This window comes from Telopea speciosissima, chromosome 3, assembly GCF_018873765.1.
Source record: "Telopea speciosissima isolate NSW1024214 ecotype Mountain lineage chromosome 3, Tspe_v1, whole genome shotgun sequence".
Classification (NCBI taxonomy): Eukaryota; Viridiplantae; Streptophyta; class Magnoliopsida; order Proteales; family Proteaceae; genus Telopea; species Telopea speciosissima.
Genome location: NC_057918.1, coordinates 49342258 through 49486436, shown reverse-complemented (window position 1 = coordinate 49486436; position 144179 = coordinate 49342258). Strand labels below are relative to the sequence as shown.

The following is a 144179-nucleotide window of genomic DNA, read 5'->3' as shown; positions in this document are numbered from 1 at the left end:
TGAATAAAGCAAGAAACAGAACCACGAGAAGAGATTGACATAATCATCGTTTAACAGTGCAAATTCTCTGTTAACAGAGGTCATTGGAACTTGTTAATGTGCCAACTTATATGTGACCATATTGCTGACAATAGATTTAGCTAATGCCAAATATCTAAATGCTCAAGTACAGCAGCAGAACAAAAATAAAAAAATAAAAAAAGTGGAGATTTGAAAGAAAAATGAACAAAATAAATCACAGAATTTTTTTTTTACGAGGATCTTATGAAGTAATTAACAGATTTTTTGATGGAATTCATAATTAAACAACACGGTACAGTAGAACAACATATAAGTGGTCAATTATCCAAAGGAAAAGAAAAAAATATAACAGTTCTGTTACGCATGCAGCAGATCCAAGAACTTAGCTCGTTTTGAGCTTTAAAATAATGTAGTAGTAAATTTGCAAACAAAAGGAGTTCCTAGACACGTAGATGTAAAAAAACGATTTAAATACCCCCGATCATTGGATAAAAAGAAGTTCATCCCACTTGTTGAGGAATTGAAGAACTGAGAATCACGAATACGCTTTTCTATTGAAGTTTTCTAATATCAAGAATTTAACAAAAATAACAGTAAAGAGCAACTACACAGATCTAATCCTTTTCATTTGGAGATCTAATGCTTTACATTATGAATCGATCGACAGCTAAGCTGTACTAGGGTTTTTCACTCATCGAAACCGATATCAATTGGATTCAAATCGATCAAAACGAAAAAAGATAATCGAGTCTAGTACCTGCTCACAGAGTTGGAGAGAGATCGTAAATCACAGTCACAGTACGTGTGGGAGAAGCAGCATCAGAGTATCAGATGCATTTCTGGATCTCAAATGATGTCAAACACACTTTCACCTTTCTCTACTTTAAGAGTTGGACCAATGGAGAGAGAGAGATTCTTTCTCTCGTGACTCGTGAAGATCCGAAGCAAAGATTTGTGAAACTATTAAAAGATAATCTCATGTAAAGCAGTAACGGTGGGCGGTACCGTGAACTTTTAAAACTATGGGTACGACCTTCCGAGAATATTTTTATCTTCTTCTGTTAGAGCACGGTGCTGTACCGCAAGTGCAGAGGTCATGTGCATCATGTGTGGTCTGCTGTACCACATGGTCTTTGCAGCATTGTGCGATGCATTATAACACCGTATTGTAACAAGAGAGATCAATTTTATACGTCGATTTCAATGAAAGTATACAACTGGGATTAAGAAACCAGATGAAGGGTGGGATTCTTTCTCTTGGAGCATAAGATCATGGTTTTATTGCATGGTATCGAATTAGGTATCGATCACCTTCAAAACCATGCAGTATCTGCTATATCGGCTGATCTGATATCAATACCTCAAACCAAGCATAAGACATGATTGCATGTGCATAGTGCTGTGCACGAATTTTTATCCTCTCCTGTTACAACACAGTGTTGTACTGCATTGTGCGGCACTGCAAAGGCCATGTGGTACAGCGGGTCCCACATGGTACACATGACTCTGCAACCGCCGTACGATGCATTACAGCACCGTGCTGTAACAGGAGAAGATAACGAATTAGTTGTGCACCCCCACTCTTCATAAAATATGTATAATAAACTGGTTATTATTCCTGGATAAGGGTTTTGAATTAGAGAGAGATTCTTTGGATGACACGTTCATTGTGGAATTCATAAAGGAAAAAGTATCCATCACATGGTTGGATGACTAAGAATTTTTGTTAATAGATATGGAACAAATATCAATTAAGAATTTGAAATAATAAGGTTAAGCACAAGCAGAATTTGCTCAAATATTAAGTTTTAAGTTCAAGTGGAGTTTGTCAAGTCATAAAATAATGGTTTAATTAAAAGATTGAAAAAGAATGGAAAGGCTGAAATATTAAGGTTTTTTTTTTGGTGGATCGAACTTGACTTTCATATTGCCATGTTACCTACGTACTTCGGATAAGGATTAGGTTAATCATAGTTCATCATCGGTAAAAGTTTGATTAAAAAGATGATGGTTCATTGATGATCAATGGAATAAACATATTGACTAGATTTATAGAAAAAGGTCAAAAAAATTCTACGAATTGAGGCTCAATAAAAGGGACGTTTACAAGGGTGATTCTTCAAATAACAAAAAACATGAGAACTAGGTTTTTCACAAAAAAGTATTAACCGAAAAGGGGAGCCAGACTTGGATCTATTGATGCCTCGTAGATAACCTCCAACTGTAGAGTTGACTGAAAAGTAGGTCACATACATTGGAAGCCCACTGATAGTGGTGCCACTTTATCTGTCACGCCCCCATCCCAATAATGGATATTTTACCTTAAAAGGGGTGACTGGGACGACAGGTGTCATCCCAATACTACCAGGATTACCGATATAGTGTCCCGAGCCACAGTCCACCCGGTTATCAATTCATTATAACATCAGAGGACGTATCCAATGGAGTAGATCGTCCAATTACAGAGTCAGCGGAAGCGAAATTCATTTAAATCATATAAATATAGAGCATCGAATCTCTAATGATAACACATAATATGGTTACAATACCCTGTATCCATTCAGTACATTTCGTATATTTACACATAAAGTTTATACATGAATGAAGATGAATACAGAAATAAATAATTAAATCACGCCACTAGGACACCATTCTTGGGTATACATCGACATCCAAGTCCCAGCCACCGGTTCCACTTGATTCGCATCCATAGGTGTTCATCAAGAGATTACCTGCATATCAACTAAAAAGAGGTTGCGCAACGGGGTTAGCTCCACAAGCTAATAAGAGAGCAAAGAGGAATGCACATACATACACACATACAATTTTAAATAGTTCATGATGCATGCGATGTTAGATTCATTTTTCACCTAGCACATAAATTCTAAGTCAAGTGTATGCTACTGTGATAACTCGGGAGACACTGTGGGTCATTTAACTTTGCCACAATGAAACCTCAGTTATCACGAGGGAGCCTACGTTGGTAGAAGCCATCAGACCACCCAGTGGCAGACCCCGATAGCCATCACTATCCCTGACTAGGCCTCTCTCCCCTACAGGCAACAGGTGCTCAGACTATCCAACACATAAACCCCTGTTGGTAAGGGTCATAGCATAAGGGAGCAAGAATCCTAGTCACAGATATACTACATGCAAATCCTATCATCCCGAGAGGTATTCCGAGTGCATTAAAGTTCCATTCCATCTACTACCCTGGTACCAGCACGGCACGAGGCATACAAATCAGGATGACAATTAATAAGTTTCATAATTTAATCTGGGGTTCCGGTACCAGCACACCTGACACCGTGACCTGATACAATAGTGAAAACATTATCACATCACATTCATAGCAATTCACATTCGAGATAAATAATGCAATGTGCAAGATGCTTATAATTCATATAATAGCATGATAATGATTGTTTAATATATATATTCAAGCCCAAATAAATCACCCAAAACCCACTCACCGAACTCGGGTATCACCAGGCATGGTTGACATGAATCTCATCGGTGCACCTTCTATCCATCGAGTTGGGTAGCCTAAGAATGCAAGAACAAACGTCAAGAGATGTATAGAGGGGTCCCATGTTATGCCCCCAAGGTTAAAATTGAGTCTTAATCAAGACAGCACAGACGGACTCACGAACGGAAGCAACAGGGTGAGTCCGTCCCTGACTCCGTTCAGGCCAAAGGGTCAGAATACGAGGGACGGATCCACGGACCAAACTTCCACCTGGATCCGTTCCTGCATCCGTTCGAATCATGAGACATACCTGAGAGCGAATGGAACCACTGACAGAACCTCTTTATGAATCTGTCCCTGCATTCGTTCTATCCCTGAGACATTCTCGAGAGGGAACGGAACCACAGACGGAGGCAATAGATTAAATCCGTTCGAACCATTCTACGAGGATACATTGAACGGACTTATGGACGAAACCACGACAGTGACTCCGTTCGTGCATCCGTCAGAGTTCTTTCTGAGATTTCTTAGGGTTTTCCCCTCCAGCTTGGAACCTGGAGTTCACATGGCACTCAGGGTCATGGAGGGGTATTCTAGGTCTCCCTAGGGTTACTAGAACCTAGGCTTACCTCATGGATCCAAGATCACATAAGGGTTTGGCTCCATTTGATCTAAGGGTAGGGTTTGGTGGTTTAAAAACCAGGGAATCAGCAACAATGGCTATAAAGAAACTGATAGAAGCCTTCAATAAGGCTTGGTCTTCACCATTAGAGCTCCATTCAAGGGCTAAGCTTCACCTTGAGTCCCAAATGGAACTCTAGGTTAGCTCAAACTCAAGGGATCTACTTCAAATCAAGAATGTAAATGGAGAAGAGGGAGGTACCAAGAGATAGAGCATACCTTGGTGAGTGGAGCTCCAATCCCAGCCCTAGCCAGCCTTGAAGATCCACCATCTTCTTCCTCCTTCCTCCCTTTTTCTTCTTTTCTTCAAACCTTGATCGAACAACAGGAGGAGGGAAGGTAGGGCAGCCAAACCCCTTTGGCATGCCTTCCATTTTCTTCCTTTTCCCTCCCATTCCTCTTCTTTAGTTATTCTTCTTCTTCTTCCTTATCTCTTCTCCTCCACGGTTTGGCTTGGAGGGGGAGAGATGAGAGAATATGGGGTTAAGCCCTATCTTTTAAGGACCAAAAGAGGCCTTAGGGCTTGTTTGCCTAAGTGTCTCTAAGACATGAGGATGGTCTTTTGGGTTTAATGAACCTTAGGGCCTGTTTGGCCAAGGTCACCACCTAATTAGTCTATTTAGTTAGGACATGTTTGGGTCTACCTTAGGTCTTATAAAGGACACATTAATCCTAGGGCTTGTTTGGTTCAATCTAAGTAGAAGAATCCATTATTTATTTAAGTTAAGCCTTGTGAGCCCACTTTCATGGCCCAACTAACCAATTAAAGGTAAGGGTGGGAGTCCATCTTGTCCGGGGATCTAGTTATGGTGTCCGGGGCACGGGGACGTAGATCCCACACGAAAATACATCAAAAGATCAAAAAATAGCACAGATGGATCAACGGACGAAACCAGTCTAGTGAGTCCGTTCGTGACTCCGTTGCTGCTGTCAGGGCCCAAACTTTAAAGAAAGTTGCAGGGCTTTGATCCATACTTTCAGGACTTTGAGGGGGTACGTATAATGGTAATTTAAAGTTCAAGGTCATAGTTATTAACCATTGCCATTGTGGCATTACCCGTTAGTAAAGGTTTAATTTGACCCGAGGTATTAGGATATATTTTGGGTGCAGGTGTAACACTATCATTCACTGATTCCTCAGTAATTTTGTCGACATAAGTTAATTGCTCAATTTGGAGTTCTTTAAACTCAAATTTCCTCAGGGATGCATCTCCCCCCTAGGCTGCTCATGCCATCGCAAAGGAAATCTAATTTTTCCATTCTACTGTTTAAGGTAATTCCCTTGCCATGATCACAACGACGTCCACTTTCTTAGATTTTTCTATCACAATTGGTCCTTGCACAGTATGGTCATACCATCAACATCCTTGACCTTCTCTTCTTAGCGTAGGAGCTTTCCCGTGAAAAGGGAATGATTTTTTTACCTTTGATTCTTCTTCATACATTCTTTACAAAAAACATGCAGATGCAGACGCGAGCTTTAGATGGAAGATCAAGCTGCGAAACAAGTTGAACCTTATTTCTCCATCTATCCCCAAGGAATCTCCCTACTCATAGTTGATGTTGATCATAGTATTGCTTGGGCCGTCGAAAGTGGCACTGGAGAACTTTTGGGAACCATAAAATCTTTTGGCATGCATTTAAGTGTATCGAGATCATACAAACTATCTCCATACTTGTACTAGTTTCTCATGTTTTCTTCTACAAGTGCCCGTTCCTCGTCATCCAAGTATTCTGGGAAGTTTACGTATGAACTTCTCCCGTTCATCATCTGAGCATTCTTTTGCTTTGGATTTAGATGACCCAACCTTTCTGGTCTTAGAAGACTGGTCATAAAAAGACGCAAAAACAAATAAAAATAAACACACAATCAAACAGAAAACCAACATACAAAGATGTTAAATAAAACACACACACACAATAGACCAAAATACACTTGGCTAGATCAAACCTTACTAACTACCCTATCAAGCATATGGTAGACTTCTTCTAACCCTTAGGTATGCTCAGAATAGAACTTGGTAACTTGGTGGTAGGGAGGGTCTCCTACTCCAACCTTTTTCTTCCTTGGTGAACTGAAATCCGTATGAAACTTTTTTTTTTTGGGTAACAAATCCATATGAAACTTGATGGTTCATGATTCATAACCTTTTTTTGCCTTTGCTTTTGCTTGAATTAAAACGTGTCTAGAACTTAGATGGCTTATTGCTCACACTCTTGTCTTTGCCTTCACTGTTGCTTTGGCATTTCATCTTTTCATGTGACTTTATCTTGTCAAATTTCTTTGACTCATCTTTAGGTCCATCCTGCAAAACAAAACTACTTTTCTATTTTGGTTCCCACTTAAACTTGGGTCCATTTGAGTTAGTCCTTGCATTACATGTATACTTCACATGACTTTTTTTTTACCACATTTAAAACAAGTAATATGTGACAAATAATATTCATTAGGCTCATACTTTGTACCATCACCTTTATATAAGATGTAGATTTGTTTGTTGGTACCTCAAGATCCTTTTTAGTAAGCGTTAATAATAGGGGTGAGGATTTCACCTTCTCATCTGAATGTTCCAATCTTTCCTTGAGATCACTGTTGGACCTAGAAGGTTCTATTTATATATTATGAGTTTTGGATATGAAAACCATTGTATGATGTGTGTTTGGGTGTACTAATGTGTGAGATAACTGTGCTAAGAGATAGATGTTACCGACATTGGTAAAGATATACAATTGAAGAAAGAACAAGACATGTTGATTGAAAGAAGAACTATTGAAGACGATCTTCCGTTTGGAGATGACAGTCTTCCGTGTACTTGAAGAATTAAGGAGTTGAATGGTACGTCAAATGGAAGATTCCTTCAAGACTAGGCATTAGGAATTGAATATGATTGGAATATCTATCTAATCTTAATGTACATGATCAAAAAGAAGTGAAAGCCCAAAAATGATATAAAAAATGACCTAGATGGAAAAACTAAGAAACTAGGTGGTTTGACTTAGAAAGAAGTCCTTGGTCTTCGTGAATAGGGACAGACGACCAAGTGTAGTTGGCATATTTAATATATTCAAAGTCTTAACTCATGAAGAACGAGGTTCTAATTCTAAATCTCCATAGACGACCACTGCGGTCATTCGTGTGATATTCCATGAATGTGTAAGAGTTATGAGATTAAGTCTTCTCAAACGGACGATACCACGGTCTTCCATGACCATCTTCCATGCACGTCCGAGGGTGACTATCTCGAGTCCTTGCAATCATGGTCTTCCATGTGATAGTGTTTAATGCTACATGGTAAAGAAGTTGGAAAGTCTTTGACTTATTATTAATGACCACTTTGATTTTAACCACTTGAGTGGAATTCTTAAACATCTTCATTGATGTTGAGGAGCCCCAATAACTAGTTTTTTCTTGGGAATCATTAGTTAAATGTTAGAGAGTAAAAGTGAATTAATACTTCAAACTGGTTTGAAGTTTTAGTGGTTCTCTTACAGCTAGTTTCTCTTGGGAATAAAAGTAGAATCCAAATCTTCAAAGGAGAAGCTTAGCTTGACTGTAATGGCTAGTTCGTTTGCCTATCAAATGATGGAGTCACTTGATGTCATGCAATCAATCATAGTAAGCACAAGAGGTGCAAAGATTATAAATCAAACCATAATCTTGAAAAACTACTGTGAACTGAGCTATAGAGCCACATCATGTTGAGAAGGACTTAAACGGAGCTACCAAGTGTTCAGTTATAAAGAAAAGCATCTTATAACTAATCATAGCGAGCTTAATTAATTTATAATTATCAAGTTTGAAAGAAGAAGCCATTTTTGCTATAAAAAGAAGCATGTATGGCTTAAGAGGAAGGGCTTGATTCTTGCCTGGGAAAAGAATCAAATAGTGAAGAAATCCTTGATCTGTGATCAAAGTAGTGGACGTAGGATAGGTTGGTCCCAACCACTCTAACTCTTTTGTGGATTGCTGTCTTACTCTTTCTATCCCTTGCATTATAGTCTATATCAAGCAACTGGTAATATCCCTCATGGCACTTCCTTTATTTGTTTTCTATTGTTTGTCATTGTATGATGTTATTAGAATCAGTATTAGGTTTAAGTTTTATTCGTTATATCTTGTTTAATTTGGTCACAACCCATTCACCCCCCATTTGAGTTGCTTTCAATCCTATAAGTAGTATTAGAGCCATGGAAGAAGAACTTGACCGATACCTGTCGAAACCACCGAGTTAACTCGGTTTTGCAAGTTTCCGAGACAAGTTGAAGGGTGATTTAATAAATCCAGGGTTTCGACCGAAATTCGATCGTTTTGATCAGTTTTGATCGAGATGTTGGTAATTTTGCAAGTTTCGACACTTATGCCCATCGAAACTTGGGAAAACCTAGCTCGAAACCAGTATGGATACTTAAGTATGGCAGTAACCAGGACAACCACTTATTTATGCCTAATATCATTTAAGTAAATGAATTTTGTTTTATTTACTTAAGATATTTTTCATAAATAAGCAAATACTCCCTATCTGAATCCAATAAAAATAGTTAAAAAATCAAATTCCAAAAGAAAAAAAAGTCAACCCCCAATTCAAGAACAAAAATCGGATTTTCGATGGTAGGTGCAATTTTCAACTTTCCAATGCTGAGTTTTTTCTCAAATCTAAAAATTTCATAAATCTTAATATGGTAAAACATTGTTAAAACCTAAAAGTACGGTAAAATATTCATTTGTTTTGATGTCCAAAAAAATATTTTCATTCAGAGCGATTTTGATAGCATTTGGGCATATCAAATTAAGTTTGACCGGTACATAACTCCTTCAATATAAACTAGATTTAAGCAATCTTGGACTTGTTGGAAAACTGTCAAAACAAAGCTTTCTAACAAATCCAAGATTGCTTAAATCTTATTTTTATGGGAAAATTACATTGTCACCCCCTGAGGTTTGTATTAAATATAGTGCGACCCCTTGTGTTTTCAAAATATACACCTCGACCCCCTGAGTTTAAGGATACTTGTTACACTCAACCCCACTCTATTAGAGCATTACCGTTAGTTGCTGACGTGTTGGCCATTGATGCCTTAAAATGACACACATACCCTTAATGTGGTGTGAGCTTATCATTTTGCCCATAAAGCAGCCCCAACTTCACACCCTCTTTCTTAGGCCATCTTCAAGCCCATCACTGACGACCTGCATCAGGTTTCTACTGTGGTGATCTGCAGAGGCCATCACCGACGAACTTAGATGAAGGTATACAGACAATGGCTTGGTACTCTGCTTAGGGGATTCCAAGATGCTCATTGCCTATGTCCATTAGCTTCATCTCAAAACCTGCAATCTTATCTTGATTTGGGCTTTCGAACATGAAAGTAACAGTGTCGGGTTCAACGTCTTCCAAATTTCACTCTCTAACCCCAATCTAGAACTCGATCTTCAACAGGTTGGATTTTTCCTCAATACCAGAGATTCTTGGATATCCATGTCCTCCAACAGATTCAGGATCTGGATATCAAGGTCGTCTACACCTTTGATCGGCTCAAAAGCGCTAAAGTACTTCAAGTATGCGGAAATCAGAAAGACTGGAGCAGCAGACACCAACAACCATTCTAATTAAGAAAAAAATTTGAGTGAATTGAGAAGCAAAGTATGCCGACTCACTTAAGAAAGTCCGAGACAAGTGAGAAATTGCGCTCTTTGAATTCTTCAGGGTCAAAGAAGTCGCAAAAAGGTCTGAGTTCCCCGGATACCAAAAATAAAAAGAAGAAGAAAGAGAAAATGAGAAACAACAGATGATGGATGCCAGAGAGGGGAGCAAAAATGAGAAGCAGCAGCCTAAACCTTCTCGTGTAATTCTTAGAAAGAAGAGATTGGATGCACGTAGTTAGTTACAGGGCATTACTCAGCCCTCAAGTAAGGATTTCTAAGGGGTCTTGTCTTTGCTTCATACTTGGCTGAATGGTAGGACCCGTTTCCACTAACATAAGCAGAGCACTTGCTTGTAAGTTAAAATTTCTTCAAATTCAGCTACACCCTGGAAAACCCTAGCCGGCCGAGTCTGCAAAGCACCATCCTTTCTCTTCTATTACACGTAGAGATTGATTGAAATTGTCGATCGCATGTACTTGGAGTGAGCCTCTGAACCATTTTCAAGAAGTGGAACGGAGGTTGCAGCGGTGGTGGGGCAATGGTTGAAGCGGTGGTGGGGCGGTGGTTGAAGAAGAAGAAGAAAGAAGAGGAAGAAATGGTGGTGGGTTCCACTTTTTTATGTTAGAAAAATAAAAAATTAGAATAAAGTTATTTTAATTGAAGGGCAAAATTGTCATTTAAATTTTATATTTAACACCGTCCACTTAAAAGTGCTGGGTGTATATTTTGAAAACACAGGGGGTCACACTGTATTTAATACAAATCTAAGGGGGTGACAGTGTAATTTTTTTATTTATATTGAAGATGTTATGTTTCGGTCAAACCATATTCAATATCATGTCCAAGAACAATATCCAGTATCAAACTTGGATAAAAAACACAAGTATTATTTTTAGTGTTTTCTATGTGAAACTAATGCATGGATTCGATTTAAAATGTCTAAAATAGGCAGTACAACAAGAATCAGGGACAAAAAAAAAACTTATAGGCCTCGAAACCAAGGTTCGAATTAGCCTGAAGAAAGTTTCAAGTTTCGACCGAGATATAGTCGAAATCGAGACGAACTCGATTTCTGGCTGGTCAAAATCTAGTAAAAACTTGAGTTTTAGAACCTTGGTTTCTCTTCATAAAGAGTTTAATAACTCAAAGAGTAGACAACCCTCTTTAGTATATCAATAATGATTTGCTTATAGGAAGGACTAACTATGTTGTTGCACAGAAATGCTTTAAAGCTTCTAACAATAAGGATGTATGGCATATAGATAGTGGATGCTCGCACTACATGAATCACACAACTAAGTCTGATTCATTTTCATCTCTGCATCATTACGATGGAGGATCGGTTACTCTCGGTTATGATGGTAAAATAAGAATTACAAGATAATTTTTTAAAAGAATCATATACGAACAATCAAAAGCTTTTGTTTATTGTAATAAGGGCTACTAATGTCTACATGATAGATATGGATGAATTGTCAGAACAGAATGTCAAGAGTTTTACAACAATATAAGAAAATAATTGCTTATAATAAAGAAGACTTGGACATGTAAACATGAAGTTTCTCAAGATCTTTTAAGTAAGGTATTGGTTAGAACATTACCTAAATTGACATTTCATAAAGAAGGTATGTATGAAGCTTGTCAAATGGGCAAACAAGTCAAAAGCTATTTTCACCACAAATGCAAGGTAACCTTTAAGAGACCTCTTAAATTACTTTATCTGAATCTATTTGGTCCAATAAGAACGTGTAGTCTTGGAGGTACAAGGTATACATTTGAATTATTGACAATTCTAGATATACTTGGGTCATATTTCTTAGTACTGAAGATGAAACATTGAAAAGATTTGTTAGTCTTGTCAAAATAATTCAATGCGAAAGGTTTCTATGTTTATAAGATAAGAAGTGATTATGATAGAGAGTTTGATAGCTTTTGTAATGAAAATGGAACAATTCATGAATTCACTACAGTAAAAACTCCACAACAAAATGGAGTATTTGAAAGGAAGAATAGAATATTACAATAAATAGCAAGAACAATGCTCAATGAACATAACTTGCCAAAGTATTTTTTAGCAGAAGTTGTTAATAAGGCATGATATATTTTGAACAAAGTTCTTATAAAACCCAAACTAGGAAAAACTCCCTATGAATTCATTATAAATCAATAAATATTGTTGTCTATTTCAGGGTATTTGGTTATAAGTGTTTCATCTTCAATATCAAGTATATTGAGTAAGTTTGATGCCAAAATTGATGTTGGCATTTTTCTTAGTTACTCTAATACTAAAAAGCCTATAAAGTATTTAATAACAGAACTTTCGCTATTGAAGAATCTGTACGTGTCACTTTTGATGAAACTGACCCATCAATCAAGATTGAGTTTATTAATGATGATGATAAAGTAGATAATGTCTAGATACGAACTGTTGAAGACATTGCAGAGAAAAAGAACACGTGGTTGAGAAAGAACATGGTAAAGAGCAACAATAACTATTAAGAAGCTGGAAATTTCTATCACATCATCCCAAGGAGTTAATCATTGAAGAAACGTCAAAAGGAGTGATCACTCGATTAGCTTTCAAGAACAATTTAAACTTGGTCTTCTTGTCGCAATTAGAGCCAAGGACATATGATGAAGCAAAAGATGATGAAAGTTGGATTATTGTACTGAAAGATGAACTAAATCAGTTTGCAAAGAACAAGGTATGGGATATTGTTCCAAGAACATTTGAGCACTCAATCTTTGAAACAAAATGGGTCTTCAAAAACAAGCTAGATGAAGAAGGAAATGTTGTAAGAAATAAACAAAGGTCAGTAGCTTAAGGATATAGTCAAGTGGAAGGAATAGATTATGATGAGACATTTGTGCTAGTTGTAAGATTGAAATCTATAAAGATGTTGTTGGCTTTTGCTTGCTTCAAAAAGTTTAAGCTCTTTTAAGTGGATGTGAAAAGTGCATTCCTAAATGGATATGTGGATGAAGAAGTATATGTAGAACAACCTTATGGATTCAAGAATCCTAATTCTCCTGTTATGTTTTTAAGCTTATAAAGTCTCTTTATGGACTCAAACAAGCACCTAGAGCATGGTATAAAATATTAAGTAAGTTCTTCAAAAGTAAAGATTTTCAGAGAGGTTGTTCAAAAAGGAGGTGATGTTTTGCTTATTATACAAGTTTATGTTGATGATATTATTTTTGGAGCTACTGTTGAAACTCTTTATCAAGAACTTGCTAAGATAATGCAGAATGAGTTTGAAATGAGCATAATGAATGAGTTAATCTTTTTTCTTGGTTTACACATCAAGCAAACCAAGGAAGACACCTATATTTATTAAAACAAATAAGCCAAAGATTTGCTCAAGAAATATGGAATGGATGGTGCAAAATAATTAGCTACTTCAATGATGCAAAATACACATTTGGAGAAAGATGAATCTGGTAAACCTTTTGTTTTATAGTTGTATCTAAGTATGATTGGAAGTTTACTTAATCTAATAGCTAGTAGACCCGACATATTATTCAGTGTTGGCATGTGTGCTAGTGTAAATGCTGAATTTGATCACCTCCAACAATGATGACCTTTATATTTCTCTTGAGAAAGATTTGTTCATGCACAAAGACCATATTACCCTCACATCTATAATAACGGTTGGAAAAAATCAGTCTATTATAGTGAGGTGGTGGAATCGTGGAGGGCATTTAAAATGAATTTAGCTGCCAACTTGGTTGTGAATTGTTCAGAGTTGGAAAGACTACACCACCATCGATCCGAGGATTGGTATGACAGGGGAGTCTTTATTATTTAACTAAAATAAGACAAAGGTAAGAGCTGAGATAATGTAGCAATGTTCCAAGAAGTGGGAGAAGCAAAGTCTCTAACCTCGGCCCAAGGATCATGGTTAAGTTGAAGTTGGGGAAAAATATGTTGGATTAATTACATTTTATGTATGTGTCCATCAAATCCAATTTAATATGATTAAGCTAATTGATACATTTTCATATTCACGTGTTTGTGATTATTTTAATAATGTGCAATAAGTGGGCACCTATAGACAGACTTAGGCACTTTGTTCTAGGGTTGTTATATTGTATATTTACTTAATTAGTAGAAAAATATAAATGTGGGCACTTAATTGTATTGAACATTGTTTGAAATTCCCGATTTAGATTACCGGGATTGTATTTACAAAGAAAATTTCTAGTAGTTACCCATACCTGAGAGACACTTACTGTTGCGTTTATATTTTATGCAATCATAGTGATCCAATGGTTGATGTCTACCAACAGGGCTAACTACACACTAGACTCTCATTGGATGGTCTATATGCGTGAATGAGGGTGTTCCTCAATAAGGTTTCACATCCAAAGAGGGTGAACATTCAAGTATGTGAGTAACTGGATAATGATCGATTAGAATTTGAGACCTTGGTAATATTAGTTGAATATTATTATTTGAAAGAAGTTTCAAATAATTTTGGTTGATCATTGGTCCTAATACTCATGAGTAATTATGCATTGCACTTGCTATTTTATTAGGATGTTTGTTTTCATACTTGTAAGGGTGTATTGTGGATGTCGATGCTGAATTTTGTCACCACCCCCGGTAATGACGATAAACGGACACGAAAGACTGACTATTTTCAGGAAGAAGGATGTTTCCCGGTGTGATGGAGTTTTGGACCTTATCCACACAGACATATGTGGACCCTTTCCAACTCCAACACTTGGGAACCAGCAGTATGTTACCACCTTCATTGATGACTTATTATGTTATGGGTATATTTTTCTACTTAGTGATAAGTCAAATGCCCTGGATGCTTTTAAAATCTTTAAGGCTGAGGTGGAAGTTTTCCATCCCAGAAAGATCAAGTCTGTCAGATCTGATAGGGGTGGAGAGTATTATGGAAAAAATGGTGATGCTGGTCAACACCTTGGGCCTTTTGCCAAGTTCTTACAGGAATATGGGATAGCTCCACAGTATTCCATGCCTGGAACTCCTCGGCAGAACGGGGTTGCAGAAAGAAAAAATAGATCCTTAAAGGACATGGTAAGGTCAATGAGGAGCAATTCCAGTTTGCCAGAATGTTTATGGGGTGAGGCACTTAAAACTGCCACTCACATTCTCAACAGAGGACCAAGCAAGTCAGTTAGGAAAACCCCATTTGAACTCTAAATTAGAAGAAAACCTAGCCTTAGACATCTTCGTGTTTGGGGATGTCAAGCAGAAGCTAAGCTCTTTAACCCTCATGAGAAGGTTTTTGACCCCAAGACAGTGAGTTATTATTTTGTGGGATATCCAGAGAAATCCAAGGGATACATGTTCTACAATTTAGGCTTAAGAAATAGGATTATTAAGACTACCTATGCAAAGTTTCTTGAGTGTTAGGGTGAGATGCTTGTCTCTTACAATCTGGTTTTTGATGAGCCGTATGCTAGGAGTTCTGGAGAGACTGGGACATTCTTTTCCAGACATATTGGGGTTGTTTCACCTATTGAAGCGCCGTCTGAGGTAATTGTGGATGGCACCATTTCTACAGTTGATAGTTTGCCCGTTGAAGAGATTGTTATAGATTCAGAGGCTGAGGCACCTGTTCCTATTGATTCCGCTGCTGATACTGAGCCTTTGAGGAGATCTAACAGAGCCTGCAAGTCTACCCAACATTTAGATTATGTCAGTTATCTGAATGAGTGCGAGTTTGATATTGGACAAGAGGAAGACCTAGTTCTTTTTCTTTAGGTAACCAACCATAGACACTCTAAAAAATGGTTGGAAGCTATGAAGGATGAGTTGTTGTCCATGTAGAGAAATGGTGTTTGGGAATTGGTTGAGATTCCTCAGGGATGCAAGGCTGTTGCATCAAAGTGGATTTTCAAGACCAAGATTGACTCTCAGGGGAAGATGGAACGCTACAAGGCTAGACTAGTAGCGAAAGATTTCACTCAGAGAGAAGGCATTGACTACAAGGAAACCTTTTCTCTTGTTCCCTCGAAGGATTCATGCAGAATCATCATGGACAGTGTAGCTCACTTTGACCTTGAAACCCATCCTCCAACACCCCAGAAACTCAGAAAAAACCCAAAAGCATCTCCGTTCATCCTAAAGAGCATATATGATATGCGTGATAGCACCGCAACAGACGTAGCCCCGCAAGGCACTGCATGCTATGCAACCCCACAAGACAGTGTTGCATGCGCCACATAGCCTCGCATTGGTAGCCCTGGCCTGCGACACCGTGCGCTGTGCAACCTTGCAAGGCAGCACCACGCGTGCTAGGCAGCCCCGCCTTACTGCGCTGCGGCTTGGGTGGCCCTGACGTGCGGTGCCGTGCCTGCTATGCAGCCCTATCGTGCCTCTCCACGCTCGCTATGCAGCCCTGCCATGCGGCGCCACCAATACAGAATCCCTTTCTCCTCTTTTTTCCATTTTTAGCGTCCCCCCCATGCGGCCCCGCACATTGTAGGTAGTGCCATCGAAGCCAATTTTTGCCTATAAATAGCCCCTTCCCATCCTCATTTGCACATTCCAAGTTTCCCAGAGAGGGGGAGCTCCTAGGCTCCAAACCTCTACTTGTTTCCCTTCCCGAAGCCCTCCAGAGCCCATTTTTTTGCCCTTTTTCCAGTTTTCGTGATTTAGGGTCCTCCCCAACCTTAGTTCCTAGTTTTCGAGCCTAGTCCCTCTGTTCGAAGTCCAACAACCCAAGCCCAATTTTTTGACCCACTTTGCATCCATTCTTTGGAAGGTCCTTATGGCCTAGCCACTCTGTCCGAGAGTCGAGGGTTCTGCTCCCAAAACCTAGCGACATCGATACTTTGCTGAAGTTGTTTCGATTCGATCTCTGTAAGCCATTAGTCTATCTGATAGAATCCAATCCAATACTCATAAGCCATCACTCTGTTCAACAGAGGACAAAGTCAGTCATTTGTCTCCACCCAAGTCGGGGGACGTCTTTCGCATTGTATTTTTCAAAATTACATTGGTTTAAAGCATACAAGTATACATTTCTATCGTTAATCTTTTATTTCAGCACAATGTAGTCCTTCAAGTATTCTTGTGTAGTGTACTGTAGTTAGTATAACATAGTTTAATTTAATTATGTTAAGCCTGCCCCTGACTAACTGGAATTTTGGATGAAGGAAAGGGACCTCTGACTAGTCACCCAAACACACTGTGGAGCATCACTCCAGTGGTTGAATTTAATGGAGAACCCCCGAGGATGTTCTCCTATATACCTGTAAGAAGAGGGATTGCAAACCCATGCAGCTGTACTGCCCATAGCATGATGTACTGCATCAACCCTAGGTATACTCTCTCCTATCCATAAATGTGGGGCCCATACCTGTTCAGATGTGTATCAGACCTTGGATGAGGTGTTGGTGCAAAGCCTAAGCCCTGGGCCAAGCATAGGACCTACACAGCAATGTTGTATTCTCTGGGCGATGCACTAGGCGATTGGCCCAAAGGCCCAGAGAATCGCCCAGAGTGGATGAAATGTGTATTTTGGACTCCAGACATGTGGGGACCACCCATACAGACCATGAACACCCTGACCTCTAGGGGCACATGGGAATTTTAGGAACCATTACCCACCCTTAGAACCATGTGGACCCACCTGTGCAGCCAGAATGGCCCAGAATTTTGTTAAAAATGCATTATGGGGGAAGGGAGTCTAAGGCCAAACAGACCCCAATAGGGCCAGGTCTATAAATAGAAGGGGGGGCAGTACTCATTTCGTTTTATTGCCCCAGCTGAAAGAGAGAAAGAGAAGGAAAAGGAAGAAGAAGAGAAGGAAAGGAAGGGAGAAGGAGAAGGAGGAAACCTGAGCTGCATCCTGCACTCTGTCTCAGCTGCACATCCTCCCCATGTAATCATCTTCACCTCTATGTGCTGCTGTCCTCAGTGTTTACATCTTGATCTCTACTCTTTTGATGGTGTATCTAGCTAGTAAAGCCTAGAACACCTTAGGGTTGCCTTGGGATGCATTAGATCTGACATGCAAAGCTATTGCATGTAAGATCTAATCATTATAGACATGTCCATGCTGCTGTTTTACAGCTGGGACTGAAACCAGTCTCTGTGCCTGATTGCACAGCCCAGTTGCACCAGAACAGGCAGTCTGGGCATGGATCTTTGCATGCAAGCTGATCCTTGCTTATTTTAGTGTAGGGACAACATCCTACCATGAAAGTATACGTAGAGCAGGCCTTGCATGCAGCCCAAACCGAAGCCTCGAGCTTTAGCACAGCCTGGACAGTTGTTCTCTGTGCTGTCAGAACAGCTCCTGGTTTCTAAGTGGGTAAACTAAACCCAAAACCATTGGAACCAATGGATTACACTCCAAATATGGTCCATGACCATCCTACAAGCATCCATGATCGATGCCATGGCAGCCCATGCTGCAGAATCCAAGAAATCAGCCTAAATCTCATCTCAAACAGGCTCTGGGCGATTGGCCCAATCACCCAGTGAAATGCCCAGAGATACATTTTGGACTGAATTGATGTCTGGTCTTTGTGGGCCTTCACCAATGACCTAAGGGCTGTGTAATGAGGTGGTAAATGACCAAAATACCCCTCTCCACTAATGTTTGCTAATATTCATACCTTGAGTACCCAAGTGGGCCCCACAGGGCCAGGTAAGCATGCCAGGAATGGTTTCAGCTGAACTGCTGACCTGGGTATTGGTTTATATGACTGTCTGGACCATGTACTAACTAACCATACTGTTGGGTACCAAGTCAGATTTAATTCCACATCTCTGGATGATGCACCAGGAGATAGACCCGAAAGCCCAGTGCAAGACCCTGAGAAATTCCAAGTAACTTCGATATAACACAGAGTCAGACCAATACGCCTAGACCAATACTAAAATATTAATACAGCTTTGAATATTAATTAACACACATTTATGATCAGATAAATTAGGATTTGATCCTGTGCTCGAGGTGCACAGCCAGACACCGGTCGAAATAGAACCAACAGCTAAACCAGTAGGACCAGAACAAGGTGAGTGAAAGTACACCGTGTATGTAAATGTAACATGACTAATATGTTAAAATGAATCATAATATAAAATTATTATACTATTTACTTATTTCATCAATTGTCAATTCTGTTAATAAAGATATGTTTGATTGCTGGATTCTGTAAATGTACATTGAATGTTGTATGTGAATTGCTAGACTAGATGCCATAGCTGGCTTGGAAATGTGGCCTGTAGAATGGGATGCGGTTGACACCACGTGACTCATACGATGCCATATAGATACATTGGGCTAGAGTCATCACCCGTGCTACGCACCCTTGCCAATAGGGGTTAAGGTGTTGGATGCCTGTGAGAGTGACCATATGAAAGAGAAAAAGAAAAGAAAGAAATGTATTGCAGCGAAAAGGTGATTATGGGCTATAAGTCAGAGAAAAAAAAAGTGATAAAATGGATGGATGCCTCACAGGTTAATCCCAGAGGGCTGGTCCGGTTGACCTTGGTGACTGATGCGGGAGCTGATCGGTCCTCTCTGACAACTCAATGGGTGTATCGTGGGAAGGGGTTAAAAGCCTGCACCAGGGATACATGTATTGGGGATTATAGTAGCACTAACCCGCCTTAGTTGTGATGTTAGGTGGCTAATAAATAAAATGAACTGCACTTCATGTAGGACTCATATGGTTGTGCTTACATGTGCATGCATGGTGATGTTTTCATTCACTGGCTCGATGGAGCTCACACTCTGTTATATATGTTTTTCTATTAGATGACCCTACAGGTGGATGTTACTGTGTCGGGGAGGCTTATCTCCCGCAGGCGAGCTATGGTGGTTATGACTGTATTGGTATGGACTCGGACGGAGGTCATACCGCTATTGCGTGTGTTTTCAATGATAGCTGAGGATGACTCGTGAGGGGTGCTGCTGACTCTACTTTGTTCTTGAGGCTCCATTTATTTTTGTTGGAGTCTCTCTATTTGTTTTACAGCTTTGTTTTTGGGGCTCGGGTTACCTTGCCTTGTTTATATTCTTTTGTATAAAGTTGTATTTGGTAGAGTTAGGAGCTGTTGTTTCTTTGGGAGTGAGAGAGAGAATGAATAATACTGTATTGTAAATATTTCCTTGTTTTACTTAACTTTTAAAATGTTTAATATAAATATAGCTTTCCGTAGCACTCTGAGTTTTACCTTATGTATTATGGTGAATGTGTGTGTCTGTGAATGGATTAACTGCTTCTAGATCCGTGGGATTTGACGGATTGCTGCAATGCAATTCGGGTCACCTACTTAATCCTCCCAGGGGGTGGTTTGGGGTGTGACAGAGCTTGGTATTAGAGCGAGAAGCTCTTTCTACATTCACAGACAACGGAATAGGAGTAACAAGTTTGCAAGAAAGTAAACAAAGTAATAATTAAAATTTATAAGGGGGCAGATGTAAATAAGGGATAGAATAATAACAATAAACTTTAATAAAGGTTAAGCTATGGTAGAAGCCATTACATAAAAGTTCAAATTGGAAGAACAATTTTCAGGTACACCTGCAGGGAAAAAAAACAAAAAAAAAACTACGTAAACCAAGATAAAAAAAAAAAAACTACATAAGGTCAGATTGTAGAAAAGGAAACCCAAATCCTAGGAAAGAACTAATGCTGGAAGACTACTCCTATGGAGGATCACCACTATGTGGAGGTTGGCCTTGTCGAGAGTCAACGCGGTAATAGGAATCCCAAAAGTCTAGGCGTTGCTCAACAGAACCTACTCTCCCCTCCAGGGAAGTGAAGCTCTGATCCATCCGTGTCGACATCTAAGCCAACTGAGTATGGAGACCTCGGAACTGTGCCATCATATTAGACCAGCCATAGGACTCAGGCACCTGAGAACCAGAAGCTCCAATCGGCTCATAGGAAGGTAGATCTCCAAACTGTGCACTAGGATCCACCGGATCACCCTCCTGCTCACGCAACTCAGTCCCCTCTGCTACCTCATGCCCCATCTCCATCTCCTCCTCAAACTCAGGATCGCTCTCTGGTTCCCCCTGCATCTTCATCTTCTAGATGGAGGTCTTGCTAATGGGTTTCGACCTGTCACCATCCTCATACTCAACAGCAAGTGTAACCCCAAAATACTGGAACACAAGAGTCAAGAACTTCCCACAGGGCAGATTCCCATTTGATGGGTTCTGTGCATGATAGAGCATCACCTGCATTAGTAAGTAAGGGAGGTTGATCACTGGACCCCCCTTGGCGGCCCCTAGTAAGCAGTAAGTAATATATGCCAGGAGCATGGAAATACTACCCCAGTTCCCACCTTTGGGATAGATGTTATAGGAGATGCATCTGTTGATGATCCTGGCAGTAGGCTTGTAATCCCAGTCAAAGCTTTAAAGACCGTCCTCCTGGTCTCCAAAGAAAACATATCAGAAATGTCTACCCTAGGCTTGTAGTAACACCTGTCGCCTGTGTCGGGCAGTCCCAGAATCTCTACTAGAATGGCAGTGGTGAACTTTATGTCTACCCCTTTCACCCTGCTCTCCAATCCAAACCCTTGCACCCCAGAGGCCGGTACAAGGTTGCAATAGAAATACTGAACCAAGTTTGGGTAGCATGGTAGCGTAGGAGACAGCATCGGTGCCTAGCCTAGGGCATTGAATTTGGCATAGAGCCCATACTGGTGGAAGTCATCAACTTGCACCACCCTACCATTCATAATATTTTTAGACTTGAACTTTGCCCAATCTTGCGAATGCTCGTACTCGGAGAACCAAAATCGGTCAAACTCTGGTTTCTCGGACGAGGAATCATCTTCGAGAGATAGAGAGGGTACTGCCAAAGGTGAAGAAGGCAATGGGTCAGACCGCAGGCGCTTACGGGTCACTACCTTCTTCGCTATGCTGTGTCTACCACTTGTGGACATGGTTGCTGCAAGCAAGAAGGGAAAGAAAGAAGGAATTAGGGCATGAAAATAGTAGGTCAAACCAGGAGAAGTGAAAAATATGGACAGCAGTCCAATAACGGAGAAAATGTGAAGAAAACTCACCGTAGACTCATGTGGATGCGCGGGAGACTTGCGAAAACACTTGGATTTGGTGAGGAATCAGTCACAAAGTCCTATTGAGCACTGCCCTAGGGGTTTGGAGCTCTCAAAATAGAATTTGGAATGAGAAATGGGACTCACAGACTATTTCTAACTGAGCCCCAATTCTCTAGGCGATGCACTGGGCGATGGAGCCAAACACCCAGAGAATGGAATTTTAGCAGGAATCGAAATATTGACTTATGGGCTTATGATTCCTACAATGTAATGACATGAATAACACTATTAAGGCACTTGTATGATTTTGTGGAAAAAAAAAAGATAATATAATAAATAAATCAATCAATATTAAGCAAAATTACATAGGTGTATACAAGATAGGATGACTTTACCAAAAAAAAAATACAAGATAGGATGAGGAAGTAAGAAATTCTAGGTGATAAATTTTTCTCTTTATATGGCCTAATCTGGGCATAATTACTATGTATAAGTAATATATATTTATATACACTTGTATGTATGAACCTCTGTGTGGGTGATGTTGTGCAAAACTCAAACATAGATATGTAGGCATATGGTAATGTGTGGTTGCAAAGTCTTGGGAATTTAGACATTACCTAAAACATTGTGCCTGCAAGTAGGTCATACCTTACCCATAACCTAGCTCAACCAAAGTTAAAGCTAATAGGCTACAGAGCAAAATAAGAACTTTAAGCACTGCACCTATCCCTACCTGAGTGGTGTGTTAGACCATGTAGAACACTGTAACGCTATGTGCAACCTTAAGCTGATCCATTTAACTGCCTATCTATGATTGCTTTATTTACCTATAGTGCTGAACATGATTTTAAGTTAAGTAGTCATAGAAACCTGATACTTAGAAATTCTCCATGGCAGGACCTGATTGTGTTGTTCGGGCTTGGAGACCCCAGCAACATGCTCTATATTAGGCGACTGAGGAAGAGACTAGCTTGGATTCGAGAGATACAGTCCCGGGCCAAGAAGCAACTGATTATTTTCTTAGCACTCGCAGATACTAGTGGACCAGAGGATCGTGCCATCTACCTTTCCTTAGCAGACGAGGTTAGGAGCGATATAGGATACCTATACGTACATGCTCTTATCACCAGGATGAAATTGGAGAGACTTGCATGCTAGGTACAGGTAGAAAACTAAGAAACCACTGCTTAATATGAATCTTTAACATGACATCACGTATAACATATCATGACATAAAACACCTCACAGACATAGAACTCTTAGCAAAGACTATTGGTGAATAACACATCTTACTGGAATGATAACACTATTACACTAGAACTGTGGAATTGATACTGTACATGTGATAGCAAGAAATTATAAAATTGTTCTTGTTAAGGGTGTGAGAATATTGAACATAAGCTTCTTTCAGAGAATTAGTCATGGTCAATACTAGATCCAACCGAGGTGGTCATAGTGGAAGACGCCCTCGATTTGTCCCAAAAGTTAAGCTACCGGACGGAGCCGAAGCTCAAAAGTTAGAAGTATCGGTTACTTCGCCGAGGGTACCAATGGCTGCCCAAGCTACTGCCATTGCACCTCAACCAGGAATGGCAGCTGGAGAGGTGAATACCATCATGAGCACCATGATGCGGACCATGCAGTAATAATAGGAGCTGCTGGGCCAAATGTCTACATAATTCGCGGCCATGATGGAAGAGCGAGCAGTGCCACCACCACCACCCAACCGGCCAATACAATTTCCACCACCTGTGCCTTAACACACAGCCAAAAACTCTACAGCTAAGGTGATGGAGAGATTCAAGAAGCTCCAACCGCCTGCATTTTCCAAGATAAATTCTAAAACAATGCAGCTAGAACGGTGGATTAGCGCCTTGGAAAAGGTATTCGACATACTTGAATGTACGGATGCGCAGAAATTGATATGTGCTGGATATCAGCTAGAGAACGAGGCAGAAGCTTGGTGGAAGGCAACCAAGCCTAATCTTGAAGCAGCTCATCCAAATCCCACCTGGGAGCAATTCAAAGAAGTCTTCTTTAAGAACTACTTCCCTGAGAGCTTTAGGGACAAGAAGGAAGTTGAGTTCTTTGCACTCGTGCAAGGAACCAAGAACCTCCTGGACTACCAGCAGCAGTTCGAAGATTTGTTCCACTTTGCTCCGGAACACCTGAAGGGGGAAGCTAGTAAGACAAAGAAATTTGAGAAAGGACTCAAGCCAGAGATCGGGTCTATCTTGTCAATCCTAGATATTTGGGACTATGCTCAAATGGTTGACAAGGTGAAGACTATGGAAGATAGATTGAAAGAGAAAGAGAAAGCTATGACGTTGCTCGGCTTGGGCAAGAGGCCAAGCAACTATCAGAATTTTGGATGGTCGAATAAGGTTTTCCGAGGAGCTAGTTCGAGCCCCAGCCCGACTCAGTACCATTGGCCAGATGTGGGCTAGAACCCTTTCGGCCCCACTTATAACCGGCCTACCTAACTCACTGTAAGTCAAGCAACAACTGCAGCTTCGCCAGCCCGACCTGCAACGAGCCAAGTAAGCCAGGCCTCATCACCGATCGTGCTGTCCAATAGATGTTACGTGTGCCATAAGGCAGGACATATGGCTAGGGAATGTATACATTGCGGATACAACACTTACTTGCCAAACCAATCCCACGCTCGACGCTTCTAGCCACGAGACAATCGGACTCGAGGAAAAGTGTTCGCGCTGATTAACGAAGAAGGGGAGGCGAATCCCGAAGTGATGATAGGTAAGTCCACCTAACACTATTAAATTATAGGAAATAACCTGTGGATGCAAGAAACTTAATTGCATCCTTATTTTATACAAACCCTAGGTACCCTGATTGTCTAGTTCGCCCTTGCGCGAGTATTATTCGACTCGGGTGCATCCCACTCTTTTGTTTCCAAAACTTTGCGAGTAGGATGATCGTTTAACCAAGGGATATAGGGCACGATTTAGTAGTCAGTACACCGACCGGTAGTGTTGTGAGCCTGAAGGAAATCTATGACCCCTGTCTAGTGGAAATTTGCAGGAAGAACTTAATCGCCCATTTGATTAAGTTCGATATGAAGGACTTTGACGTGATACTAGGCATGGATTGGCTATCCGCCTATGGAGCAAATGTCTTGTGTGCAAAGAAGAAGATTACATTCAAGTTGGATGATGGCTCGGTTTACACCTACCAAAGTAAACCAATAAGGAAGCCCATAAGAATAACCATATCCACCCTCCAGGCGCGAAAGTTGCTGGATGATGGATGTCTGGGCTATTTGGCCACGGTAATGGATACCGAGGCAAAGATAAAGCCATTGGAAGAGCTTGATGTTGTTAGAGAATTTCCTGACATTTTCCCAGAAGATTTGGCCCAGCTACCGCCTGATCATGAGACAGAGTTTGCAATCGATCTGATTCCTGGTGTAGCATCGGTATCCAAGGCACCATACCGAATGGTACCCATTGAATTGAAAGAATTGTAGGTCTAGTTACAAGATCTGTTGAAGAAAGGATTCATACAACCTAGCGTGTGACCCTGGGGAGCACCCGTGCTATTCGTGAAGAAGAAGGATGGTAGTATGCGACTGTGCATCGACTATCGTGAACTGAATAAACTGATGATCAAGAATCAGTACCCGTTGCTACGCATCGATGACCTATTTGATCAACTACTGGGAGCTAGAGTTTTCTCCAAGATTGATCTTAGGTCTGGATTCCACCAATTAAAGATCAAGAGCGGTGATATTCATAAGACGGCGTTTAGGACTTGGTAAGGACATTATGAATTTCTAGTACTATCATTCAGGTTAACCAATGCCCCGACAGCATTCATGGACATGATGAATAGAGTATTCCATGATGTGTTGGACAAGTTCATCATTGTATTCATCAATGATATTCTGGTATACTCTAAAAGTGAAGAGGAGCATGCTTGACACCTTACGTTCATGTTGCAGCGATTGTGGGAGCACCAGCTGTTCGCCAAATTCAGCAAGTGCGAATTCTGGCTCCACCAGATTGGATTCTTGGGGCACATCATCACCAAAGACGGCATCATGGTAGACCCAGACAAGGTAAAGGCGGTTCTCGAGTGGGACACTCCGAAGAATGCCACTGAGATCCGAAGCTTCTTGGGTTTAGCCAGGTACTATCGTCGGTTTATTGAGAATTTCTCGTGCATGTCGACACCTATTGTTTGAGTTAAAATAAAACCGTAAGCGTACGGGTCAATCGTAGCTACGGGTCAAACACGAGGAGATATACGCCACTCTATTTAACTAACTTAAAAGTAATGCAAAGTGAACCAAATTAAAGTGTTAAATTAAACTATTTAAACTAACGAAAATCAATGCATCCTAACTCATAAGCATGTAACAAAATTAAGGGATTAAATCGGCGTCCTAACACATGAGCATCTAACCTATCAAACTAAAGTGAATTGAAAGGAATAAAAATGCAGCCACACATACTAACCACATAAAAAGAAATAAGGGAATAAAAATGCATCCATAAACCACAACCGTATAAAATTTAAATAAAAGAAATAGAGGGGGAAGAAGAAGAAGATAGAGAAAGCTAGAGGAGATGGAGAATGAGATTGAGAGTTTAGACAGTGAAACTTGGATATGCTTGAATGAATGTAATTGAAAAGCTTGAATACTTGTATAAACTTACCATGGCCTCCTCTTCTAAATCTTCAAGTCTTGTCATCAACTTAAGAACTTAGACTAGAAGGCTTAAAACCTAAACTAGAATTAAGAAATTACAACCCAATTGAAGACTTAAATTGAAATCAAAGCATAAACTAAACCTATTATAACCATTAACTAAAAATCATAAAACCAAGCTAGAACTTAGAAAAGCAAAAAACCACAAATTAGAAGGAGAAGAAGAGAAGAAATTTCACTAAGTGAATGAGCAATTTTTACAAGAGAGGTAGGGGGTATTTATAGGTGGAAGAGAGGAGAAGAGAGAAGATGGAAGTGGAGGAGAAATATTCCCTAAGAAAAGAGAATATTCTCTTCTCTTTCCTCTTTTACAATGCCTTGAATCCTAAGAAAAAGAAAAAAAAAAAAAGAAGAAGAAGAGAAGATTGTTTACATGACCTTCATTTCTAGAAAAATAAACTTTCAATTCTAACAATTGCTTCCTTTTCTTTATAGATATCTTCTCCAAGCAATAAAATCAAAGCATCTTTGATTTTTCAACCTTCCATAGATGAGAAAATATAAATCTATCCCAAGTAAAATTCCAGAAGTGCCCTTGAGAAGTTGGAAGAGAGAGAGTAAGGGTGATGACTAGGATTCCTTCAAGAATAAATAAAATACCCATTCTATCCTTCAGAAAACGTGGAGCATGGGGTGCTTATATAGGCCTCACCATTGTGTTCCTTGCGAAAAATCACCCAAAATAGACCCAAATGTCGTCCAATTCGGAGTTGGGGAACCCAAGATATCTCAAGTTGAAGTTGGACTGTCCAGAGCCTTCCAAATGGAATCTTTCGGGTACAGTAAAGTAACTTCTGATAATTGTGTTAAGGCCCCTAGAATCCGAACTTCCGCTTCACTTTGTCCCCGTCTGACTGTCAATAATTATAAATAAACCCTTGTACACCATTTTCGCACGTCATTACGAAAACGGCCATAACTTCTTCGTTTCAACTCAGAATCAAGTGTCGTTTGAACCGTTGCGAAGCTGACTTGATACGCTATGCATCCATACTATTAACACCTCGAAAAAGCTTAAAAACATCTCCTTAGCATCATCTCCTCCATTTTCACAATAATTCACCTAAACCCTGAAAAGCACAAGAAAGCACCGAGTAACTCTGTCCAATGTGGTAAAATGTATGCTTTATGCCGTAAGATTTCACACATGAATGTGCTCATCAGATTCCCCTACACTTGAACGTTACTTGTCCTCAAGTAAAGCAAAAGATAAACTAACTTAGAATGCAAAAAAAAAAAAAAAATCCTAACTCACTTTCGTAGGAATCACGGTTGCACTTAGTATGTGCAACAAGCCTTTCAACCCCTAGGTTACCCCTAGTGGACGAGTTGTGTCTCGTGGGTGTTTGCAGTGAATATACACCCAAAATTCAATAAATCAAAAAGAATGATGTAAATTTTTCTCATGGCATAAGTAAGATAGGGCACACAATCTCAAAGAAATACTCAACTAAAGATTAAGGAGCCAAAGGTTCCCCCACACTTGAATTTTATCACCCCACATCAATTCAAGTAACAAGCATGCATCAAGGTCAAGGGATCTCCTCATATTTTCTAAACACTACTCACCTTCAAGTAAACCACTCATAGCACTGATGGAGCCAAAGACTTAGGCATTGAGTATTTTTTACCATACTTTCTTTTCCAGGCATTAAGGCAAAAGCTTTTTTTTTTTCTTTCTCAACAACAAACTCTTTTTCTACTCTACTATTGTTCTCTGAATGACATGGTGGAGCATACACCAGACACCCAAATACTTGGTAGCTTTGCTTTTTGCATGTATCCATAAGACATTGAGACATTGATGCAAGAGTTTTTTTTTTTTTTTTTGAGTTTCCTTCCAAGGAATTTCGATCAAGTCACCCTGCTTCATGAGGCACAGTGCCCTGTCTAGTCCCAAGGAATTCCACTTTTCTTTCTGTTTCTCTCTCTTTTTTCTTTTTCTTTTTTTCATTCACTTTCACTTTTATGCCTTGCCACAAACAAATTGGTCTCAACTATTAGCCAAAAGATCAAAGGGGTCCATAAACACATAGAGGAATCTAACCATCACATGAAGTAGCACTCATATTTTCAAACTCAATCCCCATCACCGGATACAAACTAACTATCATCCTTGAAAAGGGATTTTTTTTTATTATTTCGCATGCTAGGAGGGCACCTAATTCCCTCTCACTCTCGCTTTGCAAATCGAAGAGACTTATGCACCTAACCAAAAACTTTCGCCACAATCAAAATTCACAAAATTCATAATTAAAGTCCAACACACCCCCCCACACTTAATTCATGCAGTGTCCTCAATGCATGCAGAAAAGAAAGAATAAAGACAAGGGAGGGGATACAAACCAGGATATCAGGGGTCAAGGTAAAGAGGCTCATGGAGATCCATGACCTCTTCTTCAACTGGATTAGGCATCTCTATGTACGGCTTCAATCTTTGGCCATTGACCTTAAAAGTAGCTCCTGTACTTGGATTGAGGACTTCAACAGCCCCATGAGGATAAACTTTTTGAACAATATAGGGGCCATCCCATCTAGAACGCAGCTTACCTGGAAAGATATGCAAACGAGAATTGTACAACAAAACATTCTGGCCTACCTCAAAAGATTTTCTCAAAATGTGCCTATCATGGAAAGCCTTGGTTTTTTCCTTGTAAATCCGGGCATTCTCATATGCCTCATTCATAAGCTCTTCCAACTCAGATAGTTGGAGTTTCCTATGGGCACCTGTAGTGCGTAGGTCAAAGTTAAGCTTCTTGATAGCCCAAAAGGCCTTGTGCTCAATCTCTATAGGTAAGTGACATGTCTTTCCATACACCAGACGGTATGGAGATTGACCAAGATCGGTCTTGAAGGCTGTCCTATGGGCCCACAATGTATCTACCAATCGGTTAAACCAATCCTTGCGGTTCGGGTTGATGGTTTTCTCAAGAATTTGCTTGATTTGTCTATTTGAAACCTCAACCTGGCCACTGGTCTAGGAATGGTAGGGTGCGGCCAACTTATGGACGACACCATACTTTTTCATGAGGGCCTCAAAAGGTCGATTACAAAAATGCTTGCCCCGACCACTAATGATAGCCCAGGGAGTACCAAAACGGAAGAAAATATTCTCCTTCAGAAATTTCACAACCACCTTGTGTCATTGGTCTTACAAGCAACTGCCTCAATCCATTTGGACACATAGTCCACCGCAAGTAATATGTACAGGTTACCAAAAGAGTTAGGAAAAGGCCCCATGAAATCAGTACCCCATACATCAAACACCTCAACCACCAGAATTGGGTTGAGGGGCATCATATTTCTCTTAGTAAGACGCCCTAAGAATTGACATGAAGAGCATGACCTGCAATAAATAAAAGCGTCTTTAAACAAACTAGGCCAATAAAATTCACACTGTAAAACTTTGGCCGCAGTCTTATTAGGCCCAAAATGGCCTCCATAAGCCTGATCATAGCAAAAAGATAAGACAGATTGTTGCTCATGATCAGGGACACATCTCCGGATTACTTGATCCGGGCAGGTCTTAAAAAGATAAGGATCATCCCAAAAGAAATACTTAACTTGTGAAAAGAAATGATTCTTATCTTGGGTGGACCAATGTGTAGGTGTCACACCCGTAACCAGATAATTAACAATGTCAGCAAACCAAGGTTCACTAGACACTGCCATTAGATACTCATCAGGAAAATTCTCATTGACTGGAGAATCAACAGTCAAGGAATTAGGCAGCCGGGATAGATGGTCTACAACCAAATTTTCACACCCTTTCTTATCCCTAATTTCAAGATCAAATTCTTGTAACAAAAGAACCCACCTAATGAGGCGAGTCTTGACATCTTTCTTCTACACAAGATATTTGATAGCTGCATAGTCAGTATAAATAATCACATGTGAACCAACCAAGTAGGGCCTAAACTTCTCTAAAGCAAACACAACAGCTAAAAATTCTTTCTCAGTGGTGGTATAATTAAGTTGTGCATCATTAAGAGTCCTACTTGCATAATAAATCGCATGGGGTAATTTGTTGATTCTTTGCCCAAGAACAGCCCCTATAGCAAAATCAGAGGCATCACACATAAGCTCAAATGAAACTGTCCAAGTTGGAGCTTGAATAATGGGGGCTGAGGTCAAAGCTCTTTTCCATTGCTCAAAACTATCATGACACTCAGAAGAGAAATCAAATGGGCAGTCCTTTGCCAAAAGAGAAGTGAGAGGTCTAGCTATCTGGCTAAAGTCCTTGATAAATCTCCTGTAAAAACCTGCATGGCCAAGAAAAGATCTAATATCCTTCACACTCTTGGGTGGTTGTAAATTGGCAATAAGGTCCACCTTAGATCTATCAACCTTGATCCCTTCTTTGGACACAATGTGACCAAGAACTATTTGTGACACTTCTCCTAATTCAGGACCAAGTTCTTTTCTATGCATCTTTTAAGAACCAAAGAGAGATAATGCAAGCAATTAGAAAAAATAGAGCCGTGAATAGAAAAATCATCCATAAACACCTCTAGGAAGTGCTCTACTATATTAGAAAAGATACTCATCATGCACCTTTGGAATGTAGCAGGGGCATTGCAAAGCCCAAAAGGCATACGCCGGTAAGCAAAGGTTCCATAAGGGCATGTGAAAGTGGTCTTGTGTTGGTCCTCTAGAGCAATAGGAATTTGGTTATAGACTGCATAACCATCAAGAAAATAATAATATTCATGGACAACTAGTCTCTCTAACATCTGATCAATAAAAGGCAAGGGAAAGTGGTCCTTCCAAGTTGCCGCATTCAATTTCCTATAGTCAATGCACACTCTCCATCTCGTTTGGATACGGGTTAGAATCAACTCATTATTGGTATTCTCAACTACAGTGACTCCTCCTTTCTTAGGCACAACCTGCACATGACTCACCCATTGGCTATCAGAAATAGGATAAATGATGCCATGATCCAAGCATTTTAGGATCTCTTTCTTGATTGCCTCTTTCATCACAGGATTAGCCCTCTTTTGGGGTTCCCTAGAAGGTTTGAAACTCTCCATCAGATGTATATAATGTTGAACAATGGAAGGGCCAATACCTTTGATGTCAGACATGGTCCAACCTATGGCTTCCTTATGGTCCTTTAGAAGCTTAATCAACTCTTCTTCCTGAATAGAAGTCAAATCAGAAGCAATAATAATAGGAAGAGTATGATCATGTCCTAAGAAGGCATACTTGAGGTTGGAGGGCAATGCCTTCAACTCTAATGTGGGGGGCTCAATAATAGAGGATTTGAGAATGGAAGTGGATAGGGGTCCAAGGGGCTCCAAAGGTGGTTGGATGCTCCAGACCTCAGATAAGGGAGTATCATCAACACCCTCCAATTCCTGCATACATTCTTAAAATCCCAAATCAAAATCAATCTCAAAGAACGTATCAATATCATCGAAAAATCCTTGAAGCATATGCACCTCTTCATCCATGTCAGGCTACTTGCCCAACCTAAACACATTGAAGTCAACAGAAGTATTGCCAAAAGATAATTTCATGAGACTATTCCTGTAATTGATTAAAGCATTACTGGTAGCTAGGAATGGTCTACCCAATATGATTGGGATTTGGTCCTTGAAGTTGGCGGTGGGTTGGGTATCTAAAATAATAAAATCCACAGGAAAAATAAATTCTCCAACCTTCAATAGGACATCCTCAATCATTCCCTTAGGAACTTTAACCGACCGATCTGCAAGTTGAAGAGGAATTTTGGTCGGTTTCAGTTCTCCCAATCCCAGTTATTGGTAGACATGAAAGGGTAAGAAGTTCACTCTTGCACCAAGGTCCAATAAGGCATGATCAATAGTAGTATGGCCTATAGTGCAAGAGATGGTGGGGCTTCCAGGATCCTTATGCTTGGCTGCTACTGGCTGTGAGATTAGAGAACTAATGTTAGCAGCCAAGAATGCCTTTTTGGGCACATTGGTGGTCCGCTTTTGGGTGCATAAGTCTTTGAGGACTTTAGCATAAGCGGGAATCTGGGCAATAGCATCCAATAAGGGGATATTCACCTGAACCTGTTTGAACACATCCAATATCTTCTCCATAGAAGGAGACTTCTTGCTAACCAACCTATTTGGGAAAGGGGTAGGTGGGGTATAAATTCTTTCAGGGTTGGTCTTTTTAACTTCCTCAGCAGAATCCTCTTTGGTTTCCTCAACCAAATCATCTAGTATATCTTTAGGTTCATTAGACGAACCTGGAATAGTAGGGTACTTCAATGGTCTCTTCAGAAGGGGGAGAGTTAACAGGAGTATGAGATGGTAAAGACTGAGGTGCACTAGCCTGTTGATACTCACGGCCACTCCTTAAAGTATAAACAACATTTACCTGTCTGGAGGGTGCTTGGTGCTGTTGGCCTTGTGCAACATTGGTTGGAGGAGCTTGGGTACCTTACTGAATATGAACCTGATGCCTAGGATTTGGCTCAGGCTGGTTAGGTAACTTCCCTGTTTCCCTCTCATGCAAGATTGTGACAAGCTGGGTGAGTTGTTTTTCCATGTTATTGTGGCTTGTCATGAGAAGAGCTATCTTGTTGTCCATCTCATTCAGTCTTGTTGCCTCTCCTATATTGGTAAACCCTGGGGGTTGCTAATAAGGTGCAAGGAGAGGAGGCCTAGCAGAATTAATAGAAGGTCCTGGATGAGGACGAGGGGAAAGGGGGTTAGGAGACATTCCTTGGCTTTGTGGTGCATAGTTGGGCCTTTGGGCACCAACCTGGCCTTGATGGTTAAAGTTGGATGGGCCTGCTTGGTTCCCTTGATTCTATGAGAAATTGGGGTGATTTCTCCATCCTGGATTGTAAGTATTGCTATATCGGTTATTTTGGTAGAGAACACTTACATTCTCAGTGCTGGAATTGCCCACCAAGGTGTTGGGGCATTCCTCAGAAAGGTGTCCAGGGGTTTGGCACCAACTGCATACCGACACATGGTTGACCTGGTTGACTGGATTAACTGGTATAGACTCTTTAAGAACTATGGACTCCAACCATTTTATGAGGCTATCAAGTTTGGCCTCCTTAGCTGGCATACCCTCAATGAGATACCCCTTAGTGGTCCTTTTAGTCTCTTGGGAAGATTCCCATTCCCTAGTCTTATCAGCCAAGTTGGTTAAGAATGTCCATGCATCATTCTCCTCAGAAAAAGAAGTAAAGCCTGCTAGACACATAGACTCTACAAGTTGCTTGGTCTGATAATCAATACCCTCATAAATAATTTGGCATAGCTGCCACAAGTCAAAACCATGGTGAGGGCATTCTAAGAGGAGGTCCTTGAATCTTTCCATGAATTTAAAAAAGGACTCATGTGATTTCTGCCTGAACTGGAGGATGTCACTTTTAAACTTATTGGTCTTGTGAAGAGGGAAGAATTTTTTCAAAAAGATAATGGTGAACTCATCCCATGTATTAATGGAGTTTGTTGGCAGTCCATAGAGCCACTTCTTGGCCTGATCTTTCAGGGCAAAGGGTATAAACCTAAGCCTAACTGCATCATCAGTCAAATTCTGGACCTTAATTAGAACACAGACCTCCTCAAATTCCCTAAGGAAGAGATATGCATCCTCATTAGCCATCCCATGGAAATGGGGTAGCATGCTGATGAAGTTGGTCTTGAGTTCATAGTTATTCCCTGTAACAACAAGCAGACTAATGCATGAGGGCTGTGCAGTCCTGGTGGGCTAAAACCTATCCTTAAGAGTCTTGGGTTGTTGGTCACCCATGGTCAAAGGTGGTAGAGAAGGTGGTCTTCTAATAAGACGATTACATGAATCACGAGTCCACACCTTAGCCACCTAAACAGATATGAGGTCTCCTTTAGAAAAATTAAAGAAAAATAAAACACTGAAAAAAAAAAACTAGAAACAAGAGGGAGCCCAAGGTAGATAGTGCATCTCTATCCCTCAAAAAGCGAAACAATGGTTCAAAAGCTATAAGGATGCCATATAGGTTGATAGCAAGGGAACCCGTATAGTCTTCTATAGCCACCTACGTGCGACTCCAATATGGATTCTGATGTAGAATGGAGGTCTACTATACGTTTATGTTTTCAACACTCTCACTATGTCGCTTTCCTGTTATCAAGAGTGGTCACCTTCAAAGATAAGTCACATGTCAATCCACCCAACCAAGTCAAGATGTAGCGTCATAGGTAACTTAATCCTATGAGGGACACCAAAAGATGGAGGGTTGAAGCATATGAAGGACTTTAGATTGGGTGCACACTATTTGAAACAGAAGAGAAACAAGAAGAGGTTTTCAAAAACTATTTTTTTTTTTTTCAAAAAAAAGAAGAGAAAATAATAAACTAAAACACTTCGAACTACTTAAAAATCAGATAAATAAAATGGACAATAATCTCCCCGGCAACGGTGCCAAAAACTTGTTTGAATTAAAATAAAACCGCAAGCGTACGGGTCAATCGTAGCTACGGGTCGAACACGAGGAGATATACGCCACTCTATTTAACTAACTTAAAAGTAATGCAAAGTGAACCAAATTAAAGTGTTAAATTAAACTAATTAAACTAACGAAAATCGATGCATCCTAACTCATAAGCATCTAACAAAATTAAGGGATTAAATCGGTGTCCTAACACATGATCATCTAACCTATCAAACTAAAGCGAATTGAAAGGAATAAAAATGCAGCCACACATACTAACCACATAAAAAGAAATAAGGGAATAAAAATGCATCCATAAACCACAACCTTAGAAAATTAAAATAAAAGAAATAGAGGGGGAAGAAGAAGAAGATAGAGAAAGATAGAGGAGATGGAGAATGAGATTGAGAGTTTAGATAGTGAAACCTGGATGTGCTTGCATGAATGTAATTGAAAAGCTTGAATACTTGTATAAACTTACCATGGCCTCCTCTTCTAAATCTTCAAGTCTTGTCATCAACTTAAGAACTTAGACTAGAAGGCTTAAAACCTAAACTAGAATTAAGAAATTACAACCCAATTGAAGACTTAAATTGAAATCAAAGCATAAACTAAACCTATTATAACCATTAACTAAAAATCATAAAAGCAAACTAGAACTTAGAAAAGCCAAAAACCACAAATTAGAAGGAGAAGAAGAGAAGAAATTTCACTAAGTGAATGAGCAATTTTTACAAGAGAGGTAGGGGGTATTTATAGGTGGAAGAGAGGAGAAGAGAGAAGATGGAAGTATAGGAGAAATATTCCCTAAGAAAAGAGAATATTCTCTTCTCTTTCCTCTTTTACAATGCCTTGAATCCTAAGAAAAAAGAAAAAAAAAAAGAAAGAAGAAGAAGAGAAGATTGTTTACATAGACCTTTTATTTCTAGAAAAATAAACTTCCAATTCTAACAAGTGCCTCCTTTTCTTTATAGATAGCTTCTCCAAGCAATAAAATCAAAGCATCTTTGATTTTTCAACCTTCCATAGATGAGAAAATATAAATCTATCCCAAGTAAAATTCCAGAAGTGCCCTTGAGAAGTTGGAGGAGAGAGAGTAAGGGTGATGACTAGGATTCCTTCAAGAATAAATAAAATACCCATTCTGTCCTTCAAAAAACGTGGAGCATGGGGTGCTTATATAGGCCTCACCATTGTGTTCCTTGCAAAAAATCACCCAAAATAGACCCAAATTTCGTCCAATTCAGAGTTGGGGAACCCAAGATATCTCAAGTTGAAGTTGGACTGTCCAGAGCCTTCCAAATGGAATCTTTCGGGTACAGTAAAGTAACTTCTGATAATTTTGTTAAGGCCCCTAGAATCCGAACTTCCGCTTCACTTTGTCCCCGTCTGACTGTCAATAATTATAAATAAACCCCTATACACCATTTTTGCGCGTCGTTACGGAAACGGCCATAACTTCTTCGTTTCAACTCAGAATCAAGTGTCGTTTGAACCGTTGCGAAGCTGACTCGATGGGCTATGTATCCATACTATTAACACCTCGAAAAAGCTTAAAAACATCTCCTTAGTATCATCTCCTCCATTTTCACAATAATTCACCTAAACCCTGAAAAACACAAGAAAGCACCGAGTAACTCTGTCCAATGTGGTAAAATGTATGTTTTATGCCGCAAGATTTCACACATAAATGTGCTCATCACCTATGACAAAGCTAACAAAGAAGAGTGCAAAGCTTGAGTAGAATGATGCTTGCGAGAAAAGCTTCCAAGAGTTAAGGAATCGATTGGTGACGACGCCAGTATTGACTATTTCGGATGGCATCGGAAGAATGGTGGTCTACACCGACGCATCTCAAACAGGATATGGGTGGTGTGTTGATGCTGGGCGGTGTGTTGATGCAGAGAGGTAAAGTGGTTGCCTATGCTTCAAGGCAGTTGAAGGAACACGAAAAGAACTATCCCACTCATGAACTGGAGTTGGCTGCGATAGTCTTCGCATTGAAAATATGGCAGCATTATCTCTATGGTGAAAAGAGTGACATCTTCAGCGATCACAAGAGTCTGAAGTATTTCTTCTCCCAGAAGGAGTTGAATATGAGACACAGACGGTGGTTAGAATTGGTGAAGGATTACAACTGTGAGATTCGGTACCACCTTAGCAAGGCCAATGTAGTAGCGGATGCGTTAAGCAGGAAATCCCAAATAGCATCCCTCGCTTCCTTGGTTGTAAGCGAGCGACTGATATAAGAAGCTCGGAAATTTGATTTGGAACTTATGATCGAGGGGACGGCTATGCAACTAGCAGCCTTGGATATACAACCGTCGATCTGGGAAGAGATAATTGAAAAGCAGCCCAAAGACCCCGATCTAGCCAAGATAATCTGGGAAGTGCAGCATGGAGTCCACAGGGACCCAGACTTCTCACTGGCCCACGACGGGGCAATAAAATTCAAAGACAGATTGTGCGTACCTGATGACTATGATGTTCAACACTGAATTCTTAAGGAGGCACATAATTCAGCCTATTCTATCCACCCTGGAAGCACAAAGATGTACAAGGATCTAAAGAAGTACTATTGGTGGATTAGAATGAAGCAAACCATAGCTATATACGTGTTCGAATGCCTCACCTGTCAGCAAATAGAGGCGGAAAGACACCGACCGTATGGGTTATTGCAACCACTCCCTATTCCCGAGTGGAAATGGGAAAGAATTACCATGGATTTCGTAACGAATCTACCCAACACCAGGAAAGGGATGAGTGCCATCTGGGTGATTGTGGAGGGACTGACGAAAGTAGCTCACTTTATTCCCATCAGAATAAACTATTCGATGGAAAATCTTGCCCAAATATACATTGAGAATGTAGTCCGCCTACATGGCGTGCTTGTCAGCATTGTATCCGTCAAGGACCCCCGATTCACCTCAAGATTTTAGAAGAGTCTGCAACAGGCACTAGGATCTCAACTAAATCTCAGCACGGCTTTCCATCCTCAGACAGACGGACAGTCCGAGAAAACTATTCAGACTCTGGAGGACATGCTCCGAGCCTGCATATTAGAAATGAACGACAGTTGGGATGCCCACATACCCTTGGTGGAATTTGCATACAACAACAACTACCACTCCACCATTGGCATGGCACCGTATGAAGCTTTATATGGTTAGAAGTGTTATACACCATTGTATTAGGACGAAGTCGGAGAACAGAAGTGTCTTGGGCCCGAAATGATACAGGCAACTTGTGAGAAGGTGGATATAATCAGAGAAAAGATCAAAGCGGCCTAATCCAGACGGAAAATTTATGCCGACAATCGAAGAAAGAATATTAAATTTAGAGTTGGAGAGAAGGTATTTCTCCGAGTATCTCCAAAAAAGGGGTTGCTACACTTCAACAAGAGGGGCAAACTAAGCCCAAGATATATTGGTCCTGATGAAGTCCTCAACAGAGTGGGACCCGTAGCATATCGACTGGCACTACTGCCATCATTGCAAGGCGTCCATGATGTTTTCCATGTGTCAATGCTAAGGAAGTACATCAATAACCCAACACATGTACTCTCAGCTGAACCTGAACAACTGAATGCAGATATGACCTGTGAAGAACAGCCAATAGAGATATTGGATAGAAAGGAGCATAACCTCCATAACTGCACGATCGCATTCGTCAAGGTTCGATGGGGAAATTATCCCATAGAGGAAGCATCGTGGGAACACGAAGAGGAAATAAGAGAGAAATATCCCCAACTATTTGAACTACAAGGTAAGCCAATGTCGAGGATAAAATTTTTGTAAGGTAGGGAGAAATGTCAAGCCTGCCCCTGACTAACTGGAATTTTGGATGAAGGACAGGGACCTCTGACCAGTCACCCAAACACACTGTGGAGCATCACTCCAATGGTTAAATTTAATGGAGAACCCTCGAGGATGTTCTCCTATATACCTGTAAGAAGATAGATTGCAGACCCATGCAGCTGTACTACCCACAGCATGATGTACTGCATCAACCCCAGGTACTCTCTCTCCTATCCATAAATGTGGGGGCCACACCTGTTCAGATGTGTATCAGACCCTGGATGAGGTGTTGGTGCAAAGCCCAAGCCCTGGGCCAAGCACCTGTGCAAGCACAGGGCCTATACATCAATGTTGTATTCTCTGGGCGACGCACTGGGCAATTGGTCCAAAGGCCTAGAGAATCGTCCAGAGTGGCTGAAATGTGTATTTTGGACTCCAGACATGTGGGGACCACCGATACAGACCATGAACACCCTCTAGGGGTAGATGGGAATTTTAGGAACCATTACCCACCCCTGAAACTATGTGGACCCCACCTGTGCAGCTAGAATGGCCTAGAATTTAGTTAAAAATGCATTTTGGGAGAAGAGAGCCCAAGGCCAAACAGACCCTAGTGGGGCCAGGTCTATAAATAGAAGGGGGGGCAGTACTCATTTCGTTTTACCGCCCCAGCTGAAAGAGAGAAAGAGAAGGAAAAGGAAGAAGAAGAGAAGGAAAGGAAGGGAGAAGGAGAAGGAGGAAACTTGAGCTGCATCCTGCACTCTGTCTTAGCTGCACATCCTCCCCAGGTAATCATCTTCACCTCTATGTGCTGCTATCCTCAGTGTTTACATCTTAATCTCTACTCTGTTGATGGTGTATCTGGCTAGTAAAGCCCAGAACACCTTGGGGTTGCTTTGGGATGCATCAGATCTGACATGCAAAGCTATTGCATGTAAGATCTTATGATTATAAATATGTCCATGATGTTGTTTTACAGTTGAGACTAAAACCAGTCTCTGTGCCTAACTGCACAACCCAGTTGCACCAGAACAGGCAGTCTGAGCATGGATCATTGCATGCAAGCTGATCCTTGCTTAGTTCAATGTAGGGATTCCATCCTACCATGAAAGTATACGTAGAGCAGGCCTTGCATGCAGCCTAAACTGAAGTCTCGAGCTTGAGCACAGCCTGGACAGCTGTTCTCTATGCTGTCAGAATAGCTCCTGGTTTCCAAGTGGGTAAACTAAACCCAAAACCATTGGAACCAATGGATTACACTCCAAATATGGTCCATGACCATCCTACAAGCATCCATGACCGATGCCATGGCAGCCCATGCTACAGAATCCAAGAAATCAGCCCAAAACTCGTCTCAAACAGGCTTTGGGCGATGCACTTGGCGATTGACCTAATCACCCAGTGAAACACCCAGAGATACATTTTGGATTGAATTGATGCCCAGTCTTTGTGGGCTTTCACCAGTGACCTAAGGGTCGTGAGATGAGGTGATAAATGACCAATATGCCCCTCTCCACTAATGTTTGTTGATATTCATACCTTTGGAACCCAAGTGGGCCCCACAGGGCCAGGTAACCATGCCAGGAATGGTTTCAGCTGAACTGCTGACCTGGGTACTGGTTTATATGACTGTCTGGACCATGTACTAACTGACCATACTGTTGGATACCAAGTCAAATTTAATTCCACATCTCTGGATGATGCACAGGGAGATGGACCCGAAAACCCTGTGCAAGACCCGGAGAAATTCTAAGTAACTTTGGTATAACACAGAGTCAGACCAGTAAGCCTAGACCAACACTAGGATATTAATACAACTTTGAATATTAATTAACACACATTTATGATCCGATATATTAGGATTTGATCCCATGCTTGAGGTGCACAGCCAGACACCGGCCGGAACAGAACCAACAGCTAAGCCAGTAGGACCAGAACAAGGTGAGTGAAAGTACACCGTGTATGTAAATGTAACATGACTAATATGTTAAAATGAATCATAATATAAAATTATTATACTGTTTACTTATTTCATCAATTTTCAATTCTGTTAATAAAGATATGTTTGACTGCTGGATTCTGTAAATGGACATTGAATGTTGTATGTGAATTGCTAGACTAGATGCCGTAGCCGACTTGGAAATGAGGCCTGTGGTAGCCCGTTGAATGGGATGCGGTTAACACCACCCGACTCATATGATGCCATATAGTTGCATTGGGCTAGAGTTTCATCACCCATGCTACGCACCCTTCCCAACAGGGGTTAAGGTGTTGGATGCCTGTGAGAGTGACCATATGACAGAGAAAAAGAAAAGAAAAGAAAGCAATGTATTACGCTGAAAAGGTGATTATGGGCTATAAGCCAGAGAAAAGAAAACTGATAAAAAGGATGGATGCCTCACAGGTTAATCCCAGAGGGCTAGTCGGGCTGACCTTGGTGACTGATACAGAAGCTGATTGGTCCTCTCTGACAACTCAATGGGTGTATCGTGGGAAGGGGTTAAAAGCCCGCACCTGGGATACATGTATTGGGGATTGTAGTAGCACTAACCCGCCTTAGTTGTGATGTTAGATGGCTAATAAATAAAATGAACTACACCTCATGTAGGACTCATATAGTTGTGATTGCATGTGCATGCATGGTGATGTTTTCATTCACGGGCTCGGTGGAGCTCACACTCTGTTATATATGTTATCTGTTAGATGATCCTACAGGTGGATGTTACTGTGGCGGGGAGGCTTATCTCCCTGAGACGAGCTATGGTGGTTATGACTGTATTGGTATGGGCTTGGACGGAGGTCATACCGCTGGTGCGTGTGTTTTTAGTGATAGTTGAGGATGACCCGTGAGGGGTGCTGCTGACTCTACTTTGTTCTTGAGGCTCCTTTTGTTTTTGTTGGAGTCTCTCTTTTTGTTTTACAGCTTTGTTTTTGGGGCTTGGGTTACCTTGCCCTGTTTATATTCTTTTGTATAAAGCTGTATTTGGTAGAGTTAGGAGCTATTGTTTCTTTGGGAGTGAGAGAGAGAATGAAAAGTATAGCAGCGTGCAGGGATGGATCCTCACAATTGGTAGTGTAGAGAGATAGTGTACTGAAAGTTTCGACCTCGACCATAGGGGGTTTACAGGTTACGACTTTTATAGAGATATCCTCTTGTACAATTAAGGAAAACTTAATGTGTAGAGATTTCCTTTCATGCAAATACGAATAACTTAAAGGGTTGCCCTTTAGGATCACACCACTTGATGTGACATTGACCATTGATTTGTAATTTCTTGATTAAGGTTTTTATATATAAAGGGAGGCTTGATTCAAACCCTAGATGTTAATAATACAATTGTTCTCAACAGTTGAGAGAGAAAAAGTAAGTCTTCTTCTTCTTCCACAGGCTAGGTTTTTATCATTGGAGTTGTAGCAAAGCTTTGGTGATCATACTTTTGTGCTGTATTGTGAAGACAAAATGCGTGGTGGTGTGGGGATCGTCACATGTCCTCCACCTCATTCTTCTCTAGGGAAGAAAAAGGGGGTGAATTGAATGTAGAAGTCTCCACCTATAGGAGGGCCTAGGAATGTAAAATTGACTCTCTTGTGATCCCCGTTGGGGACTAATCGGTCCATTGGTCTATGTACGAGTCGTATTACAGTGCGGGGAAGGTATTAGGCACCCCAGTCCATCCGGTCACGCCGGTCTTCCTATTACTTGGTTAAGTAAGGGTATAATATGCTTTTGGGCAAAAAAATAATGTACAAGAATAAGAAATATAAAATACAAAATGTAAGGAAGTCAGACCCAAAGGTTCGGCTACAAGGTAGGGGTTAGTATACATGAAAGTAAGGAAAAATATAGCACATCGCACATGAAGAAAATATTGTACATAGATGAATAGATTATGAAAATACTATGCATAATAAAAATACAACAACTATGAGACATGGGAAAAGGGAGTAAAGCCTAGGCTCAGGAGTATGCAAAAGCATGATAGGGTATGGACCTAGTATGCATGAATGTCTGAAAAAGGGGGGAAGGATCATGGAGTGATGAATACATGAACATAGTGAGCATAGCATGGTAGGAGTAAGACATGATGATACCAACTATACAAGGTGTAAATCGATGATGGGCCTGAGGCCCAGCTGGTCCGCCCACATGGGGCAGGCTAACTGAGCCGAATATGAGAGAGAGAGAGAGAGAGGGATGGTCAATTAAGTGACTGATCCTTCCTCTGATTGGCTTATCTCAGGGTTTAGCCTATATATTGATATAAGGCATAAGCCCTAAGTGTGCATTAATTGATAAGATCTCTCCCTCTTTCAAGTTCTGTGTTTTCCTAGGGTTTTGTGGTGTGGAGTTCTCTGTGGAGAAGTCTATAGAGATCGCGGAGTGCTCGTAACTGCAAGCCGCATTCAATCGTCCCTTCTACTGCGATTCTATTCTGTTCAGGTAATCCCTAAACCTCTTTGTATATGGAATTAGAATGCATGTTTCCCTAACAGTGGTATCAGAGCCATTAGGGTTTGCAATTCGCACATGGTGCATATATATATTTTTTTACATTAAAAAAAAAAGCTTTTTGAAGATGCACATGCGAATCTCTTTCCTCTTCTTCTTTTCATTTTTTTTTCCCTTCCTTTCCTATTCTTCCCATTCGGTGATACCACATGGAGGCCGCGGCCACTGGCGCACAGTGAGGCAGCAGCACGCGGCTACTACAGTGGCTATATGCGAGTGTGTGCAAGAGAGAAAGAACCAAAGGGAAGAAGGGGAGGGGCAAGCAGCGTGCGGCAGCGGCAGCAGCAGGCCTTGGCCCGTAGTTGCAGCGATCGTGTGCACGCAGCAGGCTGGGGCAGCAGCCATGCTCGGTAGCGCTAAGCACGGCTGCAGTATGGTAATAAAAAAAAAAGAGAGGAGTGCAGGCTACAGCAGCTGCCATACTCAGCAGCGCCAAGCACGACCTGCCACAGTCCAAATTTTATAAATAAAAAAAGAAGTTGTTGCCTAGGCAACAACACGTTAGAACCAGAAACAGAAATGGAGAAGAAGAAGAGAAAAAGAAAGTAATAAAAAAAACCCTATTCTTTTTTATTATGGTTTGTCTTATTCTAGTTATAAAAGAATTACATATATGATTGTACTTTGGTTATAACGATATGCATAATATGGGGGTTTTGCTTCTAACAAAATGCATATGATATGGTTTTAACTATATGCATATGATATGTTTTTGGTTATATGCATATGCTTTATTTTGTTATGCATGCATGGGGTTTGTCCATGATATGGTATTCATATGGTTTCTTTATTGAAGCATATCTTGTGTTTGTGATTTGTTCTTGTGGCTCCTAATAAATTTTGGAGATCTCCCTTATAGGGTTTCTCGTTTTTGGGGGGTATTTTATTTATGTCATGTGCACCCCCCTTTAGTGAGAAATAATTTTGTGAGATCTATGGGAGAAAAATGGGAGATAGGGTGTTATCTCAAATCGTCCCATATTTTTTCCATGTGTATTGAAGATCACCCAAGGCCACTTTGTTAATAAAGAAATATGTGATTCCCCCCATTGCGGCACAACCCTGTTTGACGGTGCCATTAGGGTATCGTTGTCAAACACCCCATCCCATGCACACCATGTGTTTTGCTATTTTTGATATCTTCATGGGATGGATTTGGTACTTTGAGTGATGTGTTTTATTTGGATAGATGTGTGTTAGAGTTGGTACCTGAAAGTGATACAAAGTGTAGTGCTCGCCAGTAATTTGTAGTAGGGATCTTAAATGTAAAGAGCCGGTTGTATTTTTAATATTTTTGAGAAACCATGTAATGGGAGCTACTGCACTGCGTATCACAACCCTGTACCGACTCGGCATATCACTTCAAGTACCAAATTTGGGTCTCTTGTGTGAGTCCCTTGCGCACCCGTGTGTATGGCACATTAAATTGTGGTTAGGAGATTCTTGTTTTTTCTCCTACTGTTTGCAAGAAATAATTACCACAAGCGTACAGATTAATCGTAGCTACAGGTCGAACACAAGGAGATGTATGCCACTCTATTTTACTCACTTAAAAGCAATGCAAAGTGAACCAAATTAATTAAAGTGTTGGATTAAACTAACGATAATTAAACTAACGTAGCCTAACTCATAAGCATCTACCGAATCGAATCCTAACACATATCCAACTAACAAAATTACGCATGTAATAAATTGAATTGGCGTCCTAACTCACAACCATCTAACCTATCAATACTAACGCGGATTTGAAGGAATAACTAACCACAACCACACACCACAACCACATAAAAAAAAAACAAAAGAAGAATAAGGCTAAGAGATTAGAGAGGTAAAACCCGAAGGTGCTTGAACCGGACTGAAATTGCTTGCTTCTCTACCATACTTGAAATGCTCCGACCAAATCTGAAATTAAAATAAAAATAATTAAATTAAGATGTTTAACATAATACATGATAATGGTAGTGAATAAAAAAAAATAAAATTGCATAAGCATGGAAGAATTAGAGAGGTAGAGAATGATAATAAAAATAAAAAGTGAAGAATTAGAGTCCTACTAGAATGGAGGGAATGGAGGGGATGAGAATGAGGTTAAAATAAAAATAATGGAAGAATTAGGAGGTTAAGAAGAAGAAGAAAATAAAAATAAAAATAAGAAATTGAACACCCTTCGACCAAAGTTGAAAGTGCATGAATTGATTAGGGTTTGCATGAATGTAATTGAAGAAGCTTGAACAACTTGAATAATCCTTGCATGACTTCCTCTTCCAAATCTCCAAGTCTTCTCACAAACTTAGGAGCTTAGACTATAAAGCTTTAAAACTAAACTAGAATTAAGAGATTACAACCATATTGAAGACAATAATTAAATCAAAGCTTGCATAAAATTATTACAATCATTGAACTAAGGTCATAAAATCAAACTAGAACTAGAGAAATCACAAATTAGAAGGAGAAGAAGAAGAAAACTCATAAAAAATTGCACTAAAATTGCATAGAAATTGAACAACTTTACAACCCAAAGCAATGGGGTATTTATAGGGGGATGAGGAGAAGAGGAGAAGAGAGGGAGAGAGCCCACGGTTTTGGGAGGTTCTCTCCCTCTAAAAATCGTGGAAGCTTGGGAGGGTGGAGAGAATCTCCCAAAAAATATTCTCTCATCTCTCTCTTTCCTTTACAAATAAGCTTGAATAAAAAGAAAATTTAGAAAGTAGGAGAGATACAAAGCTTGGTCCACTAGACTTGCTATTTTCCAAAAAGTAGACTTTCTAATTTAATTCTTGTGCTTCCTTTTCTTTGCAGGTGTCTTCTCTAAGTAAAATGATCAAGGCATCTCCATTCTTTGCCTTTTCAACCTTCCAAGGATGAGAGAATATTCTCCCAAAAGATATCTATCCATAGTCAAATTTCAAAAATACCCTTGAAAAGTTAGAGGAGAGAGAGTGATGACTAGGATTTCACTTAAGAATAAATAAAATACCCATTATGTCCTCTAGAAAAATCGTGGAGCCTTGTGTGCTCCCTTTAAAAATCGTGGACAGCTTGTGGGTCTTCAAATATTGTGGAAGCTTGTGGGTCCCCCCATGTGGATGGCAGCTCTTCTCTCTCTTCAAGATTTAGAAATCGTAGAAGGGATCTTGTACTTGCCGTAAATCTCAGTCCTTGATTAGAAACACCTTCTTTAATGTCAAAAGTACCCTTGGGAAGTGGCAGACAGGCTTGGGGGCCCATTATTCTGTCTTAGCCTGAAAAGAATAATTGCTTGCATGGTGGCCTAAACGAATGCGTAATTGTGTTCCGTCATGTCCATCCTGCTCAAAATTTAGTCCTCTTTATAGCCATGGAAAGAAATATGGTGACTTTACGTGTAGAATAGGAGATGCAGCTTCCGATAGCATAAAATGGCCAAAAACCTGAAAAGTACTAAAAAGCACCCGAGTAACTCTGTCCAATGTGGTAAAATGCATGTTTTATGCCCTAAGATTTCACACATAAATGTGCTCATCAGATTCCCCCACACTTGAACTTTGCTTGTCCTCAAGTAAATAAAACAAAAAAACTAATCTAGAATGCAAAAATCCTAACTCACTTTCGTAGGAATCACGGTTGCACTTAGTATGTGCAACAAGCCTTTGGACCCCTAGGCTACCCCTAGTAGACGAGTTTAGTCTCGTGGGTGTTTGTAGTGAATGTACATCCAAAATTCAATAAAAAGAATGCTACAAATTTTAATCACGGCACAAGTAGGATAGTGCACACAAGCTCTTAGAATTCTCAACTAAAGATCAAGGAGCCAAAAATTCCTCCACACTTGAATTTTATCACCCCACATCAATTCAAGTAACAAGCATGCATCAAGATTAAAGGATCTCCTCATATTTTCTGAACACTACTCACCTTCAGGTAGACCACTTATAGCATCGATGGAACCAAAGACTTAGGCTTTGAGTATTTTTTACCATACTTTCTTTTCAGGCATTAAGGCAGAAACTTTTCTTTCTCAACAGTAAACTCTATTTCTACTCCACTACTATTCCCTGAATGACATGGTGGAGCATACACCAGACACCCAAATACTTGGTAGCTTTGCTTTTTGCACATATCTATAAAGACTTTGAGACATTGATGCAAGAGTTTTTTTTGAGTTTCCTTCCAAGGAATTTCGAACAAGTCACCCTAGTTCCTAAGGCAACAGTGCCCTATCTAGTTCCAAGGAATTCCACTTTGCTTTCTTTTTTTTTTTTTTTTTGTTTCTTTTTTTTTTTTTACTTAAAAGATCAAGTCATAAACACATGTCTTTAATGAAATACTTTCATGTCTTGCTCAATGCATGTCAACACACCCATACTTAATCACAGTCCCAAGATCAAACAAAGAATAAGGACAAGGAGGGCAAACATACCAGGAAATCAGTCTTCAAGGTAAAGAGGCTCATGGAGATCCATGACCTCTTCCCCTACTGGAATGGGCATCTCAATGTATGGCTTCAAACATTAGCCATTTACCTTAAATATAACACCTGTACTTGGATTGACAACTTCAATAGCCCCATGAGGATAAATAGTTTGAACAATATAAGGGCCATCCCATCTAGAGTGCAACTTACCTGGAAAGATGTGCAAGCGAGAATTGTACAACAAAACTTTCTAACCTACCTCAAAAGATTTTCTCAAAATATGTCTGTCATGGAAAGTCTTGGTTTTTACCTTGTAAATTCGGGTATTTGCATATACCTCATTTCTAAGCTCTTCCAACTCAGATAGTTGGAGTTTCCTATGGGCACCCGCAGTAGGTAGATCAAAGCTAAGCTTTTTAATAGCCCAAAAGGCTTTGTGCTCTAGCTTAATAGGTAAGTGACACACCTTTCCATACACCAGATGGTACGGAGATTGACCAAGATCGATCTTAAAGGCGGTCCTATGGGCCCACAAAGCATCTACCAACCGATTAGACTAATCCTTGCTGTTCGGGTTGATGGTTTTCTCAAGGATTTGCTTTATTTGTCGATTGAAAAACTCAACCTAGCCACTAGTTTAGGGATGGTAGGGTGTGGCCAACTTGTGAATGACACCATACTTTCTCATAAGGGCCTGAAAGGGACGGTTACAAAAATGCTTGCCCCGATCACTAATGATAGTATGGAGAGTACCAAAATGGGAGAAAATGTTCTCCTTTAGAAATTTTACAACCACCTTGTGGTCATTGGTCTTACAAGCAACTGCCTTAATCCATTTGGACACATAGTCCACAGCAAGTAATATGTATATGTTATCAAAAGAATTAGGGAAAGGCCCCATGAAATCTATACCTCAAACATCAAACACCTCAACCACCAGAATTGGGTTGAGGGGCATCATGTTCCTCCTGGTGAGACGCCCTAAATATTGGCATGAAGAACACGCATTGCCATAAGTAAAAGCATCTTTAAAGAGACTTGGCCAATAAAATCCACACTGTAAAACCTTGGCCACTGTCTTATTGGGCCCAAAATGGCCTCCACAAGCCTGATCATGGCAAAAAGATAAGATAGATTGTTGCTCATGATCAGGAACACATCTCCGGATAACTTGATCCGGACAGGTCTTAAAAAGATAAGGATCATCCCAAAAGAAATATTTGACTTGAGAAGAGAAACGATACTTGTCTTGGGTGGACCAATGTACAAGTGTTACATCCGTAACCAAATAATTAACAATTTCAGCAAACCAAGGTTCACTAGACACTGCCATCAGATACTCATCAGGAAAGTTCTCGTTGACTGGAGAATCAACAGTTAAGGAATTAGGCAGCCAAGATAGATGGTCTGCAACCAAATTTTCACTATCTTTTTTATCCCTAATTTCAAGATCAAATTCCTACAACAAGAGGACCCACCTAATGAGGCGAGCCTTGGCATCTTTCTTCTGCGCAAGATATTTGATAGCTACATGGTCAGTATAGACAATCATATGTGAGCCTATCAAGTAGGGCTTAAACTTCTCTAATGCAAATACAACAGCTAAAAATTCTTTCTCAGTGGTGGTATAATTAAGTTGTGCATCATCAAGAGTCCTACTTGCATAATAAATGACATGGGGCAATTTGTTGATTCTTTGCCCAAGAACAACCCCTATAGCAAAATCAGAGGCATCACACATAAGCTCAAATGGCACTGTCCATTTTGGAGCTTGAATAATGGGTACTGAGGTCAACTCTCTTTTTAACTGCTCAAAACTCTTATGACACTCAGGGAAAAACTCAAACGTGCGATCCTTAGCCAATAGGGTGGTTAGAGGTCTAGCTATCTTGCTAAAGTCCTTGATGAACCTTCTATAGAAGCCAGCATGACCCAGAAAAGATCTAATATCCTTCACACTCTTGGGTGGTGGTAAATTAGCAATAATGTTCACCTTAGATCTATCAACCTTAATCCCATCTTTGGACACAATGTGACCAAGAACAATGCCTTGCTTCACCATGAAGTGGCACTTCTCCCAATTTAAGACCAAATTCTTTTCTATGCACCTCTTAAGAACCAAGGAAAGATTGTGCATGCAATTAGAAATGGTAGAGCCATGAATAGAAAAATCATCCATAAACACCTCTAGGAAGTGCTCTACCATATTAAAAAAGATACTCATCATGCACCTTTGGAATGTAGCAAGGGCATTGCAAAGCCTGAAAGGCATACGCCGGTAAGCAAAGGTTCCATAAGGGCATGTGAATGTGATCTTATGTTGGTCCTCCAAAGCAATAGGGATTTGGTTATAGCCTGCATATCCATCAAGAAAATAATAATATTCATGGCCAGCTAGTCTCTCTAACATTTGATCAATGAAAGGCAAGGGGAAGTGGTCCTTCCATGTTGCCACATTCAGCTTCCTATAGTCAATGCACACTCTCCATCCCGTTTGGATACGGGTTGGAATCAGTTCATTATTTGCATTCTCAACTACAGTGACTCCTCCTTTCTTAGGCACAACCTGCACATGACTCACCCATTGGCTATCAGAAATAGGATAAATTATGTCATGATCTAAGCACTTTAGGATCTCTTTCTTAATTGTCTCTTTCGTCACAGGATTAATCCTTCTTTGGGGTTCCCTAGAAGGTTTGGAACTCTCCATCAGATGAATAAGATGCTGAACAATGGAGGGACTAATACCTTTGAAGTCTGACATGGTCCAACCTATGGCTTCCTTATGTTCTTTTAGAAGCTTGATCAACTCTTCTTCCTGAATAGAAGTCAAATCATAAGCAATATTTACAGGGAGAGTGTGATCTTGCCCTAAGAAGGCATACTTGAGATTGGAGGGCAATGCTTTCAACTCCAATGTGGGGGGCCCCAATAATAGAAGGTTTAGGAATGGAGGTGGATAGGGGTCCAAGGGGCTCCAATGGTGGTTGGATGCTCCAGACCTTAGATAAGGTGGTATCATCAACACCTTCCAATTTCTTTATACAGTCTTGAAATTCCAAATCAAAATCAATCTCAAAGAAAGTTTCTATATAATCGGGGAATCCCTGAAGCATATGTACCTCTTCATCTATATCAGGCTGCTTGCCCAACCTAAATACATTAAAATCCACAGAAGTATTGCCAAAAGATAATTTCATGAGACCATTCCTGCAATTGATTAAAGCATTACTGGTAGCAAGGAAGGGTCTACCCAAGATAATTGGGATTTGGTCTTTAAAATTTGCAGTAGGTTGGGTATCTAGAATAATAAAATTCATAGGGAATATAAATTCCCCAACCTTTAGCAGGACATCCTTAACCATCCCCTTATGAACTTTAACCAACTTATCTGCAAGCTGAAGAGTAATTTTGGTGGGTTTCAGCTCTCCCAATCCCAATTGTTGGTAGACATGAAAGGGTAATAGGTTCACACTTGCACCAAGGTCCAATAAGGCATGATCAATAGTGGTGTTGCCTATAGTGCAAGAGATGGTGGGGCTTCCAGGGTCCTTATGCTTGGCTGCTACTGGTTGTACGATGAGAGAACTGATATGAGCAGCCAAGAATACATTTTTGGGCACATTGGTGGTCCGCTTTTGGGTGCATAAGTCTTTGAGAACTTTAGCATAAGCGGGGACCTTGGCTATAGCATCCAGTAAAAGAATGTTCACCTTAACCTGTTTAAAAATATCCAGTATTTTCTCCACAGAAGGATACTTCTTGCTAACCAACCTATTTGGGAAAGGGGCAGGTGGGGTATATACTCTTTCAGGAGTGGTCTTTTTCACTTTCTCAATAGAATCATCTTTGGTTTCCTCAACCAAATCATCTTGAATTTCTTCAGGTTCATCAGATAAACCTAGAATAGAAGGCACTACAACGGCCTCATCAGAAGGGGGAGAATCAATAGGAGTATGAGATGGTAAAAATTGAGGGATACTAACCTGTTGATACTCACGGCCACTCCGTAAAGCATATGCTGCATTAATCTGATTAGAGGGTCTTTGATGTTGTTGGCCTTATGCAACATTGAGTGGAGGAGCTTGGGTACCTTGCTGATTTAGAGCCTGATGTCTAGGATTCAGCTCAGGTTAGCTAGGTAACTTCCATTTTTCCCTCTCATGCATAATTGTGACAAGCTGGGTGAGTTTCTTCTCCATATTATTATGGCTTGTCATGAGAAGGAGCATGCTTTTCTCTAGCTCACTTATTCTTGTTGCCTCTCCTATATTGGTAAACCCTGAGGGTTGCTGATAAGGTGCAAGGATAGGTGGCCTAGCAGAATTCATAGGAGGTCGTAAATGAGGACGAGGGGGGAAGGGGTGAGGAGACATACCTGGATTTTGTGGTGCATAATTAGGCCTTTGGAGACCAAGCTGGCCTTGATGGTGAAAGTTGGATGGGCCTGCTTGGTTCTCTTGATTTCAGGAGAAATTAGGGTGATTTCTCCATCCTGGGTTGTTAGTGTTGCTATATGGATTATTTTGGTAGCGGACACTTACATTCTCAGTGTTGGAATTACCCATAAACGTGTTGGGGCATTCCTCCAAAAGATGTCCAGGTGTATGGCACCAACTGCATAAGGAAACATGGCTGACTTGGTTAACCGGTATAGGCTCTTTAGGAACTATGGACTCTAACCTTTTGATGAGGCTATCCAGTTTGGCTTCCTTGGCTGACACACCCTCAATGAGGTACCCCTTAGTGGTCCTTTTAGCCTCGTGGGAGGATTCCCACTCCCTAGTTTTATCAGCCAAGTTGGTTAAGAATGTTCAGGCGTCTCATCAGTAAAAGAGGTAAAGCTGGTAGGACACATAGATTCTAAAAGCTGCTTCGTTTGAAAGTCTATGCCCTCATAAATAATTTGGCAGATTTTCCATAAGTCAATACCATGGTGAGGGCATTCTAGCAGGAGGTCATTGAATCTCTCCATGGATTTAGAGCAGGACTCATGTGGTTTCTGCCTGAATTGCAGTATGTCACTCTTGAGTTTGTTGGTCTTGTGAAGAGGAAAAAATTTTCTCAAGAAGACAATGGTAAACTGATCCCATGTAGTAATGGAATTAATCGGTAATCCATAGAGCCACTTCTTGGCATGGTCCTTCAGGGCAGAGGTTATAAATCGAAGCCTAACTGCATCATTAGTTAAATTTTGAACCTTAATTAGAACACAAACCTCCTCAAATTCCCTAAGGAAGAGATATGCATCTTCATTGGCCATCCCATGGAAGTAGGGCAGCATACTAATGAAGTTGGTCTTGAGTTCATAATTTTTTCTTGTAGCAATTGGTAGACTGATGCAAGAAGGTTGTGCAGCCTTGGAAGGGTAAAACCTATCCTTAAGAGTCTTAGGTTGTTAGTCACCCATGGTCAAAGGTGGGGTCAAAGGTGGTGGAGAAGGTGGTATTCTAATAAGACGGTTGTTTGAATCACGGGTCCATACTGTAGCCACCTAAACAGATAAGAAGTCTCCTTTAGAAAAATTAAAGAAAAATAAAAGACTAGAAAAAATCACTAAAAACAAGAGGGAGCCCAAAGGTAGATGGTGCATCTGTCCCTCAAGAATTGAAACAATGGTTCCAAAGGTATAAGGTTGCCATATAGGTTGACTGCAAAGGAACCCATATAGTCTTCAAGAGGCACATACGTGCGACTCCAAGTGGATTCTGATATAGAGTGGAGGACTTCTATACGTTTCTATTTCCAAAGAAAAGCACTCACTATGTCGCTTTCCTGTTATCAAGGTTGGTCACCTCCAAAGATAAGACACATGCCAATCCACCTAACCAAGTCAAGATGCTACGTCATAGGTAACTAAATCTTATGAGGGACACCACAAGAGGCTGGGTTTGGGCATATGAAAAACTTTAGATTGAGCGCACAGTCCTTGAAACAGAAGAGAAACAAGATGAGGTTTTTTTTTTTTTTTTTGAAAAAGAAGAGGAGAAAGAAAAGAAACTAAAGCACTTCGAATTACTTAAAAATCAGAAAAATAAAGTGGACAATAATCTCTCCGGCAACAGCGCCAAAAACTTATTTGCGAGAAATAATAACCGCAAGCATACGGATCAATCGTAGCTACGAGTCGAACACAAGGAGATGTATGTCATTCTATCTTACTCACTTAAAAGTAATGCAAAGTGAACCAAATTAATTAAAGTGTTGGATTCAACTGACAATAATTAAACTAATGTAGCCTAACTCACAAGCATCTACCGAATCGAATCCTAACACACATCCATCTAACAAAATTACGCATCTAACGAATTGAATTGGCGCCCTAACACACAACCATCTAACCCATCAATACTAATGCAGATTTGAAGGAATAACTAACCACAACCACACACCACAACCACATAAAAAAAAACAAAAGAAGAATAAGGCTAAGAGATTAGAGAGGTAAAACCCGAAGGTGCTTGAACCGGACTGAAATTGCTTGCTTCTCTACCACACTTGAAATGCTTCTACCAAATCTGAAATTAAAACAAAAATAATTAAATTAAGATGTTTAACATAATGCATGATAATGGTAGTGAATAAAAAAAAAAAATTGCATAAGCATGGGAGAATTAGAGAGGTAGATAATGAGAATAAAAATAAAAAGTAGAGAATTAGAGTCCTACTAAAATGGAGGGAATGGAGGGGATGAGAATGAGGTTAAAATAAAAATAATGGAAGAATTAGGAGGTTAAGAAGAAGAAGAAAATAAAAATAAAAATAAAAAATTGAACTAATACTCTCTTCTACCAAAGTTGAAAGTGCATGAATTGATTAGGCTTTGCATGAATATAATTGAAGAAGCTTAAACAACTTGAATAATCCTTGCATGGCTTTCTCTTCCAAATCTCCAAGTCTTCTCACAAACTTAGGAACTTAGACTAGAAAACTTTAAAACTAAACTAGAATTAAGAGATTACAACCATATTGAAGACAATAATTAAATCAAAGCTTGCATAAAATTATTACAACCATTGAACTAAGCTCATAAAATCAAACTAGAACTAGAGAAATCACAAATTAGAAGGAGAAGAAGAAGAAAACTCATAAAAAACTGCACTAAGATTGCATAGAAATTGAACAACTTTACAACCCAAAGCAATGGGGTATTTATAGGGGGAAGAGAAGAAGAGGAGAAGAGAGGGAGAGAGCCCACGGTTTTGGGAGGTTCTCTCCCTCTAAAAACCGTGGAAGCTTGGGAGGATGGAGAGAATCTCCCAAAAAATATTCTCTCATCTCTCTCTTTCCTTTACAAATAAGCTTGAATAAAAAGAAAATTTAGAAAGTAGGAGAGATACAAAGCTTGGTCTAATAGACTTGCTATTTTCCAAAAAGTAGACTTTCCAATTTAATTCTTGTGTTTCCTTTTCTTTGCAGGTGTCTTCTCCAAGTAAAGTGATCAAGGCATCTCCAATCTTTGACTTTTCAACCTTCCAAGGATGAGAGAATATTCTCCCAAAAGATATCTATCTATAGTCAAATTCTAAAAATACCCTTGAAAAGTTGGAGGAGAGAGAGTGATGACTAGGATTCCACTCAAGAATAAACAAAATACCCATTATGTCCTCTAAAAAAATCGTGGAGCCTTGTGTGTTCCCTTTAAAAATCGTGGATAGCTTGTGGGCCCCCCATGTGGATGGCAGCTCTTCTCTCTCTTCAAGATTTGGAAATCACAGAAGGGGTCCTATACTTGCCATATATCTCAGTCCTTGATTAGAAACACCTTCTTTAATGTCAAAAGTACCCTTGGAAAGTGGCAGACAGGCTTGGGCTTGCATTGCAGCTCATTTCTGGCCCATTATTCTTTCTTAGCCTGAAAAGAATAATTGCTTGTATGGTGGCCTAAATGAATGCGTAATTGCGTTCCATTAAGTCCATCTTGCTCAAAATTTAGTCCTCTTTACAGCCATAAAAATAAATATGGTGACTTTATGTGTAGAATAGGAGATGTAGCTTTCGATAGCATAAAATGGTCAAAAACCTGAAAAGTACAGAAAAGCACCTGAGTAACTCTGTCCAATGTGGTAAAATGCATGTTTTATGCCCTAAGATTTCACACGTAAATGTGCTCATCACCTACATTTGGTCGAAATCAATTAAAGTTATACGTCCCCAGACCCACACAATATGAGATTTGATTGCCAGCTTAGCGAAGTTTTTGGCCTCACCACTTGGGGAAGGGTACCATTAATTTTAATTAGGGTTTCTTGAACAAAATTGTGGATTTATGGATGTATACTAAATGTCCTCCCTTGCACATTATAGTAATGGCCTCGAAAAGTATTGTTGCTGACCTTAACAAAGGCAACAAGTTGGATGGCACCAACTATGACATGTGGCACCGAAAGGCTAAGTTCTTGCTTAAAGAGCAAGATTACCTAGACCTCCTGACCACTGAGATGGCCCCACCCAAAGTGGGTACTACAGCTCGTCACCGTCAAGACAAAGAGGATTACGATAATTGGCTTAAGAAAGATCGTAGTGCGTGCTTTCTCATGTTAAGCATGATGCATGATGATCTTATCGACCAGTATGAGAAATGTGAGACTACCAAGTCCATGTGGGACCAGGTAAGGCTCGACTGTGCCGGTACATCCATGACCAGACTTAGGTCCATGACCTTGAAGTTTGAGATATACCATAAGGACCCCAAGCACACTATGGTTGAACACCTCAGGGTCATAAAAGACATGATCCAAAAATTGGATGATGTTGGGATACACGTTACCGATGAGCAGCAAGTACAGGCCGTCATCAGGACGTTGCCTGATTCCTGGGGGCAGATGAAGATAGTTCTGACACATAACGACACTGTCAAGATATTTAATGACATTGCTGCTCATGTGGAACTAGAGGCGGAGTGCCTAGAGGCGACCCAATCACATGCCCTTGTTACCCAAGCGGGGCAGCGCAAGAATGGGTCTAAGCACAAGAGACAGAGAAACACTAGGAATCAGGATCAAGCTCAGAAAGCTGGGCCAACTGGGCGTAAGACCACCAAGCGCCGATGTGATAAGCGAGGTGGAAAGAAAGATATCACCAAGGTTAAGTGCTATAACTGCTAGAAGATGGGGCACTTCGCTCGTGACTGCACTGAAGTGAAGCAGGTACCATTTCTACCTCTCTCTCTTTGTACTTTTGTATGTACACACGTTTTGGTTGCCCAAACCCAATTTGATTGGATTGTGGATACAGGTGCAACAAGACACATAGCACGAGATCGAGGAGGGTTCGTAGATTATAGAAAGATTCTGGATGCCGCCCAAAGTATCTACATGGGGAATGGCACTAGTGAAGCAGTTCGAGGAGTTGGTACCTACCAGATTACCTTGTGCATTGAGTGCATCTTGCTACTTCATGATGTGCTATACGCACCAGAAATCCAGTATAATCTACTTTCAGTTACTGCATTATTGACTTTAGGATATTCATTTATTTATAATGGTGACTCTTTTGAGATTCGATTGGATGGTAGTAGTTTTGGATATTGTAGACTTGAGAATGATTTTATTAAATTAGATTTGATAATTCCTATTGTATCATCTTCATCTTTTGTAATTGATTCTAATACTAGTCCTGATTCAATTACTTGGCATGCTAGACGAGGACACATAGGTCGAGATAGGATGGGACGGCTAGCTCGAGAAGGCCTTCTTGGCTCACTCGCTAAAGTCAACATACCGACATATGATGCCTGTTTAGCTGGTAAGGCCCACTGAAAGCCTTTTGGAAAGGCTAAACGGGCAACCCAGACCCTAGAGCTTGTCCATTCGGACATCTGTGGACCAATGAACGTGAAGGCACGTCATGGTGCTTCCTATTTTCTCACCTTTATTGATGATTATTCACGATATGCTTATGTGTATCTGATCGCTCACTGCTATAAAGCGCTAGATTGCTTCAAACGCTTTGTAGCAGAGGTTGAGAATCAGCAAGGCAAGAGGTTAAAAATTTTGTGCACTGATCGAGGACGCGAGTATTTGTCCAATCAATTAAAAGAGATGTGTGAGGAAAAAGGAATCACTAGGCAGCTGACTATTCCCACACTCCACAGCAAAATGGTGTAGTAGAGCGGAGGAATAGGACACTTTTAGATATGGTTAGATCGATGATGGCGCAGGCCAACCTCCCAATATCTTTTTGGGGGGGATGCTATGTTGACCGTTGCCTACGTCCTGAACTGCGTGCCATCACAATCAGTTCCCTCCACTCCTTATGAATTGTGGAAAGGCGTAAAGCCTACTTTGGGGCATATGCGACTATGGGAATGTACAGGATATGTTCATATTACCTCCCATAAGTTTGGAAAACTTGGCCCTAGAGCTAAAAAGAGTATCTTTATAAGATATTCTGATACCTCCAAAGGCTATGTAGTGTATGGTGAACATCAAGATGGAGGAATGACAGAGAGTGAGTTCCGCGATGTGGATTTTTTAGAGACCGATTTTCGTAGCATCAGTGACGCTAGCAGAGACCTTGATCTTTTTAAGATAGAGACGGATGAAAGCGTCTCACCTACTCTTAGCGAGGGTGAGGAATTAAACACTCATCAAGAGATTGCCAGAGAGGGTGAGAGTTATCATCAGCCCAGTGGGAGTGCGCTACCTAATGAAAGCGCATAACCCATGGGTCAAGAACCCTTTGCGCATAAAAGTGCACGTGGACACATTCCCTGACGTCGTTTTGAGATTGAAGGGAACGCTGCCCTCATCTATGCCCCGAGGGATGAGGATGAGCCAGCCTCAGTTAGTGAGGCATTCTTTTCTCCAGCTAAGGAAATGTGGCAAGCTACTATGGAAGATGAGTTGAGTTCTATAAGTAAGAACCAAGTCTGGGAGTTAGTTGATCTTCCACCTGGGCGCAAGGCCATCAGGAACAAGTGGGTCCTGAAGGTCAAGCGAAAGACAGATGGATCAATTGACAAGTATAAGGCACGTCTTGTAGCGAAGGGATATACCCAAAAGGAGGGTATAGACTATGAGGAGATGTTCTCCCCTGTGGTGAGAATGGCCTCAATACGCCTCATTCTAGCCATTGTTGCAAAGTTGGATTTGGAACTCTACCAAATGGACATTAAAACTGCTTTTCTCAAGGGAGAACTGGACGAGGAGATCTTTATGGCTCAACCTGTGGGCTTTAAGAAGAAGGGATATGAGAGCAAAGTATGCCGTCTCAAACGTTCATCTATGGCCTTAAGTAAATTGTCCAGGAAGTGGTACATTAGATTTCACCATGCCATTACCACTGCGGGTTTTGACATGATTGAAGAGGACCACTGTGTTAAACGGTCCAAGGCGGGGTTTCTTATCCTATCATTGTATGTTGACGACATCTTGTTGGCTGGGAATGACATTGAAATGATTGTCGCCACTAAAGAGTGGCTGTCCTTCACTTTTGAGATGAAGGATATGGGTGAGGCCAACTTTGTGTTGGGCGTGAAGATTGTGAGGGATCGCACTAGGAGACTTTTTAGTTTGTCTCAAGAGACTTACATAAAGAAAGTCTTGGAGCGGTTCAATATGAGCAACTTGAAACCCATTGATACTCCAATGGACAAGGCATGCATTTTGAGCTTAGACCAATGCCCTAAGAGTGATGAAGAGAAGAACCAAATGTCCAAAATACCCTATGCAGCGACAGTAGGCAATCTGATGCATGCGATGATGTGCACGCGTCCAGATATTTGCTTTGCCATTGGCATGGTGAACCGTTACCAGAGTAACCCAAGGCCAGCTCATTGGCAGGCAATAAAGAGGATACTTCAATACCTATGTGGCACTGTAGACCTCTCGCTCACCTTCAGTGGTTCAGACTTGAGACTGAGAGGCTACAGTGATGTTGATTGGGCTAGTGATAGAGACGAGCGTAAGTCCACTTCGGGGTATGCGTTTATCCTAGGAGGTGGGGCTATCACTTAGAGTAGCAAGAAGCAGACCTGCATCGCCCTGTCCACGATGGAGTCGGAGTACGTCACATGTTTGGCAGCTGTACAGGAGGCCATTTGGCTCAGGAGGTTCTTACAGAGACTTAGCGTTTCTGCTCACTCAGACGATGCTGTGCTTATACATTGTGACAGCATGACAACGCTTGCATTTGCGAAGGACCCCAAGTTCTATAGTAGAGCCAAGCACATTGACATACGATATCACTACATTTGAGACATGGTAACGCGAGGTGAAGTGGTTCTGCAGCATATCTCCACTGGTAATATGTTGATTGATCCATTGACTAAGCCCATTACCAAAGATGTTTTCCTAGTTCAAGTTAGGAACTTGGGACTCAAGCAGATCTGATATGTATTTGCTTTGAGAACACTTTGTTTATGATGGGCATTTATCTGTATTCCTCTTACATTTATTGATAAGCATATATTTGTTTAAGTAATCTTGTGTGTATACATTCAGTGTTTGTAAAGATGTCACCAGGCATAGAATCGACCCACTCACACGGGTGATTCGCCTCGGCGCTGGGGTGTAGCGAGCGAGATGAGCCCATGAACATGTATGCTCTATGGCTCCTTAGTTAGAGCTAAGATGAGAACTTTACATGGTCCAACTTGGAAGATACCACACTTCTAAGTAGCCTGTTGGAAGCCAGATATGGGGTTCTAGGCAGAAACCATGAGGGTGACTATGCTAGAAACCCAGGTTAGGCGCTTAGAGTAGAGACTAGACTAAGATCTGTATGGTGTTTATTTATTGTTAGTGACATGCCCACCCTAGTGGGAGTGTCGCTATAGCATGCACATCATACTGCATGTGCTCATGACGATCGATAGTGAGAGTGACCGAATAGATCCCTGCTTCGTCACTGTGTGAGCCACGTGGATTATATTAATCCCACAGTACTCTTATTACCTGAGACAATGTTATGAAAAAAACACCCAATGACGCTACTTTGACATTCTCCGTAGGACTATGGATGATGCGGTCCAGTGGGAAGCGATCAAAAAAGCTATTGGGGATATTTGGATTGACATGAGGGGCTCAAGGAAAACCATTAGACGTTACACCTTTGTTATGTGACTCATTGCCCGGGTGACGTGTCGTATTTGTGATCAACGCAGTCATGAGTACATTACATACCAAGGATTAACACTGCTCATCATGAGGGGTCGAGAGTGTTAGATCGGGTGTAAGCGGATCGTTTGGGGTATTTTGAGACTTTTGAGAGTGATGTACTATGTTGGCTAGATGGAAGTTTGATATAGTACTCCTACCTTGTATCATCTCGACAGGTCGCATGCCCTATTACCTATATGGAGGATAACGGGGTATGAGAGAAACTTGAATGCATAATATATGCGCCCTGTGTGGATGAGTGGGAGATGCAAATCAGTTATGGTCCTGAGGCCCAGTTGGTCCGCCCACATGGGGCAAGCCGGCTAAGCCAAAAATGAGAGAGAGAGAGAGAGAGAGAGAGACGATCAGTTAAGTGACCGATCCTTCCTCTGATTGGCTTATCTCAAGGTTTATGCCTTATATCTGATACCAGTTAGGTTTAACAGGATGCACAGTAAAATTATGAAGTAATGAAAGATAACTACAAGTGAAAACTTGAAAAACAGCGGAATACTTGAAATAAAATTGTAGAAATAAAACTTTTGTGTGTGCTTAGTAGGTCCTGCAGTCCTAAATATAGGACCGGTCGCTGCACTCGAAGGAGGTAACCCTCGTCGGTCTACCGTTTTATAGGTAGCCTTCTGCTGTGCTTTGAAGGCGGCTGAGCCGGCCAAATATTTAAAAGTAAGGCTTGAAAGAAAAACTTTGAATTGTATATTACTTGGAGAACTTGAATTACAATCTTGATATAGGACCTTGTGAAGAAAGCTTGAAGATAACTGTTAACTTACAGGTTCTTTGAAGGACACTTGAAAGCTTGAGATAAAAGCTTTGACTTGGAGTTACAACTTGGACGAACTCTTGAATGTAGAACTTAGTTACAACTTGGACTAAAACTTGAAGAGCAGTTGATGAATTACACTTGAACTTGAATAAAGAACATTAAAATGTTTTAAAGGGATCTCCGTTAGAGCCTTTGATGCAAGAGAACTTGAAGAGTTGGGTCGCAGAGGTGCTGCGTACTTTTGTTTTTTCTCTCCAAAATTCTCCTCCTCTGCTTTGAGATGAAGTGGCCTTTTAATAGAGGACGCCTCTCTTCTCCATCGAAAGTGATCCTAATCCGAAAGGAATCTTGGACTTGGGTGGTGGACAGAGAGCACATGGGCTTGTCGGTAACTTTGGACTTTGGAGGCCAGTGGAGCCTACACACTTGAAGAAAAATCGGAATCTTTTGACTTTTGGGACCAAGGCAGCGAAAGTAGACTTGGACGGTAGTGCTACAGTAAAAATGACTTTTTACTATTCACTATATTGTCAGTAAAACTTGGAATCTTGTGAAAAGAAGCTTTAAAAACCGCACCGAGGCATTCCACGTGTAAAAACATTGTTTTCCTCATTGGTTTGGTCTAGACTGGTCACTGTATTGGAATGGGCCCAGTGGTGGCTTGACTATCTAGGACCAAAGATAGTAGCTGGGACACGTATTTGGATACAGCCACGTGTCAAAAGCTGTGCCATTCTTTTGGTGTTGTCATAGCTGATGATTTTCCAGCATCAAGGTTTGGAAACTAACCCATGGGCCTATGGCCCAATTTTCTGGGCGTTTGGCCCAAAGAACGCCTGAAGGATCTTGCTGATGACAAGGAGAATTGTTGGCTGATGAAATCCAGCCCATCATCAGGGTCTTGAGCAAACTGGCCTTCATGGAGATGGGGGTCTATGGACCCAACACTGGAGTCCGAGCCTTCTCCTTCTTCAGTATCAAGGGCAGCAAGTTGGGCCTCGATTTCTGCTTGTTTAGCCTTTAATTTAAGGCGTCTACTGTTACTAGACTTGTCTGATTTTTCTGAGGGAGCTATTTGAGGGATAACTCTTGTGATTGATTGAATTAAGGCCTCAGGATTGCATCTGCTAAGGTCACACTTGTCCCACCACTTGACTCTAAAATTCCTTATAAGAATTGGGATGGAGCAGTCTGGGCTTTCAGTCCGTTCGATTGCATATTCCCAATACATGATCCAAACCAGGCGGCAATGGATGAAGAATCTCATTAGATCTGGCTGTTCGGGAATTTACTCAGTGTGTTGGCAGTAGATGTTGAAGGCGTCAAACACTTGGACTGGTAGGATATCTTGAATTGGCCCATAAACGGTCCACCATCGGGGAAACTAGTTTGGGATTTAACTTGAAAACTTGTAGTCAAAACAGAAAAACCACAAGTGTTGATTTTTACTATTTTGATAAAGGAAAGCATGGTGCCAGGCATCCATGTAATCAAAATAGTGGTACTCTTGTGGCTGAAAGACTTGGGAAAATCTTTTAGGAGTGAGGGGATGTGTGCCCCAATCTTTTGAGCTGAGCATTTGAAGGATGGTTACTGAAGTATGAATTACAAGATTTAGATCATTCTTGTCAAAATTTTGCTTGATACGGATGGAATCCGTGTCGACAAGGATGAATTCATAGAACTCTTGATTTTTTGAACTATTTGGGGAATAAAAATTCCAATCTTTGTAAAAAACCCTTTGAGCTATTTCTACAGGAGTCTTGCAGCCTTTGGTGAACTGGTCATCAAGGGCAAAAAGGTCTTGATAGGCTTGTTTAAGAATATATTAGCTTTTGGGAAAGTTTTGGGAAATAACTAGTTTAGAAACTGTTGTGGAAGAACTGGGCTTGGTAAGTAGTTGGGAGGACCTTGTATTTGGGACCATTTGGGTGGACTGACTAGCCACAACTTGGGTAAAAGGGAAACTTGCAACTACTATTTTGGAAGGGAAAACTTTGATTAACTGGTTTGAAGAAGCAGACTTGGCATAAGAGTCTTTTGATTTAATGCCGGGTTTCGGTTTGGGAGGCTCTTTTGGAGCCATGATTACTGAAATTGTTTTGGGACCTTGCAAGAATTCACGGGTCAGGAAATCAGGAATTGAATTCATTTCTCCTTTAATATAAGTTATGTCAAAATCAAAACTTGATAAAAGGGCTTGCCATCTTGCAAAAATATGTTTTGATGCAATGTTTTGAACATCATTTTTTAAAACTTGTTTTGCAGCACTGCAATCAACTCTGACTAAAAATTTTTTGTTTAAAAGATCACTCTGAAATTTTTGAATACAAAGAACTATTGACAAAATTTCTTTTTTGATGGTACTGTAGTTTTGTTGAGCAGGGTTCCAAATTCCTGAGGTGAACTGGACTAATAGCTCTTTGTCATTTTGGACTTATTTAAGGATGCCTCCGTATCCTAATTCTGAGGCATCAGTTTCTACAATTTTGAAGAGTGCTGGATCTGCAAGATTTAAGCATGGGATCTCTTTGACAAGTTTCTTGATATCCCGGACTGCTGTGGTATGACTAGAAGTCCAGGGGCTGGGCTTCTTCTTGAGCCTGGAAAAAAGATCTTTACATAACTGGCTGATTTGAGAATAAAGTCTCTGACATAATTCAGGCTCCCTAGAAACCTTTGCAACTGTTTTTTGTCTAAAATTTGATCAGGGAATTTGTCAGCAAAGGCTATAGATCTTTCTATGGGAATAACTTGATTTTGGTAAATATAATGCCCTATAAATCTAACTTTGATTTGGAATAACTCCATTTTTTTCTAGGAGAGGACTAATCCACTAGTTTTCATGGTGTGCAAGAAACTCCTAAGGTGTTTGAAATGTTGTTCAATAGACTTGGAGAAAACTAGAACATCATCAATATAAACTATTATGAATTGGCTGAAAGGATTTAGGATGTCATTCATAATATTTTGAAATTCATTGGGAGCATTTTTTAATCCAAAAGGCATTACATTCCATTCGTAATGACCAAATGGTGTGGTGAACGCTGTTTTATAGCGATCTTCCTTGTGGACTTGAATTTGCCAGTATCCAGATTTGAGATCGAATTTTGAAAAAATGGTAGCTTGGTAAAGTCTTTGGAGTAATTCTTTTTTATTTGGTATAGGATATCTAATCCATTGTAAGGCTTCATTTAGTGGCTTATAGTTGATGACTAGTCTGGGTGTTCCTCTTTCTATCTCAGCATTCTTGTTAACGTAAAAAGCAGCACAGCTCCAAGGTGACTTGCTTTTACTTATTAACTTTTTGTCGAGAAGATCTTGAATTTCTTTTTTCCATATTTCTTGTAATTCTTGAGTCATTTGAATAGGCCTAGCCTTGATAGGGATGTTTTTGTTTGAGAAACTTGATTCATAGGGAAGACGAACAATATGCCTACGCCTATGCCAAAAAACATTAGGAAACTCTAAACAAAGTTTCTTTTCGATTTGAGTTTTGATATTAGAAATTTGTTTTTGAATGGATTTTTCCTGAAGTTTTTGTTCAATAGCTTTGTGAGTGACTTCTTGTTTCAAATATTGGAGGTGCTTTTATTTATTATGGATTAGGCTTAGTTGATTGTTCTGATATAGCAACAGTTTTGAGCATATCTATTTCTTTTGTCTTAGCCTGTTCAAAGAATTCAAAATGAACTCATTTGCCTAAGATAGTGGTTGTGATTCCTTGATTTGACACAGTGAAGGGTTTATAAGTTCTAGGAAAGGTTGTCCTAGAATGACTTCTGTGTTTAAATCTTTTACTAATATGAACATTTGTTTGAGGCAGACACCTTGGTTGCAGATGTGAACATCTGAAAGTTTGTAGTTGACTTTTAGTCTTGATCCATTTGCTCCTGTTAACTGTTGGGTTGTTTTTTCAAAATACTGGGTTGGGATCAACCCTTCTTGTATGCAGTTTATTTGTGCTCCTGAATCAACTAGGCTATAGTACTAATCTTATGAGAGGAAGATACGATAATAGTTATATTGACATACCACTGTTGGCATTTGACCTTGTTGACTATATCAATGAAGTCTTCATTATTATTTGGTAAAGGTTGTGTACTGTCTTCTTCTTCTATTTCTACAACCTGTTTAGACCTTTTTAGGTTTGCTATATCTGCTTTTTTGTTTTTGATTTCTGCTTTTAAATCGTTGGTAGTGGCTTCTAAGTTGGTAATTCTATCATGGTCCGGATTTTGAGAAGGAGCAGGGGTTTTTTCAAACTTTTTATAAATGTTTTTAATGTTATAAGGGACTACCTTAGTTTGAGGTTTTGCTAAGGAGACTTGTTGTAAGAGTTCTTGGGCGTATTGGAGGTATAGAGTCTTGGTATGCTTATCCTTGATTTGATCAACGAAGTTGAGGAATTCTTCTGGTTTATTAAAGTTTTTTATTCCTGAACTTGATTGTATCATGTTGATAGACTTTGATGATGTTGAATCATCGCAATTTTTACAGAAAACTCCTTGACTACAGTTACAAGGAGAAACTTGTTCATCACTATCACTATTTGACTCAACCTGGTTTATTTTATCTTCTTGGGGTTCTATTTCACTCTCGAAGCTATCTTCTTCTAAGTCAGCTAAAAGTTGGATTTTTGTATCATCAGGCATTATGAGTGAATTGATCTTTTTTGCTAACCTGCAGTATTTGACTATGTGTCCTGGTTTACCACAGTTATAACATCCAGTTTTGGTATTTTGTTTTGGTTTTGATTTGGGAAAGGGCTTCTTGTAAGGCCTATATCTTGTAGGGCTGGATCCAGTTTCTAACTTTTGATCTGGGTCTTTTTTATTTCTATGTCTATTTTTGGACTTCCTAATATGTCTATGGCTTTTATGTTTCTTTTGGGAAATGATTTTAGGATCAAACCCAAATTGTTCACAGAATCCTCCTAACTCTTTTTTGTAGGACTTAGATTCTTTCCTAATTTGTTTTTCGAGTTTGATGTCTGTACACAAAGCTAATCCTTCTTTGTGCACAAGACTTATGAGGTCACCATAGGTGAGAGTTTGGCAGGGAATTTTTCCATTGTTCTCTTCTCTTAATTTCTGTTTGAGTTTTTCAGAGAATAAACTGGGTAACCCAGTAAGGAACTTTTCTTTTCAGCAGAGAAGATTTGCATATTCCCTAGTTAGAACCTTGGTCATGAACGTGTCTTTATACCACTTGAAATCGTGTAATTTTTTACACTTAAGGTTTGAAAGTTGTTCAGAAGACCTATCTTTAAGTCTTGTGGGATCTCCTAGAAAATACTTGGTTATGCTGAAAATCAAAGTATTTACAGCATCTTCGACTGGTTGGTTTTCAATTATGATTGGTAATCCTTGTTCATTTACTTGGATTGCATTTAGGATTGATTCTTTTTCTGTTGGACTGAGAACATTATCCCACCAACCTTTTAGTTGCCCTGTAAACCCAGAAATAATTATTTCTGCAATGGCTTGATCAGGTATGTTCTTGATACGGTGAGCATTACTCACCATGGTCATTTCTTGAAGTTTGTTTGCCAAATTGTAATCAGACATACCATCTATGTTCCATTCATAGATGGTACCACTTTGATAGTTTGCTTGAGAAAATTCTTTTCTTTGTTCAATCTGGAGATCCAGGTAAGTTGGCCTAGAGTAGTAGTTATTGTTCATGTAAGGACTGGTAATTGCATTTATTTGATCTTCATCTTCACTGGAAGATTCAGAGAGAGCAAGTTGTTGTATGTTTGTAACATTTGAAGCAGAGCTTCCTTGTGTTTCCTTTTGAGGTATGTCAGGGACAATCATGTTTTATAATCTTGTAGAAATTTGGCTTATTAGATCTTTATTTTCCTGGGTATTTAGATTTTTTAAGCTTTTGTTGGAAATTGTGAAAGGTTTGAACAGAGTTGCTGTTGAGGAGGTACTAGCTTGATTTTAAGAAGGTGGTTCAGTAAGGGTGTCCTTTTGAACTAAGTTCTCTATCCGGATTAGTTGGCTTCCTATAGTTTGAAGGTATTGGTTTGTATAATTAGTCTGTTCTATAACCTTTTTAGATCCATTAATAACTCCTTCAGTAGATCTGAAAGGGGTTGCTGGTATTTCTGTGTAGTTGATTTTAAACTTGATATTTGAACCAGGAGGGTGTATGGTTTCAATGGTTTTGTCATCAGCTAATTTCCAGGTGTGGTATACCCTTTTACTAGCATTAATGTTTGAAAAAGGATAGGAAATATCTCTATTATTTGTATAAATATCTAAGTATGTGAAAAACATTATGTTAACCTTGATGGCTCTCATTTTATTATACCAAAGGTTCTTGATTTCTTGTTGTTGTTCTTTTGAGAAGTAGCTGAAAAACCATTCTCTTTTTTCATCATTTTTGGGTAACATAAAATCTATTATAAGCTGGGGTTTGTCTATTTCATAGTCTTCTACTGTGAGGACATCAACTCTTGCTTCGTGTTGCATGTTAGTTTGGGTTGGTGAAGTTGAGTTATTTATTGTAGAAGACTGGTTAGACTGTTCTTCATAAATTCCTCGGGTAACATTACTGTTATTTGGAGTATGTAATCCTAGGATTTGGAATGTCCTAAGTTGCTCATGTAACCTTTGATTTTCTAAGTGTAAACTTGTTAAAGTACTAGAGGTAGAGGCTCTACTTGGGACTTGGCTGAGTTTTTCAAATTCCTCAGTATTTGGTTTTATTTGCTTATCTTTTCTCTGGAATGTTATAGTGACCATTCCATCTTGATCTTGGCTTATGGATTCTACATCACTATTTGGTTCAATAAGTGGCTCTGGGCAAGGAGATTGGAGACACCATTTTGATGGAAACTTAATGTCTTTCCAGCTAACAATTTTGGGATGAACGGTTCTTGAATGGACAAAATCTGTTTCTATGAACGTAGTTTGTCCTTTGATGGTCCTTCTTAGAGCTTTTGGTCTTAGAGTTTTCATGGCCTTGTACTGAATCCTATGGATTATTGCAATTGGTATAGATCCTTGTTTCATCTTATATCCATTTGTAAGGATGTTAACTTTGAGAGTATCTAAGAGATTTGCGTCATTCAGGGAAAGGTTTTTATCTGGGTAACAATTGAAGTAAACTGGGCCTTTGCAAAGACTTGTTTCTATCATCTCTAAGAGGGAATCATCAAATTGTAAGAACCTTTGATCCCTGAGTGCAAGCAGGAGGGCTACGTTGAGTCCTTCCCTGTGCAGGAGTTTTATGGCAACTTGAATGAGTCCTATATGAAGGTTATTAAAATCTTTTTTAAGTTTGTTAAGATTTAAGGGATCTAGGAGTTAGATCTCTTCCATATCTGGAGAGTAGTTTATAGTCTGTTCGATTGTCTTGATAGTTTCAGTGAAACTATACCATTCTTGTTTATAGACTTCTTTGGTTGGGACCTTGGGTAAGGTCCAGTTTTGAAGGGACTGGTCAAGATCACTTGTGAGGACTTCATTACTTATAACTTGATTTGGCGAACTGAAGTCGCCCACTAGTCTCGAAGACATGGATCTACTTAGTTTACTCATAGTTATCGGATCATATCCCCCCAAAACAAAAATATACTTCCATCCACCAAAGGGTGAAGGAGATTTTAGTTGCTAATCAACCGATAACGGGACTTACCTCTGCCCTACACGGCTCCAAATAGCCACTAATTCTCACAGCGCAACTCCCAGATGACTGTCGGAAAGTAAAACTTGAAAAGGAGAGAAAGATTTAAACTAAGGGTCTGCTAAATAGATATAAGGCATAAACCCTAAGTATGCATCAATTGATAAGATCTCTCCCTTTTTCAAGTTCTGTGTTTTCCTAGGGTTTCCATCGTTGCTTAGGGTTTTATGGTGTGGAGTTCTCTGTGGAGAAGCCTGTAGAGATCGCGGAGTGCTTGTAACTGCAAGTTGCATTCGATCATCCCTTCTGCTGCAATTCCATTCGGTTCAGGTAATTCCTAAACCTCTTTGTATATGGAATTAGAATGCATGTTTCCCTAACACAAGGAAATCAGAGACAAAAATACATAGACATGTAAAAATACTGCAATCATGATATGATGGAGAAAGAAAGTAAGGGGAGTCTTAGTCTATAGGGAATGGGGATCATACATTGAAGACTAATGAGACCACAAAGGGGATTATGTGTGATCACCATCTAAAGAGATGGGATCACATACTCCAAGTAGATATGCAAAATAATAGAATGAAAGAAAATGATAAACCCGGCGAAAACGAACAAAACGTGAGTCTTACCTAGTGGGAAAAGACTTGAACTCAAGATATTGGAGGCTTCCCTTTGTGACTCAGGGGAGGAGTATTCGGAGGTATTATCATCACTAGTATGGGTTGCTCTTGTTCTTCCTTGGACAACACTTCGTCACAACACTCAAAAATACCAAGTGTTGATTACTTTTAGCTACTTATCCCAGTGATTGATTCGTTATCACATGTGTTCATTGAGATCGTATCTCTATAATTTTTGTTATGTATTTGGTATTGTACTGCTTTTACTGCCACCAACATAGACAATAGGAGGGGGAAGCCAGGAATCATTCAAAAAAAAAAGTGTTCTAACCATTCCCAATTTTTTGGAAAACCATGCATTTGAGAAGAGGGATGATGTTTGCAACACTATTTCAAGTCCAAGAGCCCCTCTTAGCAATGGTTTTTTTTTTATCAAAGAATGATATGTTATGAAAGTATTTAGCTCGCAATGTAGTAGTCTAGAGTGCCGATTCATCATTTAATAGTCTCCATCCTAATTTTAATAGGAGGGTTTTATTTTGTTTAGTAGCATCTTGTGTATCATGTGTCATGTGTATATTGTGCCATTTTTTGGTCTTGTTTTTTTTTTTTTTTTTCAAATATAAATGTTTAAAATTTGTATTGTCTATTTCCTTTTTTTGCCATTTTCATTTGACTATATTTTTGACCGTCCTCGTTCAAGTCTTGATCTGTTTATTACACATCTGTACTGTTGTTTTGTTGTTCCCATTTTAACTAACTATGGTCTCATCTATGGCCATGGCAATTATTCCATATCTTAATTACTGTTATCTTATATTTTTTAGGAGAAAAAAATAACATAAAATTAAGAGAAAAGAGCTAATACATCGTTCAGATAGCCAGAGGTTGACAAAGATAACTTGTTACAGCTAGTCTTAGCTGCTAACCTTTGGGAAATGGAGCAAATATCCTTGTTACCATCATTACAAAAAATTATTGATGGAAACAAAAAGTTGGGTTTAAACATGAAAAGATGTCCAAGGCCATGGATGTGTCGATGGCTCTTGTAGTATCAAGGTTCAAAATCTAGGTATCAGTCGTGGCCAATACCTTTCCGGATCAGTATCGGATTGGTGTAAATCGGCCCAGATCAGTTAAAAACACCCAAAAAAGGGTTTTTAATGGATCGGCTTATGTATTGATTAGGATCGATAGGTGTTGTTATATCGGGCCGGATCAGACGATATTATTCGGATCGGATCGGATTGGTATCTATCAAGATCGATCAAAATAATATAAAAAAAATTAAAAACACAAATTCTTGAAGTGACATTGGCAAATTTAAAATAATCTAATATAAATGATATTATGCATAAATATAATATATTATACTTATGAGAGTAAGAGACAAGTTGAAGTGACATTGATGGATAAAGTGACAATTGACAGCAAAGTCTGCAGCACGCTTACAAGCTTAGTAGAGTCCGCAGTACTCAAGTGTGAAGTGTGAAGTGTGAAGTTCTATTGAACATTGAACATTAACAAATCTTGAATCGGATCGGCCAATCCAAATGAGAAATCTGATCCAAATACCACTCCATGTCATTGATAAGGTATCGGTCTGATCTCAGGATCAGCTTCGACCGATACCGATCCAATCTGGCCGATATCGATTGATTCGATCCGAGATTACGAACCATGCGTAGTATATCTTATAAATCCTGAGAAACATTCCAAAGATGAAGATTGGTCCAACCTAAACTAAATGCTACTTTTAGCCCTTTGAGAAGGCCTTTGGCTTCAGCCTCAAAAAAATTGTCTGCCAAAATGTTATCCAATTCTACAAGACCGAAAAATATCCTAATATAGAAGGGAGTAAGTAGAAGTACCACATTGATTTAGAAAAAATGACTGATCCTCAAAAGAGAATGGAGATAATCGCGTGCCGCTGATCCATCGATTTATGTTGTCCATAATCACCTTCGGATTAGAAGAGATATTCACCATGATGACCTGGTTCCCGTGCTTCCAAAGAAAGTAGGATGTAATAGAAATTACACTAAAAATCCATTTACAATTTGTGGGGGAAGATGACAAAGAGTTAAATAACTCAAGAAAGAAAGGCCGAAACCAAGTTGTGAGTAGGGATGTAAACGGATCGGATTCAGCTTGGATAGTGCTATATCCGCATCCGCATCCGATTAGCTTTTGGATGGATTCGGATAGTGCTAAATGGATACAAACACGGATACGGATCGGATATTTTATCCGTTTACATATAAATATAGCTTTTCGGATAGCTATAGCCTATTCGTATCCATATCTGTTTAGCTTTCGGACGGATTCGGATAGTGCTAAACTGATACGGACACGGATATGAAAACGAATTTTGGCTATTCAATCATTTACATCCCTAGTTGTGAGTAATGTACTTAGATCTTATGCCTAAAGGTCCAGATGTCTAAATTCTTTTGGGAAACTCATAAGAGAAGAAAACATGCCAAGATGTTTCAAACTAATCATGGCAAAAAGGACAAAGCATATCTAGATCTATCCACCTTCCCAAATTTCATCGAACTGGGCTGCCATCATGTTGCACCTTGCACATGTGAATTTTAAATTTTGGGTGGATGAGCTTCCAAAAGAAATTCCACCATATAGATGAAGAGGGAGAAAGGATTGACTCTTCTTGGGGGGTGGGGGAGGAGCAACACCTCTCCTTGTATAAAAATTTTGCCACTAACTTAGTAGTGAGTTGGTCATTGTTGGTCATACGACACCATCATCGATTGGGATTTGATGACAAAGGGACCTTTAGGATTTCACAACTGATGTTTGGGCTAAGGAAGGTAGAAAGGATGTTCACATTCCACGAGCTTGACATAGTATAATCTCTAATTTTTGCATCAGAGGCATGGTCTGGTAAGGAAATAGGGAGTGAGCTTATAAGTCGGTTGGGAAGCCAAGGATCATACCAAAAGAAAGTATCAAAACCATTACCAATTTTTCGAAAGACCATGTGATGGAGGCTAGGAATGATACTAGTGATACTATTCCAAGTCCATGATCCCTTCTTAGCTATGTTCTTGTGTTAAAATATTTGGCTTTCAAGGTCTTGGGCCAAAGAATTTCATTTTCATTCAATAAACGCCAACCCAACTTAATCAATAAAGCAGTGTTTTTTTGCATGGTGAGTGTCTCAATCCCAAATCTCATTGTTTAGGAAAGCAGATGGCCTTACAAGCAATTAAATGTATTTTCTTTGATCCTTCTTTAACAACATTCCAAAAACGTAAGCAAACAGAGTCTATGCTACAATAGATTTTTGCAAGAAAAGCAAAACAAAACATGAGATAAGAACGAATGGCAGCAAGCATAAATTGGGGTAGAATCTTACAACCTACATAGGAGAGCATATTTGCCTTCCAACTAGATAGCTAATTCTTCGTTCTTTTTTTTTTTTGGTAATAAGCTAATTCTTCATTTCATTCACAATATGCTGTAGCCCTGAGACTTTTGACATGGGATGAAAAAGATTAGTTCCTAAATACATTGCATCATGGGTCATTTCTTTGATACCAAGAACTGTCAAGAGACGACGACTGACGTCCATCGGGACATTGTGACTAAAGAAAGCCCCAATCTTATCAAAGTTGATGTGTTGGCTAGATAGATCCAAGAAGAGATCTAGGATGGATTTAATGGTTAAACTATCATCAAGATTAGCTCAACAAAAAATAAAAGTGTCATCTGCGATAACAAATGAAAAATCTCTGGAGTATGTTGAGCAATCTTTATGCCTATGAATAGATTTAATCTCTATCAGCTGATAACAAACGGACGGGGTAAAACCTCCATGATTGTAAACTAGTACTGAAAATATAAGAGCCTAAATGACAGTTGTGTCTGATCCCCTAAGGGTTCAATATTTTCAAAAGAACTACCTTCTAATTTAATGGAAAAAGAAAGAGAAGAGATGAAATAGCTAATGAGGTCACACCAATAATCCCCAAACCCCATAAACTAAAAATTGTTTCATATTTTGATCTTTGTAATAATGTACATATTTATAAAACAAGAAAGTACACAATAATATGGAATGCGCATGTTCTTGCAAACAAAGCGCTTTACTGAGTTGGTAGGAACTAGTGCTTGACCAAACAACAAAAAAAAAACAGAAGAAAAAACGGAGTCGGTACGAATTAGTGTAGGCCTACTAATGTATTTTTAACTCTTTATTTATTAGTTAATAGTTAATATATATTTATATTTTGCGTAAATTGTAAAAAAAATGTAAGTTAGGAAACCAAACGTCTCATCAGTTTCGGCGCCAAATATACCTGTAAATACACATTTCTTTTTTCTCCTCTCTCATGGCGATGCTTGAGGGTTCTATTGACGAAAACCCTGGAACCTGCACGGTTCTGAGTGGGAGAAGCTTCATTGGTAGATCGCTAGTCTTAAAGCTTTTAAAATCGAAGAAATGGATCGTGAGGATCGCTGATTCTGCTTCATCTTTGAATCTTGATCTCGTCGAAAATTCTGTTCTATCCGATGCGATTTTAACAGGTCACGCTTCGTATTTCCAAGTCGATGTTCGAGAAAAGTCTCAGATTATCAGAGGTGAATTTTCTTCAATGTTCTATTAAGACTAGTTCACAGTTTTTTTAACTTTTCGTTTTCCTGTTCATGTACTTTGGTTTGAATAATCATTTCGATTGTATTTTGAAATTCATTTCATTGGTGACTAGTGATTAGTGAACTTGGTTTCTGAGTAACTAACGATGTTGTGTTTCTGTTTTGACTTTGAGTTAGATACTGATCCCCATTTTATAGTTTCAATTCCGGGAAGACAATTGAGTTTTAGCTTTAGCATGAAATTGGAATTTGTGCATTCTGTTACAAAATTTTTGTGGTTGATTGTATGGATGGTGTTTTTCATCTGCAGCCATTGAAGGTTCATGTGTGGTATTTCACGTGGACGCAACTGATTTAACCATCACTGATTTCTATCACCAGTATATGATCAATGTTCAAGGTATCATCATTTATGTTGCAAGGATAATTTTGATTAGAAAGGATTTCTTGGCACCCTTCTAAAAGAATCAAATATTTCTGATAACTACTCATTCAGGTACAAAAAATGTAATCAGTGCTTGCCGAGAATGCAGAGTTAAGAGGCTTATTTATAACAGTTCGGCAGATGTTGTTTTTGATGGTATACATGATATATGTGACGGGGATGAGTCTATGCCATTACCTTGGCGGGTATGTCTTCATCTTAGATTGCTTATTCTTCACCTATACTGAACTGCATTTGGGTCTCATTGTAATTTCCTTGAATCACGGTATAGATTTTATATCTAATTTGTGTGATCTGTGTACCATGGTACAGTTTAGTGACACATTAAGTGAGTTAAAGGCTCAAGCAGAGGGACTAGTGTTGTTTGCAAACACTATTGATGGTCTGTTAACATGTGTATTACGGCCTAGCAATGTTTTCGGACCTGGAGATACATATCTCGTATCTTTTCTTGTGAAAGGAGCAAAATCTGGCTGGGCTAAGGTTTGGAATTACGTTCTTGTATTTACAACGTGTATTTTGTTTTTGTACAAGGGTAGCTCTTTATGTAGGAGTTCATGTTCTTGTATAACAGATTGCAAGTTTTAAACATTTCATTGCTGGCTTGTTATTATTGCGTCTTTGAACTTGAAATTTAATGCTGCATCCTAGTCGGCCCCTGCTATCTATAAGGACTCTATGGTTCAAATTCAGTACACACACACATGCGCACACACATACGCTCACACACGGACATGCACATGTACACACACACTCACACACACTTATGACTGTCGAGGATGCCTTTCCCAAGGCTTCTACTTGAGCTTGATGGTGGCTTATTTCTATAGCTTTGCAAGTCAGTTTTGATATCACGATACCTTCTTCCTCCATCTCAATTGCACTGTTCTTCGCTTTCTAGTTCCTTTTAGAGCCTTCATCCTACTCAAGAGTGCTGTCAATAGGCTATCTATCTATGGAAAAACAACCTCAGTTGTATCATGTGGTCATTTTTACACAGTGCCATGGCCCAAGAGCCAAGTCCTAGAAAGTCCCTGACTAGCAGTTTTCTGGGGTATTTTAGTGCAATGTATTTTGATGTTGTGTCCTAAGACAAAGTCATTAGAGCCATGATTTAGGCCATCAAGCAAAATAAGATGGCCTTAAAAGTAGTCAATATTCTATTCAGTGTGGTTGGAGCATTTACCTGACCCTAAAGTTTTGCATTAAATCTTTATAAAACAATGTGTGCATGTCATTACCAACTATAAAAGGTAAACCACCCAAACTACTAGACTTTTGGCTGGCCAGCCCAGCCTGGAGCTCTAATGCCCTGTCCTGTCCATCTCATTTGTTGGCTAGATTTTTTTTGACTCAACTGTGTTGGTTTTGGGTTTGACCAAACAACCCTAGCTAAAGAATGCTGGACACACTTGGATTGTCCTCAGATGTGTGATCACATTAATGCAAATTCAGTTGTCCTTCCGCTGAAATACTATCGTATGAGAAGAGACTTATCCTTCCGCTGAAATACTATTGTATAAGAAGAGACAAATTTGGGTGTCCTTCAACTGAAATATCTGAAGTGAAAATGTTTTCTTTTGCAATTGAGATAGTACTGATTGTAGTTGTAGTTTGAGATTTCGATTTTTATGTGGGTTTCCACCCTAAACCGATTATTTTTGGGTTTTGGTCAGCCATTTCGGTGGTCAAATGGCAATATTTTGACCTGAAATTTCAAGAAAACCCTAATTAAGCATCTTTAAACATATTTGAACCCTTAGATCATAAAAATACACACCCAAAATAGTAGTTGATTGAGACTTGTTTAGTATGTGTTTAGTTTGTCCTTTTTTTTGTGTTTTGGTTATGATAATGGTTAGATTTTTTTTCTTCTTTAGCTTTAGACTTTAGTTTTCCTCTTCTTTTTTTTTTTTTTCCCTCTCTTCTTTAGTTTTTATATTTTTCAAGTCATTTGAGCATAAACTGCAACCATCTTATGACTTGAAGTTTGGGTGGAATCAGATAAATGAATCAGGTTTAATAAACAAATCACTAGGTGATGAAATAGAGTACAAAACAGAGCAGCCACTGGTTGGATAAATCAGAAATTAAACTTTGATTTGATCTTACCTGTTGATAGGAATCTGATATGGAATGAAAGAACAGTTGAACGCAGCCAGAAACTATAGCTGTTGGTCAAAACTGAGACTCAGAATAAGGTTGGCGAGATAGAACAGAGAAAGAAGAAAAGAGAAGAAGAAGAATGAGCCCAGGCTTCTCACCATTGAACCATATCAGAATCTTATGTAAATACCAGTCCCAAAATACCCACAAGATTCAAATAGGAACAGAATCAGAATTAGAAACTTAGGGTTTATGATCAAACCAGCCAAGTGATGGTCACCCCACTTGGATTGAGTGTAGAGAATAGTAGGGGGTAGCTCGTCTCCAAAATTGGTTCAATTTTGATGGTCTGATGTAGAGATATCAAAGAGTTTACCAAAATAGAAGGTTTGAAGAAACCTTCCAAAACAATGCTGTTTTGGGCTTCCAGCAGCAATCGAGTGCAAGGCTTGGTGAATGAAGTCTGGTCTGCGACTTTGGATCAATTCTGATGGTTAGAAATGGAGATGGAAGGGTGAGAATGAAAATAGAAAGTATGGGAATTATGGAAGTTTCAGACAGTGGGATGGGGTGGAAGTGTCAATAGAGTGGAGGCAGTGGAAGGGGAAATCTGAGATTCAAAACCAACGGGGTTGATGTTGATTTGAAGGTGTTTTGGAATTAGAAGGTTGCAGCCAAAAGAGTTGCAGAGGTGCAGCACAACTCCAATCGATGGATCTCCCAGCAGCAGCAATCACAGTGAGTGAGGGAAGTCTTCAGCCTTGAATATTGTTCACCAGCAACAACAGCAACCACTTGGAGCAGCAGCTCGCTGTGAGCGCTACCTAAGCACTGTTGAAGGCACTCAGAGAAGAGTGGGAATAGTCCTAGATAGGAGAGGAAAGGTCTTTAGTTACAGTAGTCTGCCAGCCAATAGTACCTGTAGTCAGAAAGCTGAAAGCTGCCCTTTTAGTAACTTGGGAAGGCTTTTCCTCTGATCTTTTGTATGTGGGTGGGTAACGTGTTTCCAATCGATTCAGTCTGAGCCCCTAGCTTTAGCTTTCCCTGTGTTCCCCACACACATGAGTGGCTTTCTGGGCGGAGGGATGTTCACAGCACCCTGGGTTCGATGGAGCTTCTTAGCCCCTGTGTTGATCCAAGGGGACGCAGCAGCAACTGTTGCAGTCACAGATCAGTGGTAGCAGCACTAAAGGAGCTCGAACAGGGTAATGAAAGGAGGAGAAGAGAAGATAGAAGAAAGGGGTAGGGGGAATGGCTCTCTGATGTAGATCACAAGTCCATATGTACTCGCAGGAACAAGCCCCAAAACCAGCCCAGCGAGGTTGTGGGATTCGACTGCTGTGAGAGACAGCCTGGTCTGATGATGTGGCAAGTTTTTCTTGGTTCGATGGAGCATCACCTAAGGCAGCCCCAGCCCAAAGAGAAGCATGAAGAAGATAAGAGACCAAGAAAGAAATTAAAAAAGAAGTTACTGTTCACATAAACAGTACCCGAGTCACTGTTCATGTGAACAGTGATTTGGGGGCTGATATGGACAGCTGGTGTGAAGATTAGCTGCTGGATGTTGGTGGAATATTCTATTAGAAGTTGTTATTAACTTAATTTCTATTTTTGTAATAGTTCTTAGTTATTAAGTCTTAAGTATCTAGTAGTTTCTAATTTTGTTTCTTTCTTTTTAGTAGGTTACTATATTTACTAGTTTCTAATTTTGTTCCTTGTATGTTGGCTGAACTATAAAGCCTAGTTTCTATTTTCATTAGGTTTATATTTCTAGAAGTTACTATTTCTTAAGTTTCTAATTTTGTAAGCTGACCTATTCCATTAAATTGGCAACCCCTCTTGTAATAGAAACAAAATTGGAGAATAGAATTTGTGGCCAAGCTTGCCATCAGTTATGGGAGAAATTCCATGTTTCAACAGCTGGGATAGCTGTGGGTGAGAGAACCAGGCTGAGAGAGCCATTCCCCAACCTCCCTTCTCTTTTTATCTTCTTCTCCTTACTTCTTCTCCTTTATGTTTTCCATTCATATGTAATAGAAAAAAACAATAAAAAAAAGAGAGTTTTAGTTATTTAATTTGTTCCTTATCTTGTTGATCCTGGCTGCAATAATTCTCCTGCTGGTTTCCCCGGTTCGAGGTTGACTTTTGGATTACTCTCTCAGCCTGGGTGTCTCACCCACAGCTATCTCAGCTGTTGAAACAAGGAGGAACTCCCATACTCGATGGCTAATTTGGCCAGAAGATTCTTTTCTCAAAAATTGTGTTCCTTCATTAAGATGTGATGCCTATTAATAGCTTAGGCAAGCTTACAATAGAATAGAAACTTCCAAAATAAAAACAAATCTAAAATAGAAACTTAGAAAAATAGAAACTACTAAATCCTGACTAAAATAGAAGGTAACTAAATTAAAACTATTTGCCTTTATTATTCAGCCACATGCAAGGAACAAATTAGAAACTAATAAATATAGAAACTACTTAAGTGCACCAATCCTAGCTGACTGGTCAAAGGAGAATACTCTCAAAACCATGGAGCATCTTTGACTGGTCAAGGGGGGATCCTATCATAATTGTGGGGTAAAGTAGATCCTGCTTGGCTGGCTCGAGTTGGTCCTGCTGGGCTGGCTCGAGCTGGTCCATCTCTGGCCCAAAAAGGAGCCTGGTCTTTTGTCTCTTCCTCTGGCCAGAATCTACATCAGAATCTCCCTCTGTGTTGGTTTCTCACCCACTGATTCCCTCAGATATGTTGCAGAGCCAAGCTTCATTCAATATCATAAATCATTGGTGGAGCCTTGGCTCTTACAATGTTTAAATCGAAAACCATAAAATTGAATCCTATTCTGAATAGGGAACTCTAGTCCTAATCAAACTACTGTATTTAGTTGCTGATTACAACCATGACTTAAAAAACTTAGTAAACTAGGAATAAAAAATAGCAATTAATTAATTAACTAAGCCCATGTAGGCTGGATCCAGCTCACGATTTGGGCATACTTAGTCACCATCAAGCTGGCTGACTTGATCTTCCCAATGAACCTGGTTCACCTTATGACTAGGTTCTTGCTGGTTCGAGTGGCCCAAACTACATCAACTCTCCCCACATTAAAAAACTCGACCATGAGTTTTGGTAAGTTGGGGACTGATCTGCACATGGCATACGTTTATCTTCAAGCTATAGCAAAATTCAGGCAGCTTTGTGACAGTACAAATGTAGTCATTAATGCAAGGAGGGCACTCTTCAAGGTACTATGATGGAATGAAAAACTCCACGTGCTCAACTTCAACATCTTCAGTTGTGTCCATAGGTCAACCCATTTCAGCTTCAGACTTGAACCCTTGAAATTCTTCCTTGTCATCCTCAGTCTCCTCAATGTCTAGATCCACACATAGGACATGTATACCATACGCACCTATGTTGTCTTCATCCTCAACATCTTCTTTGTCAGCATCATCATCCTTCCCATCAGCATCGTCAAATCCCATGGATTCAGAAATTTTGAGATTTGGGTTGTCTTCAAGTGCAGCAATGACGGAATTGGTGTTTTGTCGTTGTGGGCAGAATTTGGTGAAGTGTCCATAGACCTAACAGCGGTAACACTTAAGGTCTTCATCAGTAGACATTGATGCCTTACCCTTGTCTGCTGTAACTGGTGGAACTTGGGTAGGAACACTTGGCTTGCTTGCTGAAAATTTCTGTTTAGCCTCTCCAAACTGTGAATTAGTATGCCGAGTGGAGTTAAGTAGATCTTCAGCTTCAAGGGCCTTCTCAAAACAATCATTCACGCTATGAATGTGAGTCACGCCCATCTTGTCACGAATATCAGCTCGAAATCCCAATTTGAAGCAAGATGGGAGCTGGCCATCTTCCTCATCCATGCTTGTACGTGCCAGAAGGTCATCAAACTTGTCTTTATACTCTTCCACAGTCATTATACCTTGACGACGAGTGTTCAGCTGGTCATGTAATTGTTAGAAGTGTTAGAAGTCATGTAACAGGGGTAGTTTAGGAACTAGTTGCTTTACTAGTTGTCTTATTATGTAATTCTTTTTCTTCTTTATTTCTCTAGTACCTCCCTAGGGAGGTGATTGTAATTCTCTCTTTATTATTATGTTTGAATCAATATAGGTGAATGGAGAACTCTCTCCATCACAATTGAGTACAACCAAAACTTGCTCTCTTCTTCTCTAACCTCTTCTCTTGTCTTCCTCTTCTTCTTTCAACCTCCTCTCCTCTTCCACTTACTTCATTAACCTAAATCTACCTTGGTATCAGAGCCGAAAGGTTTGAGAGTCGAATCAAGCTCCCTGTTTCCATTCTTTCCTTCTCTTTGAAATCCTAGGTCATAAAGGATTTCAAGGAGAAGCCTTTTATGTAAAGAATCTGTGATAATACTATGGAATAGGTTCAGGGTGATCTATTCTAGCCATTACAGCTGTTGTTTAAGCCTTGATGCAGCTCATTTGAAGATTTGAAGCCTGAGATTGGGAGAAGGTTTATAAGGAGACTGCCAAAGCTATCTGGGATAGTGTCTTTGTAGCCTATGATAGAGTTGGTGACATTGCCAAAGTCTATCAGCTCCATCAAAGAATTCACTCCTTGAAGCAAGGTGATAGGACTATTTCTGAATACTATAGTATGTTCCTTGGTCTTGTGGAGGAGTATGACCACTACAGGGACCTTCATTTGACCAACCCAGAAGATGAGGCTAAGGTGTATCAGACACTTGAAAAAGAGCGTGTATTTTCTTTACTTAGTGGTCTGAATCCTGATTATGAGCCAGTTAGACTCCAATTGTTGGGCCGGTCTCCTCTCCCTTCTCTTAGTGAGGTTTGCAGTCACCTACAGAGTGAGGAGACATGGCGGCTTACTATGGCAGCACCTGCTTCTTCTCATGAGAGGTCTGCCCTTAATTCCAGCTGTCTTCGGGACACCCGTGGAGGTGGTAGAGGCCAAGGGCCTAACAGGGAAGAAGCCAGTACTGTAGAGACAGTTAGTGCCAGTGGAGTTGGCAGAGACAGATTCAAGTGTGATCATTGTGGGCGAACTGGCCACACCAAAGATAGGTGTTGGTCTCTTCATGGTCGCCCCCCGGTACCCATGGTCGTGGTGGCCGTAGAGGGGGAGCTCGAGCTCATTCTACGACGACTGAGGCTGATGCTCCACAGGATGACTCTACCTTTATGGATGTAGTGGTCCGCAGGGTTGCTTCACAGTTGAGCACGTCCTCTACATCTAGTGTGGTTAGTTCCTCATCCTCCTCAGCATTACAGGTCTCCACTTCGGCTTCCTCTGCGGCACAGTCTTGGGTCATTGACTCTGGTGCCACAGACCATATGACTGGTATGTCTTGTTATTATGATTCCTATACCATTTGTTCTGGTCAGGATAACGTTAGGGTAGCTGATGGCTCCCTTTCCTCCATCTCTGGTAAGGGTAATATCCCTGTGACATCATCTATTTCTCTTAATTCTGTTCTTTATGTCTCTAACCTTACACTAAACCTTTTATCTGTGAGTCATTTGACTAAATCTCTCAATTGTTGTGTCACATTTTTTCCTTCTCATTGCCTTTTTCAGGATTTGGTGACGAAGAGGATTATTGGTAGTGGACGTGAGGAGTAAGGCCTTTACTTTTTTGACCCTTTTTTGCCCACAGCTCAATCCTATGTCTGTGGCCGTCATGTTAGTAGTTCTGTGGATTTCGTTATGTTATGGCATCGGCGTCTTGGCCATCCATCTTTTGTTGTAATGAGGAAACAATTACCTTACTTATTTTCTTCTATTGCCCCCTCATGTTTTTCAATGTGAACCATGTATGTTTGTTAAGCATTGTCGGTCTTCCTATCCTTATCATGGTAATAGAACTGTTGCACCTTTTCATATTATACATACTGATGTTTGGGGACCTTCCCCTACTACTTCTCTATTTGGCTATCGTTACTTTGTGTCATTTGTTGATGATTATTCACGTGCCACATAGACTGTTCTTCTGAAACATAAGTGTGATGTTTGTGAAGCCTTTCCGAATTTCTATCAAATGATCCTTACCCAATTTTAGACGAATATTAAAATTGTCAGATCTGACAAAGGGGGGGAGTACATGTTTGGTGGTCTTCAATCCTTTTTTACTACTCATGGCATTATCCATCAGCTAGTGTATGTTGACACGCCCCAACAAAATGGGGTTGCTGAGAGGAAAAATCGCCATTTATTGGAAGTTACCTGTAGTCTCTTATTTGGCATGCATGTTCCCAAGACCTTCTGGTCTGCAGCTCTTCTCACTGCCTCCTTTCTCATCAATCGTATGCCTACCAAGCTTCTTTACTTCAAATCTCCCTTGGACACCTTATCTCTCAAGGTCTCTGCTTTCTCTCTTCCTCCGAGAGTCTTTGGTTGTGTCTGTTATGTGCATGTCAATAAATCTGCTCGCACCAAACTTGATCCCAGAGCTCTCAAGTGTCTCTTCCTCGGGTACTCTTCTACTACCAAGGGTTACAAATGTTATCACCCATCCTCCCGGCGCTGTCTCATTTCTAAGAATGTTTCCTTTTTTGAGTCTATACCTTTCTTTGTCCCTTCTCAGCATCCTCTTCAGGGGGAGCATTGTGGGAGTGAACAGGCTGCTGATGACTTCTTTCTTTCCCCTCTATCTACATCTCCCTTTATGCTTGACATTGGAAAACACAGGACTGTAGATATGGTTGAGATTGATGATCAACCAGGGGGAAATATTGAGTTGGTTGTTGAAAGTGGTTCTGGTAAGGAAAAGGATTACCACATTACATACCAAAAGGGTGAAGGCTTGCATAATACAAGGAAGAAGACCTACCAAGAGTCCTCCTCAGATCCAGATCCACATCCTGAGATCCACTCCTCTCAATCAGGTGACACTCCTCCTCCATCTGATTTGGACCTTCCTATTGGTGTTAGGAAAGGAAAGAGAACTTGTACTAATCCCATATCCCAGTTTGTCTCCTATGATGCACTTTCTCCTACAGGTTGTGCCTTTGTTACTGCCCTCTCTACTGCTTCTATTCCCAAGAATGTTAGTGATGCTATGTCTAACCCAAAGTGGAGACAAGCCATGTCTGAGGAAATGATGGCACTTGAGAAGAATTGTACTTGGCAACTTGTGGATCTTCTCAAGGGACGTGTCCCAGTTGGATGCAGATGGGTTTACACAATCAAGTATAAATCTGATGACAGTATTAAGAGATACAAAGCAAGGTTGGTGGCTAAGGGATACAGTCAAGTCTATGGGATTGACTACCAGGAGACATTTGCTCCTGTGGCCAAGCATAACTTAATAAGAGTTCTTTTATCCTTGGTTGCCGATAAAGATTGGCCTTTATATCAGTTGGATGTGAAGAATGCCTTCCTTCATGGTGACTTGGAAGAGGAAGTGTACATGCAAACCCCTCCAGGCTTTAAGATGTCTTCAGCTGAAGGGAAAGGGTGTCTCCTTAAGAAGGCTCTATATGGTCTCAAACAATCACCAAAGGCATGGTTTGAGCGCTTCCGACAAGCCATTTTGAAGAATGGATATTCCCAGAGCCAAGCTGACCACACCCTCTTTACCAAGCAGAGTAATGGTACTATCACAGCTCTTATTGTCTATGTTGATGACATCGTGGTCACAGGAAATGATACTGTTGAGATAGGTAATTTGAAGAGCTATTTGGCACAGCAATTTGAATCAAAGATCTGGGTCCCTTGAAATACTTCTTAGGAATTGAAGTATCAAGGACCAAGAAAGGAATCAACATATGTCAGAGTAGGTTTATTCTTCATTTGTTGACAGAGACAGGGATGCTAGGCTGCAAACCAGCAAGTTCTCCTATTGAGCAGAATCACAAACTAGGAGATGACTGTGGTCCTCCTCTTGTTGATGCGGGGAAGTATCAAAGGCTAGTGGGGAAGCTTATCTATCTCTTTATGACTCGGCCAGATATCTCTTATGCGGTAGGAGTTGTCAACCAATTTATGCATGCTCCCAAGAGTGGCCATTTAGATGCTGTGTATCGCATTTTGAGGTATTTGAAGTCCTCTCCAGGGAAAGGACTACTATATGCAAGACATAATCACTTGAGAGTGGAAGGCTTCATAGATGCTGGTTGGGCTGGTTCCATTACAGACAGGAGATCTACCTCCGGCTATTGTACCTTTGTGGGAGGTAACTTAGTTACATGGAGGAGTAAGAAACAGCATGTTGTTGCTAGATCTAGTGCCGAGGCAGAATTTAGAGCTATGGCACATGGGGTGTGTGAACTCATCTGGCTCAAGAGACTTGTTCAAGAATTGGGGTTTGACACTGAAGGACCCATGAGGATCTATTGTGACAACAAGGCTGCCATCAGTATTGCTCACAACCCTGTTCAGCATGACTGGACTAAACACATTGAAGTTGATAGACATTTCATTCGGGAGAAGATTGACTTTGGCTACATGTGCACTCCTTTGGTGAAGACTGGTGATCAGTTGGCAGATATCTTCACCAAGGCTCTTGGTTCTCCTCAGTTTAGTACTCTCCTAAGCAAGCTGGGAATGCATGATATATATTCTCCAGCTTGAGGGGGAGTGTTAGTAGTGTTAGAAGTCATGTAACAGGGGTAGTTTAGGAACTAGTTACTTTACTAGTTGTCTTATTATGTAATTCTTTTTCTTCTTTATTTCTCTAGTACCTCCCTAGGGAGGTGATTGTAATTCTCTCTTTATTATTATGTTTGAATCAATATAGGTGAATGGAGAACTCTCTCCATCACAATCGATTACAACCAAAACTTGCTCTCTTCTTCTCTAACCTCTTCTCTTGTCTTCCTCTTCTTCCTTCAACCTCCTCTCCTCTTCCACTTACTCCATTAACCTAAATCTAATTGTAATCTTCGTCGAAAGATGGATGATAGATACTTCTCTTTCAACACTTCATCTCCAACTTGTCTTCATTTGTGCACCACCATTTCCATGGTATACCTGTTAACTGGTTCATGCTAGCTTCATCTTTCGCTCCTCTGTTAGGTTGAACCAATCAAAGTAGTCGAGGGCGCACAACCAATCATAGAACACCTATGGAGCATGCCTTCCATTGTACTCCTTCAGTCTCAACTTCACTTTATGCCTCTCATCAGGATCAAGGTTCAAGAACTCGGTTTTGGTATTGGTTTCGCCTAGCCAAAAAACCGAGTTGGGCCGAGATCTCGGAGAGTTGGTGTAACTTGAGATTGGTTGAAGGTTTATGAGAAAGGAGACTGCCAAGGATATTTGGGATAGTATCTCCAAGACTTTTGATTGAGTGGGTGATTCGGCTAAGGTTTACCAACTCCTCTAGAAGATCATCACAATGAAATAGGGAGATAAGACAATTTCTAAATACTATAACATTGTTATTGGTCTTTGGAAGGAGTATGGCCATAATTGGGATCTCTAACCATCCAATCCAGAGGATGAAGCAAAGGACTACTGAACTCTTAAGGAGGAGCGTGTCCTAATCGTCGGTGGGCACCACCATTTCCATGGTATACCTGTTAATTGGTTCATGCTAGCTTCATCTTTCGCTCCTCTGTTAGGTTGAACCAGTTAAAGTAGTCGAGGGCGCACAACCAATCATAGAACACCTATGGAGCATGCCTTCCATTGTACTCCTTCAGTCTCAACTTCACTTTATGCCTCTGATCAGGATCAAGGTTCAAGAACTCGGTTTTGGTATTGGTTTCGCCCAGCCAAAAAACCGAGTTGGGCCGAGATCTCGAAGAGTTGGTGTAACTTGAGATTGGTTGAAGGTTTATGAGAAAGAAGACTGCCAAGGATATTTGGGATAGTATCTCCAAGACTTTTGATCGAGTGGGTGATTCGGCTAAGGTTTACCAACTCCTCTAGAAGATCATCACAATGAAATAGGGAGATAAGACAATTTCTAAATACTATAACATTGTTATTGGTCTTTGGAAGGAGTATGGCCATAATTGGGATCTCCAACCATCCAATCCAGAGGATGAAGCAAAGGACTACTGAACTCTTAAGGAGGAGTGTGTCCTAATCGTCGGTGGGCTAAACCTTGAATATGAACCAATCCAAGTACAAATTTTAGGCCAGTCTCTTCTTCCCTCGTTAGATGAAGTTTGCAGCTACTTGCAAATTGAGGAGACCTGGTGAGTAGTCATAGAAATTGCACCATCTCTTGAGCGGTCTGCTCTTACTTTTAGCTCCCACAAAGATTAGCATGGTAATGGGAGAGGTAAAGGGCCACCCTGTGGAGATGACAAAGATGGAGTTAGATGTGATCACTGTGGGAAAGCTAGCCACACTAGAGAGCAGTGTTGGGTGCTTCATGGCTGTCCCCTGGTATGCATAGTTGCAGGAGAGGAGCTAAAGCATACACTGTGATGGCTAAGACTTATCCTATGTGGTATCCATTTGGACTAAATACAGATTACAATTTTCTCAAACAGGAGGACATTGTAGCATTTAGCAGGGTTATGTCAAAGCTGGGTAGATCTTCTTTTACATGTATAGTGCCAGGACTCTTTGACTTGAGTTACTGAGTCTCTGCATCTGCTCCTTCATTACCTCTTCTTGGGTCATTAACTCTGGCGCCACCAATCATGTCATATGACTGGTATATCTCAGTGTTATGATTCATATTTTGTCTGCTTTGGTAGGGATAAGGTTAAGGTAACTGATGGTTCCCTTTCTTCTATTTTTGATAAAGGTAGTCTTCATGTCATTTCTTCTATTTCTCTTGACTTTGTTCTTCATGTTCCTCATTTGCTACTAACCTCTTATTTATGAGCCACCTAACCAATCCTTGAATTGTTGTGTCACCTTCTTTCCTTCTCATTGTCTTTTTCAGGATTTGGTGACGAAGAGGATTATTGGCAATGGACGTGAGGAGAAAGGGCTCTACCTTCTTGAACTTAGAACATCCTTTTTGCTTATTACTCAATCCTATGTGTATGGACGTAATGACAACAGTACTGTTGATTCTATGATGCTTTGGCATCAATGTTTAGGCCATCCTTTTGCTATGAAAAAACAGTTGCCACACTTATTTTCTTCTTCCCATGTTTTTCAGTGTGAATTATGTATGTTTGCTAAACATTGTCGGTCTTCCTATCCCTATCGTGGTAATAGATCTATTGTTCCTTTTCATATTGTGCATATTGATATTTGGGGGCCCACTCGAACTACTTTATTCAACTATTTTTATTTTGTTTCATTTGTTGACGATTGTTTCCACACTACCTAGACCTTTTTGATGAAATACAAGAGTGATGTCTATGATTTATTCAATTTGATCCAAAATTAAAATTGTTCATAAAGGGCGGAAGTACATGTATGGTGGACTCCAAAACTTTTTTTGATCAATAATGGCATTATTAATCAGCTTGCTTGTGGGGTAGCTGAGAGGTAAAATCACCATACTAGGAGTCTACTATTTGACATGCATGTCCCTAAGACCTTTTGGTCTAATGCCCTTCTTACTGTTGCTTTCTTTATCAACCACATGCCCACTAAACTCCTTTATTCCAAATCTCCTTTGGAAATTTTGTCTCCTTAGGTTTTTGCTTTCTCTCTTTCCCTTGAGGTGGTTGGGTGTGTCTGTTATGCTAATGTTGATAAGTTTGCTTGGACTAAACTTGGCCCCAAGGCCTTCAAATGCCTTTTTTCTTGGGCATTCTCCCTCTACCAAAGGCTATAAGTACTACCATCCCTCTCCCAAAGGTGACTTCTTTCCAAATATGCCACATTCTTCGAATCTATGCCTTTCTTTACTCCTCAACAACATCCTCTTCAGGGGGAGCGTAGTGGGAGTAAAAATGCTGTTGATGTCACCCCTTTTCCTCTACCCTTGCCTAGTTGTCTATTTCTGCTTGATGTTGGGAAATACAAAGAAGTGGATGTTGTTGATCATTGAGGTGTTGGTTCTAGTAATGAGGAGTTATTTGTGTACAAAAGAAAAGAAAAGAAGACTTGCTAAGAATCCTCTTTGGATCTACATCCTGAGATTCACCTTCCTCAGCCAGGTAACATTCCTTCCCCTTCATTTGGGATATATCTCCCCATCGCTATTCGAAAGGGAAAGAGAGCTTGCACTAATCCTATAGCCAAGTTTGTTTCCTATGATGCTATTTCTCCTATAGGTGTTGCATTTTTTGTTGCTCTTTCCTCTACTTCCATTCCCAAAAATGTTATCGAGGTCATGTCTGATCCAAAGTGGAAGGAAGTAATGTCTAAGGAAATGATGGCTCTTGAGAAGAACCGTACTAGGAAGGTAGTTGATCTTCCCAGGGGGAGAGTTCTAGTTGGATGTAGATGGGTCTACACAGTCATGGTACTGTGGAAAGATATAAGGCTAGGTTGGTGGCCAAAGGGTATAGTCAAGGGTATGGGATTGATTATCAGGAGACATTTGCTCCTGTGGCTAAACACAATTCGGTAAGAGTTCTCTTATCATTGGCGGCCAATAAAGTCTAGCCATTATATCAGCTGGATGTGAAGAATGCTTTCCTCCATGGTGACTTAGAAGAGGAAGTATACATGCAAACTTCACCAGGCTTCAAGTTCTCTTTAGCTAAAGGGAAAGTGTGTCTTCTTAAAAAGGCATTATATGGCCTCAAATAGTCCCCTAAGGCTTGGTTTGAGAGGTTTAGACAGGCCATTCTAAAGAATGGGTAATCCCAGATCAAACTGACCACATTTTATTTATCTGGAGAGGTAATGGTACTATCACAATCTTTATAGTCTATGTGGAAGACATTGTGGTGACTGGAAATGACTGGGATGAGATAACTAGACTAAAGTCCTACTTGGCCCAATAGTTTGAGATTAAAGATCTTAGACCCTTGAAGCATTTCTTGGGGATTGAAGTGTCAAGTTCTAAGAAGGGAATAAACATATGTCAAAGGAAATTTGTACTGGATCTGTTGAAAGAAACAAGAATGTTGGGTTGCAAACTAGCCAACTCTCGTATTGAACAGAATCACAAGCTAGGAGAACTCTATGGTCCATCCCTTATTGATGCAGGGAAATACCAGAGACTAGTGGGGAAGCTGATTTATTTTTCTTTGACTCGCCAAGATATTACCTATGCAGTTGGGGTAGTGATGTAGACAAGCTGATGTTTGGCAAGCATTATGCTGGGAGTAAGCATAAGAAGAGGGCTGGTTCACGAGGAATTTGGCTACATATGCACCCCTTTTGTGAGGACCAAACAGAGCATATTGAGGTGGACTGAGATTTCATTAAAGAGAAGATTGACTCTTGCTACATATGCACCCCTTTTGTGAGGACAGGTGATCAGTTGGCTGACATCTTCATCAAAGGGCTCATTCCTCATCAGTTCAGTACTCTTCTATGCATGCTAGGAATGCATGACATTTATTCTCCAGCTTGAGGGACAGTGCTAGAGTTCATGTAATAGGGGTACTTTGGGTACTAGGCTATTATGTTGTAATGTGTTTTTCCTTTTTTACCTCCCTTAGCTATCTTCTATTAGCATGGGGGGTAAGGATGTAATTTCCCTTGGTAGTTAAGTGAATCAATATAGGGAAGAGATGAAACATACTCTCCTATATACTTCTACCTCCACTTCTCTCTTTCTTCTCCTTCAACCTTCTACTCTCATCTCCTCTCTTGCCCTCTTGATCTCTTTCAACCTCTAGATTCCAACTGATGGAAGCTTAAAAAAAATTCAAAAGTGGAAGAAACAGTGGTAAAAGAAGAGTTTATGTGACAGAAGATACCAATTGAGTAAACATAATTCGAAGGGATCGAGATTGTTGATTTCCTTCTTCCTTCACAAATCTTGGATATAAGGAAGTCAACTGTTACTGACTTTGATTGTGAGATTTCATGGATCATCGTACCTTCAATTCTTCGAAGCCTATCACCGAGGATGTTGATCGGTTGGGAGAGATGTGTCCTGATTACGAGGCACGAGAATTATTCTTTTCTGACATGGAGGGAATAATGCAGACCCGAATTTAATATATGTTTAGATAGGGCCTTAATTTATTTTTGGGGGGGGGGGTTATCATTGTATTGGGCTGAAATATAAAGCTCAAAAGTAGGGTCTTAAGGGTGCACAAAAATTATTATTTTATTAGTAGGGCCTTTGAGGACCTATTAGATAATCAATCAGTCAGAGTCTTGGCCTTAATGTTGCACTGGACCGATTAGGCCCCACCGATTTACACCCCTAACTGAAGCTACCAAAGTGCTGAAATACTTAATTTTTGGGCTACACTGAAACAGCCACTGGAAGCGTCTAAGGTCCTCATCTTGTCAAACAAAGGGCTGAAATATTTCCTTTTTGGGCTGTACTTTTTTTTTTTTAAAACCTGAATATTACCTGGGACCCGGGCCAGCCCCTAGCATTTTATTTATTTCCAAAAAGAATCAAGAATACAAGGGGGGGGGGGACATTCCACCTTACCCCAAACCAAGGCACACAAGCGCTCAATAGTCTCTCTGAATGAAATCTTACTCCCCATATAAGCAAAGCCCGCATGCTAAAACCTGAAGATTGGTATTCCTGCCTTGTCCTCCCTAATAGTACCTGAGAACCCCCCCAGGCAGGCAACCTTGGTGAAGGTGAAAGAAGATCCCGTATCGCACACGTGATTAGCCAGCCAATCCGCCGCTCTGTTGCTTTCCCGAAATGTGAAAGACACCCGAGTGAGAGATATAAGTGCCAAAACTTCGTGGAACCAGTACCATCCCTTCCATAAATTACACCTCTTAAGGTTTACCATTCTAACCATGGTAGCCGAATCTGAGTTTACCACCATCTCCGTAAGACCAAGCTCTTGGCATAGACCCAAACCATCCCTCAGCGCTCTGAGCTCAGCTATGGAATTAGTGCAGTCCCCATAGAAATTAGCAAAAGCTGCTAGCACCACTCCATTCTGATCCCTAATCACCCCTCCCCCTCCACCATGTCCAGGGTTCCCCTTGTAGGCTCCATCCACATTAAGCTTCACAGAGAGAAAAGGGGGGCTCCAATAAACAGGGAGGGGGCGTTTCAGCTTTGCAGATGGCGCCAACAGGGCAAAACACTGGAGAATTAAGTCATCCCTAGGGGATTCCAGCCGACCGACCTTGGAGGACAGCTGAACCTCTCTTACCCATCCTTTAATGCCCTCAATAATGGATGTTGCACTACAACACCTCTCCCCATGCCTTCTACTGTTTCTCTCCTTCCAAAGCTCCCAAACAATCAAAGCAGGCAAGATTCTAGTGATATAAGTACTAAGACTCTTGCAGCTTCCCGACTCTTGCGGGCAACACCCGACTTGACATCCTGAGAGGCGGAAAGGTAAGTCCAAAAGCCGGAAAAGAAATCCCAAACTTTATAGGCGTATCACCAGAACCCCCAAGTAGTGATCCGTGGTTTCCCTCCTTGGCTGTCCACAACAGTTGCACCTAGAAGCCAGGGGAATGCCAAGAGCCATCAGAGAATCATCGGTGGGGATCTTACCCATAAGAAGGCTGCCATGAAAAGAAAGCCACTTTCGGGGCACCGCTGACACCATACCCATTTAGCAAGGGTGTTCTGGAGACCCACGCGAACTTCATTCCATGCCGACCTAGTAGAGAAACGGCCATCACTAGCGGGAGTCCAAACCAAAACATCGTCTCTATCTCGAAAGCATAAAATTCCCTAGTGTGATGCTGCCCCTGCGCCTCGAGTCAATGAGTCTTAAGATGTCCTCCCTCCAAGCTCCCTCCTCATCAACCGCATCCTTAACACACAGATCCAGATCCACTAGCAGACCATTATCCAAAAAATCGATCAAGGGCCCAACCCCCACCCAGTTATCCAGCCAAAAGGAGATATTGCTAGATCTTAGCAGCCACCTTGACCTCTCCAACATGAACCCCTTAAACTCCAACGTGCTACGCCAAGTCTTAGAGATTTGAAAAAGCCGCCCCACAGAGAGCGATCCGACAACACTTTCCAAAGACCTTTCAGCCTCGAGGAGAGGCCCACATCCTCAAGGAGCCGAATTCCCTGCACCCTTCCTCAAGAGGCCTACAAACCTTTTCCAGCTTCACCACCTGCCCGCGCGATTACCCCACCACGAAGGGCAGCTTTTGGCGGATCCGAGTAGCTGTGACATAAGCGGCATTGAGGAGAGAACATGCCTTAAAAGCGTAACACGACCTCCAGTAGACAATAATCTTCCTTTCCACCCCGCCACCTTACTCCTAATCTTCTCCACCAGCCCGTCAAAGAAACAGATTTTGAGCCTACCCGAGTAGAGAGGAGCTCCCAAATAAGTGATAGGGAGAGACTTCCTGGGAAAGCCAATGACCACCCCTACCATACAGGCTGCAGCCATCGAGGCTTTTTCTCCCAACACGAAGCAACTTTTATGACTGTTAACAAGCTGGTCCCGAAAAACCATCATATTTGGTATTGAAGCCCATAATTTGCTTGAGAGAGCTCTTCAAACCTCTAGCAAAAATGATAGTGTCATCTGCAAAGAGGCAATGTGAAATTCCAGGGCACCCACTCGGAAGGCTGTAATAAGCTGCATGCCCATCAACAAAAAGGCCTTTTATTCCCCTGCTCAGCACCTCCTCAGCCAAAATAAACAGAGCAGGAGAGAGGGGGTCCCCCTGCCGCATGCCCCTAGAAGACTTAAAGAAACCGGACTGCCTACCCACCATAACAATAGAAAACCAGCAGTTCTCCACTGTCTTCCTGATCAGAGAAATCCAAGCATCACCAAAACCAAACCTGGTGAGAACCAACCCGAGGAACTCCCATTCCAGGCGGTTATAGGCCTTGGCCATGTCCAGCTTGAGAATCACGTTTCCTCCCCTTGTCCTCCGGTTTAAGTCTTGAGCCACTTCTGAACAATGGCTATATTATCATGTATGCACTGCCCGACAACGCACCTTGCTCCTGCGCACTAAGGAAGGAAGGAGCCCCGCCAATCTCGAGTAATGATCTTTGCAAGGATTTTATAGGAAAAGTTACGAGAGACTAATAGGCCGAAAATCTGCCATTACCTCGGGTTGTCCTTCTTTGAAATGAGCACCAGGTTGGCCGACGTAAAGCTTCAAGGCGAGCCCTCTCGTAAAGAACTCCCCTGCACTGCAGCCCGGACATCATGTCCCACCACATCCCAGGCGAGGCCGTGAAAAAATCCCGGAAAAGCCATCTGAACACTGGAGCACTATCCCCTAATAAGGCAAAAATAGCCTCCCTCACCTCCTCCATAGAAGGAATTAACGGGAGAGAGGAGTTGTGCAGTCGATTACAACTTTGGGAATCGCGACAACAGCCCCTCATCCACCACGCAGCCTTGAGAGGCAAAAATCCCGAAAAGTGCTGCACCGCCTCGGCTTGAACCGCATCGGTGTCCGAAATCCACTAGCCATCTACCCCTGAATCTTGTGGGGGGGGCGGGGGGGGGGGGGGGGGGGGGGGGGGGGGGGGGGGGGGGGGGGGGGGGGGGGGGGGGGGGGCCGTCCTCCGTCTGACATTCACCATGGAATGGAAGAATTTCGTGTTCCGATCCCCTTCCTTCAACCAGGTTACTCTAGATTTCTGCCTCCAAAAAATTTCCTCCTATAAGAGAACCCCCTGAAGGACTTCCCTGGCCTCCTCAAGAGCCCCCTTGGACTCAACACTGTTACATCGGTCCGAGTCCGCTTCTGCCGTGCTAACAGAATCCTCCGCATCCTTAACCTTCTGATGGATATTACCAAAAACCTCCTTGTTCCATAAACGTAGAGCACAACGAAGGTCTTTAAGCTTTAGGAACAAAACATAGAGAGGCGAACCAACTACCGGCTTACCCCACTGGCTCCTGACAAACTCCATAAACTCCGGATGTAACAGCCACATCTGTTGGAATTTAAATGGCGAAAAAGAGTTGTCACGGGCAGCAGCAAAGGACATCCAAATAGGAGCATGATCTGCACAGGTTCGGTTAAAATAGGTAACATCACACCTGGGAAAAGCACCTGCCCATTCCGCATTAACCAAAAACCGGTCCAACCTGGCCATAACCCGCCTAGCACTGACCTGGTTATTTGACCAGGTAAAAACACTGCCTGAGAAACCAGCATCCAGAAGGCCAGCACTACTCACAAAGCTTCCAAACTCCTCTAGTGACTGCGAACAAGCAGGACAACTCCCCGCCTTTTCCATAGGGGAAGCCACAACATTAAAATCACCCCTCACCGCCCACGGACAATCAATGGCCCTAGAAAACAGCTCCAGCCTAGTTCACATCTCCCGCCTCTCTAGCACCGAATAAAGGCCATGAACAAAAGTAATAAGAAAAGTCCCCACTCCTATGTCCACACACCGTAAGGTGACAAACTGTTGATGCTCCTCCAACACCGTTACCTGCACAGAGGCCCTCCAAAAAACCCACAACCTGTCCAGGACATGCAATGAGTCCAACCCAACCCTTTGCAAAATCATCCGTGCCTTAGGTTCAGCAATCGCAACAATATCAATCTTATGCTGACTTACCAAAGTTTTCAAACGCCTTGAAGTAGGCTTATTTCCAATCCCCCGTGCATTCCAAAACAAACAACTCATTTGGAAACATTTAGAGATGCCTCACCGATCCCATGGACCTCGTGATACGCTGGCCAGGCCCCTCCCTAGCTGGCCGACCCCGTTTGGCCTTCCTGATTTTCTTCCTCTTATAAACCTGCGCAGCACTGAGCAAAGCAGCTCGAGCGGACACCTGCTTGAAGCGCTTCCCTGCACGTGCCCCCGTAGGCACCGGCACTCTATTCTCCTCCCCCAACCTGATGACTGTTCTACGAATCCTGCTCTCAATTGAGACGTTAAACCTCTTAAAACTCTCTAGTAAAGCCTTTCGATCCAAGGTGGGGGCAGCCAAATCAGCCACCTGCGAGTCATCCCTGGTGCGCCTAGTTGGGTCCCTATACCGGAAGAAAGGCTCCGAATGCTCCCCCATTGACTGCGAACAGTCCACACTAGAGCTGCCGCCACTAGCAACCACGCCAAGCACACCTGTGCACACCCCCAACCTCTCTTGAGTAGGCGCATCAAGCGCCAAAACACTGCCAACGCCCTCCCCTGCTTTGTCGAGCACAGCATTGTTGCAGGGAATTTCTCCCTCCTCTAAGGCCTGATCACCAATCAAGCCTTCCATCTCCTGCAGCACAGCGCCAACCTCCGTCGTCTCTCCAGTCACACCCTCAGGCTGGATACCCCAACGCCACCACTGGCAGGGTCAACCGCCAACCCGAAACCAGCAACCCCCGCGAGCTGCCCTGTCTGCCTCCAACTACCCTTCCGTTGAAGAGCCATCTGCCTCTGGCCAGTCATAACAGCCCTCCCATCTGCACCACGTGAAGGCCCCTACCCAGTTGGAATAAAAACCCCATTGCCGTCCCTATCGCCAGCAATACCACTCAGTACTGGTATCGTGTCACGATGCTCCTTCCGTTCGGCAGAATTGCCAGGCAGCACTGCAACATCAACAGCCTTTCGCGCCTTCCTACAAGACTCCTTTGCATGACCCAACTTCGAACAGACCGCACAGTACGCTGGAAGCTTCTCATACACGATCTTCTGGTAGAACCCCTCAGACCCACAACCTATCCACAACTTCGATGGCAGCTCCCATCTAAGATCAACCTTCACACAAAATCTAGCTTCAACTATTCATGTAACAGTGGCCGTGGCGCCATCCACCTTTAAAAACCTTCCTATCGCACCAGCGATCGACACCAGGTAATTTCCTTGGTAAAATTGACAGGCAGCCCCGGCAGCGAGACCCACACCGGAGCGAGGGGGATTCCCACCCCGAAACAAACTCTGAAGACCACTTCAGGAAACGGAGAAGGAAGCCCTGAATAAACACTTGCTCTTTCAGCTATACTTTAATGAAGTCCGACGGCGCCGAGAATCGCAGAAGGACATGCCGTGGGTCCAACGTCAAGACAACCACATTGCTCTGCAAGAACAGATTCTTCTGGAGAAAAAAAAGCCTTAATCGAATGCAGGGAGGGCCTGCCATAACTGCATTTTGCGATCAGAGTAGTTGAGAAAGCCTGCTCCGACAACTCGACTTCTTGCTTGGAGAAGAAGACAGCAGGACCACCGAAGAAAGAAGAAGGTTTCTTCACCGTAATCTCCACACGAGGCCCTGTTAAGGTGGAAGGAGCCAAAGTCTGCGAAACCACTGAGGCGAACGAGGGAGCAACCCCACCAAAGGGGACCCCACGAAGGGGAGGATCAGGAGGGTGCTCCTCCAGAGATGGAGGACCCGTCATAGCCAGAAACCACGCAAGACGCCAAAACCCTAACGTACGCCACCAGAGCCTAAAGTACGCCACCAAAAACCACGCAAGGCATCACCCAAAAATTAAATAATCTTTTTGGGCTATACTGAAATAGCCTAAAACGGCTGAGGTTCTCAATTTGTCCATGAGGCTCCATTCCATACCTAGTTTTATTAAAAAAAAAAAAGAGCGTCCCAGTGCACGAGGGTCCCGCTACTGTAGGGTTTGGGAGGGGCAAATGAACGCAGCCTTACCTCCATATCTGTTTTTTTGCATTTACATCCTCAGAATATAACTTTCATGTTGAAAGTTTCTACAGGAAAACTTTGTTCCACAATGTATAGAGGGCAGTAAATATATTAACGAGGGTACTGCATTTGTATTTCAATTTATTTCTTTGATTATATTGGCACAGTGGTGCTATGAATTAGCAGTTCATCTTTACCCACTTATATGCAGACCAATATTCAATTGTCATAGACTTCACACCCTTTATTTTTCCATTTTCTTACATCTACCGGCTTTCAATCTCCAGGAAGAATAATGTACTTTGTGCAAAATGCTCCTTTTTTCCCAGTTCTTGCTTTTTTGGTTTTTTACACGTCTCAATTATACAGAAGCTTTATACATATCTCAATTTCCATTTCTCTTGCATTTCTTCTTCAGAACATGTTCCATTCTCTCTTTTATATACTTCTATACTGCTTTGCAATGTTGGTTCTATGAATATATATTGCTTTCAGAATTTGTTTATAGAAAGTGACAAAAGTTCTCGTTTCAGTTTATTGTAGGAAATGGTAAACATATGTGTGATTTCACCTATGTTGAGAATGTTGCCCATGCTCATATCACTGCAGAAGAAGCTTTGTGCTCTCGGGTGGCTTCTGTCGCTGGAAAGGTATTCTCTTACCCTTTAACTATTCTTAGGTATTACACACAACATGTGTTTGCTTGTCCTTCATAACCTGATTAATGCTTGCAGAAATATTCATTATGAATTTTTTGTAGGCATTTTTCATTACTAATCTTCAACCAATGAAAAGTTGGGATTTCTTGTCTCTCATGTTGGAAGGCTTGGGACCTCAAAGGTTAGATATGCATCCTGATCTTTCATGCTGGGTATGTGTTTTTTTTTTTTTGGTTCTTTTTTCCAAAGGGAAGGCGAAATGCTCAGTGAATTTAGAAATCTCCCAAAATCATATACTGTTCATGAATCTTTCGAAATTGTTCATGATTACTTTGAGGGAAGGATTGGTGTTTCTATCTAAATTATTCAAATATTCTTAAAATGAAAATTACATAGAGTTTTTGGACTTTGAGAAGTATCATGACATTTAAGAAGGTATGTTACTTGGGACACCAGTTCTCATAAAGGTAATTATATAAGATTAGACCTTTTATAACTGAACATTTGTCTTACATGAAAGAGATGGTGACCATTGTACTTTGGTGATCATTAGAAACTTCATTGATGCTTATTAACTATTACAGTTGTTTCTATGTTATCTTCTTCTGCTGGATAGTAGTCTGAAATAACCAACTAGGATAATGTGAGTGATTCTGGGACAGGTTTGTCAAATGGAAAAATGCAATCAGCTAACGTTTCTGTGGTTATTAAGGCTGTTGGCTGTGGGGAATGGATAAGGTTCCAGAGCAAAGTTTGTTCAGAAAAGATAGGCCCTAGTTGTGCAGTAAATTTATTTTGCCAAGTCAGCCGCCAGATGGTAGATATGGGCAAGGTTTTAAGTATCCTTCTGTATCCATCGAAACTAACCGATACGTATTTTATCTTTAAGGTACCGATACAATACCTTAAAAAATTTGGTATTAGTACATGGTAGAAACCTCATCATTCATATATAATTAATTGAATGCACTTGTCTCATCGTACTTTTTGTTCTCCTTTTTATACGTGAACTATTTTACATTTACTTATTTATAGTGTTTTATGCTTCAATACTGTATTTTGCATAAGCATTTGTATATGTTTTCTTACCATTTACATACGTATCGTGTGTCTCTCCGATATTGTATATTATCTCTCTCTCTCTCTCTTAAAATCACCCTTCTGATACAATACCCGATACTGATACTTTAAAACTTGGATATGGGTTCCTTTCCATTATTCATAGAACTATCAGTTCTATGCTTCTTCTAAGTTCTAACCAGCATGCTCTTTCTTTATTATATGCTTTGCAATATGAGGACATCAACCTAACCCGCATGCCCTCTCTTTATTATATGGTATGCAATATGATGCCATCAACCAAAAGTAAAATCCACTCCCGTCCAGTGAGGTTTCCCTTCAGCCAACAGCATTTGTTGCTATGTTTTCTCTCAGGTGTCTATGTGATATTTTGCTGCACTGTATCCTTGTTAAACTTGTATATAACGCACCTGGTGCTATAAATGATGGATGGGCTGTTAAAGATTTGGGGTGCTCTGATGTAATGTTCTACTCCAAGCAGTACCTTGTTAAGAAGGGAGGAATAAGGTCTGCGGTTTCTTGAACGAATCTGTTCCGGTTCAATGGAACCAGGTTCAGTTGGTTCGGGCCCGACCAACCAGGTCTGGTTGTTTTCTAGTTCACCCAAAACCTGTCCTAATTACTCCAGTCCAAGTCTTAATCAAAGAAGGATCAAAAGTAATTAACGTATGTTTGCAGCATTTGAGAAGCATTATGTAGTTGGTAGAAGGTTAAGAGTAATTAATGCATGTGTGCAAAATTTGAGAAGCAGTTTTTAGTTAGTTACAACTATTATCTAAAGTCTTAGAAGTTTTTATTTAAGTTAAAAAAGGTTGAATGAAATTTCTGGTTTTATGCCAATAACTGTGAGATGCAGTGGGGCCTAGTGAGATTCCTTGTTTTTATTGGTGAGATGCTAACCTAGGGCTTGGGGAGAATCCTTGGTCGTATCCCTCTTTATCTTTTTCGTACTCCTTATTTATTGAAATTCTCACTTCCCTGCCATCGTATCTATTGAGGATTCTGATTTTGTTGCAAGAAATGAATCAGGATCCCATTAATTTGGTATCATAGCTCTGGCCGATGGTAGTTCTAATACTCCAAACCAGACCCTAGACTCCATGGCACAAGTAATTGACATGTTGAAGTAGTTGACTGATTGTATGACCATGATGGAACTGCTCTTTGATTTCAAATATCCTCGGAGTGATGGACAACCAGTCCAATGGACAGCCAACAACTCCTATTGGTTCATGAACCTACCAGCATTTATGAACACTCCACCACAACCTACTTTTGATGAGCATGTGCGATCATATTTTGGTCAAGGAACACCGCAACAACACCAAGATGACACTAAGGCACTGTTTGATCATGTTACGCATGTTTGTGTTCCGTTTCTCACCAAAAACGTATTTTGGTGTTTTTGTTTGCAGAATAACGTTTCTAGGCTGCAAAATGGTGTTTGATAAACCTGTTACAAGAACGTATCCAGAACACTTTTGTAATATAAAGGTGTTTGATAAAACCTGTTTCTGCAATAGTTTTGTAATATTTACTATAAATTACAGAAATGCCATTAATACTATAATTCATATAAAGTCAATGATGTTAGGACATTAAAGATTATTAAAAATCCAAATAAAGTGTATATTAAAATAAAAGAGACAGAGATGCACTAATAGATTACTATAAATTACAAAAATGCCATTAACACTAATACATATAAAGTGAACGATGTGAAGACATTAAAAGTTATTACAAATCCTCAACAAAGTGTATATATATAAAAAAAAAAGAGACAGAGATGCACAAAAAGGGTCTTGGGAAGCACACATTGTATATGCTCATGATTGTCTTTTATGAACAGTTGAATAAAAAGGAGGGATCTTGGTGGATTCGAACCACCATCCTCTTAGAACTGCTTGAGAGATCTTCATGTTCCAAGTGCTCTATCAATTTGAGCTAAAGACCCAACAAGTAAAGTTTGAAATTTGCAAGTTTGAATTTCACAATTCCATCCTCTTACTTCATAGAATCTCACTCATAACTCATACGCGTATTTCAAACTGAATATGGAGGATCAATCTATCTTTTTGTTTTCTTTTCCTTTGATATCATAATAAAGTATCTATGTTGGAGTTGCTGGCAGTTACTCACTTATAGTGAATGCTCCCTTGGCCATTTTGTTCACTGGAAGTACCTAGGCACAGTAGGTCAAATTTCCCATTTTGGCTGGGAAGATAATAGATCTCTTGGATGCATGAGGATGGGAAGAAAGGATGTTGTACTTGAATGTACTGGTTTAATAGGCAGGCCATGGTAGCATCAATCCACTTATAATGATTATAGCTGCATCAATCCAACTACAAAGAACTAAACAGAAGTGCAGTGGGTTCCAAATAAACACTTAGCAAGAGAAGACATGGATGTATCAATCATATTATGGACTGCAAGGTATATGATAATGCATCAAGAGAGATGGAAGCATATTAATCTTCTCGTAAACAGCAAAACCCAAGCATGTATTTAAGGATGCATTAGAAGAGAATAGAGGTATACTCATGGACAACCAACCAGATTCAAGCATGAATCTGAGAATGCAACAGAGGAGAGTAGAAGAATACTAATCTTCTAATGGACAGCGAGATCCAAACATGTATTCACGGTTGCAACATAGAAGAAAGAAGTACATTAATCTTCTAATGGACAGCAAGATCCAAACATGTAAATTCCAAAGAATCAAACAGTAGATCATCATGTGCAGCCATATAAAACCGTTTGATTTTGTATACATTGGCATTGTCTTCTTCTATACTCAACAGAACACCATATATTCCTAGTTTTTGTCCACTGAAAAAATCCAACTCACCCTCACCTCCTCCTCACATCTCCCAATAAATCCATCTAAACTAAATAACCATTCACAGAAAAACCCAATTCACCCTCACCTCCTCACTGTTTTCAAAGCTTTCAAAACCCAAAATTAACAAATCTCTCTGTCCTTTCTGGTCAAATACCTTGGTTTTCTATCTGACACACAGGCCAAGCATTTGCAGGCACAAGCTGATTAGTTAAAGAAACCTAGTAATGGAGGAGATTTTTAGAGTTTTTCCCATGTGGGTATGGAGATATAAAGAGTTGGGTTCATGGGTTAGGATCAAAAGAGACCCAAATTTTTTTAAACAAAACTAATAAAAACAAATGGTTCGCTTCTCTCTATTTTTTTCCTTTTTAATTTGGTGAGGGAAAAACTGAAAAGGATAGGAAGGGAGAGTTGTGGGCTTGTGGCTTTGCAAGTGTTTCCGATCTCCAAGACAAAGACTGAAGCTTTTAGATTTTGTTTGAGTTTTATAGGGGCAAGAGGCTCTGGTTTCTGTGATCAAAAGTGATCATAGTAGCAGTTAGATAGATAGATGGAAGAAGAAGACGATAAAATAAGAGAAAGTCATATCTTCTTAATTAGCTACGTATAACAGTGTTTGATAAATTTGTAAATATTCATCCTAAAGGGGATATATATATTATTAATATTGAAAGCCCTATCTCTGTATAGCTCAAACCTAATACATAATGTAGTAGGAGGGTTGGTTGGATTTGTAGGCCAGTGTGTTGAGAAAGAGAAGAAGAATTGAAGAAGATAGTGGCATTTTCTCAGATGTATAGAAAATTATCCATGCGTGCCTTCTGGTAATAATAGTTTGTATATTATGCTTTCAACATATATGGTAAAAAAAAGTTATGTATTCTGATGCCTTACAATGTTCCTTAGCTTGTTTAAGAAATTTTATTATGTGGTATACTGGTATATATTTTCTGTTGCATCCTTCATTGATAAGCTGGGAAGAATTGGGGAGTCTTCAACTCTAAAGACCTAAGACCTCACCAGAAGCCCAGAAGACAATATTTTTGAAGGGAAATTTGGGTTATAAGGAGAAGAAGAAACTGGGGTTGGTCACTGGGTGTGGTGGTGGGCTGCTGCTGTGCTGTGCTGTGGTGTGGTATGTGGGGTTGTAGTTCAGGTTCCAATTAACTAACCTACTATTGTAGCTGATGGAGGAAAAAAATTCACTCTTTTTAGGTCAGATACACTTCCCCAACCTACTATTGTAGATGATGGCCACTCGCTTAAGCAGACAAATACAGTGAATAGAAACAATATATAAAAAAGACTTATCTGTAGTGTATCCCTAGTTTTAGGAATTCTGTCTAACCTGAAAATAGGGTTGCACAGGCAAGGTAATGCAGTGCTAATCTCAAACCAATAACATCCAGCTGGAGATCAACTTACAATGGAATCACAGGTAAGGAATGAAACCAGATTTCTAGTGAATAGAGAGGCGAGAAACAACCAACGATTTCTGAGAAAATCGTTTACAGAAGATTACCAATCCACATCCAAATCCAGAGAGCGCAGGATAGAGAGGCGATAAACAGAGAGAGAGAGAGAGATGAACAAATAGAACCCTAAATTAGGAGGATAAACAATCATTCGCACCTGGTATGGTCTTCCATTGAAGAAGATCAGACCATACCATATCAGAGAGCGAGAGAGAGATAGCGAGAGAGACAGCGAAAGAGAGAGAGGGTACCTGGACCTCAGAGCGTTGATTGCTTCTGCAGTGTAGACGATGATCTTCTATGCTTCTGCAGGTCTCCCTTCTCCTGTGTTTTACCTTGAGCTCCAAAGACTGAAGACGATGAGCTTGTAATGTCGTTGAGCTCCTAGGGCTCTCTTTCTTCAAAACACGGGTAACAGTTTTGAACTTTGGACCACAAAGTGGTAATAACAAGAAATTGTTGTTATTACAATAACGTTTTTTAGGCATAAACTGTTATAAATTTTAATTTATGGTAACAGAAACACCTGAAACAAAACAGGTTTATCAAACACTTTTTCTGTGCCATTTGTGAAGGATTACAACGACAAACATGATCCTTAGGTATTCTATGATTATATGTGCTGTTTAGGTTATTTTGATTGGTTTGAGCTTTCTGAAGCTAGGAAGTTGAAGTTGGCCTGCTCCAACCTCGTGGGACCAGCACGAGAGTGGTGGTGCAATTATAAGATAAAGCTGGAACGACGAGGAAGAGAGCTCACTATGTGGGAAGAGAATGAGTGAAGAGATGAATGAGAAATATCTTCCTCAGACCTTCCAATTACGTCTACATGACAAGCTCAACTCTCTACGTCAAGTCTCACTTTCGGTGGAAGAATACATGGACTAGTTCGACACCCTTGTTTCTTGGACCGGCTTGGATGAAGAGGACAACTATCTTGATTCCCATTTTAGGTTAGGGATAAAACCTGAAATACAAGATAAAATTGGGGTGACAAGCATAGGAGATTATAAGACTGTTTCAAGAAGGCTCTACAAGCTAAAGACCTATTAAAGACTTTTGACCGGAGATTGACAAAACATTCCAGTCACCAGACCTGCAGGTTCTATTGGTCGAGTTCCACCTTCAGCCGTATAGAAGGGGGAAACTCCTATAACTAGTGGAGGATAGACTAAGTGTTACAACTGTAACAGCTGCGGACATTTTGCTAAGTTCTGTATACAGGGATGTAAGGGTAATTCCTTGATAGTAGCTGTAGAAGCCAATGAAGAAACACAATTTTGTGATCCACAAGATGGAGTAGTAGTTGAAAATGTAGCTATTAGGGATGATACCTATGATGTTGACATAAGAAATTGGAAACCCGAAGACACCTATGAGATATGCGTGGTGAGTTGTATTCAGGTCATTGTGTCCAAAGGAGAAGATTGGCGTTGGTATTGCATCTTCTACACCCACACTATTAGTGGACCATGTGTAGCCCAAGTCATCATGGACAACGGTAGCTGCGTAAATGTTGTATAATTTGTATCAGAAGCCTTTATCATAGATGCTAAGTTACGTATGGACAAGCACCCTCAGGCCTCAACCCTACAAGGTTTTTCTCTTGAATGGAAACATTGTTGAGGTAAGCCAATGGTGCTCAGTTCCATTGAAGCTGGCTGGTTATGAGGAGAATGTATGCAATGTCATTCCTATGGCATTGACCAATGTGCTGCTTGGAAGACCTTGGATGTGCGACAACGACGTGCTGGTAGAGTAGGAATGAAGAACCGGTGCTTCTTAGATTTCGACGACAAGCCCATGGTATTCAACCCAATCAACATATCAGCCGAGAGAAAAGCTACAGTCAACCCAAGCAAGGCGTAAGTAGATTCTGCAGTCACTAAACAAGAAACAACCAGATGGAAGAGTCCAACCATCAAGGCCCCACATTGGAGCAAGCAGTCCAGTAAAGGACAACTGTTGGACAGGAAGTTGCTGATCTTACCACAATGAGGCTTTATCAAAACCAGCAAGGAGATTGGTTTGATATTGGCCTTAGTCACAAAGGAAGTCGTTTCCACTCTTGAACATAAACTTCCTAAGTCTATACAAGACTTACTTTTGAAATTTGCAGACTTAGTACCCGAAGATCTTCTGGGTGAATTGACCCCTATGAGAGATATTCAGCACACTATCCTAGTACCAAGATCAGTGTTGCCTAATTTGCCCACTTATCGTCTCACCCCATCGAGCATGCTGAGCTCAAGAGACAAGTGGATGAGCTGCTGAGAAAGGAATTCATCCTAGAAACCATGAGTCCATGTGCTGTACCAGCCCTACTCACGTTGAAGGACTGGTCACGGCGTATATGCATCAATAGTTGAGCAATCAATAAAATCACCATCAAGAACAGATTTCCTATTCCTTGATTTGATGATATGCTGGACATGTTGATGGGAGCGGCATTCTTTTCCAAGATAACATAGTTGTCAAGGTGACTAGGCGACCCAATGCATTGGAAGGACGCCTAGACGACAAGGCGCTCGCTCAGGCGTGCAGTATATGATTATATACATAACAATGATAATTTTATATAATTGTATATATTTTTATGGATAAAAAAGTATATTACAAAGAAAAAAGAGGAGGATATAATTATGTTTATATCCAATATAGAAGTCATATCAATGTAATATGATGCATCTATACTAGTAATGAACTAATATGATTAAACAACATATAGTAAACAAGGTATAGGATATTCATCGAAAATCAAATCAATAAACATAAATCAATGTAAACTCCTGAACTGTCAACAAGGCGTGCTGTCGCCTTGGACCCAAGAAAGATCTTGGGCACCTATGCGACTCTTAGGGGGTGCCTAGGAGGTGTCTTGACAACTATGCAAGATAATCTTAAGAGTGGCCACTAGATTCACATTCATCTCGGAGACGAGGAAGATGGATTTCAAGACAAAGGATGGATTGTACGAATGGAAGGTCATGCCATTTGGCCTTGCCAATGCCTTAGACCCGTAATGAGAGTTATGATGCAGGTATTGTGCCGCTTTATTATCAAGTTTCTTGTTGTCTATTTTGATGATGTTTTGATTTACAATTAGGAAAAAGAGGACAATCTTGACCACTTGAGGCTTGTGATACAAGTACTAAGAGCTGAAAAGTTCTACATCAACCTCAAAAAGTGTTTGTTTTCATATTGTCCAAAGTTTTTTTCCTTGGTTTTATCGTATTGTCAAGGGGCGTAGAAGCTGATCTTGAGAAGGTCCAAAGCATTATTGATTGGTCTATACCAAAGACCCTTACCCATGGTTTATAGTATCGGTCCATATCGTATCAGCTGATACTTAATTGTATCGGTTGGTACTGATATGATACATACCGATACTTTTTTTTTAGAAAATGGTATGTCTCGATTGGTATCATATTGTATTGGCTGATACAATATGATACTTACCCATACTTCCGATATGTATATTAAAGGGTTCTGTGAGAGTATTGATACGTATCGGTATATATTGAGCTGTATGATGCAGCTCGATACAGCTCGATACATACCGATATGACTCGAAACATACCGATATGGTCCATACCAACTGATACACGTTGATGTGGCCATTAAAGGCCCAAGTGACTATCAAAGTATGATTTTGTTTTTCAGATCAAATATTTAAGGAGATTTCACAGAAAAAGCTAGGTTTCTAATAAACTTGATCTTTGTGTTTAAATTATGGTTTTTAATCCTATTTTTTTGATAGATTTAGGTAAAACTAAGTTAGTTGATGTATCAAGCATGATCATTTGCAAGGATTTGTGCTCAAAACGATTAAAGTCTCGTCTTATTATACGTTGTTCTCCATTGTAGTATTTATGCATGATACATGTTATATATTATTTATTTATTTTGTTTTATGTTCCAAAAGTGTATTTCCATGTGTATCTTGACCATTTCCATGCGTATTTGTAGCGTTTGATACGTATCTCTAATACGATATGATATATCTCTTAAAATCACCCTTCCGATACGATATGAACTTTGGTAAGGGCAAGGTTTAAAGTATTGGTATCGGATATCGTATCGGTTGGGTGATTTTAAGAGACGTATCGTATCGTATCGTATCAGAGATACGTATCGAATGCTACAGATACGCATGGAAATGGTCAAGATATACATGGAAATACACTTTTGGAACATAAAACAATGTAAATATGCAATACATAACAAGTATCATGCATAAACACTAAAATGGAGATTTATGTATAACCAGATAAGTACATTGAATTGAAATTGTTATAAAACATGAGGTTTCTTACTTGTAGTCTATGGCCATGAAGAGTGTTGGATGATGCAAAGGATGATGTTGTAGAACTCCTTGTTTCGTTTTTGAGTCCAAAAGTATGAAAAATCAAGATTAAATGCAAGATTTTAGTCTTTCGGTTGACAATTTTCCTTCATTTTTCCACCAGAACAACAATTGTATCGAGTTTGTAAGTGAAAAGGGTTTTTTTTTATGTAATTTATCTACCATATCGATGGTATCGGTATGTATGAAGCTGTATCTGCTGATATGTATCAATACATATCAATACGTATTAATGCACCCACGAACCCATTTATCAATCGTATCTATGGTATTGATATGTATCGATCGTATCAGCCTGTATCGGCCGATACAATATGTTTTTTTTAAAAAGAGACATGTATCGTATCGGTACCGGCTGATACTGATACGTATCGGCCGATACGATACGATATATACCGATACTTTAAACCATGCCCATAATTGAGTGCATGGAGCAGAAAAAGAGCAAGTTTGAGTGGATTCCATCCGGTACCAAAGCCTTTAAACTCATTAAGCGGAAGATGACTGAGGCTCTAGTATTGCAGCAACTAGATTTTGATTGCATGTTTGAGTTTGCCACAGATGCCACCCCATCGCTTTCTATAGTGAGAAGTTGAACGATGCAAAGAAGTGGTACTCTACGTCTCTACCTATGACCTTTTGCTATATGTTGTAGTACAAGTGCTTAAACATTGGAGACATTATTTAATTGGTAAAAAGTTCATACTCTTCGCCGATCATGAGGCACTCAAGCACTTGCACTCTCAAAGGTCGGTGAGTAATCGACATGCCAAGTGGGTAGCATAACCCCAAGAATTCATCTTTTCCTTGAAGTGTAAAGCTGGAAAAGAGAACCAAGTTGTTTGTGTTGAGCAGGAAAGTGCTTACCTTGATACCTATTCAGCCCCAGGCACACGAATCGAACATATCAAAGACGAGTACCTTTCCAATGCTGATTTTGCTACTATTTATCAGCCTTTACAGCAAGGGGGTACTGATGCAACATACCCCTTACGTGATGGTTTTTTCTTCTTGAGAACTCCCTTATGCCTTCCCAATACGTCCCTGAGGCAGTACCTTATTCAAGAGCTATATGGAGGTGGATGAGAAAGAGACTTTGGCAAGGATAAGACCTTGTCTCAGGTAGCTGATCTATACTACTAGCCACATCTTCAAAAGGGATGTTCAACATCTGATACAGAGGTGTCATACGTGCCAGCTTGCTGAAGGGGCAAAGAAAAATACATGACTATACTCCCTCCTGCCTGTATCTTATGCACAATTCGTGCATATCAGCATGGACTTTGTGCTTAGATTACCCACTACTCAGGGGAAGCATGATTCCATATTTGTGGTGTTGGACAGATTCTCGAATATGGCTCACCTCATTCCTTGTTGGAATACCTTGGATGCAAGCCATATTGGAGTCAGATTTTTCAAGGAAGTGGTGTGACTACATTGACTACCAGGGATCGATTGTCTTCGACCGTGGTGTAAAGTTCATGAGTTATTTTTGAAAGACTCTGTGGATGAGGACGAATACAAAGCTACAATTTTTCCGAAGTCTAGGCAACCTCGTATGTTGTCTTGTACAGGACTATGAGAATACTTGGCCGTCAATACTCAACATTGTTGAGTTTGCCTACAATAGTTCCATCAACCACACCACGGGTCAAATACCTTTTGAAATAGTGCTTGGTTTCCAACTCAAGAGGCCAATAAATTTGGTTCCTCTCCCTTCTCATGTTCGAGCTAGCATCGAGGCTGATGAGTTCATATAGCACATCACTGAGGTAAACACTATTGTACACAGACGTATTTCAATCAGCAATGATTTGTACAAGGCTGTAGCTGATTGTCACTGCCAATTCATTGAGTTTCAGCTTGGCGACATGGTGGTGGTACGAATTGTTATGGAGAGGCTACACCTGGTACCAACATGAAGTTGCACCAGTGCACCCTTGGAAGTTGGGTCCATTCAAGGTGCTGAAGAGGATAGACTATATGCTTGAGTTTCCACCTGACATGTCCATTGGCAATATTTTTAATGTCGTCGATCTTACTATGCATGTGGGTCACCATTCCGATGAGGGGGATACCGAGCATACTCTATGATGCCACAATTTTCTTCACCGGACAAGGAAGATATTGAAGATGTTGCTGACAATAAGTTAACTATGACATGACTAGGAGTTACCAGTCTTTCCTTGTCAATTGGAAGGGTCCTTGGCGGCATGATTGCGTGCGGATCCATGAAGGTGATTTCAAGTGGAAGAACCCTGACCTTTACAAGCATTTTATGTCCTTTCTTCAAGCCAGGGAGACCTGATGTAGATAAGTTCTACTCCAAGTATTACCATCGTAAGAAGCAAGGAACCAGGCCTGCAGTTCCTTGAATGAACCTGTTTCGGTTCAACTGAACCAGGTTCAGTTGGTTCGGGCCAGACAAACCAGGTCTGGTTTTTTCCTGGTTCACCCAAAATCAGTCCTAATTATTACAGTCAAGTCTTAGTCAAAGAAGGTTCAAGTAATTAATGCACGTGTAAAAAATTTGAGAAGCATTATCTAGTTAGTAGAAGGGTAAAAAATAATTAATGCGCATCGAGAATTTGAGAAGCATTTTCTAGTTAGTTACAACATTTATCTAAATGCTTAGAAGTTATTATTTAAGTTAGAAAAGGGTTGAATGAAATTTCTGGTTTTATGCCAGTAGCTGTGAGATGCAGTGGAGCCTAGTGAGATGCTAACCTAGACCTTGGTGAGAATCCTTAGTCATATCCCTCTTATCTCTTTCTTACTTCTTCTTTGTTATTAAAGTTTTCAACTCTAGTTGTGTTATCACCTCCCTGCGATTGTGTCTGTTGGGGATTTTGATTCTGTTGCAAGGAATGAACCGGGATCTCATTGTGCTCTCTTAAAGACAAAAGGGATTATTAGTTTTCTCTTAAAAGAGAAATATTTTTAGTGCAATGTGTTGCTAAGATTTTCCAGTTGAAAAATATAAACATTTTTTTCTTCCACCTCAAATGTAATTCTATTGTGTTATTCTTGACCTTAATAATTTATTAAATATGATAAGTCAACATGCTAATAAAATATGAATAGTTGTGACATTGTTGTACAACGTGACTATTGGGACTCATATTGTTCATTGTCTTAGGAACAGTTGTGCTTGTACTCTGCATTTAGACTGTATGCCCCTCTTTAGGATAAATTCCTAGATTGGCTGAAGCTAGAATCGCATCTCAATCATCTAGCTTTTCTTGCTTTACTTCTATTTAAAAAAATATATGGAGACTGTAACTAGGACTTGATTTGTGGTCCAAGACACACAAGTAAAAACCTTATAAACAACTACTACGAACCCCATAAATGAATAATGATATTTTCTTATAAGAATTTGACCACACTAATTAGGAAGCACTAACTCTAGGACCCATGGTAACAACTCAACAATCCCTCCATTGTCTCCCATGACCAACTGAAAATCCTATAGAACATAGTTGTCATGGCCACTAGGCGACCAAAGGCATTGGATGGGCACCTAGTCAACAAGGGTCCCACCTAGGCATCCTAGGCATGTAGTATATGATTATATGTAATATAGAAATTATAATCTTATATAATTATGCTTCTATGTAGCATAGAAGCCATATCAATGCAATACAATATAATTATGCTAGTAATGACATAATATGAGTAAACCAACATATAATAAACAAGCATAGGATATAATATAAGCTTATTCATCAAAGAACAAAACTAGAAACATAAATCAATGTAAACTCATGAAGTGTCGACAAGGCATGCTGTCACCTTGGTCCCAAGAAAGTGCCTGGATGCTTAGGCGACACCTTGACGAAGAACAGTTTGCATGGCTGTCATTCTTAGTAAAATCCCCATACAAGACTATGTGGGCTGGCTCTTGAAGTCGAAACTCCAAAATACTATTGGACAGATATAGGGGGTTCATGGTTCTACATTACAAAGGTGGTTATAGTTTACCTTAAAGTTAGAGGCTGTTATCTAATGAACTTATTCAAATACTACTATCCCTGTTTGTGCACTCTGTGTACTTGGTGGGACTTAGGAGGCCTATTTCCAATCTGATATCTTTATATATATATATATATATATAATTTGATTTTCACTTTCTTTTTGTGTGCTCCCTTAATTTGACTTCCATTTCTTTATTGTTGCAGGCCAACAATCCATCTTCCTGCTTGGATGGTATGGTCCATTCTTGTGCTTGTCAAGTGGGCACTCGAGAAAGTGGGGGACCAGAGGAATGCTTATTCATTATTGACTCCTGCTCTTTTTCAATTACTCTCACGCACCAGGACTTTCAACTGCTCTAATGCTCAAAAGCATTTTGGATATTCACCAATTGTTTCCCTTGATGTAAGTTTTCTTCCATTGATGCTTTCAATCTTTCTCTTATTTGAAGACTTTAAATGGCTGCATATCTAGTTGTCACATTTTCTAGGCGACCCAGGGCGTCGGAGGGGGGGGGGGGGCTGGATGCAAGACGACACCAACAAGGCGCCCGCTGCGGCGACCATGGCACCTGAATGCCTTTTAATTATGGCGGTTATAGGTTTCCTGAAATTCTGGAAACTTATCAGCTCAACTTGCATGGTGCCTATTAGGACTTTATTTCAGCAACTTTGCGTTTCAAGAAGCATCCTTGCGTGTGGAGGCTTTGTTCTCCTTAATACAGATCATGGGATTCTTTATTTTGTTTTTGTCAAGAAGTCAATAAAACAGATCATGGGATTCTTTTTTTTTTTTTTTTGTCATTAAGTCAATCTAGAAGTCATCTTTTTAAGCCTACTACTGGAAGAGAGAAATAATGTTAGTTTGGGTTGTTTTTCTTTAATATTGAATTATGGTTGAGTCTATTTATAGTCCATGTTGGCATTATTCAATTCTGTAAATACACTTAAACGCTAAGCCACTAAGGGCCTCCCTACAAATTGATGAATGGAAATTAGTTGATTTAGCGTAGAGGTTGTTGCCTCTCTTGTGTCTCTCCTCTCCCCCCATGATTTCTCTTTCCTTTCCTCTCTCTTCTCTTCTTAGTCTTTTCTTTCCCACCACAAGCATATCCGCCATCATCCGATCTGCATTACTAACCTCAGGATTAGGATAATCAGTCTAAGTTTTGAGTCCTAATAGAATTAGTAATTTAGTTGTGTATTTTTTTTGGGGTGGTGGGAAACTATGTTACAAATATTGGTCCAGCCTTAAATGTAACAGCCGATGAGTTTTGGTTTATAGAATTATGTGTTTGCTTTGAAGCAATTTTAACCTGTGCTCTGGTTATGCATGTGAATGCTCGATTCCCAATTTGTTGCTGGTGATTTGAGATCCATCTTTACTGTTAAGTAAGATCATCAATCCAGGCCAGTGGTTCTTCTGCAAATTACAAGTTCTATTAAGGTTTAAATGGTATTATCCTGCTTGGATGGTACTTTTGTGTAGGGAAGGTGATGCTGATTCTTTCTCATTCTTGTTTCATCGCTCTGAAATCTTGGAACCATTCACTTATGTATAGGTGCCTCTAACTTTGGAGTTTGGCCATAAGACCTCACATGTGCCGAGAGCTAGAAATTGGGTTTCAGGTCTGCTGTGAACAGTTCCTCCCTGTTCATCTTTTGGGAATTTTGATACAATTTCTGGATCAACAACTAGTTGTTTTCAAGTGGTCATTGGTTAGAAATATAATCTTCCAAGTTTCATGAGTTCTGGGTTTGAATTGAGCTGGCTGCATTACTCAGAATCAGGTTCAGTCAAGTAAATTTGTTGAATCTGAGTTGCAGAATTTTTTTAGTTACAAAGAAGGATAGAATCTGCACATATTTGTTACATGTCTCTTTAGTTCAAGTTTCCTTCTACATTACTACTGTTTTGTCTTAAATTTCTGAAAGGGTCCTCTCTTTAAGGTTATTTATTTAACCTCCCTAGATTCTGTTCTACCTTTTCCTAAGGGTCCAGAACTTCAACTTAATTCTATTTAACTTCCAATTGGAACCCAAGGTTACCTAGTTATGATTTTCAGAAGTTAGAACCCTAGATTCCGCCAAATTGGAACCAAAGCTGAATGGTTCTTTTTCTGATTGATCATCATGGCAAAAGGAGATGAATATACTCTTGCTGCTATCAATGGCAAGTGTGAACCTAATGCTGATAGTATGAAAATCTTAATTGATAAGCAAAAAGAGTTTCACCTGCAGCTTCGATCTATCCAAGATCAGATGAAAAAATTAAATGACAATCTTCAAGCTTTTGTGTTTGGCCAATCTTCTACACAAAGGGACAAGGGAAAAAAAGCCTGTGGAAGATATGAACACTCCAACTTTCCCAAACGGTACTACCAATCCTCATCCGCCTCCGCCACATACACCTTTACCACCACCACCAACACCTCCACCTCCATATCAGCTTCCGGCTACATACTACCCTCCACCATCACATCAGTAGAACCTTCCCTGCTACAACAATCCCTTGTATGTACCCCAGGGAGGTGGGACAAGGACTACGGAGTTAAAACAAAAGTTCAGGAATTTAAAGGCAACAACGATCCAAATGCATTCCAGGACTGGGTTAATCAAGTTGAGAGCATATTTGTCTACAAAGATATGCCAGAGGTAAAGAAGGTGCAATGCGTGGCTACAAAACTCTGTGGGTATGCTGCAACCTGGAGGATATATGTTTGTCGACAACGATCATCCAAAGGTATGCCACCTCTTAACACTTGAGCAGCCATGAAGAGAACCTGACAATGTGCTTTCTCCAGTGTTGTCATGGCACACCAGGCGCAGAGTGCCTGAGGTGCAAGGAGAGGGAGTTACATGGGTAGCCCCTTTCTTCAAGCCCAGGTACTCCACCTGTGTGCTTTTTTGCTGCCTCACTTGGAACACAGGTGAGATCAAAATGGGGAAAAGGGTTCAACTTTTAACTTAAAAGGGTGTTTTTAACAAAAACTAATTAACTTAAAAGGATGTTTTGCATGGAGGATAATTTTCCCCGTCAAATATCTTTGTTTCTCTTTATATCCAACACCCAAGGTCTATAGAGAAAGCGATAGACCCATCCAAAGACCATCATTTTGGAATCTTTGGTGATGGAAACCATAGTTGTCACGGTGTCTAGTCAACCCAAGGTGTTGGAGAGGGTCCAAAAGCAAGGCAACCAAGCATCACCTTGACAGCTATGATGGAAACTTTATTTTATCGAGGTTAATCAAAACAGGCCATATGTTTAGCTCAAAAAGTGAAAATAAAAGTCAAATATACTTATAAAAGTATTTATCATATTATAAAAATAACTGTGGAAGAATGCTGCCCGGTCGCGTGGCCCCTGCACCAACTTGGGGGCCAATGAGGGTACACACGGGTGACCAAGGGGTGGGGATTTTTCATTTTGTTGGGGGGGGGGGTTGTGGCGGTCATTTCAGGAGCGCTTTGTCTAGCAGCAGGCTGCATGCGACCAGGCAGCATTTTTTTTCCCAATAACTATATATTTACCTTATTCCTAGATGTTTGCAATATTTCTGTTTTGTTTTTTTATGGAAAATTTGCGTCTTGCTTCAGTCAGGCCCACCATTTTTCTTGTATCTCTCCCTTCAGGCAATAACGAGGCCTTTGCTTTTTTATTGCACCTCCGGCCTGTGACAACACTGATTTTGTCCCTATAGACTATCATTAGACATTGGAATCTTCTCAACAAAATCCAATATTTTCAGCAAGGGGATAAGTCGTGATTTTGTTCCTATGCACCATCATTGGGATCTTCTCTATAAAATCCAAAATTTTCAGCTAGGGAATAAATCAGTGGACGACTATACCTACGAGTTCCAGAAGCTGAACAACCAGGCTAAATATCAAGTGACTACTGAGTAGTTTATTATCTATTATCTCAATGGATTGCCTGTGACAATGGGAAGTTGAAGCATATGTGGTGTTAGATAGACAAACGTGTATGGTATCATGATAATCAGAAGCCTTCAAGTGTTTCAAAAGGAGACGGGAATCAAAATTATTTAAGAGACTGTTGGCCAACATATTCTAGAGACAAGAATGAATGTAACAGCTATGATGTTCGATGTGTTAATGTTACATGCAACAAATGTGGCCAGAAAGGACATCTCCGAGATAACTTCCCTAATCAGGATGGGGTCAATGCCGTTGAGAAGGAAAAGTAGACTGAAGAAACTTTGGAAGAATGTGAGCCACTTCCTCCTATTCCTAACAGGATTCCTCGTTACTTAGGAACAGAAGAAGATGAAGAAGATTCCAGCTGAGGTCAATATACGACAAGTTGTTGCTCCTCTAAAGGCCTCTTTGAAACTTCAACTGTTATTTAGACAGGTTTGAAGGTCATCAAGATTTGAAGTTTCAACCTGGCTCGAAACCAAAATTCTTTGAGTTTCGGTTTGATCCTAGGCCAAAACCTGGTAAGTTTCAGCTGCAGGTTTCGAATGCCGGTTTTGAGGCCAAATGGTCAAATTAGGTCACGAAACTTCTTGGAAACCCTATTTTACACCCGTTAAACATAGTGGAACCCTTAAATTGTAAAAAAACACACCCAAAAGGGTAGTTTGGCTTTGGACTCTAGGGTGGTAGTGTACCTTGTACGCTGCTGTATACTTTCTCTAATAAAACCTATTCTACACAAAATTTAGTACTAGAACACACATAATTCAATTAAAACAACTAAAATATACATTAGGAATGAATAAAAATAAAATTAGAAACCATTTCATAATTATCAAATATTATTCATGGTCATTACAAACTTTCTGAAGAGTGAAAATACAAGAAAATTAGTGAAGTGGGTCAACAATCACAAAAACTGGTGAAGTGGATCGAAATTTTTACCCATTTTGATCCAAAACACGCAATTTATACAAAGGGTATATGGAAACCCGAAATATGGTCGAATTTTTGCTGAAACTGTCAAATTTCGACCAAAACTTGGCAGGACCCAGGTAATGCACCTGGTTTCATTCGACTTTTGTCAAAACTGAAAATTTTGCGAAATTCTAACATTGAAGGTACATCATCGACATGTCTTACGTGTCCATGCCTTAGTCTACCAGGGAGCACACGTCAATCTAGTATTTCCATATGTGGTTGACAAGCTTAATCCGAAGCCAACGGCTATATTGAAGCCTCTGAAATTTTGTGAACCCACAACAAAGGAGATTCGGAGATACTTGACATGACAGTTTACTTGTAATTGAAGATTGGAAGACTGCAGTATGTACTATGTTATCGTGGTTAGGTGCTCTCGGTATTAGCGCCAAGGGCTAATAACGAGAGGGCAGATTTCTTCTTTTATTTGTTTTATTTTTAATTGTGTATTTCCTATTTTGTCCTTATGTTAGTTTATATATTGAAGTTTAGAGGGAGATTACACATATCGTGTAATCCCCCAAGTTCTCTATTTCCTCTCTTCTTCTCCCTCTCGATCTCTCTTCTTCTTTTCTTTATTTTATCATTAACATACTACATTGTTATGTAAGTAATATGGAAGCATGCGACATCCTCCTGGGATTACCTTTGATGTGATATGCTTCTCTGCTGTATGATGCTAAGAAGAATACTATCTATATGGCTCATTTTGACTAGTGTAACAAGTGGAAGAAATGCCATTGTCTATATGTCTCCTTGAAATCCTACTGATTCTATTTCAGGGTAATTAATGTAGTCCTAGATAGGTAAAGTGTCTACTAGGAGCCAAGTAACCAGGACTTTCCAAAACTGCTGGTCGATTGGGCAGATTTGAGGAATTAGGTCAAATTCTAGAGTTAGGGTTAGGGTAATGTGTATGAATCTTATATAGTAAAGCTAGGCAGGTCTAGGGGAAGCTAACAGTGAAGGTTTGAGTGAGAAATTAAAAATCAAAAAATTAGGGTTTTGGGTTTTGGGGAAGATGAGAGTGATGGGTTTTAGGGTTTAGAGTGAGAATTTGGGCTAGGGCATCAGGTCGAACTCTCTAATGGTAGAGAGGGGCATTCGGCTAAGGTTGGGTGAGGTTTTGATGGTTGGATATGGCTGGATGGAATTTTTAGGGTTTTGGGGTTTTGTGGAGATGAGGGGAACTAGGGTTTAAGTGTTAGGATGGGTCTGAAACTAAGGTCGAGTGGAGGGGGTGATCTAATGGAGCTGTGGTTGTAATTTGGATGAAATTGGATGGAGGGATAGGACTGGACAGGATATAGATGACCTAGGATTTTAGTGGACCGATTGGGATGGGTTGGGTTTAGGTTTGAGGATTAGAAGAAGAATGTGAATGCTGAAACAGTAAATTACTTACTTGTAATTGAATATCTTCAATGGCAGCAACTTGAAGAGGATAGGGTCTCCTGATCTGCAAGATGCAAGGAGATGAGAAGAAGATCCTCCCCGTCTACAAGACGCAAGGAGTCCATTGGAGGTCCGCCAATCCTTTCACTTTGATATTACTCTCAAGGCAACACTCTCAAAAGAGCAAGGCAGCAAGCAAAACAAAGTTTAATTTCTGAAATCTGAACTGTGTGGGAGCCTCCCACGATTTTATTAATTTATAATATTGCCTAAGGCCCAAATCCTATTACAAATATGAATCACTCCCCTTCTTAAATCGTGGAGGGGGTGGGACACTTAATTTAAAAGCTAACAACTTGAAATATTTTCTAACAGCCAATAGGATTAAATCCCTTAACATCCAATAGGATTAATCCCTTAACAACCAATTGGAATAGATCACTTAAATTGGACCATGGTCTGAACCGGTTCAATTTAAGTTTACAAAATTAAACTAAGTATGGAATGCAAAAATAAATTAAGACTGAAATAACTAAGTATGGAAATAAACTAAGGCTCCAACACTCGGCCCTAATCTTAGGGCTGCTTCTTCTTCTTGCGGATGCTTGGATCTGCATCAATAATGTTTTTAAGATGAAGGCAATTGATGCAAGCGAGTGAGAGGTTGGGCTTAAAGCAGCCTCACGGAAGATATGTCCCACCTCACACAAAAGCTAGGTGATGCAGATTTATCACCAACTGGGTTTCTTTTATTAGGAATAAGTCTAGGGTTGGGTTATATACATGTTGAGCCTTTGATCCTATGAGTTTTCAATGTAATAGGTCACTTTTATGGATCTAAAGTAGGGGTACATAGGTTGCCGACGGGATTAGTTCTATACTTAGTTTATTTTCATTTTTTATTTTTTTGTTTTAAATTGAACTAATTGAACCACTGATCCAATTTAAGTGATTTTAGTAGTTTTCTTTTTAGTGTTTAGTGGGGCTGGATTATGACTCTATTTTAATTCTATTTCAGTTTCCTAGTCAATTTAAGTTACCTAATAGGTTAAGGATTGGGTTAAGCCTTTTCTTTTTAGTGTAAGAGTTTATTTTTGAGTCTTTTATATAAGGTTGTAAGGGGGAAAACATTGAACATGAATTTTGATATTAATGAAAAGCTTTTGCTGCTCTTCTTCTCCATTGAAGATTTTTGTCTTGTGTTTGATCAAGGCTGGTGGGATCGGTGTTTGAGCTGATTGACACCTTGCAGTGGGAAGCCGGGGTGGTTCGTTGGTGGGATTGGTGTTTGAATTAATTGACACCTTGCGGTGTGAAGCCGGGTGGCTCTTTTGAAGCTCTCCTTCAAGTTCTTTGAAGATGTCCTTCAAGTTTTAGTTAAAAATTCAATTTTTATTTAAGTTTCTCAATCAAACAATCTGCTGCCAAGGGAATTCTGCAACAACAGTAAGTTTGGTTCATCCCAACCCGAACCTTTCTTCTTCTAATCCTCTAAACCACTAACCCTAACATCCCCTCCATCTTTGAACATCATTCCTGTAACCCAAATTCTGCCCAGACCAAACCAGCCAGCAAAATCCCTCATTTTTTAGATCAAACTCTCCAACTCTTCCCCTATAGGACCCGATCCAAACCCTAGCCCCATCCTTCTACTCTAAACCCTAGATTCCCCTATTTTACACTTTTCAAAAACCCGAAACCCTTACCCTAAATTTCTATTAATTCAAATCAGCATACTTCGTCCATTAAAATATCTTAGGACCTTCACTGATAGACTACCCTACCATGACTTGACACAACCCATACATCAAAAGCTAACCCTAATTTCACCTAAAACCCTATTTTTGACCTAGCCGATTCACTTGTTCATAACAGATCCTGGTTGATTGGCTCCTAGTTGGTCCTCTACCAATCTAGGACTACATTACTAGGTTTAAGGGTTCGCTTTGAGCATTGTTTCAAGTGTTTTCGGTCTCAATTCATAAGAATATAGTCAATTTATGTTATCTTTCCAAAGGGTTTTATTTGTAGTATTTTTTTTTTAAAATGTTGTAATGGGCCAATACATAAGCCCAATTAATAGGAGTAGTAGTCAAATATCGGAGTCCTAATAGAGTTAGTAATTTAGTTGAGTGATTGAGTTTAGAACTAGAGTCTAATAGAGGGTTTTGGAATCGTGATTTGATTAGGAATTGGGGGGAGTAAACTATCCTTCAAACATGGGTCCAGCCTCAATGTAGCAGCCGATGATATTTGGTTAATAGAATTATGTGTTTGCTTTGAGGCAAGTTTAAACTGTGCTGATTGTGCATGTGCATGCAAGATTCTCAGATTGTTGCCGTTTATTTGAGATCCATCTTTACTGTTAAGTAAGATCCTCAATCCAGGTCAGTGTTTCTTCTGACAATTGCAAGCCATCTGTTTAGGTTGAACTGGTATTATTCTGCTTGAGTGAAAGTTTTGGGTAGGAAAGGTGAGGCTGATTCATTCTTGTCTTTTTTCAATCTGAAATTTTGTGAACAGTTCCCTTAACAGTAAGTAGGCACATCTCTAACTATGGAGTTTGGCCTTAAGGCCTTACATTGCTGAGAGCTATAAATTGGTTTTCAGGTCTACTGTGAACAGTTTCACCCTGTTCTTTTGAGAATTTTAATTCAACTTTTTTCTGAATCAGAAACTAGGTGTATTCAAGAGGCCTTTAGATCTGAAATATAATCCTAAAGTTTCATGGGATTTGGTTTGAATTGAGCTGGCTACATTGATCAGAAGGAGGTCCTGTTTAAAGAATTTATTGAATCAGAGTTGCAGAATTTTCTAATTTTCTGAAGTCCCTTTAGTTCAAATTCTTTCTACATTACTACTGCTCAGAACTTAAATTTCCGAAAGGGTCCTCTCTTAAGGTTGGTTATTAACACCCTAGATTCTATTCTCTCTTTTCCTAAGGTCCAGAAGTTAAACTTATGGGATGGTCATTGGTCTAGTTTTATTTGCTTAATAGCTTCAATTTGTCCGCCAATTGGAATTTTTATTGTCTGTGTGGGGCCATGATGACTTAATTAGGGTTTTTGGAACACTAATACACTAATATCCACCAGTTGAACACTATGATTATCCAACCTGGGTTGATATGTTCTGAATCACTTTGGATCTTTTACATGTAATTGTGGTAGGGGACTTCTTTTCATTCCCCTGACTTTAATAAAAATGCATGCTTTGATTTAATAGTAAAGTCTATTTATCATGGCACCATCTGATGTTGAAATGTTTCTTTTTGCATTTGTCTAATTACTGATTTTTTCAATATACAGGAAGGGATTGCATTAACAGTTGAGTCATTCCTTCACTTGGCAGAAGAATCACCTTCAACAATTTACCAGGACTTGAGTGAACCATCAAAAGCTGATAGACTGCTAGGAAGCGGAAAAGGTTACATTTTGATTCCTTTTTTGTGAAACTTTAAAATGGTTCTGCGGTGACTCACACCTCAAGATAATGTGATTTTAAATGATTCTGCAGCTACTCATAAAACAGAATTGCTTTAAAAATTTTAATCACTGTTGTAATATGGGTTCAAGGGTAAAATTGTCCTTGTATCCATTCCAGAATGTTCTTTCTCATATTATAAATAAAGAATGGCTGTAGTCACTCTGACTCAAGCCAGTATTCACGGATTTCAACATGGCATCAGAGCCAAAATTCATCATAGAATCTGCGGAATAAAATTTTTCTTTTTCTTTTTTTCGTCTCTCTCTCTCTCTCTCTCTCTCTCTCTCTCGTGATTTCACCCTAGCACCACCGCCCTCCATCTCCCACCACCACCACCCTTTCCGCCTCCACCCAACCTTTCTGCCTCCCCCCAACCTTCCGCCACCCTTCAGCCACCTCTCCACCCCCGCCAACTCTTGTGTCTCTCTTTCCCTCTCGCGAGAGTCTCGTTTTCCGGTTTTCGTCGGCTTTTATTTTTCACCCTTAGTGGTGAGTTATCTCCCACCAAGGGCCCTCTTTTTCCCAGATGCTTTGAAGGCTCTTTGCGATTTTTTTTCTCTCCTTTGTAATTGAGATTTTTTGGACCTGCCAACTGTGCCTGATATTTTTGAGATTACAACTGCTTCCTCTGGCCCAGACGGCTCCTCACAACGTGATTTTCTTCCATTTCCGGCCAGCTCGATTAAATTAAATGGGACCAATTATCTGTTATGGTCTCATTCTTATTTATTTGCTATTGGTTCTTGTGGCCTCTCTGGCTACATCATCGGAACCACCATCAGACCTACCAATGCTGGTCCTGCACAAGATCGATGGATGAATTTTAATTTCTTGGTCATGTCTTATCTGGTCAATTTCATGGACCAAGAGATTACCGGCTGCTACCTTCTCCTTGATATGGCTGCCAAGATCTGGAAGATAGCGCAACACACCTACTCTCAGGTCGGGAATGCCGCCCAATGTTATGAACTCCGTCAGAAAATCCACTCGACAAAGCAACTGGAGTTTTCTCTCTCTCAATACTATAACAAGATGTGCACTATGTGGCAGCAATTAGATTTTTTGGGAACCTTCACTGCAACCTATGATGTTGACGCCACGGCTTTCCGGAAGTGGGAAGATGGCTTACAGGTCTTTGATTTTCTATCTGGTCTCAATATTGAGTTTGTTCAGATCAAGGCAACTATACTGAATCGTGATCCACTACCCACTCTTGAGCAGGCCTATACGATTCTTGCGGCTGAGGACAGCTGCCGTACAACCATGGTTCATCCTGTTACTCAGGAGCTGTTACTCAGGAGAGATCGACTTTACTTTCTGGCTCTCAACCTGCTTCTCGTGGGAACTCTTCCCGTGTACTGGTGGTGATCGTGTGTCTGGTGATCCCCCTCCTATTAAGTGTGGCCACTGTAGGAAGGAGTAGCATACCAGGGACCGTTGTTGGAAGCTTCATGGTAGCCTTGCAGATACCCGTGGGCATGGGAAGGGTGAATCCAATCGTTCCAACAATGCCCGTGCAAACCAGGCATCTACTGAAGAGCAGCCTACTGGCCACTCTCGTTCCCAAGTTGTGGAAGAACTTCATCATCTCTGGAATATGATGACTCATTTGGATACCTCTTCAACATTTGGGTCTCCTTCTTTGGCTGCTTCAGCTATTTCCCCGCCATCCGACTCTTCTACCACTCATACTACAGGTATTTCATTTGGTGGGAATTGTACCTCGGTCATACCTAACTCTTAGGTCATTGACTCTGATGCAACTGACCATATGACAAGTTCTTCCTCCTTTTTTTTCAAATATTCTCTTTTATCTAGTCATAGTAAAGTTCGTGTTGCTGATGGGTCTCTTTCTCCAATCTCGGGCTAGGGATCTATTCAGTGCACCTCTTCTCTTTGACTTTCCTCTATGTTATATGTACCTAAGTTTTCTACTAATTTATTATCCATTAGTAGTTTGACTAGGGACTTAAACTACAAAGTGACCTTTTTTCCCAACCATTGTTTGTTCCAGGACTTGGCAACGGGTCGTACGATTGCATGTGGTAAGTTGGTTGATGGTTTGTACGTGCTTGATAGTTCGTTGTTAGCATTGACATCTCAGGCCTTATCTTCTGATTCTACCTCTGCATTACTTGAATTAAATAAGTGGCATCGCCGGCTGGGGCATCCACAGTTTAGTGTTTTATCTACTTTATTTCCTAGTTTATTCAAACAATGTAATCTCAATAATTTTTCTTGTGATGCTTGCACTTTGGCAAAGCAAACTAGGAATGTTTACCCTATTTCTGATAGTATAAATGTGACTCCTTTTGGTTTAATACATTTTGATGTGTGGGGGCCAATCCGATGTGTTTCGACTTCTGGTTTTCGATGGTTTGTTACCTTTATTGACTGTTACAGTCGCATTACTTGGGTTTCTTTGATGCACAACAAGAGTGATGTTTTTACCTGTTTCACCCTATTTCATATGGTTTAAACTCAATTTGATGCAAAGGTAAAGATTTTACGGTCTGACAATGGCAAGGAATACATGGATGTCATTTTTCGCAGCTATTTGGACTCTCATGGTATTATTCATTAGACATCCTGTGTGGATACTCCGGCTCAAAATGACGTGACTGAAAGAACAGGCAATTGTTGGAGATTGCTCTCTCCCTTATGTTTACCATGAATGTTCCTCCCCGTTTCTGGGGCGATGCCAGTCTTGCAACCACTTATCTAATCAACCAGCTTCCTTCCCGTGTCTTAGCTGGTCGCTGCCCTTAGGATGTTTTATTGGGATCTTCTTCGTTTTTTGTCCCTCCAAAAGTCTTTGGTTGTGTTATCTTTGTCCAAAACCACCATACTCATGGAAAATTCGACCCCAAAGATCTTTTGTGTATTTTTCTCGGATATGCCACTACCCAGAAGGGGTGTAAGTGCTACCATCCTCCTACTAGGAAACTGTTTGTGACCATGGATGTGATTTTTTGGGAGTTTGAGGCCTATTTTGCACCATCGGCACCTCTTCAGGGGGAGGTTCTAAGTGATGAAGATGTACTTTTGATTGCTCCTATGGATGTAAATGTTCCTACCATAGAGGATGTGTCCGTTGAATTAGAGGATGGGATTACAAGTCAAGAACAAGAGCAAGGACAGAATGAGCAGCCTATAGTCCAGGGGGAGTCTGAAGAATCAAAAGAGTTGAAGATGATCTCTCGTGGAACACAGTTCCCTCCTTATGGAACTTGGCACAAAGAGACTACCACCACTGCTCCCACACAATCAGTACCTGCACTAAGTCCTACTCCAAGTCATCACTCTGGTAAGCTTAATCCTGATCCTAGTCTTGATTTACCCATTGTTATTCGAAAACCAAAGCAGAGTTGTACACCACCCAATTTTCAATTTTGTGTCGTATGATTCTCTAACTCCTTCATTCCATGCTTTTGTTTCTTCGTTGTCCTCCGTTTCTATCCCTAACAATTGGCAGGAAGCAATAGCCAAACAGAAATGGAAGGAAGTAATGAATGAAGAGATGCATGCCTTGGAGAAAAATAAAACCTGGGATTTGATGGTTCTTCCACTAGGAAAGAAACCCGTAGGTTGCAAATGGGTCTTTGTTGTGAAGCACAAATTAGATGGGTCAGTAGAGAGTTACAAGGCAAGGTTGGTTGCGAAAGGGTTCACTAAAACCCATGGAATCGACTACGAAGAGACCTTTGCCCCTGTGGCAAAGATGAACACAGTAAGAGTAATTATTTCCTGTGTTGTAAATCAAGCCTGGAGTCTCCAATAGCTCGATGTCAAGAATACCTTCTTGCATGGAGAATTGGAAGAAGATGTTTATATGGAGATACCCCTTGGTTATGCTACTCCAGATACTCAAGGAAAAGTATGTAAGTTGGAGAAGGCATTATATGGCCTAAGCAATCACCAAGGGCCTGGTTTGGTCGCGTCCATAAAGCCATGATTTCTAATGGCTATAAGCAAAGCAATGCTGACCATACATTGTTTGTTAAAAAGTTGGGACAACATATCACCATTTTGATTATCTATGTGGATGATATAGTAATCACGGGTAGTGATGCACAAGAAATTCAGAAATTGAAGACATATCTAGGCACAAAATTTGAGGTCAAAGATTTGGGACAATTACTATATTTCTTGGGAATTGAGGTTGCCTATTCAGCCAAGGGTATATCTCTTTCCCAGAGAAAATATACTTTTGACCTTTTGAGTGATACATGGATGCTTGGGAATAAACCAGCCGATACCCCTCTGGAGCCCAACACACACTTGAAGAGTAAGGAAGGTGATTCTGTGGATGAGGGTAGCTATCAGAGGTTAGTTGGTCGGTTGATATATCTTTCCCATACCCGACTAGACATTGCATTTGCAGTGAGTGTCATGAGTCAGTTTATGCATGACCCTCACTCCTCTCACTTAGAGGCAGCATACAGAATTTTATGGTACCTGAAGTCATCTCCTGGAAAAGGAATCTTGTATTCTCCTCATATTTATCTTTGGATAGAGGCCTATACTGATGCAGATTGGGTAGGCAGTCCTGATGATAGAAGATCAACATCTGGATATTGTACCTTTATTGGGGGAAATTTAATTACTTGGAGGAGCAAGAAACAAGCAGTGGTTGCTCGGTTCAGTGCAGAAGCAGAATTTAAAGCTGTGGCACAACGTATCTGTGAACTTCTCTGGCTTAAGGGGCTTCTTCAAGATCTGGGTATAGGTGTTGATCTTCCTATGCGGCTCTATTGTGATAGCAAGTCAGCAATTAGTATCGCCCATAACCCAGTCCAACATGATCGTACCAAACATGTTGAAGTTGACCGGCATTTTATCGAGGAAAAGTTGGAGCAAGGAGAAATTTGTATTCCATTTGTTCAGTCTAGTGAACAACTGGCTGATGTCCTTACTAAGGGAATTAGTAGTAAGTTGTTTTGTTCTGTTATTAGCAAGTTGGGCATGTTTGACATGTATGCACCAACTTGAGGGAGAGTGTTGTAATATGGGTTCAAGGGTAAAATTGTCCTTGTATCTATTCTAGAATGTTCCTTCTCATATTATAAATAAAGAATGGGTGTAGTCACTCTGACTCAAGCCAATATTCACGGATTTCAACAATCACATTATCTTGAGTTACCATTCCCTTATAAATTAAAAAATACCCATTAACATGCATAAACGTAGACGTTACAACTTCGATGGTTCTCAGGTATATACCCATGGGCTATTTTATATTTAAAGCATATAATGTCATATGGGCATGTAATGGACGGGGCCCTGATCCAGACCTAGCCTCATATATCATAATTGCGGGCTTGGTGGTGCCTACCTTTGCGTTAGCCCAAATGTTCCTTATTGTAGATGTTTCCTCTCTATCTCCAAGAACTTTTGCTATACTTTCAATACAATCAGGCATCTAATTCCACATGACATTAATAATATCTTTTTCTGAGTTTTATTTCATTTATCGAATTGTAGAAATCATTAATTTTTCATCTTTGAAGCTATCATCTAATTTTTGAGCAACTACAAGCATTTCTAAGACCATTAGCCTTTGTTGTGTGACAAATCTGTTTACTAGGTTAATCTAGTGACCCTCATACCTTTCTATACTCTTGGTCAGGAATAATTTCATTTTGCTTGTATTTGTTCCACGTGTAAATGTTATTAACTGTTTGGAATCTGTAGTTTGTTTTACAAACATATTTTGCACTTAATTCTTTAGATTTTTTATTTGGAGGCTGATACTGTTCACAAGGCTGTTGGTGAACTTGTCAAGTTCACAACTTGCCACTTGGCAAGTAATTTGATTGAAATTTGTGTGGATCCATGATATAAAGGGCTTTCACCCATTTCATTGGTCAAATTTCAATAGAGCATGCTATATGGGTCAGAAGTGTCTCCAATATTGTAGAAATTTACAAACATAACATTTGTCTTTATCTTAATTATTATCCCAATAATGTTTCTATCATTGTCTTTTTCCCTTGTGTATGATGTTTGTAATCTTATCTTAATTATTATCCCAACAATGTTTCTATCATTGTTTTTTTCCCTTGTGTATGATGTTTGTAATCTTTATCTTAATTATTATCCCAATAATGTTTCTATCATTGTCTTTTTCCTTTGTGTATGATGTTTGTAATCTTTATCTTAATTATTATCCCAATAATGTTTCTATCATTGTCTTTTTCCCTTGTGTATGATGTTTGTAATCACCATTCTCCTTAATTTTAACCTTTCCAACCTTGTTCCTTGTATGCATGCTGTAGTGATTTCCCTCGTTATATCCACCAGTTCCATACCCTTATCAGTCAAGGTTCCTATATTCTAAGTTGTTAGAGGTAACTGGTTTTATTGGATTAGCTTCCTTACACCAACTCATCTATGATGTTGGAATAATTCCTACATTTACCATGATTCGAGATTTCGGTCAAAACGACCGAAATTTCACAATTTATTTGATGTAGCTTGAAGGATGAGAGCAAGAATCAGGCCCCATTAAGCCCAGCAGGCCATCGGTATCGAGCCAGCCTTTTGGGGGAAGTTTAGTCCAGGTATGGGCCTGACTTGCGGCCCATTAAGTATTCACTCAATAAGTTCCTGCGTGGGGGGGAGGCAGCTAGCTTCTATTTTTTTTTTTAGTAGTTTCTAATTTTTTTTTCTCTTTTGGTTAGATTCTACTAGATAGCCTAAGTATCTTTCCTTTTATTTGTTTCTTTCTGTACAAGTCCCCTAATTGTATGCATGGAGCTTTCTTTTAGTTGTTTCCTTATTTTGTTATATCTCTACAGAACAAAATATTTGTAACAGCTGTAGAGCTCACACTATGATTTAATGAATGAAAAAGAAAGCTTTGGTTTTTATGCCATTGTGCTATGAGATACCTTAGGATTATGAGGGCCATGGTCATACACCCCCCCCCCCCTTTTTCTCTATTTTGTCTGCAACTGGGTTTCTGTTGGAGGCTATCTAGATCATCCTCGAAAGACGACTAAGGTGCTGTTGATGATACTTAACCTGTCCTATTGAGTTCCATCCATAGCCTGACAATTGGAGTTCAAGCATACCCTGCGACACTCTTATTCTGGAGATTTCTGGCAGCAAGCTACAAGTGGTGATATCCCTTCATCCCTCCTTTAACTCAGGCCTTTCTTTTAGGTTGTTGTTCTCCTTGTCCTTGGCTTCCTTCAACAGTATTTTGAAGGCCATCTAATGTCTATAAACCCAAGTTATTAAGTTTCTAAATCCGTGTCTTTGTTTCTAATTTTGAGTCATTCCCATAACTGGTGATCTAGCCATCAGATGTGGCTGGATCTTTGAAGAGTTGAAGGTCTTCTCAGACCCTACTTTTGACTGGAAGTAGAGGCTCATCAGAGGTGGCCTTAGGGCTATACTATTGATCTCCATAAGTTTCTATTTTGGGGTGTTATTCTGTTACTTCAGTTTCTGGTTCTCTATTACTACCCATAATGTGCGGATATTTTCTTGTTTAGCTGCTGTTTGAACTCTATTACCAGTATATTGATTTTTGACATATGAATTTCTATAATTATTAATCTGGACATCAGGTTGTCATCACGTAACCTTGCTGTGCAGTGTTATTTCAGTTCTTTCACTGGACACCTATTCTGTGAGTTAGCCTAGTGTCGACATTCCTTTACTGTTAGCCTTATTATTAGGCTTACTACTGACCTATCAGTACTGTTAAAGATCCTGTTGTTGGGTGGGGTTGTAAGCTTCTTGTTGTTTAGTGACCCTAGTCCCAACATTATTTCAATTTCGATATCTCGATATTGTTTCATGGAAATGATACCAAACAAGTATATATAAATACCAAAAGTTGTTCGAAATGGGTCTTTGTTAGTTTCGTGCATTTCGACTCTTAAGAGAGGTAATTTGCCAGTAAACCCTAGATTTACTTTTTTTTTTTTTTTTTTTTTGCAAATGACCTATATTTCTTGGTGAAACAAGATGTTAGGGACTACTACAACGCACCAACATCGACAATTTTGCGCATTATTATGCTTTTGCTCTTCAAGTGCCTCTCTGGCCTCCGTATCAATCTTTTGAAATCCCACATTTTCCTCTTGGGTGTTTCTAAAGCTGATAAGGATACCTCCTCCGCCTAACAGGATTTTCCCTTGTTTCCCGCATGGTACCTAATTTGCCCTTGATCCCCACCAGGCTGAATTGTCATCATTGTACCCCTATGCTAGACCTCATCAGTAAAAGGCTCCAACTCTAAAAGGGTAAACTCCTTTCTTATGCTGGGAGGGTTGAGTTGATCAGATTAGTTCTTCAATCTTCCTACATCTACTGGTGTGGCATCTATGGGCTTCCTAAATCAAACATACAAGCCCTATAATCCTTATTATGTGCTTTCCTCTGGAAAGAAAAGTAATCCTCCAAATTCCTCCACCCTCTTAGTTGGGTTGCGACCTACCTCCCCAAAATTGAGGGTGGCCTTGGTTTGCGTAGAATCTAAGATTGCAATATCATGGGTATTCTCAAATTGCTTTGGAAAATCTCCTCTAAACATGACTCCATCTGGGTCACTTGGGTCTATTCCTACCTCTTCAAAAAGGACTCCATTTGGACAGTCCCCCAACCTACTGACTCATCTTGGGTTTGGCGCAAAATCATCCTCCTCTGTCCCATAGCCCTTAGAGCTACCATCTCTAAGATCGCTGATGGGACATCCACCTCCCTCTGGCTTGACCACTGGCATCCCTTATGAGTCCTTCCGTAGTTGGTACTCGTTCAGTGTACTCTTTTGGTATCCCCAAATTTGCCACGGTCTCCGCCATCATCTCACATAGCTCTTGGCCCCTCCTCCCCTCCCCCCTAGTCTCCCCAGGTCTGGGCTTCCCTCACCTCTCCCTTCCCCCAACCCCTCTTTATCTGACAAGGTCTCCTGGCTCCCCTCCCCAAATGGCCTCTTTAGCTCCCGATCTGCTTAGGACTTTGTTAGACTTCATGCCCCCACCATCCTTTGTCATAACCTTGTGTGGTTTAAAGGTCATATACCCTATCATAGCTTCACTGTCTGGAGAGCCCTCAACCTTTGCTTCCCCACCCAATCGTTTCTCCTTCACCTTCACTTGCATGTTTCCCCCTCTTGTATCCTCTATTGGAATGGTCTTGAGGACATCGATCACCTTTTCTTCTCTTGCCCCTTTGCCTCTTCTATTCGGAAAAAAGATTTGGAAACTTGTTAGGCCCGTAGTAGAAGACCCTTACCCTTCTCTCGCGAGTGGCTTTGGATGGACATATCCTTCTCTGGTAGCTCTATTTGTGATATTATAGGTAAGGTTGTGTTTGGTGCTGTTATCTCTCACATCTGGATGGAGCAGAATCTTCGTAGATGGACCTCCAACTCTCTTTCTCTTGATTTGATTTGGAAAGACATCTTCGATGTTAGCTCCAGCCTTCACATGTTACCTCACAGTTCTCTTGTTGATTCCCAAAGGAACAGGCCTATTGTTGTGTCCTGGGTGTTACCTGTTTCTCTTTTTCAGCCTCCTAACCCTTCTTCCTAAGGCTCGAGGTTTTGTATAGTCCCCTCCCCCCTTCTTTTCCCCTATATTTTCCTCCCTCGTTTCGGGGTTTTGGTAATGAATTATTTATGTACCCAAAAAAAATATATTTTACTAATAGAGTAGTAGTATAGTCAATGTGTATATTTAATGTATGTTACTTTGTACTTAGCAATATTAATGTAGAAAGGGTTCAGCTAAGAACTACTCTACAGTAGGATCGTTAATAGTTGCAGCAGATCATCGATAATAGAAGCAAATCAGAATTTAGAAACATAAGACAAAAAATAGAATGTAGTAAATACTGGGCAAACCAGCAGTGAGAATGGGCTCTAAGGCTGATCGAGTGGAGTAGGCAATGAGGAGAATCTTTGCTTAAAATTTCAGCCAATTCCAATGGTTAACTTGTGAGATATGAACAAGATCCCAAAATAGAAGGTTAGGGCAGATCTCCCAAACCAGAGGAATTTAGAACACCAAACTTGGGATCGAGTGTAGCCCTTGATTGTGTGATTCTGCTCTACAGACCTCTGCTGAATATGAGTCTTGGTTGTAGAGATATTAGCACTTGAAGTTTGCTGGAAATTCTGGGCAGAATTGGAATCGCAGGAGAGTCTCTGTCCTTCCTTGTGTTGAAACAATAGCAGTAGAACTTTAACTCAATAGATGGATTGAATCAAGTCTTCAAGAGGATCTCCAGCAGTTGGAAACAATCGCAGGCACAACAACACAGTTGGGAAGCGATTGGGATAACAAGAGAAGATAGGAGAAGAAAAGAAAAGGGGATAAGGAGATTTGGCTCTATCAGCCCTAGGGGTTTTGGCTCTCACCAGCCAGGCCTCTCTGTCCATCATCCACACAATAGGACAATAAAATTTTGCACAAAAGGCGTATTCTCATTCCTCATAATCATTGGTGGGGGCCCACTAAGGGCATTAGATATTTATGGGCAGCTATGCTTGCCTTACAAGTAAGAGAAAATTAGAAACTTGCAAGAACAGGAAACAAACTAAAAATAGAAACTTCTAAATAAAAGCTAAGCCTACTTTCTGAATCTGGAAGTAGAAACTAAAGAGCTAAGGTTGCCTAATAAACAACCAAAAATATTTAGGAGAATAATTCTAAAAATAGAAACTAAACTAAAACTCCTAATTCCCCCATACACAGACTAAATTGAGTCTTCTAATAAAGTCTTCACATGATCTGGTGTTGGGCCCCACAAGATCTTCTAGTAGCATTCACACCAAGGCAAAATAAGAAGCTGTGACACTATTCATGTGAACAGTATCATGAACAATGTTTTGGCCTCTTTTTCTTCATGTTTTGTCCAATATCAAATATGTTTATACTCACATATTGCTTTTTTTTGGTTTAGGCCTTTAGGGGTTACTTAGGCTAGTATCTTACTACGCAAATAGATTTTTCTTTGCAAATTGCTTCTTAGTACTTCTTAGTAGGTTTGATATTGCACTTATTTGATATTGGTTAGATATCTATACTTATTTCTTATTTATGTTACAGAGTGTTTTAAAACACTTGTTTTGCATGTATCATAAGCATATCTAAAGTCTCTCCGGTACATCTCTTTAAACCAGCTTTCCGATACGCTGCCCTATTCCAATACTTGACACCTTGAATATAAGGGAATTATGCCTCCGGATATGGATCTAAGATCTCCCCAGACAAAGGGAAGAGACAATAATTTGTTCTTCATTTTTCCTATTCTGAAAGATGGAGATGTAATGGTTGACGAATGGGAGTTGGACGATGAAGTGGTAGTGAGAACTGCCATCTTCTTGAAGCCATATGTAGTAGCAGGTTCGCTGCTACTACTTTTATCCCTGGGTCTCGGCACCTATAGCTTCTTCTTTTTTCATTAGGTCTGTGCTCCTTGAACTGAAGATGACCATAGGCCTTGACCATCAGAACTGCCTTGTGGCCAAGGCAGCATGTACACATCACCTTTACAACTGGAGTACCTTTCTCAAGAATCTAAAGGTAGTATCATTAAGAGCTTATTTGACCCTTAAGTTTCTTAAACCCTGAGAATATTCCATGTTTGTCTTAGAGTAAATTTTTTGAAATACCCATAGTCTGAACTAAAGAAAAATACTAGAAACAAATCAATCAAATTCAAGCCACTGCTTTTCGTGTTTGAGCCTGGTTTTAAACATGGTACAACTTAATGGACCTCTTCATGTACCCTGGTGGGTTTCACAAGGCTAATGATCCATGCTGGTCATGCTCTTCATCAATTTTGAGCTTAACCTACCAATCTAGTGGATTGACCACTGAACACTCCTATATCTTCTTGCAAATGATAGTGCAAAAGCATTTGTGGACTTACATGTAGGAAGCATCAATGCAGAGGAATTTCTGCCTTTCATGGGGGCGGGGTGGTCATTTTGCCCCATCATTTCTCTGGGCGTAGGAGCTATGCTCCCAGACAGATAATCTTTTTCCCTTTGTTAAAATCTGTCAAAAGTCTCAACAGATATTATCTGAATTCTCTTAAGATCTAATTTTGCATTTTTTCAACTTGGAAAAAGAAAGAAGTAAACACTGTTGTCAGTGTTTTGTGCCGTGCTTATAAAAAGGGAGAGGAGGTGGGAAGGAAGGAAGAGATTCTGTCTTTCTTAAGAAGTCTATAGTTTGTCTTGAAATGCAGTAAACCAAATTCTTTTTTCCATAAATATCATTGAGTTCTTTTATAATGTCATTCTTCTTTTTTTTTTTGTTGCAGTTGCTGACATACTTTTGTGGAGAGATGAGAAGAAAACATTCACTTATTTTCTTGCATTGGTACTGTTGTTTTACTGGTATCTCCTTTCTGGAAGAACTTTTATTTCCTCCACAGCGAAGCTTATGCTGCTATTGTCAGTCATCCTTTTCTGCCATGGCTTTCTACCATCGACAATGTAGGTACCATTACTACCAACTATATTCCTACATGAGTATGTTAGTAAATGAATGGTCTGTCCTTAGACGAGATCACCACTTCTCTCAGTAATGGACTTCCTTGAACTCTTCCTTAGCCTTAGATGTCCTTTCACAGATATAGAACCTCAGACAGAAAGAATCTCCAAGAATATTTTATGCATTGGAAAGAATTTGCAAAATGCAAAAGCAAATCATGTCAAACATGTAACTAGTATAACTACAATTGGTCTAAACCCAGGAGATCAAGATCACCTAGGCTGAGTCAACATTGTTCAATGATCCTAGAAACAGAATAACCTTTTAAATATAGTGTTGGAGATCTGAACTTTGGGTTCCCCCATCCTTAATTAAATTAATTACAAAATTAATTTAGTTACAAGGACCTCTTCTTCTTTCAGGCATGTTGACTTTGAGGTTTCTGCTCCAGGTTTGGTTTCCCCATCCAAAGAATGTCTTCTTCTTATTTCGAGATCTCGGAAACAACGATTAAAGATGCATTTATGCCCCTAGCATCCTTATGGAATAGATGGGCTCTCACGTTAAAGTCATTTTCCCGAGGAGGCGATTGGAATACTTTCTTCAAGGTAATTTATCTAAAGATAATTTCTTCAAGGTAATTAGTGTGACATAAATTCAAAATTCAACGTTAGATTGTCAATACCTGCCTTACTCCATCTTACCTTAAATTAGGAATGCATTTGATGCGTAGCAATTTTTCCTCCTAAGCATAGGTCTGTAGTCTGATTATTGGTAGTAATTAATATAGAACTGGAAGCTCGGGAAATATATGATACATTTATGGAGTTGAAATACATAGTTTGATGCCCATCCAATAATTTTGCTTCAGGAAGCTATACAGTTCCGGTCACTCTATAGTATCTTACTTGGGGGTGGCAATGAGTGGCCTGGTGGGTTCAGTCTTGGTATGGTATTTGGCAGTAGTCCTGATATATCTCTGGGCACTCTTTTTCTCTCTCCCATGTTCATTCACTTGTACATGATTTCTTTAGAGAATTGCCCACATTCTTTAGGGAAAGGAAATTGGTTCTTAAAATATCTTTTTCCCTTATTGCTTTGTTATTCTCATCGTGACCATTCTATTTTTTTAATTGATCATGAACGATTTTATTCATGAAATGAGAATAGTAGTACATTGGGGTACATAGTAATACTTAGTAATACAATCCTTCCTAGAGGAATAAGGCTTATGAATCCAACCACTACAGTGACAATCACACTGTCAAAAGGATTCCATGAACTTGATTAGAAATACTTCGTAGGATTATAGGCTGTATACACTTCTGTTTTTGTAATTATGTGTAACTACTGCTATTACAATATGTCTAGATACATGTGCTGTACTATCACATAAGCTTATCAATTACGGAATAGAAAGAACTCTGCGTGATTGCCACTAGGATGGTCTGACTATCTATAATATGCCCTCAGCACTCAGTGGACCAGTATTTTCTCTTTCAATTTGACATCAACTCCATAGAGGAAAGGATAGAGTTTGTACAGTAGATATATTTCTTGCTTAAACTTTCTCTATCTGAGAAAATTTCTTAATAAATACAGGTGGGAGTGTATTTGTATTTTCTGAAGTTGCTCCTCTCATTTTCATTCTCTGCAGTTGTTGGTGTAGGTAAGGGATTTGCATGTTCCAATCTTGCAGAGTGTTTCAATAATATCTGGCATTCTGTTGTTCTCTTAACCTTGTTGATTTAACATGCAGCGCTTGTCTTGGCATTCACTATATTCTTTTTATATGAGCAATATGAAGAGGAACTTGATAGACTAATGGAGTCTTCTTCCCTTGGTTTAAAGAAACTAAAGGGGTTGTTAATTAGAAGCTTGCCAGTCTCCTTGGCGTCATTTCTTCATGATTACATGGGTAAAGATGAGGTACATGATGCTGTGAAAGATCACAAATTCTAGGTTTAATAACTTGACAGTTTTTCATCTCATTATACCTACTATCGGAGATTGGTTTGTGAGCTCCAGCCAGCTGGACCAAGCTAAAGCCATTAAGTTCCTTGCCCATGGTACAAGTACCTTGCTTTACTTTTTATCATGGATAGGTCCTTCCCATGAGGCATTGTGGTGCAGTTAAAATGTTCTTACTTCGGAATCCATTTCCAGTCCATGCTGGTGCATTTTTAGTCTAACCCCTGGTTCCTTGATTGGATGATCCAACAAAGTAAGCATCTATAAATGTTTTAAATCATCTCATGGTGATTATTGGGCAGTAGTGACTGATGACAGAGTCTGGTCCCAGTGAATGGCAGTTGGGTGAAAAGATGTATGTGTTTTTTCTTGTTCTGCCTGCATTCAAGTTGTATATCATGAAAATAGTTTGAAGGTACTGTTATTGAAACATTCTTGTGTGATGAACTTATTTGATGGAGCAGCTGGGATACTGGAATATTGGCTCTAAGAACATAAAATCACATGTCCATGAGTCTACGCATACTTATGAACATAGCTACCTAGGTCAGTTCAGTTCAGTTCAGTTCAGTTTGACACTTGATATTTTTCCGTATCTTCATGGATAGGGTAGAAATTGTTGTTGGTAGATGTTTCAGGGAATTAGTTAAGTGATAGGCCTTTGTACTTGGAAAAAAAATAATATGATGAACCAGCCATATTAGATCCCAACCTATTCATTGATGTTTGAACAGGATAGGGTCGTGAGTCAAATGGGTTGACCCATTTTACTTCCTAATTACTTTTCTTTTGATAAACTTTCAATAAATCATGGTAGACCAAGCAGCTCATATGTTTATATTACCCAACCCAGGCGGTTTAGTGCTCAACCAATGGAATCATGGTTGAATTGCCAATTATCATTTCTAATTATCTTACCAGTAATTTTTCCCCCTCCAAACTGTTTGGATGGTCTTGAACAAAGTTAGTTGTTTGGATATGATGTTTTAATGGCCTAGGAAACAAATTAGGTTTTAAATCTCATAGGGAGGATTTTAAGCAGAAGTGAATGTATGTTTTTTATCTGATTTTATCGACTTTTAATCATCGTGACATGGTCCCTTCAATGAATAAACAGTTCATTTTCAGAATAAATAGGACTAAAAGTTAGATTTCTTCGATAGGCCTATTCCCTTGAAAAACTGTCCTCTTTTTTGGCTCTCAGCCCTGAACTTCACCACACTGCACTTTTAGGGAATTGGAGAGTATTATCGAGAGCCAAAATGCCCGATTCATATGCGTTATTGTAGATCCCATGAAACCACCATCGAAGGTGGCAAAAATGGCTACTACCGGCCAAATAATATAACCTGCTCATATAAGCAACAGCTCTCAAAACTGGAGCAATCCCCAACAAAGTAGCCCATATACTCTTTGTATTACAAGCATAGCACTCTAGTGAAATTCTTGCAATTGTTTAGCTTTTGCCTCACTCAAACCTTCTACCACATGGTAACATTCCTCGGGCTATGCCTCTTTTACTTGTGGGAGAGTGATCGTGAGAACAGAGTGGAGCGGATATGGTTCGTGAGAGAGAGAGAGACGGGAGAGTGCAGAAGAAAATGCTTGATCAAAGAAATTTAGTTTTTTAATTTGTTATTTGACTAGTTGTAACCTTTCGCTCCCCCAAACATTAAAATTCCTACAAAACTTAGTTTTTAGCTCTTATATATATTTCATTTAATCCTATCCTTAGGTGTCTTAATTAAATAATGTCTGTTGTCGTGCACAGTAGATTCCATGCATCATTCATTCAACAGGGGGTGTGGGGGTTTTATAGAATTTGAATGGACATAAATGCTCATCTAACAATAATTAATGCAGGCCGTGCATAAAAACTTCTACTCATGTATAATTCTACGTTGTTTTTTTTGAAGTTTTCTTTTTCTTTGTTTTTTGTTTTATTCCCAAGGCATTGGAATCAATAGAATCAATCGGGAGTGTTATCAAATAGGACCTCGAGATAGGAGGGTTTTGAAGGGCTTTTGAGTCGACACCCTTAGGTTAGAATTAGTATGGGTCCACTTAAGTAAAGTAACAAATAGTGGTATTTTTGTAATTTATTGAAGTTAATAATTGGGGAGGGGTAGTCCTAGAATGAAAAACAATACAAGGATAGAAGGGAATAATGGAACAAAGAGGAGGATAATGTGGGGGAACCGAGGAACCATGTATTTAATAACACATGGAAGACTTCTTCCTTACTATGAAAACAAGGAACTAGCGGTGTCTCCCACCTTAGATATGACGATCGAGGTCTCGTCACTTGAGTATATATATATATACTTGGAAGTATACCTCTACCTATAAGACACCTACAGTCACAACTAAAATTAAGATAACACGAGATTAACATACAGTTTTTCACAAATGCACATACAACATAATTATCCTATCAATGAGTTCAAGAATTTCATCGCACGTACGTCATTACACCACACTTTAGAAACAACACCAGGTCAATTATTCACAATCACACAAGTAGATCAACCAATAATTATTCCTCCTTACCTATAGTCAGGGGTGCAAGTTTGACCCTGTCGGCCCGAACTCGCCCTAAGTCCGAACAGGGTCTGGGCTGAAATATCTTGACCCTGAGGGCGAGTCAGAGTGGAAAATTTCTAACCCTAAGTTAGGGTCGGGTCGGGTCAGGGTTGAGGCCTCAGGTTGAGCCTGACCCTATTTTAAATTATACTATAAAATATATATTGATATAATATATTTATTATGAACTTTAAATGTCACCCACATTTTGTTATATAACATATTATATATGAAGATAATAAGTGATATAAACATTTTATTATAGTGTTATTTTAAGCAAAATTGATAATTTTTTCCCCATCCCAGTCTAACTCATGCATCTCCCTTCCCCCTCCCCATGATCAGGACCAATCAGGGTTAGCCTGGCCCCACCTTGAGGGCGGGTCAGGGTTGGATTTTTCAGGCCTTGAGTAAAGGTCGGGTCGGGCCTGGGCCCAACTAAGTGGACTCAAGGTTGGGCTAGGGTTTTATAAAGCCCGGCCCAACCCAACCCTATTGCACCCCTACCTATAGTACATTAAACACCTATCATAATTGAAGAGTGAAAATCATAAATATACTCTAATTTATATGTACCACTTAGAATCTTAGGGGCTGCCCCAGGTCCCAGGTAATATTCGAGTTAATATATATATATATATATATATATATATATATATATATATATATATATATATATATATATATATATATATATATATATATATACCACTTAGAATCATTATACATAATCGTAATGTAACACATTAACTTTTACCATCAAAAAAAAAAATGTAACAAATTACATCGTACTTTAAGGTGTATTTTAATTTTTTTTTGGGAGGGGGTAGGGTTGGTGCCTTTGAGTGCTTACCTACATACAAGCTTATGAATTAAACATATAATTAGTTACAATCCACCAAAGCATAACGGAAGGTGAAAAAGATTACGCCAGACTTTTCATAAAGCAACAAATGTCATAACATTTCTAACAAAGCCAATAGTTTCTCCTTCTCCACCCCAAAAAATAAAAGAAATGAAAAGTTTCTATTATTTTATTCATTTCCTTTTTCTCGTTACAATGCCCACCCATTCTTCTTCCTGCTATACTATACAATACTATGACTTAATTCATGAGACAATAAGATATCTATCTAGCTTCTACTTATCTTATTCTTCTTATTTTCCCCCCAACATAACTTTTTTTTCTTCCAAAAAGGACCCTTCTAAAATCACTTTAAAAATCCCAACATACAAATGTATCTGGGTTGACACAGAAATGAAGCATCATTTGGATATTGGCTTGAGTGATCATCTCCACCAAGTCCATCTCCCTCTTTGTCTCATACTACAACAATGAATCCCTATCCAATGGCATTTCCATCTCCAAATTTTGTATCATCAACAACAGATGTGTCCAGAATCTCATCAGATATAGACATAAGACTGTAATTCTCAGGAAACATCATCGTATTGGTGAAATATAAATTTGAAATGTTGCTAGAAACATAATTGGGCACTAAGCCATCACTTGCAAAAAATTCAGCACTCTTTGCAAACTGAATTGACGGTCCGGTCATGACATTACGAGTTTGCATGTTGGCATTGGTGCATACATGACTTTCATTATCTGCAATGTTTGATGTTTCAATCAAGCTATTGATGTACTTTTGCAAGAGAGAACTTGAATCTTGATTTTGTGAGCTTCGAAATTTTCACCTTGATAATTCCCTTCTTTTGATTCCATTCCAGTAGTTCTTTATGAAATTTGTAGTTCTTTCATTCATCATCTTTGCAATCTCTACCCATTTATTTCTTAATTCTATATGGGCCTTAATTATAATCTCGTCCTCCTCCTCGGTCCATTCAGCTTTCTGCAAGTAATAAGTATGTATGTTATCATTTAAAAGATGTTTCTATCCACTGATGAAATGAAAGTGAATGGTGTAAAACCACCAATTTTGGACTTATACACTTTAATATCGTACTTATCCATGAAGAATCGACACGTATAGAAGAATGACGGAACAGTTAATGATTCCATAGGTACATCATATAGTGTGCGACACATAATAAGGAAGCTTTGCATGCAACGGTGTACAATGTGCTGATAATGAATGTATTTGTACATATACATGTATATGGATATGATTATATGTGTGTGTATGCACAGCAAGTTCATGGATGTGCTAGATTCAATAAATTCCACATATAGAAAATACAAAGCAAAAAGGAAGAAGAAGAAAAAGAAGAACCGTGATGTTCGGCCTCAGATGGTTGTGCCATCTTTCCCTGCATTGTTTTCCTATTGTTCCTTCCAACTTTTTTGCAATTTGAGACCATTTTTCAACCCATTCTCCTCCACCAAGTGTACTAAATGTCTGCACATAACTTTGTGATCAATGCTTGTTTTTAAATAAGAAATAAGGAAACCAATATTTTTTTTGGATGAAAACTAAACATTCTATACAAGATGATTCATTATTCATGATAAGAAAAAAAACCTCCTTAACTGTCTTCTTCAGCTATCCATTGCCCTTTGATCAGATTAGCCTTCTTTTGGGCTTCACCTATCCTCCTAATTGAAAAATTCCTTCTAACCATGGTCTATTTTTCTACAAAACCTAATTTTTGCAGCAATGCATGCCATCTGCTCAGGTGAAAATGCCAAGTTAGGTGACTCTAGTTCTCGAAAATTCAAAGAGAGGTTCCTATCTTGGGCAATCACGATTTTGGACGCGATTCCAGGGGGAAAATTCATGAAGGCCCAATTTTGAAAATTCTCCATGACACTGCCTTCTATAAGGGGCATCAAATCTGAGATATTGAAATTCGAAGAAGATCCATTCGTTAAAGTTTCGAACTAATCGAAATAAGGAGCGACCCCTAAATTCGAATTTGACAATAAACCATCAACATGAAACTTATCATTTTGGTGGAAATCATGGAGATATCCTTTAGATGAGCAAGCATTTAAGGGAAACTCGTCTCCAAATCTCAGTTTCATGTAATTTTCCGGCAAAATTGATGGCTGGAAAGTGAGATCATCTACGTATTTGGTATCAAACTCCATGGGAGAGAGATTGGATAAGAGAACAACAAAAACTAAAGAAAACAGTTGTAGTGGTTTTGGAGTTGTGGGATGTCTTAGGTTCCTTCTTAGAAATTTATAGGAGGGAGGGGTGTCATTGTTAAGCTTATCTTTTCTTAGTACTATGAAGGGGACTAAGGGTAGGGATGTAAATGGATATTCGTAAATCCGTATTCGATCCGCATTCGTATCCATTTAGAAGAATCCGAATCCATCCGAAACTAATCGAATACGAATATGATAATCCCCCTATCCGACCGATTATTATCCGATTCGTTTAGCAGTCTGATGGTAATAAAATATTTGAAATATAACTTTGTGTTTATCTATCCTTTTAAGTTACCTTATTGGATTTTGTTATCTTATTTTTATAAATTTATAAGTTAAGATAGTGTGATTCTTTTTCTAGATTTGCTATTGGTTTATATATATATATTGCTTTATGCAATGTGATACATAGAATTACATATCTATTAAAAAATCAAAAGTTAAAAACACGTAAGAGAATAAATGACTAAGAAGAGTAGAAGAAAGGGTAGTTACTGAACTCTCAAGTCTCAACCTTAACCCTCATCATAAAAACGGTAAATATTTCAACGAATAGTCGAAAAATCATATTTGATCCGTATTCATATCCATTTAGAAGAACCTGTATTCAAAAAATATTATCCGAAAATTATCTGAATCCGTTCGAAAACCGATAGGATATTATCCGAATCCGTCCGAATATAATCGGATACGACTATGATAATGCCACTATCCAACTGAATTCGATCCGTTTACTTCCCTACATAAGAGCAATAATGTTTTTTAACCCCAAAAAAAAAATGGCATTAATGTTTCTGTCGTTTGGAAGTTTTTTTGCTTCTAGAAAGTTGTTAGTCAAGGGATTCCACGTGGCATCTGTACAGAGATTTTTTGGACATTTCAAGGCAATGTATGGTGTAGGAGAGTTGTGATTGGATATTTAAATTGTTCGGATATATTTAATTAAATCTTTGGTGGAAGTTGAGAAGACTACCCAAACAAGCTCGCTACAATGATATCTTTTACCAAATGAGTAACTACCTAACCTAGAAACTAATAACACATGAGCCTTGATTTATTAGTGAATTAAAATCATTATATTTTTGATCAACTAAAGGCCATTTATTGCTACCCAATTTTTTTTTTGAATGACAACTTTGGTAACTGTAGACGCTAAATTTTGTCACCCCTGACAATGATGACAACCAGACACAGATGACTGACGACGTCCGTTGCTGATACCCATCAAACCCAGAAACATTTAAGAAGAGCCAAAACCTCCCAATACTTGGGAAACGATCATAGAGCTTGTGGCCAGGATTCCGCAGTGCAGTAGTAGCCACCGCAACTACGAAGCCCGAGGGCCAGGCTTCTGCGGTCCAACTTGGACCACGGAAGCGCCACAGCCACGGCACCTCCATGATCAAAGGAACTACTTTGGCACTGCAGTAGTCTACCACAGCATCGTGGAGCGCCAGGGACCCCTATACCCCTATAAATAGGGGTCCCCTTCTGCATAGTGGGGGAGAGTTTTCTCAGGATCCGCACTCTATAGCTCCCATTTCACCTATTTTGCTCCCTAGAGCCCTATTTCGCCTATTTCGAGGTCCACCTCACTTCTAGTTTTGAACCTTCAGATCTGTTACCCTGTCTAAAGTCTAGATCCTCCGAACCCGACTTTCCTAACCCATTTTCGTATCATTCCCTTGAAGATCGAAGAGTTCCTTATAGCGTAGTTATTTTGTCCAAGGATTGAGCATCTGGTTCCCAAGACCTTGTGACGCTGTTCTTCTGTCCGAGGATTGAGCATCTGGCTCCCAAGACTCCAAGTACAAAACTTAACATTTGCAAGCCGTTACTCTATCTGACAGAGGATAAGTCAGTCATTTGTCTTCACCTGAGCTGAGGACACTTTCCACTTTGCATCTTTCATAATCGCATTGGTCTATTATGCAGGTATACATTCTTATCGTTGATCTTTAATTTAGGTACAATGTAGACTCTTAAGTGTCCATGTTCAATGTACATAGTATTCAGCATAATATAGTTTAGTTCTCTTCAAATAGCTTATGCATCATGGTTTAGCCGAATATGTCAGTATAGAACATTTATAACGAGAGAATATTCGAAAACAAGCATCTAGTCGAAAGACTAGTTTAACCAGGCGAGGTGGGTGCCTAACACCTTCCCACTCTCGTAACCTGCCTGCTTACCCAGAACCTCTGACCAGATCACATGGAATCACGTAGCCCTTTATAAGGCTACACCAATTGGGTCCTAGGCCCTAGTTCTAGGTGGCGATTCCATTTCATATGATAGCAGGACCCCCATCCCAGAT

General features: G+C 40.0%; 3 protein-coding genes across 3 annotated transcripts in view; 1 reads left to right on the top strand and 2 right to left on the bottom strand.

Moving 5' to 3' along the window:
- LOC122656514 (sterol 14-demethylase-like) overlaps positions 1 to 820 on the bottom strand; it is a 4132-nt gene extending 3312 nt beyond the window's left edge. Inside the window, exon 1 of the mRNA XM_043851070.1 lies at positions 779 to 820. The gene's annotated coding sequence lies outside the window, so the exon portion shown is untranslated. The remainder of the gene's footprint in view (positions 1 to 778) is intronic.
- Positions 821 to 74097: 73277 nt separating this feature from the next.
- LOC122656788 (3beta-hydroxysteroid-dehydrogenase/decarboxylase) lies at positions 74098 to 136265 on the top strand. The gene is made up of 12 exons (XM_043851438.1): positions 74098 to 74429; positions 74755 to 74844; positions 74941 to 75074; positions 75202 to 75372; positions 98060 to 98176; positions 98287 to 98366; positions 112133 to 112331; positions 121552 to 121669; positions 134018 to 134192; positions 134642 to 134798; positions 135793 to 135859; positions 135950 to 136265. The coding sequence occupies exons 1-12, from the start codon at positions 74180 to 74182 to the stop codon at positions 136150 to 136152; spliced, it is 1761 nt and encodes a 586-aa protein (XP_043707373.1). The 5' UTR covers positions 74098 to 74179; the 3' UTR covers positions 136153 to 136265.
- A 3822-nt stretch (positions 136266 to 140087) lies between these two features.
- Positions 140088 to 143262, bottom strand: LOC122655242 (transcription factor MYB64-like). Its single transcript, XM_043849451.1, has 3 exons — positions 143029 to 143262; positions 140443 to 140597; positions 140088 to 140379 (listed from the first exon to the last, which is right to left on the bottom strand). The coding sequence occupies exons 1-3, from the start codon at positions 143260 to 143262 to the stop codon at positions 140088 to 140090; spliced, it is 681 nt and encodes a 226-aa protein (XP_043705386.1).
- Between the last annotated feature and the right edge of the window lie 917 nt (positions 143263 to 144179).

Bases quoted from the DNA above. Each gene is read 5' to 3' on its own strand.
- LOC122656788 (XM_043851438.1), top strand. From the start codon at position 74,180: ATGGCGATGCTTGAGGGTTCTATTGACGAAAACCCTGGAACCTGCACG. The intron at 98,177-98,286 runs GTATTCTCTTAC...AATTTTTTGTAG, and splicing joins TGGCTTCTGTCGCTGGAAAG to GCATTTTTCATTACTAATCT. The intron at 112,332-121,551 runs GTAAGTTTTCTT...TTCAATATACAG, and splicing joins CACCAATTGTTTCCCTTGAT to GAAGGGATTGCATTAACAGT.
- LOC122655242 (XM_043849451.1), bottom strand. From the start codon at position 143,262: ATGGAGGTGCCGTGGCTGTGGCGCTTCCGTGGTCCAAGTTGGACCGCA. The intron at 140,598-143,028 runs GTGACAAAATTT...TATTACTTGCAG, and splicing joins GGTTGTCATCATTGTCAGGG to AAAGCTGAATGGACCGAGGA. The intron at 140,380-140,442 runs GTGAAAATTTCG...GTACATCAATAG, and splicing joins AAAAGAAGGGAATTATCAAG to CTTGATTGAAACATCAAACA.